The 144,179-nt window shown below is 38.3% G+C and overlaps 7 protein-coding genes across 7 annotated transcripts; all 7 read left to right on the plus strand.

The window, feature by feature from the left end:
• The first annotated feature begins 5,087 nt into the window (after window positions 1-5,087).
• LOC118801856 (G-protein coupled receptor family C group 6 member A-like) lies at window positions 5,088-18,106 on the plus strand. Its single transcript, XM_036562248.1, has 6 exons — window positions 5,088-5,303; window positions 5,402-5,693; window positions 10,180-10,980; window positions 12,625-12,831; window positions 12,921-13,038; window positions 15,005-18,106. The coding sequence occupies exons 1-6, from the start codon at window positions 5,101-5,103 to the stop codon at window positions 16,126-16,128; spliced, it is 2,745 nt and encodes a 914-aa protein (XP_036418141.1). The 5' UTR covers window positions 5,088-5,100; the 3' UTR covers window positions 16,129-18,106.
• Window positions 18,107-24,428: 6,322 nt separating this feature from the next.
• On the plus strand, window positions 24,429-29,171 carry LOC118801860 (G-protein coupled receptor family C group 6 member A-like). Its single transcript, XM_036562252.1, has 6 exons — window positions 24,429-24,635; window positions 24,773-25,064; window positions 25,529-26,317; window positions 26,938-27,144; window positions 27,236-27,353; window positions 27,919-29,171. The coding sequence occupies exons 1-6, from the start codon at window positions 24,442-24,444 to the stop codon at window positions 29,007-29,009; spliced, it is 2,691 nt and encodes an 896-aa protein (XP_036418145.1). The 5' UTR covers window positions 24,429-24,441; the 3' UTR covers window positions 29,010-29,171.
• Window positions 29,172-38,778: 9,607 nt separating this feature from the next.
• Window positions 38,779-60,779, plus strand: LOC118801862 (G-protein coupled receptor family C group 6 member A-like). The gene is given in 12 exon segments (XM_036562256.1): window positions 38,779-38,972; window positions 39,102-39,393; window positions 42,528-42,643; window positions 42,645-43,314; window positions 44,315-44,521; window positions 44,636-44,753; window positions 48,793-48,928; window positions 49,025-49,145; window positions 49,264-49,282; window positions 50,862-51,298; window positions 51,300-51,720; window positions 60,754-60,779. Coding segments are annotated over 12 exon segments (2,757 nt in total).
• A 5,621-nt stretch (window positions 60,780-66,400) lies between these two features.
• On the plus strand, window positions 66,401-82,818 carry LOC118801859 (G-protein coupled receptor family C group 6 member A-like). The gene is made up of 6 exons (XM_036562251.1): window positions 66,401-66,603; window positions 66,694-66,985; window positions 69,944-70,741; window positions 75,539-75,745; window positions 75,830-75,947; window positions 81,439-82,818. The coding sequence occupies exons 1-6, from the start codon at window positions 66,401-66,403 to the stop codon at window positions 82,509-82,511; spliced, it is 2,691 nt and encodes an 896-aa protein (XP_036418144.1). The 3' UTR covers window positions 82,512-82,818.
• Window positions 82,819-87,103: 4,285 nt separating this feature from the next.
• Window positions 87,104-106,116, plus strand: LOC118801863 (G-protein coupled receptor family C group 6 member A-like). Its single transcript, XM_036562257.1, is given in 8 exon segments — window positions 87,104-87,111; window positions 87,494-87,604; window positions 87,694-87,985; window positions 94,657-95,454; window positions 97,735-97,941; window positions 98,030-98,147; window positions 105,040-105,238; window positions 105,240-106,116. Coding segments are annotated over 8 exon segments (2,610 nt in total).
• Window positions 106,117-114,336: 8,220 nt separating this feature from the next.
• On the plus strand, window positions 114,337-125,997 carry LOC118801858 (G-protein coupled receptor family C group 6 member A-like). The gene is made up of 6 exons (XM_036562250.1): window positions 114,337-114,570; window positions 114,675-114,966; window positions 121,249-122,046; window positions 123,257-123,463; window positions 123,554-123,671; window positions 124,729-125,997. The coding sequence occupies exons 1-6, from the start codon at window positions 114,368-114,370 to the stop codon at window positions 125,805-125,807; spliced, it is 2,697 nt and encodes an 898-aa protein (XP_036418143.1). The 5' UTR covers window positions 114,337-114,367; the 3' UTR covers window positions 125,808-125,997.
• Window positions 125,998-134,976: 8,979 nt separating this feature from the next.
• LOC118801855 (G-protein coupled receptor family C group 6 member A-like) lies at window positions 134,977-143,500 on the plus strand. The gene is made up of 6 exons (XM_036562247.1): window positions 134,977-135,181; window positions 135,282-135,573; window positions 137,686-138,483; window positions 139,196-139,399; window positions 139,692-139,809; window positions 142,272-143,500. The coding sequence occupies exons 1-6, from the start codon at window positions 134,979-134,981 to the stop codon at window positions 143,408-143,410; spliced, it is 2,754 nt and encodes a 917-aa protein (XP_036418140.1). The 5' UTR covers window positions 134,977-134,978; the 3' UTR covers window positions 143,411-143,500.
• The last annotated feature ends 679 nt before the right edge of the window (window positions 143,501-144,179 follow it).

The following is a 144,179-nucleotide window of genomic DNA, read 5'->3' on the forward strand; positions in this document are numbered from 1 at the left end:
CCAATTTTTCTTTAGTCTTTTTTTTTCTTCTTCACCAAGATACATGGTCAAACACAAATTCACAACTTTTCACTACAAAATCATGTCTGTTTTTAAAGCAGTGCTGCCTGAGGGCCTGAAGATCACAGCCAACCAGTATTTTTTTTTTCTGGCATGTCACTTTCATACACAGATTTCTCTGGATTCTCTGAAACTTTTAATATTATGTAGAGTTCCCACGTTCTTTGCTTTTTTTGTATTCTTAAATTATTTCCCTATTTGCCCATGCAGTCTTTCAGAGTGGTAAACCCCTCCCTGTTTTACTTCTGAAAGACTCAGCCTCTCTGAGATGTTCTTTTTAGACCCAATCATGTTACTGAACTATTGCCAATTAACCTAATTAGTTGTGAGATGTTTCACCAGCTTAGCATTACACAACTTTACCTGTCTTTTGTTGGCCCTATCCCAATTTTTTTTTAATGTGTTGCTGGTATCAAATTAAAAATGGGCATATATTTAAAAAAAAAATCATTTTTCACTTGCAACAATTGATATGTCTTTGTATTATTTTCAATGAAATATATGGTTTAATTGATAAGCACATCATAGTCTTCTGTTTTTATTTACATTTTGCACAGTGTTCCAACTTTTTTTGAAACAAAGTTGTAAGTACTTATATACTAAATGTATTTAGACACAACTCCAATTTTTTACCAGATGCCTGGGGTTTTTCAAGGATATCAGGCAAAAGGATATTTTAACTAATTTCTCATTATTTTCATTCTACACAAAGAAAAATGCATCATAAAGGACATCTTAATTCTTAATTCATATCTGATGAAATTTGGCCTGATGGTGAGTTTTGGAGGTGTAATACTTTTAGGCAGCCCAAACATCCAAATTTGCAGAGCACAACAGACCATGTATGGTCTTGGGATTATGTCCTCTAATCCTGCAAAGCAGCTCAAACTAAGAAAGTTTGATAAGCCCTTTGTTATCATAGACCTCACTTTTATTCAGGGTCTCATATGTATCTTCTGGACGATATTTGATCCTGTTAATCTTGAAAAATTCAGCTACTTACCCTGAACCGTCTGTGCACTCAGGGCTCTATGTATGGCTTTGATGCGATGCATGTCTACATTGCTTACAAGCTGTGGTAGTGAAGAATAATGTGATGGAGCTGATAATCTTCAAATGCTCATCCATCTGTTTGCTTGGTTCTGCTTTATTCCAGTCTTTATCACCAAAAATGAATTGCACTGTATCGTTTAAATCTCTGGCATTATGATCTCCAACTTTGGAGTAATCTTCTGTCACTTCACCCTGAAAAGGTTTAAGATACTCTCAGAAAAGGCTGAAACATCCAACTTGGATAGTAATCTACACTGTTAGAAAGGGTCTGTGCAGGTAAATGTTTTGTTCATCAAGGTACAATCATTGTAAATGTACCCTCAAAGGTACAACAGTGGTTTTAAGGTCCAACTGAATGCGTTAAATAAGTTTTTCCCAAGTGAAAAGTACATATTTGTACCTTTTCAAACCAAATGTTTTAAAACTAAACAATAAAATAAAAGCCTGGAGACGAGACACGGTGTGGAGTTAATACAACTTAGAAAATATCATTTCAGTGGATTATGGTACAGTTATGTTCCCTGACTAAAGGTACTGAGATGTACTCTTGAGGGTACCACCCTAGTGACAAGAGGGGTACTGCCCCAGTGACAGTATAGTACCTTTATTTCTGAGAGTGTAGAGACAGTAGAGAAGAAAAAAATGCAGGAAAAATTTCATTAACGTGCAGCAGTGAAGACCCGCAACCAGCACAATCTAAAAGGCCAAGACAGTGCGGCAGGTCACGTCTCAAAGTACAATATTCGTACATGGTGATTTCAAAGACCACACCTACTGCCCTACAGCCTGGCACAGAACAGCACAAGCAACACGTCTGTGCTAACAACCCTCAGAAAGCCACAACTATGAACATTAAAATGTCTCTTCTACCTCAACATGGCACTCCCTTAAGGCCAAGCTGCTCTGCGTAGCGACACTTTCCGCATGTCCACAGTAGTTTGTTGCTACAGTAAATCACAAGATCACAGATCACCACTATAAGCATCTGACAAAAGCATTATAAAGTCAAAAATTACATCAAAAAATCCAAAAATTAAACATGTTTTCAAGGACATCTTACATTGTACAGGCAGCAGTGTGAATGGGCGAGGACGTTTGGCACAGTGACAGGCTTTTTCTAACCTGTCCTGTAAAACCAGAATGTTTTTGTCAGATGCTTATAGTGGTGATCTGTGATCTTGTGATTTTCAGATAAAACTTTAAACAGAATGCACTTTCAATTGTTAAACAACCCACATCTTCTACACTGTGAAGTTGATTTAAAATGTCTGAAATATTTTTTACTGATAAAAAAATTTGCTTTGTTTTGTTCAAAACTATTTGCTTCTTACCACATACAGTAATTTTCAGATTGAACTAACTAAACATTTTTACACTGTACTCTACTGACCATACCATGCATACAGACCTATACCATGTATAGCTACACCATTTGCCCACGTTGGCTTCTTGCTAGCATTTAATTACAGCAAGCAAGTAGCCAGATTTGCACAGAATGGTATAGATAGTAACAGTTTTGGAAGCCTTTTGAACCACTTTATTAAAATTTCAGGCAATGGAATTCCACAAGATGCAAAATTTAACAGAACAACATTGCCAAAGAAGGTCACCCTATCTCCTTCACACTGAGCCCCGTAGTTTACCAACTGCAAATACTAAGTAGCCCATCCACTGATGACTATTCTATGGCTCAACTTGTCTCTGACTGCTCACACAATGCACGCTTAGCGGGTACATTTAGTGTCTCCCATTAGGGGTGATTGTACGAGGCTAAAATTTGCTACTTATTCGCAGCTTCCAGTGCATTTGGCTTCTTTTTTGCTGTGTCATTATTTATCACCTGAAGTTAGCTCCTTATTTGTAGGTTCGAAGCTATATTTTGCATTCATAAATAAGGTCATAATACAATATGACAATGATTTTTCAGTACACCATTGTAAATATAATAATTATGTAATATAAATGTATATGATTAAAATATATTACAAGTATTTAGTTTTTAAGATGTATAATGTTCTCTCAGTGTGTTTCAAGTGCATCACCTCATTTCAGCTTGCAAGTGCTATAAAGCATAGGACTGAAGAAAACACACTCACATACATGAAATAGAAATGTTAGTTATTTTTTTATATTGCGTATTTGTTGACAAGCAGCTCTTGACTGCTCCATTATGGTGGACATGCAGACATACTGCCACCACTAAGAACACAGCCCATCTGTGTATATCTTCTAAATTGTGAACTAAGGAGTTTTCTCCATTAACCACTGCTGATTTGTTACACCCTCATAGGTACCAGAAAGTAAGTCAGCGAAAAGAAGTAGTACTCATTTTTTAAAGTAACTTGTTTCTGGCAAATGCCATTTTTAATGAACAGAAAAATGTTTTTCACGTTTGCAGCCACACAGGTCCAAAAAGAAATTGTTCATCAAAATAATGCAAAATAATAGTGAGAATAACTTGCAGTACTTTTAATAAAATTGTCTTTAAAAAATGCTGTGTCAGTGTTAGAACACTCTTAAAATACTAAAATAATTCTAAATAAACTATTTCAAATGTCTACTTTTGCATATCAAGTCATAAAAAAGTGACTTACATAATGAAGATCATAAACGCTCCATAAGCTTTTTTGATGCTTGCCATGGCAGTGTGTTTTAGCTTAGGATGCTGGATTGTTTTGGGTTGATTTTCCTTGACCTCGCTGTCTGATTCTGACCCAGTTATGTTGTCGTCTGCCTGTCGCGAGCAGATGCATGCTTTACAGGGAAGGGGGTTGATTAGACTTAGGTAAAGCTCACATTCACATTGATGTGTACACAGTCTATTTGTTGTTTTATAGCTTTGAATTAGGTAGATACAAAGTTATTCTTGTACCAGAGTTATAGAGGCTTTTATTCAGAATATTTTCCTGAATTTCAAGCTTTGTTGTAATTATATAATTAAATACACTACAGAGGGATGATATTTGTTCATTTACATTAAGTTTTCACTCTGAGCTCTGACTACACAGAAGGGCATTTATTGAAATGTCAGCCTCACACTGACTTTCCACATTCTTGAACAGAAACGTCATGAAGTGAAGGTTGCACAATGTTTTCATTCATCTAGTTTCTACAGCTTTAACAGAGAATAAGAGCTAAATTTAAAAGAATAACTGATGTGATAAAACATCAGTTGATGTGGTTGGTACATTTGGTGAATGAATGCTAGGTCAAATTTGTACTGTATGGAATACCTTCACATTCGGTGCACATGCAGCGTTAGAGTTTAGCATGGAGGCAGCGTTTTCTCAGACAGAAAGTCATGTCAGATCTTTGCTGTAAAGCCAAAACTTGCTTCGTGGCAGATGCTGTGTGAAACTGCCAATGTAATTAAAGTAACATTCATTTTTTAAATGAATGATTTAAATGAATTTAATTCATCTCCAGTCGATAAATAACAGCCATCTTTTGGTCTACTGATCAAAGTTATTCTATTGTATCTGCATACTATGTAACATTTTAACAACTGACATTGCTTTCAGAATAATTTTGATGAATTTCAGGCTGTTTGACCTATGTGAGACTTCTTTTTCGCAACAGACGAGCACACAAACTGAAAGAAAAGGATGGTGTAATGAAGTGCGTCATTTCTTAGATGTGCTTTTTATTGGGTGTGATGCTTTTGAGTTCCATTCATGTGTTGAATTACTGATACTTGATCTTTGAAACCAGATACTGTGTCTCGTTTTGAATTGTGTTAGAAAATAAATATAAAGGTCAAAAGCAAATATTTTACAGTTTCACAGACAACAGTATTTTAATTAAAACATACTCTGTGATTAGAGACTTAAAATAACACTCATATATAGAGCAGTTTTTTGTTCCATAGTTAGACTAAACAGGTTCTGCTTCTTTGCTCTGTGGATCCTGTTCCTACACATTCTTCCTCTCGAAGGTTTCAGTTTGCATACAGTTCTTTACCAAGTTACCCTCAAACACATTCATGACATGGCGTCATGTCTATCTTCTCTGTGTTTTTGTGGGTTGTGGGTGGCTGTAATGTTGGGGTTGGGGGTCTGCTCCGATGATACGGAGTCCCTGTCTGGGGCGTATGCACCTGGAGACATTATCATTGGGATTCTGGGATCAGTTCACTCCAAAGTAAAAGACCTTCAGGATCGGGTTCGCCCAGACAAATATACCTGCACAGAGTAAGTGAGAGAGTTAAGCTTCATTTGTTTAAGTCTTATTAACTACCAGTGCTGATTACACCTCACTGTAACTTGCTCTCTTTCTGTCTCCTTTACAGCTTCGATCTCATACCATTTGTACAGTCTCTAGCTGTAATTTACACCATTGAAGAAATCAATGACTCTGGATTTCTTCCTGGGATTCGGCTTGGATATCTGATGTGTGATCCCTGTGTGTACGCTACCAAAGCCTTACAGTGCGTGGAGCACATGCTCTCTATTAACAAGACACTTGCAGTCTACGCTGACAACTCAAACTTTTCTTCGCCAGTGAAGGCATTCTTAGGAGAGAGATATTCTGAGCTGTCCATTCCTGTGGCCAAACTGCTCAGCCTCTACATGATTCCCCAGGTAATATTGGTTGGGTCTCTAGGATTAATGGGGCCCTGAATATAGCCAAAGACTGAATGATGTGAGATGTTATGATGTAACTTTTTTAAAAATCAATGATACAGTTATATATACTTTAACATGGCATACTAGCAGCAAAGAAGCCAGTTGTTGCATTTCCTAACTATGTTTTGTACACATTCTATACATTATGCCCATTAACTACACATCAGACCCACATATAAAGACCCTGTGCTCTCAAAAACAAAAATAGTTAACTCTGCTGATGTGGCTTATTATAAATATATAGGTTGGTATTTGTGTCTTTTGTCTTACCACAGGACTTGCTTCACATTTCATCTCCTTGGAATTAAAAGGTTCTATGTGCATTCAGAGCAGCTTTGAGATATTGAGCTTCAAATTCTAAATAGCAAAACAATGTGGAACAAGTCTGTGTCATACATGAAAATGACAGACACCCTAAATATGTTGTTCTAAATGTACAATATCAAAACCCTTTCAAATTTGTAAATGAGTTTTTTTGGAACAGGTCAAATGCAGACAGAGCTTTCTAATCCTAAAAACTCACTTTCTGCTTGGAGTTATAAGGTTCTGTCTTTCTTAACATGAAAAGAAGCAACGATTCTCAAGGATCACAAACAGGTTACTCGAAATCTGTTTTAAATAATAAAATTGCTATGGTAGCAGAGTGTCTACATTATCAGAAAGTGCAATTTAATGCCTTTTATGGCATTTTTATGACAATTTTATTTATTTTCTATGACACTTATTTCTTGTTTAAGGACAAATTATCTTTTTATTATTTATGTAAGTATAAAGGTCAGTGCTAACTATTTTTGTCCAGTACCGAGGCCAGTTATAGGTAGAAACCATTAGTTTAAGTGTAACCGGTCAGTCTAAAGGCAGAAAGAGGTTTTGTTTTATATCATAAATGTGACTCTAATGAGCCAAAATGTTTTATTTTGGGAGAAAGAAAAAAAATAAAAGCTGGACAAATTAATAAAGGTAATGTTTATGTTGTAATTGAGACCTCATCAATTCAAATGTTCACTATTTAATTACCTTTAAGGCTTAATATTTATAATATTTAAAACAATAACATTTTTTAAAGAACTGCAAGGAGACAGGCAGAGTTTAATCAACATGTTTTTGTGTTTCACAGTTTTATAAACTTCGACATGCAAATACATACAAACAAGAAATAGTTATTAATTTAAATTAATTATTAATTAATCAATTGTCAAGTCATTGCAAGACATAAAAAATGCAACAACTCAGTTTCTACTAACAATCAAAAATGATTGTTTCATTTCAATTTCATAAAATACCTCTAACTCATCAAGCTGTCAGATTCTGAGCTTCATAGCCTTGGCTCAAGGGTCCGGCTGCAGTCTATTGGGGCATTTTTTTAACAAAGCAATATAATACTGTCCATCTGCAAGCCGCTGGGTCTAGAGGTGTGACCCTTGTTATGTCTAGTAAAAACCCATTGCTCCACTGCCACTCTTTCTGCTACCTTTACCTCACTAGCCTGGAGAAAAAGAAAACATGTTTACCATGTCAGAGATTAGGGTCATCACAAAAATAAAAAGAGACCAAAAAGTTAGTAGCATGGTACCACTGACTACATGGTATCATAGGTGCCACAAAGTTAGTCAGCGAACAGAAGTAGTACTCACTTTTTTGAAATGTTGCAACTTGTTTCTGGCAAATGCCATTTTTAATGAACAGAAAATGTTTTTCATGTTTGCAGCCACACAGGTCCAAATAGAAATTGTTCATCAAAATAATGCAACATAATAGTGAGAATAACTCACAGTACTTTTACTTTTAATACTTAAGCATATTTAAAAGCAAATGATTTTGTACTTTAACTCAAGTAGAGAAAAATAGAAAACTGCTACTTTTACTGGAGTATTTTACAAAACTGTAAAAACAGGGGTTATTGAACTTTGTCCTACACCTGTTCATCATGCAGCCTTTTCATACTTGTTCATGATGGTAACATTTACATGTATAAGCCTAGGGTTCATACAATTTTGATAGCTTGTATGCTGTGAATGTCATTAGTGACATAGTTTGAATTAAACTGTGGTTTAAACTGCTGTGTTACCAATAGTTTTGGGGAACAGTCATTAGCAAGAAATGAGTTTGTTTAGTGGCCCGATGTGTCAGTGTTAGAACACTCTTAAAATACTAAAATAATTCTTAATAGCCTATTTCAAATGTCTACTTTTGCATATCAAGTCATGTAAAAAGTGACTTACAAGAATAAAGGATAGAAATGATCCATACATTTTTTGATGCTTGCCATGGCAGTGTGTTTTAGCTTGGGACGCTGGATTGTTTTGGGTTGATTTTCCTTGACCTCTCTTTGAACTCAGTTATGTTGTCTTCTGCCTGTCGTAAGCAGATTCATGCTTTATAGAGAAGGGAGTTGATTGGGCTTACGTAAAGCTCACATCCACATTGATGTGTACACAGTCTATTGTTGTTTTATAGCTTTGAATTAGGTAGGTACAAAGTTATTTTTGCACCAGAGTTATAGAGGCTTTTATTCTAAAGTAGCTAAAGACTATTTTACCATCTAATATTACAATCTTTCTGCAGTCATTAATATTTTAATACAGAGGTAACTGTTAGAACAATCTTTCTTCAAAAACCCAAACTTATCCTTCAGTGCTTGCCTCCTAATATTAGCATTAGCTGGGAGACTAACATTAGCATGCTAGTGTTATCTGGCTAGCGCAGTAGCTAACAATGAAAATAAAACACCAGTTAAAACAGTTAAAAAAGGCTTAACTTGCCTGTCATTTGTACTGTTGTCCTTCATGAGATCATCAATAAAGTTCTCCATCTTGAAGTTTCTCCTAAACTTCGCCTTATGTGACATCTTCTCATATTTCACTGCTGTGCTCCTTTTGTCCTTGTGTATGTTTGAAGTGCTGATTGGGTCACAGATAGAACCTAATAGAACTTAGAGAAGTTAGAGTTTGACTTTGCAGATACAACATGTTTGTTTTCTAGATAAAAAGTCAACTCAAAAATACATACAACTCAAAAATACACCTCAATTAATGTTAAGAAGTGTCAGAGAATAAGAACATGTGAATAACTCAATTTTGACAAAAATGTCACATAGGAACGATTCCAAGGAGATGATTTGTTATTATAAACACAGACTTCCTTTAGTACATTTATTTCTAAAAACTATCCATTGGATTTTACACAACATCTTAGTTTTGTATGAAACCTCAATCTATTGAGAGGATTGCTACATAGTGACAGGCAGTTTTTGGCTACAGGACATTCAGGTGCTAACAAATTATAATGACTGTAGCAATTAGTTGAAGTAGATTAGCACAATTTTAAAATTATGATGATGCAAAAAATGTGACAGTGTAGAAATTGTATTCATCCATATAAGAAAATGTGAAATATGGTACATGGAGCAGTTAGTCTACTGGCTAAGCTGGACCTCTACTTTGCTATTTAGCTTAGCAAAGGTTTAATTCCAGCCTTGTGACCATAGTGGTTTCCATGCCAAACTGGTCTGCCCTGATCTCATCCGATCTGCACTAATAGCCTCTCACTGTAACAGGGGCTTATTTAACACCTCATTTTATACAAATACTGACTACACAGAGTGAAAGTAGCAAACTAATAAAGTAGTTAGCTATTTGGCTTTTATGGTTGGCTAATGTACACTCAGTTAATGATTGGGACAGTGGCTGCAGTTAAATGCAATATCACTGGATAAAATAATGCACAAAAGCATGCACAAACTCTGTCCATCTAATTTCTACTCTAACTGTACCATTTCCAGAAAAGGTGCTGCTTGAAATGAACTAGTCCTAGGGGCTGTCACAATTACCCTATAAAAACAGTGAGTGCATTTACATGCACTTAATAATCTTATCATAATTGGATTTCTGCAGTTATCTGGTTATTAAAGTGGTCATGTAAACGGCATACTCCAATACTCTTAGATCAGAGTAAGGTCTAGAAATCTGATAAAGAGAGCTGGATTTTGACTCAGTAATCAGATTTTCAAAGTATGTATACTGTTACTCTGATTTCTTTCAGATTTTTCATCTGCATATGTGTGAAAACAGACCGCGGTACCAGAAATAAGCAAGCAGTGTTCAACACTGCAGTCATTAGATGGCAACAAAACACTTTTGGAGGGAATCTAAAACCAAATACATACACAGTTTATTTATTGGCTAGTTGCAAAGTAGAAATCCGATTACTGCTTCACTCATGTAGAACTGGAGTTTTCCAGTTATCTGATCACCCAAGGGCATATACCCACGGATTAATCAGATGATCGGATTAATGACAAAATCTGATGAAGAATTTCGGCAGTTATCAGATTATTAAGTGCATGTAAATGTTGTCAGTGTTAGCTAGTTACCCACTTTGAGTTAAAAGTCTATTGTTGGATTGCACATAGATTAATTTCACTTTACCTTTCTCTTAATAGATCAGCTGCACATCTTCTTCACCAGCACTGAGTGACAAGTTACGTTATGCATCCTTTTTCCGTGTCATTCCAAGCGATGTATACCAGACAAAGGCACTTGCAAAGCTCATGGCATACTTTAACTGGGACTGGGTTGGAGTGGTGTCAATAGATGATGACTATGGAAAACCTGCCCTGGAGAATTTTCTGCTTGAAAGAAAAGAACACATATGTGTAGATTTTCAGGAACTGTTACCAAACTACCTAGGCTTCATAAATATTGAACAGCGCATCATGGAAGTAGCTAATCGTATTAGATCATCCACTGCCAAAGTTGTGCTGCTCATCTTGAGACCGGAACTCGTTGAAATGCTTTTTCAGGAGCTGATTAAGACAAATACTACTCGAATCTGGATCGCCAGTGATGCCTGGTCTATGGCACGCCTTGTAATGAAGATGAAGGACATAAACAAGGTGGGAGAAATCTTTGGCTTTACATTTATCACTTCGAACATTCCAGGTTTTGAAGACTACCTCCAGAATCTGACGATAAGCCCAGGGGCAAAGAATGATTTCATCGAGGAGTACAAGCAAATTAGGTTCAACTGCAGCTCTGATCAGCAATCAGAGCACACATCACCTGTAGCCTGTAATATAACAGGCCCCCAAGAGGCAAACGATGACTACCTGCTCCATTCTGTGCATTTGACGAAGGCCTACAGTCAGAGAGTGGCAGTGTATGCCATAGCTCACGCCATCAAGAAAGTTCTTCAGTGTAACAACACTGCCTGCTCTGGAAATACCAACTTCATGTCGTGGCAGGTAAAATGAGTATGTTGTGTGTTTATAACAGCAAAACAAATAAATAAATAAAAGTAACAATAAAGTAAAAGCTGGTACGTCAATTATAATATTGATAACAGAAACAGGATGCAATTTTTGTAATGAAACTTGACAAAATCAGAAATTCCAAATGGCACGACTTGCTGAATTGACTTGCTAGTGCATGTTGATATGATTTCAATAATGCTATGTTCCCCTCAGATGTAGCTAGAGGTAGAGAGGAGATAATATGAGGCATGTGATGGAAGAAGGAAGGGAAGGACAGAGACAACAGTAGTTGCAATTTTTTTTCTTTACATTACTTCCCACTTGCAAAAGTGTGTGATACAAGAATAATATGTACAAAGAAAGAGCGAAAACCATGAAACAATAAGCTATCTATTGCTAGGATGCAAGGAATTAATGATAAAAGTATGGAGTCAAGAGATAATATTCCACTAACCACTGATTAAATATGAACATTGACTTGGAGGATCCAGCTAACTGCAAAGGTGGACTGAGGACGGCGACAAAGAAATTAAACCAATAATCCAACAGCTAACCTACCTAACCAGGTCTGATCCTTGCGATAAATGCAGTGGCACTCGCCCCTTATCTGATGTGTCTAAACAATGAAACAACTACCATGTATGTATAGGCATGCCCAAACTTTCCTGTCCACACATCGCGCTGGAGGTAGAGAAGCGAGCGAGAAAGAGAGAGAGAGAGAGAAATAGAAAAAAAAACTAAACTAAACATACCTGCATCGCAGGCACATAACACATAAAAATTAATATTTTGTCATAATAAATAGGTTTTAATACTCTCTTGCAGAATGAGCCAAAACTGGGGAAATGGGACAGCTGACGCCTTTAAAGTCATTAAACCAGATGTTTGCTTGATCACGTTTGCTTGAAAGCATACCCTAAGCACAGACCTACTGATTCGTCACTGTTATATTAGTTAACAAATTACACTTAAAGAATAAATCTGTTTATTGTTTTGTGCAAGTACACCCAAGAAATAAACCAGTTTCATGCATGCAATCAGTTTAGAAAGTATTTAATGTGTTTTTGCCTGATATACCTAGTGTGAAATTTGGCTTTCAGTATTCTTCTACATTGATGTGACTATGATAAGCATGGCAATGTACAACAAAACAGAGCAAGCAAAAAAAGTATTTGTTGTGTTTATAAAAAAAAATAAAATCATAACCTTTACATTGTGTAGCACTATTTTTATTGTTCTCGGAACAACATCAGTCTGTGGCTTTGGTTTCCACTTTTTTCCCACAAATATTGGAAAAGTGAGTTTCCTTCATCCATTCTGTTCAAAGTTTCATCACTGTGACAACCTTTCTACCTAAGCCTATGCTCTGTAATATGACCAGTTTTTAATATGATGCCCAAATTTGTTACGGATTTTTTTAAGTGCTTACTGTACCAACTGTAACCTATTATATAATTGAAAGATAGGTGACATTAAGATGGTGGAAGAGACAGAAAGCTCAGGCCTGACTGATACGTGAGGCTGAAAGACTTGCTCTTGCTTATATCTTCAGAGTGATTATATGTTGACCTGTGGTGACAGTTTTTATATTATATATGTCAACATGTGCTTCTACTTTTATATTTATATTTTCAGCTTGTGGACGTTCTCCGTAAAGTGAACTTCACTTTGGATGATGAGACATATTCCTTCAATCAAGTCGGTGACTTTGAGAATGGTTACGATCTCATAATGTGGAAAGAGAGTGGTGCTGAAAGAATACCTGATGTGGTGGGAAGATTTCTCATAAAGAATGACAAGGTTGAGATTGATGAGCATAAAATTCCATGGACCAACAACACGGTAAGAATAATTTAAATACTTTTTGTCCCATTAGCATTAGCATTATTTAATGCATTGGAAACCAAAAAACTCTCTTTCCTTACCTCTAGGTGCCCAGGTCCAGGTGTTCAGAGCCATGTCCCCCAGGCACAGAGAAGAACATATCAAGTATCTCCTGTTGTTATACCTGTACTAACTGTACTGAAGGATACTATTCTAATGCCACAGGTGAGTAAATTATCTACAGTAGCATGCAAACGTTTGGGCATCGCTGGTCAGAATTTCTGTCACTGTGAATAGTTAAGTGAGTAGAAGAGGCATAAAGTTAAAAACAAAACATTTTTTTTTTTCAAAATTAGAAGCAAGATTAGAGTATTATTTCTGTTTTGTACAATTTTAGAGTGAAAAAAGTACAGCACCACCATGAAAAAGTTTGGGCACCTCAAGAGGTTTGAGCTCTCATAACTTTTACCAAGATTTTAAACTTAATTAGCTTCGGAAAGTAGGAATTGCCAGGTGATGCAAATTTCACAGCTTTATTAATACTGTGACCCCTTGAACCTGATCCCAACAAGCAGCAGCCCTGGGCTCTTCTAAGCAGCTGCCTGGTACTCTGAAAATTAAAATAATTGATGCCTACAAAGCAGGAGAATGCTATAAAAAGACAGCAAAGCATTTTTAATTAGCCATTTCCTCAGTGCATAATGTTATTAAGAAATGGCAGTTAACAGGAATGGTGGAGGTCAAGTTGAAGTCTGGAAGACCAAGAAAACTTTACAAGAGCACTGCCCACAGGATTGCTAGAAAGGCTAACCAAAACCTTCATTTGAATGCAAAAGACCTTTAGGACGATTTAGCAGACTGTGGAGTGGTGGCGTGCTGTCCTGCCTTCTTAGAAGGGTCATCAGGAAAAACACTATTTTGCATCCTCACCACAAAGTTTGCAAATAAACATCTAAACAAGCTGGGTGCATTTAGGAAACAAGTCCTGTGGACTGATGATGAAGTTAAAATAGAGCATTTTAGCCACAGTGATGTATGTTTGGAGAAAAGAACACCTCTCTGACTGCTAAGCGTGGGGGTGGATCAATCATGCTTTGGGTTTGTGTTGCAGCCAGTGGCAAAACACAATTCACGTTGTGTATGGAAAATGTAAATTTCAGTAGTAAATTCTACTATATTACTAGTAAAAAATCAGTTTTCACTAAAAACATTTTTTGCAAATTTAATTCCTTTGTAAAATTTATTGTAAATTGAAATTATGATCAAAACTGCTTGCAATAAAATCAATTCTTGTATATAATTAGAATCTCAACATGTTGGAGTGCTTATTGCTTATTATTTTTTTTGGATTACTAGCAAAAGCCACTTTCCACACCCAGGAGGAGGACTCACCAAATATCGAATTAGACACAGGAATAAGAGGCTGTGTTAAATACACGGCTAGTTGAAGAGGAAGAGAGGAATCTGTTAATAATGTCTTTCTTTGAAACACTCTTCATGTTCTGCTACAGAAGCAGTTAGAACGTTTGCCGTGATGCTCCATCCAAATAGATCAAAACATGTCTTTTAAATATATTAGTTAATATTTTTACATGGCGGGTGTTAACCTAGGAGGGCAACCCAGGTTTAATATTTTTTAATAGTCTAAACAAATATTTTGTTCTGATATTTTAGGGCTGAGTGTTTCTGTTCATTTCAAGACTTTCAGTTTGACTTGGCATAGAGCAGAGGCTGCAGTAATTTTTCCCTGTATTGTTTATTTTTAGATATTTAATTTCTCACATAATATCTTAATTTTTATCTAGATTTTTATTTCTTTTTTATTGTATGGGCATTTGACATGATGATGCCATGTTTTGTGCTCTTTCTCCATTCTCTAAAGAATGTGTAACCATCTTGATGGATTAATCTAAAAATTCTAAGCAAAAATTGCCAGATAGAAAGAAGCCTGCATTTGCATGAGACTTTACCTCCATCTTACCAAAAGAGGAACTTGATTGAAGGAATATGTCTCTCAACAATTGCTTTCTTATAGTAGTTTTGTCTTAAATGTTGGAAGAAACAGGTTTGTGGCTATCATGCTGCAAAGGAGTCCTACAGCAACGTGTGATATTGAGTAAAATAATAAAAAAAATACCTCTATCTACACCCTGTCTGACTTTTATATGTTTCTCTTTCTTTCTCTCCACAGATCAGCCTGCCTGTCAAAAATGTCCAGAAGGCTCTTGGTCTCTTCCAGGATCGAGGGAGTGTCAGAGATGGAATATTTGGTTTTTGGAGTGGTCTTCAGCTTATTCCATTGTAGTGGTGATTGGAACAGTAATAGGTGCACTACTGCTGGTGTTCTCATTTATCTTTTTCATTCTACACAGAGAAAAACACATCATAAAGGACATCTTAGTCATTTCTTGTTTGATGAAATTTGGCCTGATGGTGAGTTTTGGAGGTGTAATACTTTTCTTAGGCAGCCCAAACATCCATCTTTGTAGAGCACAACAGACCATGTATGGTCTTGGGTTCACTCTCTGTGTGTCCTGCATTCTGGTTAAGGCCCTTCACATATTCTTAGAGTTAATGTCCTCTAATCCTGCAAAGCAGCGCAAACTAAGAAAGTTTGATAAGCCCTTTGTCATCATAGGAATCCTCACTGCTATTCAAGCTCTCATCTGTATCTTCTGGATGATATTTGATCCTGTTAATGTTGAGGAGACACAATCAAAAACTCAGTTACTTACCATGAACCGTCTGTGCACTCAGGGCTCTATGTATGGCTTTGGTGTGATGCATGTCTACATTGCTTTACTAGCTGTGCTAAGTTTTGGACTGGCCTTCAAGGGGAGAGATAACGAGACTGATCCTATAGTCTTCAGTATGCTCATCCATCTGTTTGCCTGGCTTTGCTTTATTCCAATCTTTATCACTCAATATGATTCACGCCCCATCGTCCAGATCTCTGGCATTATGGTCTCAAACTATGGAGTCATCTGCTGCCACTTTGCCCCAAAATGGTTTAAGATTCTCTCAGAAAAGGCTGAAACAAAGAAGGCAGTAAAACCACCAGTTGAGTCTCTTACGAATGACTCAGACTCTGGAGTGGTTTGTGGGACCTCAAGCGAGACAGCATCAATACCCAGCACACCACAGAGTCAATTCAGCATTGCAGAGTCAGAACAATCCAACTGGGATATTAACAGCCTGCATCTGTCAGAAGCCAGTATTGCCTCATTTAGGCGTCGGAGACTAAAAAGTTGGAGATCAAGAAGTCTGAGACCAAGAAGTCTGAGACCAAGAAGCTGGACACTACAGAGTTTATAAGCCTGTTCAGGTTGAATTATTTTATCAGTGGGACATCTGTAATGAAATTTGTAATAAGATTCTTATACATCTTACCAGTGATCATTTTTCCACAGAGCAAACAAGTTTCTAGTGGGTTGTATTTTCTACAACCCAGATGTCAAAGTAGAAAACTAAAAATTGTTGATATTGTCTGTATGTAATCAGAAATTTATACCTGTTGCTGCCATAATCACCCCTTTATTTTCTTTCTCTTTGTGCTAATGTTCCTCCAGTGTGGAGAGGATAGTGAGACCTAGACTAAGACCTAAGACCAAGTAAATGGTCTAGAGAAACCTTCATATAGACACATACATCACTTTTCAATTTGAAAATGTGTTTAATTTGAATACACACGCTAGGAGACTGTGGTGAGTAGCAGTGGTCAAAAACATTTTTTCCAATGTGTGGTGACATCTCCTTGGAAGATCATAGAGATTCAGACAGATGAGCTCGAACAAAATTCAAATTCTCTGGCCACCTCTAAGTTCTTTCAAAAACAGTAGGTAATTTGGTCTGTGATTTTCTTAGGGAAAGAGGTACAAAAACACCAACATGTCTGGTTAAGAAAATGGATGTTATAAGAACATTGTATTCTGTATTGCTCAGTGGGTTCTGCATACATAGTTATGTATTTTTATTTTTTCCAAGTACTGGAAACATGTTTGGCCAAATAGTCTCATCACAAAAAAGCCAGAACTTTTCAAAGTACTGCACAGAGCGCTAACATATAGACTCGGACAGACAGATGGTCAAATTCATTGGCAGAGCCACTCAAAATCCCTATTTCATCTAGAAGACTGGACATTTCCCAAACAGTGAAACCTCCCTGAGTCTGTGCTTAGTGAGATGAGCTGTGGCTGAGACGTTTTACTGTGATACACAAACTAATGCACTTGATCACAGTTTATTACTACTACTTCACTTTGTGGATTTATGAAAACTTACTTTGAATGTTTCTTGCTGCTGCTGCCCTAAACTAAGGCCGCCTTCACATGTGTCATATGTAGTGCAGACCTATCATACTTTTTTTATTCAGTTCTTTTTGATGTTTAAACATTCCTGTATTCGGCAGTAATCATGGATCTTGGTCCGCTTCTTAGTGAAACCTGCTTCAGGTCGCTGCTGGTGGGGAAACACATTATATGACAGTCCACACCAATTGTGAACTCAACACTGAGGCTGCTTTTCTCAGTGCACGTCAGTGCTGTACTGTCTGCAAAATCTGACTGCATTAACGCTGTTTTTTACAGATGCTTATATAGTCCTTGCAGCACGAGCTGCTGTTAATAGTGGCAGATGAGCAGAAAAATAATAGCAAAGATGTGTGTTTGATTTTGGCACATGGATCGCTAAAGGTATTTTTAGTATTTGTGACCTGATTAGTGACCTAATTGTGTCAAAGTAGATATCAACTAAGGTTTATTAAGATTATTCTAAATAATATACACATGGACACTAAGAATCTCTAGTTTCCGTTGTGCTATTATCATAGCGGCAAATGTGAGAGCAACAGAGCAGATGTATCCCTGCAACATTTCTACTGAAAAACAAACACTCACAATTTGGTCCACTTAAGCTGCTGCAGTGTGAAAGAGGTACAGTATCAAAAAAGCCCAAGTTCTGGTGCGAACTTTAGATAATAAACCGTATGAAAACAGCCAGAGCTGCTCTGCTGGCAATGCTATGCTGCTTCCAGACTGGGCATAGGTAGGCAACAAAAAGTCTCCTTTGTAGGATTACTATGAATAACAACTCTCTCAGTGCAGTAAACCTGTTTGGTGCTTTCTTTTAGAGAAAGAGCAACAGTTTCTTATCGCTATCATTTATCGAGAATTGTTCTCAATTAGATAAAACTTGCTGCTCTGTGCATATGGAAAGTCACAGTCTCCATGATACAGCAGTCAAATCTTGTGTTTTTAGTGTTATTTTTTACATATTTTTGTGTATATATTGTTTCTATGTTTTTTTGTTTGTTTTTTTTTTTGTTTGTTTTTTTCTGTTGTTTAATTTGATTCTGTGGGTTGGGACAGGGATGCAGGGATGTGTGAAACTGAATGTGCATGGTGTTTTATATTACTGTACTATAAATGTATGACATCTTTTATTAAAAAAAAAATAATAATAATAATATTTACAAAAAAAAATTCTTCAGAGGTGGGGGAGTGATGGTTAACTGCATTGCGTATATTAAGTTGCCCAAACTTTTTTGTTTTTTTGGACTAGAAGGACAAAACAATATACCAAAAAAGAAGGCATCGAAAAGAATGGTTTTAAATAGAGGTGGTTGCTGAGATGTTGCTAGGTTGTTGGAATGAAGTCCCAGGTGGTTACTAAGGTGCTGTTAGATCATTGCTATGCTGTCCCCCGTGGTTGCTAAAGTGTTGAGTAGCAGTTGTTATGGTGTCCCAGGTGGTTTCTAGGGTGTTTCTAAGTCATTGCTATGCTATCTCATAACATAGCAAAGTGGCAGACTGCATATAGTTTCAGAGCAGGGTCGCTAGAGTTCCAAACCTCATTTGACATTAACATCAGCATAAAAACTGTGCGCCAGGAGCTATATGGCATGGGTTTCAATGGCCAAACAGTTGCATGCAAGCCTTACATCACCAGGCACACTGCCAAGCTTCGGATGGTCTGGTGTAAAGCACGCCGCCACTGGACTCTGTAGCAGTGGAAACATATTCTGCAGAGTGATGAATCACACTTCTCTATCTGGCAGTCTGATGGACGAGTCTGAGTTTGGCGAATGCCAGGAAAATGTTACCTGCCTAACTGCATTGTGCCAACTGTAAAGTCTGGTGGAGGAGGGATAATGCGATGGGGTTGTTTTTTAGGGGGTAGCCTAGGATCCTTAATTCCTGTGAAGGGAAATCTTAATGGTTCAGCATACCAAGACATTTTGGACAATTGTATCCTTCCAACTTTGTGGAAACAGTTTAGGGAAGACCCTTTTCCGTTACAGCATGACTGCCCAAGTGCACAAAGCAAGCTCCATAAAGGCCTGACTGGGTGAGTTTGATGTGGAAGAACTTGACTGGCCCTCACAGAGCCCTGACCTCAACCCCATCGAACACCTTTGGGATGAACTAGAATAGAAGTTATGAGCCAGGCCCCGTCATCCAACATCAGTGTCTGACCTTACAACTGCTCTTCTAGAGAAATGGGCAAAAATTCCCAGACACACTCCAAAATCTTGTAGAAAGCCTCCCAGAAGAGTAGAAGCTGTTACAGCTGCAAAGGTGGGACCAACTCCATATTAATGCCTATGGATTTAGAATGGGATGTTATAAAAGCTCCTGTAGGTGTAATGTATAGGTGTCCAAATACTTTTGTCCATATAGTGTACCTGGTTTTCCTAGCTATGGAAAGGAAAACCTACAAGTTTTCTTACATTGCATGTAGTAAGGTGCCTGCTTGGACTCCACCCTTTCTGTATCTACCATCATCCACTAATCAAATTTTCTGGAGCTTTAATGAAATAAAATAAAATCTATGGATTGTTTATTATAACAAATAAATGTACTTTCAGGTAAAGGGTTCAGGTGCAGATCAGCTTTAAAGGCTGTAGAACAGTTGTCTAAATAAACATTCAGAACAAAAATCATTTTTAACCTCATTTTGTTATATAGTTCTGGATGTACTTTTTCAGAATCTCCAATGATGTACTCTGTTACCCCTTTGTGCTGGATTTATTAGCTGACTTCCTAGACTCTGTCACACAGCCTCCGAAACCCCTTGTAGATTCGGACTCGATCTCCCAGAATCCTCTGGGAGATCACATGACTTCTGATCTTCCCATAGGCGATAAGACTAAAACGGACTTAATATCCCAGGATCCTATGGGAAGTCACATGGCGTCTGATGTGACACCGCGCTCCTATCAGCGCTCTAGCTCTCCAGAGTATGATGTGATTCACCTGTGTTATGTGTCATATGATATACTTAGTATAGTATATAAGCCGGGCTTTAGCTTAGTAAAGTTGTGAAGTATTGTATCCAGTTTGTGACCTACTGAGCGTTTATTCTATTGTTGTGTATTTCGTGTATGACCTTTGCTTATCGTTTTCTCGCCTCTGCCCTTTTTGCTCTGCCCTTTGGACTTGGTTGCTATTGTCTCTGATTTTGGATTATGACCACTTGCCTGTACCTTAGACCACGCTACTGCTTTTCCCTTTTTGGATTGTTGCCTTGGCTGAACTTTGTCTCTTTCGTGTGCCTTCCGGATCTGAACTCTGCCTGGTTATCGACTACGACTTTGAACTCTGTTTCTACCAGTAAAGCCCTTCTGTAAGTTACATCTGCGAGCGTCTGACCATGTTTGAAACCTTACAGAATGATAACATTATTTTTTTTATATTATTAATATTATTATTGTTATTCAAAATTACTAAAACACAGTGCACAGATAACCATGGCAAACAGTGGTTTATGGAAGTAGTAGTGCAATTACATATTAAATAAAAAGTAGGCACATTTCAAATACTATTGAACTTGAACAAAAAAATAATAATAATTGGGGGTTATTTTAAACTCTGTGCCCCACTGAACCTTAAGACTCCCAAAAACCCCAGAGCATTTCCTTGGTTGGGTGCTACGTGACAAGGATAAACAGCATTCCAGCAGGTGGTGAAAACTGTCCAATGCATCACAGGTACACAGTTACCCACCATTGAGAGCATTTACCATAAGCACTGCCTGGGCAGGGCGAGGAACATCATCAAGGACATTTCTCATCCTAACCACGGACCTTTTACCCTCCTCCCACCTGTCAGGCATTACAGGAGCCTCTGCTCCCACACCAGCAGGCTCAGAAAGAGCATCTTCCCTGAGGCTGTGACCCTGCTGAACTCCACACCGCCACTTTAACCACATCTGTGCATTTACTGCTCTGTTACTTGACTATGTCCTAGTATTATTGCACTATTTATGTTTGTACAGTCTATTACTGCTCTATTCATATTTGCACAGGCAGTTACTGTACATGTTTTTACTCTTCACTCATCATTTTACATATGCTGCTCTCACAGTACATACTACCTACATTTGCATTCTCTCCACTCACTCTGTATACATGTATATTGTATTTATACCTGCAAAATCTATATTTTTTTTTTACCACTCTAACAGTGTCAAGTTTAGTGCCATAGGGCTGACGATGGCAGCAACAGCACTCTGATGCTCATTCTGATGTCCTCTGCATCATCGATGCTGGTGGGTGTGCAGCTCATCTGCACTACCCATGAAAACCCTGCTGCCTTCGACCTGACAGCACACCCCACCTCCACAGATCCTCCAACCAGCCCTGATGCTGCATGTTCTACTATGCAGTGGGCGTCAAATGGCTTTGGGTTCCACTGTGCAATGGGCATCCAGTGGCTTCATCGTTGCCATATGGATGCCTTTGACACTTAGCATAACTCTCTCTAGGTCCATTTGGCACCTGTTGCTTCTCAAAAAATCTAGGCCTTGAATGCACATCTTGGACTTCAGCTATGCAGACTAAGTGGTGCTTATTCTTGCCCCCAACTGTCAGTGTCTCACCAGACAAATGTGGAAATGAACTGCTATTCCTTCCAGCTCATACTCTGCAGGTAACACTTCTGGCTGGGTGACTGTGAATGAACCAGAGCAGGGCATGGAACTACTTCAGTATTGATGGAAATGTGGCAGAAGTCTGATATGGATGTTTGCCCCACCACGGCCAGTTTATTTGCTGCCTGTGTTGTTCTTTTTGGCTAGGTTAGAATTCTTTCCCACTGGCCTCACAGCCATAGAACAAGCCCTAGCCAGATGTCCTAGTTGGCTGCAAATCCAGCACTGGTGGCCCCATGCTACTGGCTGTATGCCCCTGCTGAGAATTTGCTTTATGATATCCAATAGAAACCACTAGTTTCCTGTTATTTAGATCCCATTAAGACAGATGTACCAGCCAGCATCTTGTCCAGCCGCAGCAGCCCTGTGCCACTGTCCAGCCAGGAGAATCTCTACTGCAGCTGCTTCAGGGTCTTACTCACACCAATGTGAGCTACCCCATGCACCAGACCCATCCCTGTTTTCTGCAGGCTATGCAGCACCAGCAACTGCCAGATGTGCTTACCAGGCACCAGATCCTCCCATGTGTGGTACAACAGTCCTTCACGTAATCTGAGGCTGCTCCAGCCTGCACTGAGCACCTTGGTGGTGGGCCCCCTGGTGCTGGGTAGGTGAGTTGAACACAGGGCTTGACTGTCTATGATGATAACATTTGAAAGTCAGCCTTCAGCTGACAACAATGACAAACAAAGAATTTTTTAGATTTACACTTTTCAGTCAGGAGAATTTTGGCCTTGCTTGGCTCTGTGGAGTAGTACTTCTCTTAGCCTCTGACAGCCTTCACTGGCTGTGTTTACATGCAAAGATTTTTGCCAGTATTCAATCCGATTACAGATTCAGACTGAGGTGTTTATATGCACACTCTGTTCAACAATCTGATGGAAAATCTTCGTTTATATGCTCACTACAAGTAATCCGATGCAAAATGACGCGCATGCGTGGAGTAGCGCTTAGAGTAAACGTTACCATGACAGCGAACGTCACGTGAGGTCCAGTCCGCGTGAGATGAGTTTCCAGTTGGCGCGCTGGAGTTTTAATAGCTTTAAAATGATGTCAGACTCAGGAAAACGTGCTTCACATGTGCTTATTAAAGAAGGCGAGAGGAAGACGTCGTGTTCTGAGACTCATAAGCTGGTCGTCCGTCCCACCGCCGTCTTTTAAAGATCAGAGCATAAACTTCGTCTCCTCTGCAGACCAGTTTCTGCTCCGCCATGCTGAACGGTATAAACTTTCGCCATGACGCGACGCACCTGCGCAGAACATACTTACACGTTCCGATTGGAATGTAATCGGATTCAGGCGTTTACATGGCTATTATTCTTCTATTTAACGGATTATTTAGAGGTTTACCCACCTCGTTCAATCGGATAGAAATTGTATTCCGAATGGCCTCAATCGGACTAGACTATTCCGTTTGAGGTGTTTACATGGACGTGTTCTATTCCGATTGAGCTATTAGTCGGATTATTAACGGATTATCAGGCTGCATGTAAACGTGGCTTGAGGTGTTTATATGCACACTCTATTCAACAATCTGATGGAAAATCTTCGTTTACATGAGCACTACCATTAATCCGATGCAAAATGACGCGCATGCGTGGAGTAGCGCTTAGAGTAAACGTTACCATGACAGCAAACATCACGTGAGGTCCAGTCCGCGTGAGATGAGTTTCCAGTTGGCGCACTCGTGTTTTTAATTGCTTTAAAATGATGTCAGACTCAGGAAAACGTTCTTCACATGTGCTTATTAAAGAAGTTCTGAGACACATAAGCTGGACGTCCGTCCCACCGCTGTCTTTTAAAGATCAGAGCATAAACTTCGTCTCCTCTGCAGACCAGTTTCTGCTCCGCCATGTTGAACGTTATAAACTTTCGCCATGACGCGACGCGCAGAATATACTTACATGTTCCGATTGGAATGTAATCGGATTCAGGCATTTACATGGTCATTATTCTTCTATTTAACGGATTGTTTAGAGGTTTAACCACCTCGTTCAATCGGATAGAAATTGTATTCTGAATGGCCTCAATCGGACTAGACTATTCCGATTGAGGTGTTTACATGGACGTGTTCTGTTCCGATTGAGCTATTAGTCAGATTATTAGGCTGCATGTAAATGTGGCTACTGATGAAGATTGATGATGCATTAGGCAGGATGTCTGTGGCACAGTCTGAGGGGCAATGAAGAGGATATTCTGTGGCCTTGTTAGTGACCTCAGCAAGTCACTGTACTCAGGAGTCAACGTGTCTGCTGCTGGTCTTTCTATAGAGGTTGAGCTACACTTGATCCAGAGTTGTAAAAAACTGTTTGAAACTAATTAATCACGGCTTGCAGCTTTTGTTGTTTAGTTAAAGCTTCATAGAACTTTTCATAGATTAAGATGTGCCAGTATATAGCAACTAATCATACATAATGAGTAAAAATCAAGATTAAAATTAAATACATTGTTAGAGAATTTGGTTTTAGGTTTTTTTTTTAATATGAAACTGTATGTTTTTCTGAATGCATTAAAGAGCAGCTCCTTTTTCTATTTTTTTCTTCAGCACTACGATGTGTAGGTTTAAACCAGTTCTTCCTGTTTTGGTCTCCCACATGTTATGCCTTCATTCTCCCAGAACATGCCCTTGTTTAATATTATATTAAGCTCCACCACAAATTTCCACTCCTTCACTTCAGTTTCAGACAGTGAGTTCTCAATATGAGGTCTCTTTCTTGTCTTTTTGTGCTGGGGGTGGCTGTAATGTTGGGGTTGCATTTCCACCACAGTGTTACGGAGTCCATATGTGGGGCGTATGCACCCGGGGACATCATCATTGGGATTCTGAGTTCAGTTCACCACGACATAAAAGATCTTCAGCCTTGGATCCTTCCAGATACGTCTGCCTGTATAAAGTGAGTATGCAGTTGAGTTTATGCTACTTTTGGTGGTATGGAATTATTTTAAAAACAGGAACCTCATATAATTACCTCTACACATTAAAATCCACACTTAATCATCGTAACTAACTTTCTTTCTCTCTTTATTCCAGCTTTGATCTTGTAACATTTGTTCAATTCTTAGCTTCAATTCACACAATTGAAATGATCAATGACTCTGGATTTCTTCCTGGGATTCAGCTTGGATATCTGATGTGTGATCCGTGTGCGCATGCAGCCAAAGCTGTACAGTGTGTGCTGGATATGCTGGCTGTTAATGGGTCACTTACAGTCCTCTCTGACTTTTCAAAATTCAGTCCACCTGTGAAAGCCTTTTTAGGCGAGAGATACACTGAAACATCTATTCCTGTTACCAAACTGTTCAGCTTGTACAAGATTCCCCAGGTAATACTGAGTAACATGTCATTATTATATTTAATAGTTTTTATATTTATGCAAGACATTTTTGTTTAGTTGTGAAATTTGTTTAGTTGTGAAATCTTTACAGTAAGTTAGTGCCACCGTATTGTTGTTATTTCTTTTTTAACACTGTAGAGTTTATATCAAGGTGATACTGATTTACACACAATCAACATACTTAATTAAAATGTTTACATTAACGTTTTTAAGGAATTTATAGCTCGTTGGTATAAAAAGTTCTGAACAATTGATCTTAGGGCAAGGAAGGGGTCTGTTTCATAGTTGATTATTTTTATACAGCTTCATTCTTTTGGACTCCAATGCGATTTCTGTTGTTCATTTCCATTCCTATAAAATTGCTGAGATCAAGTTTTTCCTTTTTAATATTATTTAATATATACTATAAAAGAATCAGTTCAGATACAAACATTCCAACTTTCTCATTACAGGTAGCTTGCACATCTTCTGCAGCAGCCCTAAGTGACAAGTTACGCTATACATCCTTCTTTCGTGTCATTCCAAGTAACATATACCAGGCGCAGGCGCTGGCAAAGCTGATGAGGCACTTTAACTGGGACTGGATTGGGGTTGTGTACCTTGATGATGATTATGGTAAAGGTATCCATGAGAACTTTGTGGAACATGCAGCTACAGAGCAGATATGCTTTCACTTCGATGAAATGGTATCAAACTACATTGATGTGAAACAGCGCATCAAGCAGGTGGCTGATATTATCCGAAACTCCACTGCTAAAGTTGTGGTGCTCTTCCTAAGAATTCAGCAGGTAGAGATGCTCTTTGAAGAGATGATTAAGACAAACACTTCTCGAATCTGGATCGCCAGTAACACATGGTCTATGGCACGTCTCTTAATGAAGATGAAGGGCATAAACAAGGTGGGAGACATTCTTGGCACTAACTTCATCACAGGGAAGATCCCAGGTTTTGAAGACTACCTCCAGAATCTGAGGCCACGTCCAGGGGCAAGAAATGACCTAATCAGGGAGTACAAACAAATGAGATTTAACTGCAGTCAGCAATCAGCGCACACGTCACCTGTGGCCTGCAATGTGACAGACCCCCAGGAGGCAAACGATGACTACCTGCTCCATGCTGTGGACGTGACGGAGGCCTACAATCAGAGAGTAGCAGTGTATGCTGTAGCTCATGCCATCAAGAAACTTCTTCAGTGCAATGACACTGCCTGCTCTGGGGATACCAGCTTCATGCCATATGAGGTAAAAAATATGATAAGGATTTTTTGGTTGTTGCACATTACTCTTTATCATATAGCTGAAAGTTTTCAGTACAAATGTATCATCAGGAGATCGCAAGTTTGATCCCTGGTGATGCTACAGCCATCTGTAGCCGGGAGTCCGAGAGAGCACAATTGGCCTCGCTCTCTCTGGGTGGGTGGGATGGCCCCTCCTTCTCCCCCCATCACTCAACGCGATGTCTGTCAGCGCAGGCATCTGTTAGCTGATGTAACAGATCTGGCGGTTGGCGCTTTCCTCCGTTTCCTGACGTTGTGTGAGCGGCAGTTCGAAAAGAAGCGGTGGCTGGTTTCACAGGTCTCGGAGGAAGCCTGTGTTAGCCTTCGCCCTCCTAGCGCTGATGGTATTGTGTGATTGGTTAAGTCCTAACTAGCTGGCGATGACTAAATTGGGGAGATAATTGGGTTAAAATTTAAATATGATATTAATAAAACTATCACTCACTGTGTCAGGTTTGCTGTTCATCATGATTTTTAGCTCTGGTTTACAAACACTAGTATTCACCATTCATTCTTTTTAGTAGAAGTCATTCTATTAATTTAAATCATAAAAATAAATGGATGTTTTCAATTCTGCATTTTCAGCTTTTGAACATTCTTCGTAAGGTGAACTTCACTTTGAACAATCAGACATACTCCTTCAATGAAAATGGTGAATTTGAGAATGGTTATGATGTCATGATGTGGAAACAGAACGGTGATGAAAAAATATCAGAAGTGGTGGGAAAATTCCTCATAATAAATGGGGATGTTACAATCTATGAGCACAAAATCCCCTGGAACAACAATACGGTGAGATAAAATTACATCCTGTATGTCCTGTATTGTGCATTAGCATTATGTAAAGCATTAGTAACCCAAACCACTCCTTTTTTACATCCAGGTGCCCTTGTCCAGGTGTTCAGAGCCATGTCCCCCAGGCACAGTAAAGAACATATCAAAAATCTCCTGTTGTTATAAATGTGCTAACTGTAGTGAGGGATACTACTCTAATGAGTGTGGTGAGTAAGTTAATGAACTTTTGTCCAATTAGCGCTAACCAGTGGAAGGTTATTTAATACCATTTTTCCTGCTACACCAAAGTTTACAGTTGGCACTCTGCGTTCAGGTAGTTGTTCTCCTGACTGTTCCAAAGTCCAGTGGTGGTGCACTGTACATCACTTCAGCTAATGCTGGGCATTGTGCAAGGTCGGTTTGTGTGTGGGTGTATGGCCTCTGTGTTTACCAAGGAAGCCCAGACCAGCTCCTACTGAATTAGCCAAACCCATTAATAAGGAGGATTGCCTATGTAGTATATGTCTATTTTTTAAACATGAAGGTGCAAAAAAGGTGTTTTTGAAACAATGTCACAAAAGACTCACTTCGGTTCGGTAAACAACCATCTTTGTAAATAAAATATGTAAAATATAAGATAAATAAAGCATTTAAACAGATTTAAGAATGTGTATTTTCACCAACATTCCAAATCATTCATATCATGAATTTTGTGTAGAAACTAAAAATAAATGAATTCTCTCTACATTCCTATCTGATTTTTATATGTTTCTCTTTTCTTTCTCTCCACAGATCAGGACACTTGTAAACAATGTCCAGAAGGTTCTTGGTCTCTTCCAGGATCGAGGGAGTGTCAGAAATGGAACATCTGGTTTTTGGAGTGGTCTTCAGCTTATTCCATTGTAGTGATGATTGGAACAGTAATAGGTGCACTACTGCTGGTGTTCTCATTTATCTTTTTCATTCTACACAGAGAAAAACCCATCATAAAGGACATCTTAGTCATTTCATGTCTGATGAAATTTGGCCTGATGGTGAGTTTTGGAGGTGTAATACTTTTCTTAGGCAGCCCAAACATCCATCTTTGTAAAGCACAACAGACCATGTATGGTCTTGGGTTCACTCTCTGTGTGTCCTGCATTCTGGTTAAGGCCCTTCACATATTCTTAGAGTTAATGTCCTCTAATCCTACAAAGCAGCGCAAACTAAGAAAGTTTGATAAGCCCTTTGTCATCATAGGAATCCTCACTGCTATTCAAGCTCTCATCTGTATCTTCTGGATGAAATTTTATCCTGTTGATGTTGAGGAGAAACAATCAAAAACTCAGTTACTTACCATGAACCGTCTGTGCACTCAGGGCTCTCTGTATGGCTTTGGTGCGATGCATGTCTACATTGCTTTACTAGCTGTGCTAAGTTTTGGACTGGCCTTCAAGGGGAGAGATAATGACAAGACTGATCCTATAGTCTTCAGTATGCTCATCCATCTGTTTGCTTGGCTTTGCTTTATTCCAGTCTTTATCACTCAATATGAATCACGCCCCATCGTCCAGATCTCTGGCATTATGGTCTCAAACTATGGAGTCATCTTTTGTCACTTCACCCCAAAATGGTTTAAGATCCTCTCAGAAAAGTCTAATACATTGAAGGCAGTAAAACCCCTAATTGATCCTCAAACAGATGACTCAGACTCTGGAGTGATTTGTAGGACTTTAAAGGAGACAGTGTCAATACTCAGCGTACCACAGAGCCGATTCAGCACTGCAGAGTCAGAAATGTCAGAAATGTCCAACTTGGATAGTAACAGCCTGCATCTGTTAGAAGTTAGCATTGCCTCATTTAGGTGTCGGAGACCAAGAAGTCTACGATCAAGGAGTTTATAAGTCATCTGTCTCACACATTTGCTAAAGGGTATAAGATCCACTCAGAAATTAAGAATTTAAGTGTAACAAATAAAAATAACTAAATCTTGCCATAGAAGAATTTTTGTCAGACTCTAGAGCAAGTGCAACTTCACAGAGACCTTAAGGGAGTCCACCACAATACACAGCATAATGTCACAATGTAATGTCTTATATTTGTGAAAGTCAAGAATGTTCAGGCAACTACATCAAAACCAAGGTAGATATCAAATATTAGACAAAATCATACCAGTTGCAAGTCAAAAACACACCAACTAGCAGAATTAAGCGTTGAGCAAGATTGTCAGGTTTAATTGATCAGTCCTTGTGAAGAATGAATAATTGCGAGAAAAAATAGTTTACAAAACACTTCATTAGAGAGCAGATAAAACAGTCTTCTTCTTCTTCTTCTTATTATTATTATTATTATTATTATTATTATTTCTTACACCATGACAGGGTGTACAGGCATAAGTAAAGATACTAGCCACTACAGACACACATAGTATGATACAGGATTACTTCTTGTTTTGTAAATGAACATGAATGTCGTTTTCAAAAAATTTCACATATTTGTACATAATATACATGATTCATATTAGACTCTTCTAAATGCCCAGGAAATACATGTCTAGAAATCATATTTTAGTAGTAAATTATGTAAATATAGACAATTATCATGTGTGCAGATGGCATTAATACATTTATGAGGTTTTCTCAATATACAGAGGGGAAGAACTTTGAATACCTACATGACTAAAACTGATGAGTCTCTCAGGGGTTCCCAAGTGGAGTGGTTGTCCTAGAAGTCCGATCAACTGAGGGGTTCATGGGGGCTGAGATGAAGTGAACAGTGCTCCCCAAACGTATTGATGCCATCTGCATTCTGGAGTGGGCGTAGCACTTTACATTTTCTTGAGACAAATATCTTCAGATAATTATCCTGAGAAATTTGATACATATACCAAGAAATTATACAGAGGTAAATAACTTGAGAAAGTCTCAGGTTATTTAACAGGCAGGTTTTATATTTATTATAGAAAAACCTCATGTCCTTTATTGTGGGCTCAATAGAGAGGTGATGGCATTAAGGTGAAAATAAGGAAGCTTTCAAAATAAAAATAAAGTTTTACCTTATTGTTATTAATTTATTTCTATATGTTAATCACATAGAGTAGAAATAAGTATGAAACAGAAATGAACACAAATTAAAATATGTGTTTTGTTTTATTTATATTATTTATTATTGCACTTTATTTATTTTGTAAGTGGAAAACTTATGTAGAACTAGAAGCCAAGCATACTGTAGAACCAGAACTTTTGCTACTACTGCTACCTCTTCAGTTTTCACAGATTAAAAACACTCTGAACCATTAATGATAGCCGTCTGTTTATCTGAATTGAATAAGGGCACCCTCACTGGTAAGTCACTGCTGGTTCATGTCAATTTCAGATCAGTCTGGGCTGAGCAGGTATCCACAGCAACAGTAAACAGTAAACAATACACAGATATAAACACCAGCCGCTGGTGGCAGTCTAGTAAAACCGGGCTTACCTGCGACATACACAAAGTGTGGTCACATATGTGTCTTTTGTGTTATTATTATTCTTTAAGGTTTTTAAACCTGCCACTTAAATCCTCTTTTCAATGCACTTTAAGCTTTCTTTGCAAGTATGCCTGCTGTTACCTGTGTAGCAGCAAGTCATTTCTGAAAACAAGCCATATCTTCTGTATCTTCATTTTAACCCATTTTTCTCAGGTGAGCACTGTGTAAAAATGCACTAAATTCACCCTCAACTAACTAATACAGTGTATGGGTACAGATTTGTACATTAATGTCGACTTGTGCGTTGAGTAGTGGTTTATTATTTTGTAGAAATTTAGATGTGCAAATCGTAAGTTGTAAAATGGCAGACATACCAGGTAGTTTTAGTTAATGGTGTTTTAGCTTAGCTCTTACTTTAAATTCTGTGGTGAAGAAAACACTGATATATGTTTTAAGATTGTTCTACAACTTTATTTTGACAGTATTATTAAGTGTCAAAATGTGATTTCATGTGATGGCCATTCTGAGTGACTTCAGAGTTGTCCGTTAGCATCTATAACATTTTTTTCCTAATGATTTCAGTATAAAGCAGAAATAAATGCATTTCTGACTCTGGTCCATTATCTGTAATGGATGTGCAACCATAGACTACATATATAAGCATCAGTAATTCTATTAGCATATAAAACATTCTGTTGAGAATATATGTACGTGTGTATACATACATACATACATACATACGTATCATACATGCATACATATATCAACATTTGTAAGAAAAAAAAAGAATCCCAAATATATATCTATGTTTTGTTTACATATACACGTTTATGGATTAATATGCAACTATATCAATATATGTGTGTTTTGCACTTAATGGTGATTTGTGACCAAAGAACAAAACAGAGATTTCTTTATGAAGGAAATTGTTTTAAAACCGAGACCAGAGAGTCAATGGTGAAAGCAAGCCATGTCTTCTGTCTTGTCATTGTTCTCCTGTTTTTCAAGAATATTATTTTTTCCATGGACAGAGTGGGTGAGATGACTAATCAGAGCACAGGAGGGCAGGGCTTAAAGACACAGGAGCTCTAACAGGCTATTTCAGATAGAGGGTAAATAAAGTTATACAGTATGCATATTGCTATACATAATATAAAATCTTTTTTATCAGAAAGTGTTTGTGTTAGGTACCAAAACTACCAGAATCCTATAAGGCCACTAGCTGAAATAAGCTTTATTGTTTAGTAGTTGTTTTCCTCATGTTTTGACTGAGTTTTGACATTCCTGGCCTAGCTCTAACAGTTACGGTATGCCCCTCGTTATTCACATTTGCATTTTTGCAGCATTTAATCAACTTTGTATGTTAGAATGTTTGAAATATTTACATGAATTTTAGAATTTCTTAGTATTTGGTGCTGTACCCCCTTTTGCTTTAATGTCAGTGTTCATGCAGCTGTTAGCTTTAACTGGCTAGTTGAGCCAGCTGGTTACAGAAACTTTAGCTTTCAGAAACTTGCTTCTGTTTTCATGGCTCAGGAATCTGACAATGAAAACTACCAACTTGCTTTCACATCTATGCCTGGGGATTCCACATTCCACTCTCAGCTCAATATTGAATGTTTGGCTACTCATCTGGAGCTCATGTTGTTCATCATTAAGCCTTATATAAACTTCTATGGGGTTCAATGAGGTGACCTTAAAAATTAACTTGAGAGGTTAAACCTTGATCTAGTGCCAGGCCATGCACCAGCATCCATACATGTCCTCACAGAAAACAGCTCTAATTGAGGTTCCAATCAGAAGTTCTCTAATCAGAAGGATGAGTCTCATTACTGTCATAAAGCTGGTCATTTTGCAAGAGATTATGGTAAGAAACTAGCAGATAATCACAAAAGGAATTCAAAGATGAGGGACAGCATTTTAGGAAATTCTTCTTAGGGGTTTTCACAGGGGAATACAACAGGGAAATCATTCCAGGGCATTTCACAGGACCAAGGCAGTGCAAGGATTCACAGAGGTGCCAACAGCTCCATCTGCCCCAGCTTTAAACTAATTTCCCCTGCTGCTTCTGCCCATCTGTGTGCTATCAGTAAGTTTTTTAGGAAACGGGATTTTTCATTTCTTGTACAAACAGGAGCTCAGGTTACCACTCTTTTTGAAACAGTCTTTGTATCTTTAGAAGTACCTTTGACAGATAGACATATCACAGCTGAGCAACTGGGTAATGCTGGTATTTCCTTAACTCTACCTGTACCCATAGACGATAATCTAGGACCTAAAGCAGTTTCTGAGGAAATTGAATTGTTCTTTGTTTAATAATGCTGATTCTTGTGCTTGGAACGTTGTTTCTTTAAAGCAGTCTGATTTAGCTGATCATCCCATTTAGTCTGACGGTAAGGATGATTGTGGCCTTCTAGATATAGAACCAGTTGTTCACACAGGTTGTCAACCTGTTTGTACTAAGCAATATCCCATTAATAAAGTAGCTTTGCAGGGTATTATGCCTGTAATCAGCTTGAGAAAAGAGATGTCTTGGTCAAAGTACAGTGTGTATCCAACAGTCCTGTGTGGCCAGTTTGTAAAGCTAATGGAACTTGGCGGCTAACAGTAGACTACAGGGTAGCCAGTCAGCATATTGACAAATCCATTGGTTGCTGACCCATATACCATATTTGATGGCATTCCCACAAAATACAGTGTTTTTGCTGTTGTTGATAAGGTTTTTGGTCAGTTCTGTTAGCATTACAAAGCCAGCCATAGCTCGCTTTCACTGTGGGGGATGTGCTGTGTTAATGAACATGGCTGCCACTGGGATTTCACAATAGCCCCAGTATTTACCATCAAGCATTCAGAAATCACATCTCCCAGGCTGAGCACACTTTGCAGTCCTCTGTTATTATTTAGTATGTTGATGATGTTTAACTGAGTACTGAGAATGAGGAAACACATGACAAAGAGGTGATGGCACTTCTTGATTTTTTGGTGAGCAATGGGCCACGAAGCCAGTCAGGACAAAGCTCAGCTGTGTTGTCCTGGTGTGCAGTATTTGGGACAATGGGTTACACAGGGTTCTGGAGAAATTTTGCCTGCCAGCAGCTCTGCAGTTAATGCAATGTCATTGCCAACCACAGCGCACAAATTGCGAGCTTTCTTAGACCTATGCAACTACTGCAGACCTTGAATAGATTCTTATGCTACAATTTTACAACCACTAATCTTCTTAAAAGTAACCCTGGGCAACATGACCATATTGCACACACAGATAATACAATTACTGCTTTTGTAAGCTTGAAATCATACCTGACATCTGCACTGTTCCTGGCTTTTGTGAACCAAACAAACCTTTCACTGTCTTTGTGCGTGAAGATTGTAGTTTCATGATGCCCTGTATGACTCAGGAGCATGATGGTACGCAACATTCAATAGCTTATCATTCAGCTCAATTAGATGCTGTGGCATGTGGAATGGGTCCATGTTTAAGAGCAGTACAGGCTACCTATCTGGTACTGTTAGCATTTGCACCATGGATACAGGAACAAATAGTCACAGTCAAATGTCTTTATTCTGTGTCAGCATTTCCAAAAAAGTTGGGATGCTGTGCAGAATGTAAATAAAAATAGAATGCAATTATGTGCAAATCCTGTAAAACATTTTTTTAAAATGAAAATACCACATTGACAACATATCAAATGTTGAAAATGAGAAATTCTACTGTTTTGTTTTTTTTTAATAATATGCCCATTTTGGATTTGATGCCAACACGTTCCCAAAAGTTGGGATGGGGGCATGTTTACCACTGTGTTTCATCACCTCTTCTTTTAACAACACTCTATAAGCATTTGGGAACTGAGGAGACACTGCTGTACTTTTGAAAGTGAAATGTTTTCTCATTCTTGTTTGATACAGGATTTCAGCTGCTCTACAGTTCAGGGGCTAATTTGTCATATTTTTCCTTTAATAATGCACCAAATATTTTCATTGGGTGACAGGTCTGGACTGCAGGCAGGCCAGTTTTGCACCTGGACTCTTTTTAGTATGGAACAATGCTGTTGTAATACATGCAGAATGTGGTATGCCATCATCTTCCTGAAATAATCAAGGCCTTCCCTGAAAAAGACATTGTCTGTATGGCAGCATATGTTGCCAAAACATGTATATATCATTCAGCATTAATGGTGTTTTCACAGATGTGCACATCACCCATGCCATGCGTGCTATTGCACCCCTACACCATCATTAAAACTGGCTTTTGAACTGTGCACTGATAACAAGCTTTTTAGAGTGTTAACTTCCATTTGTGGATGCAGCGACGAACTGTTTTCAGAAGTGTTCCAGAGCCCATGCAGTGATTTCCACCACAGAATCATGTCTGTTTTAATGCAGTGCCGCCTGAGGACTCAAAGATCATGGCCAGCAAATACTGATTTTTGTGCCTTGCATACAGAGATTTTTCCAGATTCTCTGAATCTTTTAATGTTATTATGTACTGCAGGTTCTTTTTACAGACAGTTCCTCAACCAACACTGATGGTCAGCGTAGATCTGGATGGGCAGTAACTAACAGCTTTCAAACTTTGGCTAGTGGTAGTCTTCCTCCCTCTCACTCAGCCCAGCCGGTCAAGTGGGTGGCTTTAACTGAGGCATGTAAACTTGCATCAGGCAGGAGCACTACAATTACTGTCTCCCGATATGCCTTTGGAGTGGCCCATGATTTTGGACACTTATGAAGTCACAGGGGTTTTCTCACAGCTGCTGGCACTTCAAAAATTTCTGATTTTGTACAGGGTCTTTTGGAAGCTGTTAAACTACTTGCAGATCTAGCTATTATGAAAGTCAAAGCACACAATAGTGGTACTTTCTTTGAAGCACAAGACAATAGAATTGCAGATAAACAGCTAAAAGGGTGAGTTTTTACTACCAGCTAGCATTGCAGTCTCACTAACACAGACTGCAATACTAATGACATTTCTGCCATCCTCAAGCTACAGTTTAACTCCCCAAACTGGGAACTCTGAACTTGGCTGGATTCAGGTGCAAAAATTGTTCCAGATAGTGTCTAAACCTAAGAGGGAAAACTAGTCACACCTGAATCATTACTTCCTTACCTAGATACACAAATACATTCTTTGGGGTAGAAAAGATGATGAATCAGTTTTCACACTCCTGGTGTAATTCTAAGTTCAGGGAACAAGCTAAAACAGATGTTTAAAATCGTGTTACTTGTAATCAAGTCGATGTTGCACCTTAGATGTAAAACTCCTGCTATTAAAACAGTGGCACCTTCAGGCCCATTTCACCATTTATAGGTAGAGTACATCACTTTCTGCTGCTCTCCCTCCCTTAAGGCCTTTCTTGTATGCACATGGAAGGGCAGAGAGGTCCCAGAACCAAGTAATACTGCCAAATATAAATTTACTGTGAATAAAAATATTTTTTTTACAGCTTGATGATTTCTTCCACATCTCCAGTTATGCTTGTCTGTTTGAGCCAATTCATTTTCTCATCTTTCATCAGCATTTTGAAATTGGAACACTAGTTGGAGAAATGCTTGACAGTATCACAAAAGGGGCAGTGCTTTTTAGGATTCTCTAACGTTGATTGGATTTGATTGTCACTTTGCTTGGGATGTGGGTCAGATTTAAGAAGGACAGTAGTGGTTTGAGAGGCTGATTTACAGGACTGTCTGTCTGCAATGCCCTTGGCGTTCTCTGGTGGACTGATCAACTGTGAACTTAGATTCATTATCTGGAACATGTACCTCATATTCCAGCAATTCTGATAGATCCATTAGAGTTGGATTAGAGCTGGAATCCATCTTTGATCTTTTTGATGGGGTTGCTAAAGTGTTTAAAGTTGGTCATGAGGTAGCTTGGCCAGCAGATGACCAACATGAGATCCACACTGGAGTTCTGTTAGACCCGCATTCCCTAGTTAATCAAGCTGAGAACCTGACTTTGCTGTTCTATACTTTGCTGAGCAAGTTTGTTCAGCTGTCCATAATTGTCTGCTAGAGAAGCTATGGTATCACTGGATATCATAGGGACTGTTACCGTATGAGTCAGCCTGAGAGACTCCTATTCCTAAATTTTCCCACAAGCTGGCACTAGAATCCTGATCAAACAGGCCTGAAGTGCTCAAGAACTGACGTTTGGAACACATTTTTGCCAAATAATTTAAGTGACATGCACTGGAATCATATTTAATAACACAACAATAGTGTCTGAATAATTTTTTACCCTTACTGTATGTGCATTCTTATGTTTCCTATGAATTCTAATCAGGGGCTTGTATGCTAGTCTGCAAATGCCAAATGAATGCCAATGTCAAATAGAGAAATACTAAATGCTAGACATAGCTTTGGTCAGCAAACTCAATTTGTATCTGGTGTCCCTAAAAAAATATGACTGCAAGGGACTTAAAGGGTTTGCAAGGGTTAAATAAAGGTTAAATGAAATAAACAAATCTGTATTTGTATCTATTTTTAGTTCCTTCCTTCAGTCTTTGGTTAATCATTTAATTTAATCTAATCTGCTCTTATGCATCTGATGACCTGGTTGATTTGAATACTTTTTTTAATCAGTGATTTTTAAAACTGGACAAGAACATTTTTTGTTCCTCTTGAGAAAATCTTTTACAAAAATGAACTTAATTTCAGATTTCTTGAACAAAATGCTAAGCTTTTGCTCAGAAGGGGAGCATTAAAGGGTTTCCCATATAAAAATGAGGCAAACAGTCAACCAAAGGTAAGACAGGGTCAAGTCTCTCACCTGTATTTACTTAGCCTTTGTTTTTTCACTTTCACTTTGTTCAAAGGCAAGGTTTTATTGGCACACACTGCTGACCTAGTGTATGGTCAGTAAGTTCTTATTTTTGTGTTTTACAATGTTTTCATATATAGCTCGTTTAAAATGAACCGAACTGAGCTCTGTTAAAGAGAACTGGAAAAGGAACCAACTGCAGATGACCTCAGTTCTTTTTTGTGTTTGTAATGTAAGTGAATTATAAAGAGGACTCAGTTTTCTTTCTGGTCCTTTGAGATCTCAGACCACTTCTTGTTCAGACCACAACCCCATTAGAACTCAGACCCCTTTCACGCCACTCGCAGTGTGTGCAGCGCTCACACAGGGGGCAGCGTTCTGTAATAAATCTCACCTTTCAGGTGGTGAGAGGAACCACCAGACACACCGTGTCTGCCGTGGTGGGTTCCATTTTTGGACTGTGCTCCTTACTGAGCTCCACCTGTGAAAATCTGCATCAGTGGTGAATTTTCATTCATTCAGCATTCAGTGTGAAAGCAGCTTAAATTGCATTGCACGACCAGTATCAGCCTTTAACACGCCAAAATCACACGGGCTCTCGCATCGTATCACTTTAATATGTCAGCGGCTTTGTCCTGAGTAGAACCTTATAAATGATCATTGGTCTGTTTTTACCTGCTGTAGTGCTGGAAGACATTGGCTGGATGAACAGTGAGCCTCTAGATCTTCACCACAAAGCAAAGCTTAAGCAGACTGGGGCCGTTTTGTTTTAACAATACACAAATCAATCGAACCACAAAACAAACTACAAACACATGTTTGGGGCCTTTTAGGGGGATCTGAGTTTGTTTGGCGTTTTCACATATGCAAAAGAAACCGTGACTCAGCGGTCTGAGTCCACTTCAGATGCTGAAACGGCCCAAGTGTGAAAACACCCTTATTTTATGTTACAAGTAAGCTGTGTGGATTTAAAGAATTGCACTACGGAGATTATGCTAACTGATAGCTTCATCAGCTAAACAAAATAGAGGAAAAATAAATAATATTTGTAAAAATGTTATAAACTTCTTATGTGCCTGGCAAAAGAAAAATCACAGATAGAACTACTTAAAATAAGTAGCTGTAATAAATATTTGATTAAATGATCTCTTTTACAGATATCTCAAATTAAAGAAATATTACATTTTGATTAAATATAAAACAATTTCACTTGCCAAGATATTTGTATGCAGTGTGAAGCCTATGAACCCTTCTCATTCAGTCTTAATCAGAGGCCTGCTATACCTACCATAACCTACCATAGGCATATTGAGACTGGTTTCTCCTGTTCTGATCTCCCACATGTTATGCTTTCATTCTCCCAGAACATGCCCTTATGTAATATTGAATTAAACTCCACCACAAATTTCCATTCCTTCACTCCAGTTTCAGATAGTGAGTTCTCAATATGAGGTCTCCTTCATGTCTTTTTGTGCTGGGGATGGCTGTAATGTTAGGGTTCTGGGTTCACTGCACCGTTGGCGAGTCCATGTATGGGGCGTATGCCCCCGGGGACATCGTCATTGGGATTCTGAGTTCAGTTCACACCGACATAAAAGATCTTCAGCCTTGGATCCTTCCAGATACGTCTGTCTGTATAAAGTGAGTAAACGGGAGAATTTAGTGACCTTAAATTATCATGAAAACAGTAATTTTCAATTATTACCAATGCTAGTTTACAGTTCCTCATGTTTTTATTACTGTAACTTTCTTTTTTTCTCTTCTTTACAGCTTTGATTTAGTAACATTTGTTAAATTTTTAGCTGTAATTCACACAATCGAAATGATCAATGACTCTGGATTTCTTCCTGGGATTCAGCTTGGATATCTGATGTGTGATCCATGTGGACATGCAACCAAAGCCGTACAGTGTGTTGAGCAAATGCTTTCTATTAATGGGTCATTTACAGTCCTCTCTGACTACTCAAACTTCAGTCCACCTGTGAAGGCATTTCTGGGGGAGAGATATTCTGAGACGTCTATTCCTGTTGCCAGGCTGCTCAGTCTGCATAAGATTCCCCAGGTAATACTGAATAAGAGTCCGAGTTTTTACACCCTGTATTCCAGGGTGATTCAAGAAGATTCATCCGATTTCAAAATGATTCATTACAGAACAATGCCATACATTTTAATTGTTTTAAATTATAATGTAATTTTACAAGTGCTCAATATGACCTGCTCCAGCTGTGCAGACACATCAACACGATCAAATTCATCCCATACTTGATTGAGCATGTCGGGTGTCATTTTCAGACATCATCCAGTGTTGTTGGGAGTGGTGGCACATAAACAGAACGTACCCCCACAAAAAAAAGCCACACGGTGTTAGATCTGGTGCTGCTGGTGACCTTTTTCTTGGAACTGTTGGTATCAGTGATGAATACTCTGAGCTGTTGGAGGTTCACTGCCATCCTGACAGTCAGAAACTCTATGACCCCCTCTTTCAGTTGGTATGTGATTGGTTTCTAGGCACCTCACGGTTCGAAAAATATGGTGCTTGATGTGATATCGGATGAATCTTTTTGAATCACCCCGTATAGTAACAAATTAGTGTATGACATAAAACATAATGGTGTCACACCATTTTGCCATTTTTTTAAATGATAAATGATATAGTATAAATGATAAATGATGTAGTATAAATGATCTTCCTTAGTATAAAGACCAGATTTAGTCTACCTAATGATTTAACAGTTTTTGTTTCCACATTATTGTTGGAAGCAAATCTTGAAACTCTTTTGGCTCAAAGGTGGTTTAAACAACTTAAAGGTCTGTGTGCTGGCAAATGCTGACATCACAACACATGAGAAAATAAGTGGGCTTTGGCTTTATTCCCAAGATGTCGCTAATATTAGCACAAATATTTACATATGGTATTGTTTTCCTGACTCATTTTTAATATATTATGACAGACAGCATTATAATCAATTCATAGTATAAACCCATTTCCAAAAAAGTTGGGATGCTGTGCAAAATGTAAATGAAAACAAAATGCAATGATGTGTAAATCATATATTGAATTGAAAATAGTACAACATACCAAATGCTAAAACTAAGAAATTTTATTGCCCATTTTGAATTTGATGGCAGTAACACATATCGTAGCGTTTGGGAACTGAGGAGATCGACTGTTGTAGTTTAGAATGTGAAATGTTTCCCCATTCTTGTTTCATATAGGATTTCAGCTGCTCAACAATTCAGGGTCTCTTTTGTCGTATTTCTCGTTTTATAAAGTGCCATATGTTATCAGTGGATGACAGGTCTGTACTGCAAGCAGGTCAGTGTAGCACCCTGATTCTTTTACCATAGAGCCATGCTGTTGTAACGTGCAGAATGTGGTTTGACACTGTCTTGCTGAAATAAGCAAGGCCTTTCCTGAACAAGACGTCGTCTGAATGGCAACATATGTTGCCACAACATGCATATATCGTTCAGCATTAATAGTGCCTTCACAGATGTGCCATTCACCCATGCCATGTGCACTAAAGCACCCCTAAACTGTCACAGATGCTGGCTTGTGAACTGTATGCTGATGACAACCCTGATGGTCTTTTGCCCGGAGGACAGAGTGTCAATGATTCCCAAAAAGAATTTCAAATGTTGATTTTTCAGACCACAGAACACTTTTTCACTTCACCTCAGTCCATCTGAAGTGAGCTCTGACCCAGAGAAGGCGGCGATGTTTCTGGGTCCTGTTTATTGATGGTTTCTTACTTGCAGAGTAGAGTTTTATCTTGCTTTTATAGATGCAATGATGAACTGTGTTCACAGACAGTGGTTTTCAGAAGCGTTTCTAATTTCCACTGCAGAATCATGTCTGTTTTTAATGCAGTGCCACCTGAGGGCCCAAAGATCCTGGCTAGCCAATAATGGGGCTGCGTCCCAGTTGTGTACTACACACTAATACTATACAATATATATTGCATGCTAATCTTAATAGTATGAGCTCGACAGGTTAGTACACAAAATATTAACATACTGCACCATTGACGAACCGTTGCTATGACAACGCACATCATAGCAAGCTAGACTCTGAAGGCTAGCTAACAAATTAACGTGCGTTCGCTAACAAATGAAAACATTAGTAAGTATAACACATTTGTTTTTTTACAGAATATTTAAAAAAGTTTGGGATGAACATTTATACACCATTTCTGGTCCCGCTACTATCGCAGCTGCTGTCGCGTCGCCGTTCGCCATTTTTTCAGAATTTTCCAGACGTGAGAAGCTCCTCCCTTTCCGTTTCCCGTTGGATTGTGGGACAATAGTGTCCATCATTACTATACTCAAAAAAACGACTGGTTCTAAGTATGCACTGTGGATTTTTGAGTATACTCAACTTTGACACTTGTGAATATACTACATACTACATACTCAAACACTAGTTAGTATTAGTATTAAGTGCGCAGTTGGGACGCAGTGTGGGTTTCAGCTTTGTCCCTTGCATACAGAGATTTCTCCAGAATCTCTGAACCTTTTAATGCTCTTATGTACCATATATGATGAGTGGTGAACCCCTGCCCATCTGTACTTCTGAAATACTCAGCCTCTCTGGGATGCTCTTTTTATACCCAGTGATGTTACTGACCTGTTGCCAATTAACCGTCAGGTGTTTTTTTAGCATTACAAAACTTGACCAGTCTTTTGTTGCCCCGTCCCACCTTTTTGGAACATGTTGCTGCCATCAAATTCAAAATGGGCATATATTTTTCAAAAAACAATCTTATTTCTCAGGGTCATACTATTTTCAATGAAATATAGGGTTTAAATGATTTGCACATCATTGCATTTTGTTTTCATTTACATTTTTCACAGCGGTCCCAACTTTTTTGGAAATGGGGTTGTACATGCTTGCAAATAATGACTAATACTTTCTGAAATAATGCAGTCTTTTACAACCATAAATCAGAAATTTCCTTTAACTTGCTGGTTATATTCGGTTCTTTGGCAAATCTAGATGTATGTGGATGACTCTTACATTAGAAAAGCTTCTCTGTTCCCTGAATAGATTAGCGATATTAGGAATTTCAACAAGCCAACTTGTACGAAAATTCGCATTAAATCCGGCTAATAATGATACATTCAAAATCATGTTAACTATATTTCAGTTTCCTATTATTTTAATTGTAGTCAAACATTTACATTTTCTCATTACAGGTGAGTTGCACATCTTCTACAACAGCCGTTAGCAACAAGTTACGCTACACATCCTTCTTTCGTGTCATTCCAAGTAGCGAATACCAGACGCAGGCACTGGCAAAGCTCATAAGGCACTAAGTGGGACTGGATTGGGGTTGTGAGCCTTGATGATGATTATGGTAAAGATATCTATGAGCACTTTATGCCACATGCAGAGAAAGAGAGGATATGCTCTGAGTTCCATGAAGTGATACCAAACTACGATAACGTGAAACAGCGCATCAAGCAGGTGGCCAGTATTATCCGAAACTCTGATGCCAAAGTTGTGGTGCTCTTCTTAAGAATTCAGCAGGTAGAGATGCTCTTTGAAGAGATGATTAAGACAAACACTTCTCGAATCTGGATCGCCAGTAACACATGGTCTATGTCTCGCCTCTTAATGAAGATGAAGGGCATAAACAAGGTGGGAGACATTATTGGCACTACCTTCATCACAGGGAACATCCCAGGTTTTGAAGACTACCTCCAGAATCTGAGGCCACGTCCAGGGGCGAGAAATGACCTAATCAGGGAGTACAAACAAATGAGATTTAACTGCAGTCAGCAATCAGAGCATACGTCCCCTTTGGCCTGCAATGTGACAGACCCCCAGGAGGCAAACGATGACTACCTGCTCCATGCTGTGGATGTGACAGAGGCCTACAGTCAGAGAGTGGCAGTGTATGCTGTAGCTCATGCCATGAAGAAACTTCTTCAGTGCAATGACACTGCCTGCTCTGGAGATACCAACTTAATGCCATATGAGGTAAAATTTCTATGTGATAAAAGTTTGAAAAAATGTGTTACTACTTGCTTATTATTGTATTTTTACAGATAGACTTTAATCCTACAAACGCAAACATTCTGCATTTAGTGTACATCTGAAGCAGTAGTTCTGTATGTGGACACCCCTCCTACTTATTGAATTCAGGTGTTTGAGTCATGTGTTTTGCTAACAGGTGGACAAAATTAAGCATATAGGCATGTAATTTCAATAGACAAACACTGGCAGTCCAATGGGTCGTACTGATGAGCTCAGTAACTGTAAATATGGCACTGTCATAGGATGCCACCTCTGCCACAAGTCAGTTTGTAAAATTTCTGCCCCACTAGATCTGCCCTGGACAACTGGAAGTGCTTTTATTGTGAAATGTAAGTTTCTAGGAGCAACAACAGCTCAGCCATGAAGTAGACAGCAAACTGTGAGTTTGCTTTGTGCTAAAGCACACAAAGGCAAGTGTCGGTTGGAGTGGTGTAAAGCATGCTGCCAAGGGTCTCTGGAGCACTAGAAACATGTTCTTTGGAGAGATGAATCACGCTTCACTGAATCACTAGCTTCACTATCTATCTGGTAGATGAATCTGGGTTTGGCGTATGGCAGAGGAACGCTACCTACTGGAATGTGCAGTGCCTACAATAAAGTTTGGTGGAGGAGGAATAATGGTCTCGGGCTGATTTGGAATGTCCATTGTGAGCCAGGCCTTCTTGCCAACATCTGTGCTTGACCCCACAAATGCTCATTTGACTGAATGGGCACAAATTTCCACAGACACACTCCAAAATCTTGAAGAGTGGAGATTGTTATAGCTGTAAAGGGAGGCAACTTCATATTACTGCCCATGGTTTTGGAATGGGATGTCCAACAAGCTCAAATAGGTGTGATGGTCAGGTGTCCACATACGTTTGGCCATACAGTGTATGATATAATGCTATATAATAATAATGAGTTACATAATTCCATTATTCTATGTTTGTACCTTTTTCAGCTTTTGCACATTCTTCGTAAGGTGAACTTCACTTTGGACGATCAAATATACAACTTCCATGAAAATGGTGATTTTGACGATGGCTATGATATCATGATGTGGAAAAAGAACGGTGATGAAAGAATATCTGAAGTGGTGGGAAAATTCCTCATAAAGACTGGGGATGTTGAGATCTATGACTACAAAATTCCATGGACCAACACTACAGTAAGATACAATTAAAAACTCTCTTCAAATCTTTAGTACCTCAGTATGTATACAGCATAAATGTATATCTTCTTGAATGTTCCAACCAAAGAAAAGTACTCTATTTACATCTAGGTGCCCTTATCCAAATGTTCAAAGCCATGTCCCCCTGGCACTGAAAAGAACATAAACAATCTCTCCTGTTGCTATAACTGCACTAACTGCAGTGAAGGATACTACTCTAATGAGTGGGGTAAGTATGTAAAATATGAATATTTGTAAAATCATTCTCTCATACGTGTCAAGCTCCAGGTCCTGGCGAGCCAAAACACTTCAGATTTCAGCATGCTACCTCATTAAACACACCTGATTTAGCTCATCAGCTAATTAACAAGGCTTTCAAGAACTGAATTCAGAGTGTTAGATGAGGGTAAATGCTAACCTCCGCAGCACTTTGGCCCGGAAGGTCCCCAGTTTGACATGCTTGCTCTAGAAGAAAGGCAGTGTTTTTTTAATTACTTTTTTTTTCACTACTGGGAGGTGACTTCACAATACGGTGATGTCACTGCCAGAATCCCCCAGAGTCTGTGAAAGGAAAGATGGCATATTTCATATCTTCCTCTTCTAAACTGGGCAATGCATGTATAAGGTGATGTGAAAATAGTGCGCTCGTGATTCTGTCAAGCTAAATGAGTAAGTTGTAAGTTTTGTAACTCAAAAGATCAATCGGGCAGAAACCTTTTGACACCCCTCATCATTAATAATTATGAAGGAAGTCCATTCTGCAACCTCTGACTAACCACTATTTGTCGTCTAACTGCTAAAAGGCCTAGGGTTTGTTACAGTGTGTGTACACTTACACATTTTCTTGCTGCTGTACTGGATCTGGATCTTGCTGCTTCTGCTGTACTGGATCATTCTGCTCATTGCTGTAGGGCATTTCTATGTCATCATGGAAATGAAGGAACCATACTGAATACACACCAATCAGGCATAACATTATGACCACCTCCTTGTTTCTACGCTCATTGTCCATTTGATCAGCTCCACTTACTATATAGGTGCACTTTGTAGTTCTACAGTTACAGACTGTAGTCCATCTGTTTCTCTGATACTTTGTTAGCCCCGTTTTACCCTGTTCTTCAGTGGTCAGGACCCCCATGGACCCTCACAGACCAGTTACTATTTGGGTGGTGGATCATTCTCAGCACCGCAGTAACACTGACGTGGTGGTGGTGTGTTAGTGTGTGTTGTGCTGGTATGAGTGGATCAGACACAGTAGTGCTGCTGGAGTTTTTAAACACTGTATCCACTCACTGTCCACTCTATTAGACACTCCTACCTTGTCAGTCCACCTTGTAAAGTCAGAGACGATAGCTCATCTGCTGTTGCTGCACAGTTTATGTTGGTCATCCTCTAGCCCTTCATCAGTGATCATAGGACGCTGCCCACAGGACGCTGTTGGCTGGATATTTTAGGTTGGTGGACTATTCTCAGCCCAGCAGTGACACTGAGTTGTTTAAAAACTCCAGCAACACTGCTGTGTCTGATCCACTCAGACCAGCGCAACACACACTAACATACCACCACCACACCCACTGGGGCAGTAAACAGTCTGCTACACTGTTTGCACAAGAGTTTACAGTGAGACTAAAATACAGACACATGCTTTTTGATGCTTTTATCATTTTCAGAATGCATCTGTCATCCACACAAACTAGAACATTTGCTTGTGCAATCCCACTATCAAGCTAGCCAGCTTCCTTAGCAAGTAACCTATGAGCTCTGCATGGTTTAAATTTAGTCTTATCACTTGAACCAATCACAATTATCACAATTTATTTATATTCGGCTAAATTTAGTTTTTTTTACTTTATTTGGTGTCCAAGTTTATATTTGTAGATGTCAACCTAAGGGGTTACTGATCATGAAACCAGTAATACAGACCTTCTCAACAACCTCAACAAGCTGCTAGAGTCATGCTGCTGACAACATTCTATAAGGTCAGGGTTAGGATTAGGGCCAGAGTGAGGGTGAGGTCCAGGTTTTGGGTTGAGATTAAGGTTAGGATTAGGATTAGGATTAGGGCCAGTATGAGGGATAGGATTAAGTTTTGGGTTGAGGTTAAGGTTAGGGTTAGGTTTTAGGTAAGGTTGGGTAAGGTTAGGTTTTGCTTAATGGAAGTAACATTTCAAATCTGCTTCATGTAACATATCAACAATACATCTTCAAGATATTTACCTCAATGTGTTCAGATGCTGCACTGCTATTAATTCACTGATATGTTGTTAATGTGTTACTGATAATCTTAAAATTATCTTATCTTAAAAATTAAGAGTTTATTAATCATCTACAAAGGACCACTCAAAAAAAATGTTAACCTATCCTATAACATAACTGCATAAATATACATTTTGCTCTTATTAAAACACATTTTTATTTAATTTTGTGAATTTTGCAACACTTATAACAGAGTAACACACTTGATCACTGCTGAAAATGAACCATAAATGAATGGTCAACTTTATATCTTTGCAATTTTAAAAATATACAATAGTGGCGTTAGATTGAAAGAAGGAGGGGCCAGCCATGCTCCTCCCCTCAAACTTCAGTTATAACATAACTATATTTTGTGAGTTCAGACCATGCCTTCAACATGTGGTGGTAGTATGAGGGAAAATTGATTGAGAGAGGGGGGAGAACTCAGCTGCCAAGCTGTAACTAGAAGGCCAGATCCCCAAAAGGCTCCAGGATGAACGGCTGTTGAGGTCTAGGACTGAGCGATTATCGCATGAAGAGAAAAGATAGTTCTGAAATAACAACTGTAGCAGCTTGGGTAGAAAACTTCGTAAGACTATACCAGCGGTATATGGAGAAGCTGGATTCAGAATGAGATTGGTCAGACGGTCTAGCATTTGTGTATCTGAGGCATAGTATGGTCCAGTAGAGAAGTTTAGTCTGGGCAGGAAAGAGGTCTAGTAACATGGGCCCCTTGTATGGCATTGGAGTAAGTGGTTGCTATCAAGGATGTAAGAGGGTAAGAAAAATGGAGGAGATTTTATTTGCAGAGTTTGATTTTTGAATTTAATTCTGTGTGGCACAGTGGCATGCTGCTGAACAGACATCCAGGTCTGAACCCTTGATGATCAAGCCAAAGGCGACAGTGGCAAGGAAAAACTCCCAATGAGGAAGAAACCTTGAAAGGAACCAGGACTCAACAGGGGAACCCATCCTCCTCTGATCGACACCGGATTGTGAAGATTGTGTTAAATGTGGCAGACAAAGGGCTTAGAATGATAATAAAGCAGATTACATCCTGAATGAAATTAACATGGAGCAGGAATGGCTGTTGGAGGTAGCCGGTCCATACGAGTGTTGAAGGGCTTGATGACTGAGGCAACTGGATGATTATCTGGCCACTGCGGGACATAGTTTGGCATGGAAAATCCTGTTGGCAACAGCACGGTTGTTCAGTTATAACATTAGATGAGAATCACTTGATCACTTGCTTGGAGTTTAAGCCCCCAAAAACTGATGATGACAAAAGGACATAGCTCCAAGGACTGAGAGCTGAAAGGGAAGAGAGCAAAGGCGACAGCATGAGAGTAGTCAAATCAGCGGTGGCAGAAGAACGGCCCAAGAGACTAGGAGAGCAGCAGGAGAGCAGCAGGATACAGGCAGCATTTTCAAACAAACCAATAATAGTCCAGTCAGAGAGAAAAATAAAGAAATGGAACTGAGTCAATATAAAACCCATCCAAGATGGAGCTGATCTGAGGTGAAACCGAGGTAAGACAGTGATGAGTTGTGGAGCTGACTGTGGTGGAACCGAAGCTAGATGGAGCAGATCTCAGATGGAGCAGATCTGACATGGAGCCAAACTGATTCAGAAAGGAGTTGCAGAGCTGAGGTGCATGGGATCTGATTCGAATTGAAGCCAAGAGGAGACAAATGAGTTGCGGAGCTGTTGTACTGCAGCTGATCTGAGATGGAACAAAGTTGAGTCAAAGTTGAGATGGAGTGGGCCGTGACGGAGCTGGGTTACAGGAGCCAATCTGAGATAGAGTGGGCTGAGATGGAGCCATGTAGTGTCAGAGGGGAGTTTCAGAGCTGGGTTGCAGGAGCGAATCTGAGATGATGCCGATCCAATATGGAGCCAAGTGGACCGAGGAGTCGCAGAGCCGCACGAGCTGAGGGTCAAATAATGGGGCCAAAAGCAGGTTTGTTTACCTCCGTCCAGAGCCGAGACAGAGCGGAATACATCAGCATGGAAGATGCGTTCCGTCCATCAGGGCTCACCGGTAAGCAGTTGCGGTCCAGACAAGGGTGCAGTTTGGATGAAGCTTGTGGAGGCCGAAGGCAGGAGCAGAGGAGCGCGGGCCGTCAAGGCTTCAAGCACCGCATTCTCGTCAGAAGTGCCGGAGCCAGGCAAGGAGACTGCGCGTGGCCAGGGAAACGTCAGCCAGAGCAGCGGGTATGATGAAAATGGATTTCCTTGGGATGCGGACTGGTCTGTATCTGCAGGAGGACCAGGCTGACGGCCGAAGGAAACTCACATGAGAGAATAGAGGTCTGTGCCAGAGTGGCTCGCAGCTGCACCAGCGTCACACAACTGATTGCGAACACGTCGTCACGAGAACGGAAGGTGAGGATGTGAATTTATAGGGCATTAGATTGAAAGAAGGAGGGGTTTCAGCCATGCTCCTCCCCTCAAACTTCAGTTATAACATAACTACATTTCAGCTTAGCTGCTAATTCTGAAGGTTCACGTACCACTCACAGGTATTGGATAATTTTCCTCAGTAAATAAATGACATAGGCTAATATTTTTGTCATATTTGTTTAATTTGGTTCTCTTTAGCTACTTTTATGACTTGTGAAAATCTGAAGAAGTTTTAGGTCAAATGTATTCAGAAATATAGAAAATTCTAAAGGGTTCATAAACTTTTAAGCACCACTGTAGAAGTCAAAAGCATTCTTTATTATATAATAGAACTACTTTTAGTACTACGACTACGTCTGCTTGCCTATAGAACATTTCAGTCAATGGTCTTTAAAGAAGCATTTGGTTCATTCTACAGAAACATCCACTGTTCTATCTCTCCATAAGTGTAAGAAAGGTAACACCAGAGACATTTTAATGAAAAATGCATTTTACAAAATGGCTGCTACAAAGCATCAAACCACATGTTGTCAATCATGGAATATCCACTAAATTATGTGAATATTAATCCATTTGTATTCTATATTTTCACAATTACCTAAGAATAAAGTAGGTCACACCAGTGACGTCAACTAATAGCTTCATATGAAATCATGAGCTAAACGTGAAAAGACACAGTGGACTTACCATGTGCTTTTTTTAAGAGGTCCTCAGAAAATATGTAAACAGAAGTTAAGCGATGTCATCAGTGTGATTTTTATGTAAAATAAGAGATTTTTTGTTATGCGGTAACACCAGTGACATGACTCCTGGGGAAAACTACTTTCATTATATTTTTTATAATATTTATTTGCCATTTGTTTTCTTTATGTCATTTAATCTATATATTCCATAGTCATGTATGGATTATTATAGTTAAAATTGCAGTATTTTTTTTTCTTCCAAATATGGCACTCACCTTTTACACTTGACTGTGGGGACAAGCACTTCTGTGGTGCTTGGAATTCTAAATAATCAAATAAAAACCAATATTGATAAAATAATTTATTGTTTTATTTTAAAATATAAATAAACTGTTACCCTTACATGTTTTTCAAGTGTAACATTTCTGTAAACGCTAAGGACACAAAAATGGATGTTTCTGTAGAATGACCCATTCTTGTAGATCTTTTTACAGCTTAAAGAACCCTCAAGTAATGTAAAGGTTCTGGTAGACCTTTTAACTGATATCAAGTCTTTGCATCATGTGGGTGATCATTACATTTTAAAAGTTTGTTGACTCATGCACATCTTATGCATTAAAACTTTCTTTGGGAAGCCAAAAGTGGTTCATCTATGGCAGGAGTGTTCACTTCTGGTCCTGGAGGGAGCATAGTTTTGTGCTTTCCCTTCTCAAACACATCTGGTTCAACTCACCTGTTAATTGTCAGGTTTTTGGGTGTGTTTTAACAAAGAAAGCACCAAACTCTGCTGGACTGCAGCCCTCCAGAACCAGGAGTGAACACCCCTGTTCCATGTCATCACTGCAAAGAACCCTTTGGTAGCTTTATTTTTAAACTGTGCTTTTTAATCCAAAGATTATACAAATATACATTGGGTAGACACTTGAAACAAAACATTTTTTTTTGTTTTGTTTCAACATGTTTTCATTCCTCACTTGTCTTTGTATGTTTTTTCTTTATTTATTTTTCTCCACAGATCAGGACACTTGTAAACAATGTCCAGAAGGTTCTTGGTCTCTTCCAGGATCGAGGGAGTGGGAGAAATGGAATATTTGGTTTTTGGAGTGGTCTTCAGCTTATTCCATTGTAGTGATGATTGGAACAGTAATAGGTGCACTACTGCTGGTGTTCTCATTTATCTTTTTCATTCTACACAGAGAAAAACCCATCATAAAGGACATCTTAGTCATTTCATGCCTGATGAAATTTGGCCTGATGGTGAGTTTTGGAGGTGTAATACTTTTCTTAGGCAGCCCAAACATCCATCTTTGTAAAGCACAACAGACCATGTATGGTCTTGGGTTCACTCTCTGTGTGTCCTGCATTCTGGTTAAGGCCCTTCACATATTCTTAGAGTTAATGTCCTCTAATCCTGCAAAGCAGCGCAAACTAAGAAAGTTTGATAAGCCCATTTGTCATCATAGGAATCCTCACTGTTATTCAAGCTCTCATCTGTATCTTCTGGATGATATTTGATCCTGTTAATGTTGAGGAGAAACAATCAAAAACTCAGTTACTTACTCTGAACCGTCTGTGCACTCAGGGCTCTCTGTATGGCTTTGGTGTGATGCATGTCTACATTGCTTTACTAGCTGTGCTAAGTTTTGGACTGGCCTTCAAGGGGAGAGATAACGAGACTGATCCTATAGTCTTCAGTATGCTCATCCATCTGTTTGCATGGCTTTGCTTTATTCCAGTCTTTATCACTCAATATGAATCACGTCCCATCGTCCAGATCTCTGGCATTATGGTCTCCAACTATGGAGTCATCTTTTGTCACTTCACCCCAAAATGGTTAAAGATCCTCTCAGACACTGAAAACTTGAAAGCAGCAAGTAAAAATAATAATCCAGTAATTTTTCCTATAAAAGAAACTTTGTCAGACTCTGGAGTGATCTCTAACTTCACAGAGAGCTTAAGGGAGTCCATATCATTACACAGCACAACATCACAAATCCGGTTCAGCTTTGCAGAATCAGAAATATCCAACTGGGATAATAACAGCCTGTATTTGCCCAAAGTCAGTATTGTTTCTGTTAAGCATCGAAGACCAAGAAGTATGAGAACAAAGAGTCTCTAACTTGTTTCATATATTCAACATGCAAGTCAGGAATGTTCTAGCAACTACATCAAAACCATCATAGATAACAGAAGTCAGTTCTTTTCTAGTTTAAAACTCTTTTTAACATATAAGTAGGTGATATCATACCAAAAAAAGGCCAATAAAGTTTAACAGTATGATAAGTTTGATATATCTTTTCTACAAGAATAATGTATATTACACTAACATAATTTTTTCTTTCTGATTACATTATTTTGGTAGTAATTTTGCTAATAATATATTAGTAATAGATTTCAAAATGTTCTTGATATTTTAAAACATTTGAGTGTAAAAATCCAAATACTTTCAAATCTAGGTTTTCTAGATTAAAAGAAGGTTATATAGCATGTGTGCAGATGGCATTTATGTGTTCTTGTAATTTCTCAGCATGCAGTGAGAAACAAAGTCAAATGATAGTGAAGTGATATGGTGAAAGTATATTTATGATAAATAATGGGAGTAGACTCTTAGGTTATTAAATGGTTTATCCTGTATGTCAAGTCAGGGCATAACACAACTGCTTGTTGACAATAGAAGCTTCCATAACAGAAGCAGTGAAATATAAACAGTACTCATTCAGTAAAAGAACACAGCAGTTCAGCAGGTCTTTATATCTGAGAGGTGATTTATTGTATTTTAGACTGAGAGAGAGAGAGAGTGGGAATTAATACAATTTTTTTTACTTTTTGTGGAAGAAGTGAAACTATTGCACTTTGTTTCTTAGACACTAAAACACAATGACCCTTATTCATCAAAATTTGCTTAAAAAAGAGCACCAGTTTCACCACCTTTAGTACAAACAGTTCTGCATCTGATTCATGAAACTATTGTACAACATGGAAATGATGTGCGCAAATGATGCTTCAGTGCATTAAATCAAGCGCCAGCCTATCTCATTTACATATTATTTATGAAGCACGGCCTAATTCATGCAGTTTCAGTAGGGAACCAAAAAAATGACAGCATTCAGCATTTCGAGAGCCAATGGCTGTGTTCATAGGCAGAGTTTGAGGTGGAGTAGTGAGCACACTGCTTCCCCTACTGACCAAACTTTATAGTGTTAAAATTATCAGAACAAAAACCAGAAGAATTAAATTTGAAATAAACAAAACATCTTTGTGTTTTAAGGCATAGAATAATGTGATTTGCAGTGTGATTCTTTTCCTAAAATAGCATATTTAAACGCTGTATTATTGCAGTCTATGAGAGGCTCTGCACTAACTGTGTTTTGCATTGATTATTTTGTGGGCAGAGTCAGTAATATAAAACAAAAGCACAGTGTATTTTTACCAGTGTACATGTAAAGGACTACTACTAATCAACTAATGTACTGGACTGCCATATGCACAAATGATCAATACTACTATTATTTCTGTTTTTTTCTTATTATTGGTATTCTAAATGATCCTGACAATAGTTTTGATTAGTTAGCATGTATCACTTGGTATGGGCTGCATTTTAGATGCTGTACATTGTGGGAAGATAAGTTAGCAGACAGATTTCCTTGGTAGACCCTTGGTAAATTGCTGTAAGTGTGTCTCTTCTGTTGATTCTTTCCTGAATACACAGTCACTTTAATCTGTACATTGTCTGCAGTTTTATTAATCTTTGTAGTTGTTTTACTAAAGTATTACTGCTAACATCTGCACAACTGCTATTGTTGCTGTGGACCAACAGTTGATCTGTTCTCTCTACTGTACTGTGCTTAATTTGTGTAGTTGTGTAGTTATTGTATGCTGTATAGAGCTGTTTATTGTATAGTGTTTGTATATGTTCTCTGTATGCATTACAATTATTGTTACTGTTCTCTGTTAAATATAATACCATTTTCTGAAGAAACTAGATTTCATTCCTCTCTCAACACATCTGTGATGAGAAGAAATGACAGGATGAAGCTGACTTTGACTTTGACTTTGAATGCCGTAACAACCACCAATACGTCGGTAGCATGTTAAGCTGCAGCTCCACTGCGATCTCCTGCCGTAACGCACTTTAGAGGAAGCTGCTTTTTCCTTCTGTGCACAAACCTGTTTAGAAAGCGTGAACAGGTTTTATATGTAATAGAAAAACAGTTAGATTAGAAAATAAAGATCATCAAAGATCACGGCCAACAAATACTGGGTTTTGGCCTCCAGATTCTCTGAATCTTTTAATGTTATTATGTAGTGTAGACGTTGAAAAGCAAAAGTTCTTTGCTATTTCATGTTGAGAAATGTTATTCTTGAACTGTTGCACTATTTGCCTGTGCCGTCTTTCACAGAGTGGTGAACCCCTCCTCATCTTCACTTCTAAAAGACTCCGCCTCTCTGGGATGCCTTTTTATGCCCAATTATGTTACTGACCTCTTGCCAATTAACCACCAGGTGTTTTTTTTTAACATTACACAACTTTACCAGCCTTTTGTTGCCCCTGTCCTAACTTTTTTGGAACATGTTATTGGCATCAAATTCAAATTGGGCATATATTTTAAATATATAAAAAAACAATAAAAAACAATAAAATTTCTCAGTTTCAGCATTTGATATGTTGTCTTTGTATTTTAATAATTTTTACTTAATTTTCTTATTTTTCTGATATTGCTTACTCTTCTGTTAATCCCTTATGCAACAGAATACTAGAAAAGTCCAATATGTCATTCAAGTATATTTTACATTACATAGAGGGGAATGTTATATAGTAGAGCTGCCGCGCATAAATGCTTCATTACCAAGACAAATGACCATCTGAGAGACCAGTGGCATAAAAACCATCAACACTGCTCTACAGAGATGTGAAATAAGGTAATGGGGTCAGAAGAGTCGCCATATTCTCCACAAGTGGGAGAGTGCATGTGCAGAGTACCACAAGTGAACAATCCAATGTCTGAATGCATGACCCCTACAGTGAGGGGGGTCTAGAAGCTCTATTATGCTGTAGGGAACATTTGGCTGGCATTGTTTAGGTCTACTTGTCCACTTAAATGTAAGGGTTAATGCAAATCAATTCAAAGTTATTCTCACTGATTGCTTTTGTTTTATGATGAAAGGTTTGTATCCTGATGGGAGTGGTCACTCTCATCGTGAATATGAAAATGATGTAACTTATGTGCAATGGCCTTTGCAGCCACCAGATCTCAACCCAATCAAGCACCTATGAGAGATTCTGGACTGACTGAAGTTAGACAGTGCTCTTCATCACTATCACCATTACACCAGATGAGGGAATATCTTTTGGAACAATGGCCTTCCATCCCGTCTGTTCTGGCAGCTTGTGGAAGCACAACACCTCACTAAGACTCTTTAATTTGTTTTTATGTAGAGAGCACCATGGTTACTAATAGCTGGGTTAATATAGGATTTTTCTTAAGCATAGACCAGATAACAAATACTATAAATTTAAATTTTTGTTAAATCCTTCCTTTAATATAATGACAGAGTCTGCCAGTAAAAGTTTACTGTAATTAAAAAGGAATATTTACAGTTGCTATTATTCAGCCAACGTATTCATTAAAAATGGCTGACACATTAAGATAAACTATCACCTTTGATATGTTTCTTTTAAACAAGTTACCATAGTTACTTTGCCTGATTTATTACTCTTCCCTCCAGTACACTGTGCAGGTTGCAGTGTGAGTTTCAGTCAGCAGGTGGAGACATCAACTTTAAAACATCACATCAAATTTCCACACTCTGCTCAGTTCTGCTCAGGTCTTTGAAGACAACAGGTGACAATTACAGTTTGTACGTCATACAGTGCCTTCTAGAAGTGTTATCTCCCTTGTTGATCACTAGCTTGAACTTATACAGTTCCTGTTCTCCTGCATTCTTTCTCTCAGTGGCTTCAATTTTTATGCAGTTCTTCACCAAGTTACCCTCAAACACATTCATGACATTGTTTTAACTGGGAAAGTAATAAACAGATAATACATATCATTTTGTGTGCTGTGGGAGGCTGTGATGATACAGAATCTCTGTGTGAGTCTTATACACATGGGGATGTTGTCATTGGATTTTTTGTATCAGTAAAAGATGTTCAGCTTTTTCATTTAATTTTAATTTGAAGCCGTCTTATAAGTCTTTTAGTACACCCACACCTACACTCCTTCAAGTTTGTCTCCAGATACATATTCACGTTCGAGATCGTGTCTGGCCCTGCAAGACTAAACATGTTGATCATGTGGGTTTGCAGTCTGCCTTTTTGGAAACAACCAAGTGAACATACATTGAGGTTGCCATTGTTGACATCATCTGAGGTTGGATTCAGCTTCAGGCCTCCCTGTACTTGCTTATGCAGCAAAACCATTAAATAACAGGTGTACATAGTTGAGGTCACTAAGGGTACCCACTATGCCATAGCAGTGAGAAGTCTCCATCCTCTGCCTCCTAGCCAAGAGCTGAATTTACACAATGTTAACACAATGTTGGTGAAGACTCCCTGATGATCACAGATAGCTGGGGACTGTTTCATAAAGCAGGATATTGATGTAGACAAAGGGTTGTTCTAGCCCCATTGCTGTGCTTCTCTCTCTCTCTCTTTGTCTCTCTCACACACACACACACACACTATGTCACATCAAATCAAGTCAAGAGTCAAGAGCATTAAAGAGGTGTGTGTGTGTGTGTGTGTGTGTGTGTGTGTGTGTGTGTGTGTGAGTGTAAAGTATGTTTGTGAGGGGGTTTTCAGTTCAGTCCTTGTGAGTTTGATTGAGACACAGCCATTTTGTGGGCACATAGGCTACACTTAGCTATATTTAACCCACTGCATTCAAGTTACAAAAATGATTAAGGTAAAGTTTTAAAGTTTCTCAATTACAGCTTTTTCAAAAAGCACTAATAAAAACCCACAGCAAAAATGTAAAAACAAATGAAATGAACCAGAGACAATTATCAAACTGTTTTAAAAGAAGATCTACAAAAAAAGCTGAAAAGACAAAATAGGGGATGTAATAAAAAAATCTTGGATGCTTGCTTTTTTTTCAAAAACAAATTAAATAATTATTTTGAAATAATAATAATAATAATAATAATAATAATAATAATTAATGAGCAACATTTTGCAAAATAGGTATGCAAGTAAAACCTGCCTATTTACAAGACTATTTCTAAATAAAGTTTTTGCCAGTGCGGTTAGTCACTAGAATGAGTTATAATAATAATTATTATTATTATTATTATTATTATTATTATTATTATTATTGTTTTATTTATGTAGCTCGGTCCGTAATCACAAGGTCATATTACAAAATACAGAAACAAAAAAAAGAGGTGTCACTTTATGATAAGACACTAATCATCCAAAGAAACCCCTGAGGCAGTGAAAGAAGAGACGTGCTGTGTGAGCAGGAAATAGAAGTGCAGCGCAGGGATGGGGTGGGGAATTCCAAAGTGTAGACACTACAGCCCTGAAATACCTGTCATTCATCAAGAATAGTCTAGGGCAGTGTTTCTCAACCCTGGTCCTAAAGGCCCACTGCCCTGAACATTTTCTGTTTTCTGCCTTAACACACCCACTTTAACTCAATAATGGAGTGTTAATGAGCTGATTACTTGGATCAGGTGTGCTGGGAGTACAGAAAGAATTAAAAAGTGCAGGGCAGTGGGGCCTTCAGGACCAGGGACGAGAAACACTGCTCTAGTGTATGGGATTGCTAGCAGTCCACTGCCAAAGGACCTGAGGATCACCTCTAAAGGGCTTGCTCACAGAAAGGTATTTCACGAAAGGGTTATGAATACATTTCCTGATGTCTGAGACTTTGTTTTAAGAGAAAGATTTGGTTTAAAATACATTTTTAAAATCTATTCATGATGGAGGAATACATGCAGGATATTATGATGCAAACTAGTGTGGCATTGGCACAGAGGAAGACAGACAGCATAACACATACAGGCAAATGCTCTTAATTGAACAGGCACTTCAACAAACAGTCTCGAAAAAGACTAGGAAATGCTCAGCGACACCCTGACATGAAACACAGGCAGGGGATTATGCTAAATGACATGACACACAAGGAGGGTAGACACTTGTAACCAGTAGTTACACAATAAAGCATATCATCCTCTGAGACAATTACTCTAATAAACACAACTCCAACAACGACAACACATCAGCAACAACAGCAACAGTAAGTGTGCTTTTTGTGGCGCACCCTTAGAGCTTCTTGGCACCGGGGTGGATGCCAAAATAGTTTTTCACCGCTTTTTTTTTTACTATAGTTTACCGCTTGTAGGTTCACTGGTGGTTTTAGATAGCAAATAAAACAGTGATATTTGTGTTGTGTAGTCATGATGACCCCTGGTTCCTATCAGCACCACTGTAAAGAAATCTCTAAAATCACTCATTTCACACCAAACCACTCTGTTTACATCTCAAACACTGAGTTATGGAGAAATTTTGAAAAAATCTTTGGAATTCCACTAATGCATTGAGCACCAAGTGTACAGGAACAAGTGTGAGTGTGCAAATAGATCATCTTTAACGAACTTGTTAGGAATCATAAAGAACATTTTTGGTACGTAATTAATGTATGCCAAGTAAACATTTTTTAATTATTTTGTTTGGAATTGAGCCCTATTTTAAAGTGTTGTGACCTAGGCTGTTCCACTACTTTATGCCTTAACATGTCCTCACTTGTTACTCTGAAGAGAGAGAAAAATGTATTTTTTGCAATATAATGCACTTTCAAATTGAAACTCACTGACTACAGCAGAGCTTTCACTAAAATCCTCCCCTGGATACTGAAGATTGTCCAATGGTGTCTCAGCAACTCTAATGAGGCCTGGCAACAGAATAAACAATATGCCACAATGTTATGAGGGGAAGATTAAAGGGGGGTATCTGGCAATGTGGTAAGAGTTTGGAAGGGGAGGAAGCTTTGACCTATTTCCTAAGACACAGGGGGAGAGGTGTAGAATGTGTGTTAAACAGTGTGGAAGAACATGTGATCTCTTAAAGATCACATGGAACAGCACACCTCCTCGAAAGTTTGTGGCTAAGCTGTATAATGATGCCTTTTGCTGTTATGTGTGGGTTTAGTTTCAATACTTATGCTTTTAGCACAATTAGGCTGCTGAGAAATCAGAATGTTTTGTATATGACCTTCAAATGCAGACTGGAGATTTTTTTCATTCCTTTATGACAATTTGAATATATTGATCCAAAATATTTTAGGAGCTAATCGTCTATAGATATATAAACATAGATGCTGTGTTGGGTCAAATTCTTTATATGAAAGTCTGTCCACTTGATGGCCATCTTGGCAACACCACTGGGCAGTTATTTCCAGTTGTACAAGTCCAGAACCCCTCTCTCTTTGAGTAGGAAAAGAATTTTAAAACCAAAAATGAAAGCCACATTAACATCTTAAAAACATTTGAAATTACTGATAAAATCTGACAAAAACAGCACAGATTTGTGTTATTTGGCTCAATTAATGCACCAAATATATATTTTTTCAGCTTGTTAAGGATACCGCACATCTCCACAATTGGAATGAGGAGGGGCTTAAACAGCAAGCTGATTGGCACTTTTTTATGAAGGGCGGGACTTTGCTCGTAAACAGATGCCATGCTGAGTGTTACTATATTTCAACCAGTAACCGGTCTCCTTTATAGTGTCTCTGATTGGGTCCAACCAGGCACATCCACGGTGCTACCATCTTGGGGTGGTCAATACTGCTGCTGGATGGTATTAAATACAATTACAGAGCGGCAGTTAAAGAAAAGTACTGTTCAAAATCATGATATTTGAAGAATGTAGCACTCAGGAACTTGGATAACATTGTACAACAAGGAGAATACAATGACTGACATTCACAGGCCACTGACCTGCTTTGGGTCGGTGATGGGCTGGAGGTCAGGGAAGCAGCCTTGCGACTGGAAGGTCACCGGTTCGATCTCCTGAGCCGACAGTACGTGACTGAGGTGCCCTTGAGCAAGGCACCTAACCCCCAACGGCTCCCCAGGCGGATAGGGCTGCCCACCGCTCTGGGCAAGTGTGCTCACTGCTCACTAGTGTGTATGTGGTGTTTCACTGCACAGATGGGTTAGATTGTGGAGGTAAGATTTCCCCATTGTGGGACTAATAAGTGTCTCTTAATCTTAATTTATGTTAGCGTGATGTTTATGTACAGATTTGGCCATGTGGTTGAGGAAGCACAGAGAACCCGGCGTGTTGATTGTACAAAGCTAAAGCCGACTTCTTACTAAATTTATTGGTTCCACCTTGAATGGTGCAGCAGTTACATTCCATTTAAGGTGGAACAGAAAATTGGAATAAGAAGAAAGCTTCATGAAGTTAACACTACTTAAGTACTAGCTTCTGATTCACTCCTTATTCGTAGTGTCTGGTTAAGTGAATGACTGTAAACTAAAAGGAGTGTTCACATTGGAATATTTACTGCACAATTAATGTTTCTGCAAGTCATCAAAGGTAAGAGAATATGCATGGTTCATAACCGTTTTTAATGTGTGCTGTGGTGGTGAGCTTTAGCTTCAGATGTTTGTCAGTTCGGGTTCAGCAGGTGGTATGTTTTTTCCTTAACTTTGCTTCTAACTTATAAGTTATATGGTTTTCTTTGGGGTAGACGTTCTGCCGGACACAAGCAAATGCATGCTTTATATGAAAGGTGTTGGGTGGGTTTAAATAAAGTCTGCATTCTTGTAGATGCGTATATAGTCTTGTTATTGTCTTCATAGCTTTTGGTTGGGTAGGATGATGACCTTATTAAACAATTTATGTACATATTGAAATGTGTTGTATTGCATGTTTAATTCTGTTTCTTGTTCTCTAGGTATTAACATAGGCTTTTGCTTCTAGCAGTATCTGAGCTCAGGACTAGCTTTTTCTTTAACCTATTTGCTACTAGCAAAGACACTTTCTCTGAGTAGACAACAAAGCACTTTCGATAAGAGCGTCTGTTAAATGCTGTAAATGTAACTGTAAATGTAAGCCAGAAGAGCAATTTGATGCTTGCTTCCTGCTTCATTGCCTTTCAGACACTTCTCTTCTTAGCTTTGCTGTCTTTAATTTTCTTTATTTTCAGAAGTTTCTTATTTTTTTTAGCTATAGTGTCTGAGCTTCAATAGTTCTGTAGTATCATCCTCCACTCCTGCTAACACAGCCTGTCCTGCTAATGCTAATGCTAAAACTGCTGGTCAGAGATGACAGCTTAAAGCCAGAGCAGAATATCGGCCCCAGTCACTTTATTTCCAAACCAGATCTGAATCACTGCTAAGCCTCAATGAGTTTCGCACTAACTGAGGCCTAGCAGTGAACATAATGCAGGAAGAACCAGAAGTGTCAGCTGGTCAGAGCACCCCAGTAGAGCCACAGAGCCCTGGTCTGCAGCCACAGCAGACACCTTTGTTTTTGGGAATGACTCTGTTAGTGGTGTGAAAAGCCAAAAACTCATAGTTCGATGTGAGCCAAACATCACTATCTTTGAGCTGAATGAAAAGCTTCCTACATTACTGGCCGAAATCAAAACGGTGAAGTGGATCATTGTTCATATGGGCAAGAATGACCGAAGGAAGCAGGAGTATGGAGTATTAAAAAGAGACTTAGATGATCTAATTAATACACTGCTCGACCTCAAAGTCCAGTCATTTATCAGAGATCCTCTGCCTGCATGGAGAACCAATATGTTCTCATGCTTCTTGGATTAAACACGACTTCACCAAAGCTGCAGGTCAAAATGACTGAATTTTATTGACGATTTCTGAATTTTATTGAGTGGACACCAAGAAGAGGGAAGTGAAATCTCTGAGAGAGAACCTCATTTTCTCCATGTGGAACTCATCCATCCTCACTGGTGGAGACACATCAACACTAACAGCCAAGGACTCTCAGATTTTTTAAGGATGAGCCATGCACAAGTTAAAGTTAAACTATGTCATGCCATCAGAAAGCTTCATGGAGACATGCTGCTGCAGTTCAACTCCAAAAGAGAGAATGTAGGAAGGCTGAACGAAGGTGACATAAAACCAAGCTTCAGATCTACCAAGAAATCTTTAACGGTACACTGTGTGATCACAACAAAGCAGGGATGGCTAGTAACAGAATACATGTAATGACATTACATAATTAGGATCCAAAAAAGTAACTGTATTCTGTTATAGTTACAGAAAAAAAGACAGTAGTCAGATTACAGGTACATTATAATTTTAGAGTTTTTGCTGCGTAAAATATTCAGTTTGACCAGCTATAAATCAAAATTTTGTGAACATCATCCTGACAGTTTTTTATACTCTGGGGTCCACAAACTCGCCTGTATGTCAAATTCCATGTTTTTATATATTTTCTCTCTCTTTGTGATAAGACATTTCCTGAATCTGTAGAGTCGCCCTTTCCATTACGTATAATCGTAGATCGTACATGACTCACATCCAGAGTTATGAGGCTATGAAGAGGGGCTGAGATACACATCATCTGCCTCTCACCATGAGGAACTGGTGGATTTGTGTGTCTGTCTACATTTAGTGTGAAATGAAAATCACTAAGGACTGACCCATCACGCTGGAGAGATGAATTTGAGAAGATATGTAAAAAATGCCTTTAGACCCCAGAAGGTTAATGATGAAGTAAGTAAGTAAGTAAATTTTATTTGTATAGCGCTTTTTACAACAGGTGTTGTCACAAAGCAGCTTTACAGAAAAAAAAAATCAGCATTACAGAAAGAAATCCAGGTCCAAACCCCATGAGCAAACCAGTGGCAACAATGGCAAGGAAAAACTCCCTAAGAGCAGGAGGGAGAAACCTTGAGGGGAACCAAGACTCAGAAGGGGAACCCATCCTCCTCTGGTTGACACCAGATAGCAAGCATTGTTAGTATAAGGTATTGTAGTACACAATGTGGAAAACAGGTGGAGCAATGGTTAAATTGATTAGTTTAGTTTATGCAGCAGCAGCATCTTCAAAAGGGTCAGTTCGTGAGGGTGAGGTTTGCACAGCGTTGTTCAGCATGAAACTCACTGGTGGTCAAGCAGGTCCACAGGGCTGGCGAGCAGTGGGCACCCAATCAAGGCAGACGAGGCAACATCATCAGACGCACAGGACAGAAAGAAAGGAAAACACACAGAGAGTTAGTTCTGTAATGAGTGACTGATCACAGATTACAGTGTTAACAGAGCAGCAGAAACTCTGTCAGGTCTGGATCTGACAGGGAAAACTAATTACCAATGGCTTGACTATACAAGTAAGTTTTTAGCCCAGACTTACAGACTGAGGCTGTGTCTGAGTCCCAAACACTGACTGGAAGATTATTCCAAAGCTGGGGGGCTTTGTATGAGAAGGCTCTCCCCCCTGATGTAACTTTATTCATTCTAGGTACTAATAGTGAGCAGCACCTTGTGATCTAAGTAGGCGTGATGGTTCATAGTGGGAAAGAAGTTCACTCAGGCTTCATAGGTCAGTAAATGAATTTTATAGTGGATGCGAAATTTAACTGGTAACCAGTGTAAAGTTGATAGAACTGGGCTGATGTGGTCAAACTTTCTGGTTCTTGTGAGGACTCTGGCTGCAGTGTTCTGGACTAGCTGAAGCTTGTTAAGGCTTTTGCTGGGACATCCAGGGCATTACAGTAATCCAGCATTACAGTAAAACAGCAGGAAGGCTGTTCTAGTAATATTAGTTATGTGTGCGTCGAAGGACAGATCAGGGTCTATAATGACACCAAGGCTTTTTACAGGTGAGCTTGATGCTACTGAGAAATTGTTAAGTTTGAGTGTAAAATTGGACAATTTGTTTCTAGCTGCTTTCGGACCAAGAAGCAGAACCTCTGTTTTATCCGAGTTAAGGAGGAGAAATTATGAAGTGAGTTTACATTAACTAACAGTCTGAAACATAAACACAAAGCAACGTCTCATGAGTGGTAAGGAGTTTAGGGAGTGTCTACAAATTATGATCATCAAAGTCCAAACACAATGCACCAACATGAGACCTAATGAGCCAGTAAAGCCTTTTAGTCGATAGAACAAAAAATAACAGCCATTTAGAGTTTTTAGAATTACTTCTAATTATAATTACTGCTGGTGAGGGTTCTCAAAAGAAGATTTATGCCAGTTTGATCTTTTGACGTCTTTAAGGTAGAGAGATTTAGGTGAAAGTCCCAGGAGAGCAATATTTGTTTTTTTTTCAGTCATTACTTGTTTCCCTGTGTTTTAGTCTCAGATTTTTTAGTCTCAGTGTACCAGTTTTTTCATTTTCGTGTTAAAATCACACAATTCTTTTCCTGGGTAGCTGTGCCTTGATTTCAAACTTATCACCTTTTTCACTGTAAGTGTACATCTTTAAACCCAAACAAATTATACCATTGAAATATGTTACCTTTATGTTTTAAATATTTCTATTTATTGCTCCTCTTAGATTTGGATGTTTTGCTAAATGTGAGATCAGTGACCATTTCTGTGAGGCACAATATTTAGGTCATCATACTATATCATTTTGCTTTATAAAAGACTGCAGTTTATGAGTTTGCCATGTGTTAAGTTACATTACATTAAGAATTATGTTTTTAACAGGTAATCAGTAATCTGTAATGAAATGCATTTGTAAAGTAACCCTCCCAACCCTGGTGCAAAGCTCAACAAAAAATCAACAGTAACATTAACAATAGCTAAATACTCTTTGCCATGGTTGATAAACTTTGATTTTTCTAAAATTCATAATATCAGGTAACCAGTACCACACCTATATGCACCAATGTGCCTGTGTTCTCTTCATCACCGCATAAAGATATCGTGGTTAAAATGATTGATACCACTGATCACAAAATTCTCAAATTGATACCACTGATCATAACATTCTCAAAGATAGACTTGAGAACTGGGTTGGCCTCTCAGAAAAAATCTAAAGAACTAGCACAAAACCCTGGTGTACTAATGGACTCTGATCTCGGTCGTGCCAAAGCAGCATTTTATCACCTTAAAAACATCAACGAGAAATTTTCTTACTAAACCAGACCTGGTGAAACTCATCCAAGCCTTTATTTCTGTAACGTTTAGGCAGCCCTCTGGGACTCCTCCGGCCACTAGGAGGAGCTGGAGGGCAGGAAGGGCTACTTAAGGCTGAGCAGTGACAGCTGTGGATGCCTTATTTAAGGGATACTGAGTTCTTGCAGCCACATGCACGTTACTCTGACTCAGCTTTTGGAACTGGTCAGTTAGTCCTGCTGAAGATAAAACCACTTGACAGAGAGCATTAGAAGAGCCCTGACACTGGACACTTTTAAATACGGCCTGAAACGTTCCTATTTGAGCAGCCTCAGCTCAGTTTAAACACTGTTTGCTCTACTGCACTTCTCTTCTGTAACGCCACTTTATCGCCTCTTAATTTTTAATTTGATTTTTAATTTAATGATTAATTTCTTCTCTTTTAAATCTATCATTTTAATCATGTTTTTAATTCAAATTATCTTTGTATTTTCTGATTTGAAAAGCACTTTGACTGCAGGGTATGAAAGGAGCTATGTAAACTTGCCTTGCCTTGCTATCTGAGAATTGTTGTTATTCTGGATACTATCCTTAATTTCAGTGTTAATTTTAACTTCATAATTAAAAACACCAAGGAGTAAATTTGTTTCATTTACATTTCATTTTAACTTTAGTACACTTCAGTACACAGAGGCATTTATTGAAACTAAAACAGTACCCTGACTTTCCACATTCTTGAACAGGAATGCCATTGTTTTTTTTTTCTCTAACATAAAATATACATACATACATCATCTAAACCGCATATCCTTCTGGGTTGCTGGAGCCTATCCCAGCTGTCATTGGGCAGAAGGCAGGATACACCCTGGACAGGTCGCCAGTCCATCGCAGGGCAGACAGACAGACACACACTCACACCTAGGGGCAATTTTAGCATCTCCAATCAGCCTGACTGCATGTCTTTGGACTGTGGGAGGAAACCGGAGTACCCGGGGGAAACCCACGCAGACACGGGGAGAACATGCAAACTCTACACAGAAATGACCCTGGTCACCCGGCCGGGAATTGAACCCAGGCCCTTCTTGCTGTGAGGCAACAGCGTTACCCACTGCGTCACCGTCCCGCCCCTAACATAAAATAAAGTTTGCAAAATGTTTTCATCCATGATTCAACAGAGCATGAAACATCTACCTTCTGCAATCTTAAAATAAATCCAAATAAACTTAGTAAATTAAAAATGAACTGAACTGCATCATCATCCTCTATTATTAATCAGTCATTTCCACTTAAATTGGTGATTTATTTTCTTGCTCTTTGGCCTTCATTTACAATTAAGAATGCAAAAAAGAAAAAAACCAGCATATTTGCATACAGCAGTTTGTCATGCCATCTTTAGACTAAACAGGTTCTGCCCTTTGATGTGTTGTTCCTGTTCTCCTACATTTTTCCTGTTGATGGTTTCGTTTGCATGCAGTTCTTCATCAAGTTTTCCTCAAACGCATTCACGACATGGCGTCGTGTGTATCTTCTCTGTGTTTTTGTGGGTTGTGGGTGGCTGTGATGTTGGGGTTGGGGGTCTGCTGTGATGATACGGACTCCTTGTGTGGGGCGTATGCACCTGGAGACATTATCCTTGGGATTCTGGGATCAGTTCACTCCACAGTAAAAAACCTTCAGGAACGGGTTCGCCCAGATAAATATACCTGCACAGAGTAAGTAAAAGATTTTAAGTGTTGTTTTTTCAAAATATCAAAGCTGATTACATGTCACTGTAACTTGCTCTCTTTCTGTCTCTTTTCCAGCTTTGATCTCATACCATTTGTACAGTCTCTAGCCACAATTCACACAATTGAAAACATTAATGACTCTGGATTTCTTCCTGGGATTCGGCTTGGATATCTGATGTGTGATCCCTGTGTATATGCTACCAAAGCCTTACAGTGTGTGGATCGCATGCTTTCTATTAACAACACACTTGCCATTTTCCCTGACAACTCGAACTTTTCTTCGCCAGTGAAGACATTCTTAGGAGAGAGATACTCCGAGCTGTCCATTCCTGTGGCAAAACTGCTGAGCCTCTACATGATTCCCCAGGTAATATTGGTGAGGTCTCTGGCATTAAAGAGCTTCTGCAGTATAGCCAAAAACTATATGACATGAGATGCCATAATTTCACTTTTTTAAATATCAGTGATACAGTGTAATGGACTTTAAGCAAATCTTCAGGAATTCATTTGTTAAAGCCACTTTATTTCTTAATCGTGTTTTGTACTCATTTTATATATCATGTCCATTAAATACTCATTAGGCTCACATTTAAAGATCCCCTGCTCTCAAAAACATGTCATTTATCTTACCACAACACTTATTTCAGCTTAGTGTTGTATGTTATTAAACAAGTCTGAACATTCAAGAGGAACTTTTAGCTACAGGATATACTGAATACTGTCCTAAATGTGTTTAGTAATGTATTCTGTTAAAATCCATAAAAAAATAACACATTTAGAATACGTTCAGAATACATACTGATAAGCATAGAGTCAAAACACTCGTAATTCTGTTGTAATATCACTTTGATTCACACTGTTCCTTGCTGTCACTAACTGGCATTTTTTGTCATGTAATTTTTATACTAATATGTTTCATGAAAAATTCACTTATTTTTATGACTACAAAATTTGCATTTTTTGGCTCTCATTGCCTACTTCAGTCCACTGCTGCCCACTTAATTCCACTGCTGCTTGCATAATCCCACTGCTATTCCGACAATCCCACTGCTGTTCCCATAATTCCAGCGTCAAACAATTTGCCATATCGCAATAAGATGTGATTTTTAGTTAATTGAATGTATGTAAAGAAACACATGTGACAGTACAGCATTTATAATTATAGCTTGTTACAACACCACTGTTTGATGTGTGGGTCTGTGAGTGTGTGTCTATGTGTGTTTGTGTGGCGGGACATTCATGCAAAGGCCAGCAGTTATATGGTGGGGTTTTGTATGTATAAATAAACTAGGGGACTTGAGTCTAACTGTCAAATTATTACATAGGACTGGTAGCTGTTAGGGGTGTTTATTGTTCTTGAATGGGTTGAGTTGAATTCATTAAGTTTGGGTGGGGTTACTTATTGTAGGATGTTAATGAATGTTGACCAGGTTGAGCTGAATTCAGTGGATTTGTTTGTGATCAAAGCTGAAAGGTATTCTATTGGTACATAATCAATGAACAAGTTTTTTCAGTGAGTGATGCTAGTAGTCCTCCTTGATTTCAAGTTCAAGGATAGTTTTTTCAGATGATAGTTAGCACTATAAGAAGTATTCTACTGTTTTTCTTTGTTAATCTAATTGTTGATATATCTCCTAGTAGTAATGGGGATAGTGGGGTGAGCTGGTTCAATAGTGTGGTTAACCGATCAATAATTTTTATTCAAGTGTTTAATGTACTATATGTACCATATAGCATGAGTGTAGTTATTGGGGGTGTTTAATGAGCAGTGTGAGCAGATTTTGAAGTCTATAAATCCCATTTTAAATAATTGTTGTCCGGTTTAGTTTACTCTGTGAAAATGTTTGTATTGTATCAGGTGTAGACTAGTACTATTAGTCATGTTAAATACGGTTTTAAGAATCTGTGATCAGAAATCAGCAGTGGGAGTAACTGAGAGATCTTCCCATTTATTAGATGGTATATGTATTGTTGAGTCTGATTTGGATGCCAGCTTATATATTTTGGACATGTGTTTATTTGTAGTGCAGATAATAACAAAGTTTGAAATTGAGAAGGTTTCTTCACATGTTTGATCTTTGTTCTTGATTTTGAGCATATATTTGATTTAAACTGAAGATATTCAAGGTACTGGTTGCTTCCAATGCCATATGTCAGGATTAGATGTGAGAATGATATCATTTTTTTTATCCTAAAAGATATGTTTGAAACATGTTATGTTTGGAATTATTTTGGTAAACTGGAAGTCAAACTGGAAGGTAAATGGTCCTTTCTAAGGCAGACACAAACCCGCTCTAGGTAACCCCACTGCCCAACACAAAATAATACAATAAACACACACACCTTTTCATCAAATGAACAGCGACATTAACAAACAAAACAACATTTTATGTCTCTTTGGTGAAGAGGGGCAGGGCATGCAGTGCAGCTCTGTATATCATGCCTCTAGAGTCTCTTATGAGAATGAGAACAAGTGGCATCTAATTTAGACTTGATGTGCTAAACTGTCAATTACTTTAAAATATAACAGTAAAATAAATGAACTTTTAGTATATAATTTTTATGGGACACTCTGAACTGCTACATTTTGTTTTTTTCATATGTTTTTAATACACCATTTTATAATGAACAAATTCCCAATTTGATTGACATACCTGATGTATGTGGCTACTTGACACTTTAAAAAGTATGTGCTGAAATAATGTTTTGGAATGAGTCTAATGTCAAATACTCTGTACTTTTTGAATTTTAGTCTGCCTTGTAAACAATTTATCATGTACTGAATCTGGTATTTTGATATTTCAAGCTGCTCCATGTAACCTTAGTCCAATGAACCAGACGCTTGCAGATGTAGAAGGTCAAAGAGGATTTATTAACATTTATTATCATTTGGTGTTTTTGGTTTATTTATTCATAAAACTTTAATATTGTAACTATATTTGAGCAGTTGGTCATCATGGATAGGCTAGCGACAAAAGTTGGATAGCAAATATAATTTTTGGTGATTACTTTCATTCTTTCATCTTTTTGTCTTTATCTTTATTCAGGCTGCTTGTGAAAATAAAACATTTTTGACGTTCATTGTTTAACTGTCAGTAATCTGGGCATGCTAACACAAAGATTGTGCTATCATTTTGCTGTAGAACACGGCTTTCACCAAATGTAATGCAGAGTTCAGATCTACTTTACATCCTGCTGCATGTTCAGTGTGAAGACCCAGCATTGCTACTTTCATCTGTGTTAAGCTTTTCAGCACTGAGTGCTACATAAGAAAATTGTAGTGAATTACATGCAGATTAATTACACTTTACTTTTCTCTTAATAGATAAGCGGCACATCTTCTTCACCAGCACTGAGTGACAAATCACGTTATGCATCCTTTTTCCGTGTCATTCCAAGTGATGTATACCAGGCTACGGCACTGGCAAAGCTCATGAAGTACTTTAACTGGGACTGGGTTGGAGTGGTGACGATAGATGATGAGTATGGAGAACCTGCCCTGGAGACTTATCTGTCCGATTCAGAAAAAGAAAACATATGTGTGGAGTTCCAGGAAGAGTTACCAAACTACCTAGGCTCCACATATTTGGAAGAGCGCATCAAAGTGGTGGCTGATCTTATCCGAAACTCCACTGCCAAAGTTGTGCTGCTCCTTTTGAGACCAGAACATGTGGCGATGCTCTTGAAAGAGATGATTAAGACAAATACTACTCGAATCTGGATCGCCAGTGATGCCTGGTCTATGGCACGGTTCATAATGAAGATCAAGGACATAAACAAGGTGGGAGACATCTTGGGCTTTACATTTATGACTTCGAAAATTCCAAGTTTTGAAGACTACCTCAAGAATCTGACGATAAGCCCAGGAGTGAGGAATGATTTCATCAGGGAGTACAAACAGTTGAGGTTCAACTGCAGTCAGCAGTCGGAACATACGTCCCCTTTGGCCTGTAGTGTGACAGACCCCCAGGAGGCAAACGATGACTACCTGCTCCATGCTGTGCATCTGATGGAGGCCTATGGTCAGAGAGTAGCAGTGTATGCTGTAGCTCATGCCATCAGGAAACTTCTTAAATGTAATGACACTGCCTGCTCTGGAGATACCAACTTCTTGCCGTGGCAGGTAAAATTTATTTTACATATTAATACAGCAAGACTAGTAACAATAAGAAAATAACACGTCTTGCTTGTTATTGTTTATTGTAATGTTGATAACGGAAAGCAATAGCAAATCGTTTAAATTTGGCTAATGCAGAGGAATTTATTCCACTCTTTGACACAGAGGTGAGGACTATAGTCAGCTTGAGATACAATTTTTGTAACAGAACAGAAATCTGAAATAACAAAATAATTTTTGGCCTGCTGAGGTGTGCTGCTGTGACTGCTATGCATCAATATGAAGAACTGTTTGTCATAATACGTTTTAATAATAGCTAATATAGCTCTTTGATCAGACTGAAGCAGCTGGTAGTGGTGAATGGAAAGGATTGAGCAAATATGCACTCGAAAATAATAATGTACTCTTGTAGCCATTGAGGTACCATGCATAACCACTTTCAGGTGCAAAACTGAAAAACAACAAGGATGCAAAAACAAACAAGGGCAAAACATATAACAGTCACTCAAAATGGAATGGCCACAACATCAATCTTTATGTAGTACTACAAAAAGACAAACAGAAATATAAGTAGGGAGCATGGTCCTATGGTGGCCCTAATTTTGGAGTTAATTATGCACCAGAAAATGTAGATTAAAAAACAAAATCACCAAAATTGATCTCGAACAATGGCAGAGGCAATGTAAAACAAAATTATTATACATGTTGACCAAGGGGGCACTTGTACTGCCTGGGTTTATTTATAGATTAGGTAGTGGGAGGGAACCAAGAGCTTTTGAGAACACAGGATTATTTCAAAAGAAGTCTTCATTTATATCTTTTCAGATGGCATACACAACAGCACCCCTCCAGCTGCAGCGGCTGCAGGGTAGTCTTTTACAATGCCTTACTCTCTGGCACCCCTAGCTCCTGTGCAGGTAGTGTAGGCTGTCACAAGGTTGTAGGTAACAAAGAAATATGGCAGACTAAACCACATTCAGTGCAAGAGTGTTTATTGGTGCTTAATGAAATTGCACAATTAAAAAAAAAGAAAACTAAAGAGAAATGAAAACTGAAGCTACTTACAAAGTATTTACAGTGTAGACAGAATTTCTTTTAAAATCCTAGTCATGTTATAAACAGCAAAAAGCCTTTTTCAGTAGGTGGTCTAGAGGGTATCACCCTCTCTCCTCTATTAAGACATGAGAAGAGAGAATTAGTCATTTGTAATGGAATAATTTTTGGGCAGTTTTTTATTTTGGACCATGACCATAGTTTTGTGTTATTGAAGTAGATCATGTGTGTAGCTACAAACTTTTAAAGGCTAATTTTGTTTGTGAGCTGTTAACTTCCCTGTGGAGTTTGTTTGTACATTGTTGCCCCAAGCATCCAAAGTGGCTTAAGTAAAAATGCATATACTGCTGCAGATTTTGTAATAGTAATACTTATTTGCACAAGAAGGTACAGCAAATACAAAGAATCAAATCACAAGAAAACAAACACATAGTTAGATGTTTTACATTTAAGGTTGTTAGATTGAGAGCAGATGAGTTTTAATCTGTTTTTAAGCCCATTAGACTGGTACAGTTTTTTGGCTGAGGTGGTAGACATTTCCAGATTCAAGGCTCTCAGTGAGAGAGTGTATACTGTCTATGTGAAGTCCTAAAAAAAGCTGTGTGAAGGTCATTACAAGATCTTGTGGAGTGGTGAAAGTTAGACTAAAACTGTTTTCAAAGCAGTCAGGAAGAAGATTGTGTGTAAAAGAGAAAATGATCTGGCATATTTGAAAATGGTTAAATTCATGCACGTTGAGTATTTGAAGGTTTTAGAAAGGGGGTCAAATAAGCTGAAATGACTACTCTAACAAAGCACTTCTGAAGAATATGCACTGGCCTAAACATTGCAGTAAGAGAGTTAAGCATAAGTCAATGTGTAATACAAGTTAATAAGTATTTTTGTGGCAGTATGCATTTGATTCTTCTGATGACACCAATATTTTTGCTGTTTTATCTGATACTAAGAAAATGTTTCTAGCACAGTTTGTCATTGAGTACACCAAGAAATTTAGTACAGTGGACCTGAGTTAATAAGTGACTAGACATACAGACTGGTGGAAGTGTATCAATGCCTTTTTTTATTTTTAGGGCTGAAAAATATTGATGTTGAATATTGAATATTGAATTCCACAATCTATATTCTTTTGACTGGAGCAAGAGCTCTGCTGTAATCTAAGAACTTTGTTGGGTCATTTTATTTATGTAATGGGATAACTTTGCCCATTTCATTTCATCAGGAAATATGCCAGAGCTTAAGAATTGGTTGATGAAGTGAAATAAATGTTTTGATAATGATGGGAGACAATTCTTCAATAACACTGCCGGGAACTCATCCAGACCAGCAGCAGTGTTCTTGAGTTTGTTTATAACATTTTTCAGTTCCAATAAAGTTACAAGCCATAATTTGAAACCTTTAAGTGCTGGTGAAGGGTCTGATAGAGACAGCAGAGAATCAGTTATTTTGCTTGCTACAGAGGGTCCAACCTAAACAAAACAACAAAAGAAATTGGCAATGTTGCATTGATTAGTGATGATGGCATTGTGTGATTGAGATTGAAATTCATTAGCATATGTACTCTGGGTACAACTAGTTGTTAGTTCATTGATAACTTGCTATGTGCTCTTGTTATTTTGGGCTCTTTAGAATGTATTTAGAATGTATTACTATAATAGTGTTGTTGCTGAGTGTGTGCTGTAGCTTATTTCAAAATGCAGTGTATTTTCTGTACTTTAATGGGGTAGCATTACTGATTGTGGACATTGGTGACTTAAAAGGACTTCTTTACAAATGGAAATGACTGATTAATTCCTTGAATAATGATATCTCTAAATGCAGAATAGGCATACTGTGCATTACTTTGAGTCTGAACAGCATTCTATGTATAGTTTGAAATGTACTTAATGAATTTTTTAGTGTTTCTTACAGTGATAATTATCATAGCTATGTGTGATAAATATCCTAGCTGTAGTTACTATGGAAAAAAACTGGAAGATGATGTCAGCATATAGTACACCATCAGTACTAGAGACCACATTATCAATCAGTATATTAGTATTTGATGTTATTATAGTGGGGAAAAGAATGATGCACACAACCAAATAACTGAAATTATGTGACTGCTGCTGAAGAAGGTCAATATTAAAATCACATACCCAATTTTATTTTCCTCTGTGATTTTATTCAGAATATTAGTAAAGTTTGTATGTATGGCTATTTAATTGTGAAAGTCTGTAGATACAACCAACTATAACATTTTTACTTAAATTCTTATATCACAGTCCTCAAGAAAATTGAAGTGATTTTTAAGAAAGAAAAGGCCTCCACCAGGTCTGTCAGTCCTGTTGTATGAGATGCAATGTTATTCAGGAGCATTAAACACTGAAGCTTTGTGATTATTCAACCAAGTTTCAGGGAGTCCCATAATAGTAAACTGTATAGGAAATAATGGCATATAATGCAGCAGAGTCATAATGATTCACAATGTATGTTTAAGAGGAGCAGGGAAAAAGAGTTGTGCATGCTTATTTTGTTTTCTTTGCACAGGTTCAAAAAAAAGATTTATCTCTGTGATTTGTGCAGTTCCTAATTGCATATTAATAGAGTATAATACGTATATTAATAGACTTGTCTGAGAAATTAGTATCAGGGTCTATGTTAAAAAATAAGTTAACTCACATAAGGTTGAAGATGAAGCTGTACTGTGGTCGTAAAAAGAAGGAGTACTGGAAAGAGCTGTAGACATGAAAGAGTAAAGGATTTAGTTGGTGTAGTACGGCATGTGCTACCCCCGGGCTCAAGGAGGACGCTGGAGACAGGGTTCAGGGCTGCAGCAGCCATGTTTCTTTAATCACACACCAAATAAATACAAACTCAAACAAACCAAAACCTGAGGTGTAATGAAGCGCATTTTTGGGTGATCAGCAAGTAGCTTTTTTACCTTGGTTGTCAACTTCTGTCAACTCTCTGACTTAGAAACATGTCCCCGTCTACTATAATGTTGTTTCTGTGCAACTGATTTTCTAGCTAGCAGGAAGTTTATCAGTGATCCAAACCATCTTGAAGTCACTTTTAAAGTATTTAAACTAGACATAGAGGCAGTTTTTAGATCTTCTATCTCTGACTGTGAGTAGATTAGACTACACCTTTCAGTCCTGGCAACATAGTTAGCGTAGCAGCCTGGCAACCAATCTCAGTACTGAACCAACAAGTGTGGGGTGTGGGGGTTTTAGGGATGTCATATACTGACAACTGGGTCCCCTTCACTTTTAAAATGGCTGCTAAGCCCCTGGCGTTGTTTACCAAGAGTTGCAGAGGAGAGAGCATGATGCCTGGTGGTCTGGCAAAACTGGGCTAGTCTACTAACTGTGCTTTGCTAATATATGAAACCAGTGTTTGCTGCTTGTTAAAAACACTGACCAAGATCAGCATTCAGGTTCTGACCAGTGTTCTCGCTGGTTTGCTCAGCAGAGTAGTTTATCACAGTAAGCTATAGTGATTATAGTGAAGCTGTAGTCAGATTGCTGGAAAAACTGGCTACACATACTTGTTCACTCTGTGTAGATAGTGGAAGACACCTGAAGTCTCAGACTAAACACTTGGACCTTGTTTAACTTTGCCCATCTATTACAGACTTTCCTGATACGTAAGGCTAAAAGACTTGTTCTTGTTTATACCTGCAGATTTATATGTTGACATATGGTGACAATTTTCTTTGTTCACAAACTGTTTATATAAGAGATACTTTTAAGTCTAAACTTTTGTTTTCAGCTTGTGGGCATTCTTCGCAGTCTGACTTTCACTCTGGACAATAAGACATACGCCTTCAATCGCAATGGTGATTTTGAGAGTGGTTATGATCTTATTATGTGGAAAAAGAGTGGCGATGAAAGAGTACCTGATGTGGTGGGAAGATTTCTCATAAAGAATGGCAAAGTTGAGGTTGACGAGAACAAAATCCCATGGACCAACAGCACGGTGAGAATCAATTGAAAACTCTCTGTTCCATTGAGCATTAGCATCGTTTAAAGCATAAGTAACCCAAAACTCTCTTACCTCTAGGTGCCCTTGTCCAGGTGTTCAGAGCCATGTCCCCCAGGCACAGAGAAGAAGATATCAAGTATCTCCTGTTGCTATACCTGTACTAACTGTAGTGAGGGATACTATTCTAATGAGACAGGTATGTATATATAAAGTAATACCAAGCAGCATAAACTAATTGAGAGCTTCTGTTCTGTGTCTGGACACATAACATGAGCAGAACACCTACCTCTTGTCTTACTGACATCCATGGCAAGACTTGGTTAAACTACTCTTTATTATGAATTTATATTTTACATTGTGCTAGTTGACAGCAGTTCAAATGCTAAACAGCTGTACATTAGATAATGTGCAGTTATGAGAATTCATAAGGAATTATCTGGATTTTTGCATAAATGGCTACTAAAATGTGAACTTTATCTAATTCATGGTAGTACAAAAAAAAGGTGGTATTATTTAGCAAACACAGTTTACATTGCCTTACGTTTAAACAATCATGGCAGTTGATGGAAAAAAGTCTCTATACTTAGTAACGACTAAAATATTCTTTATTGGAAATGTCGCCTAAATATTTTTGGTAGCTGCTAATCATCAGTCTTCTGTGGGTAGTCATACCTATTCCTTGACCATGCCAAGGAAAAGACATTTTCCATTTTCAGACATAAGAGTGACCTGTATCAGAGATGTATCTGGTTTTCTCCAAACTAGAAAGTTGATGAGGTCATCAAAACTGGGGAGGTTATCAGAGTGGAGGTCTGAACTCCCACAGATACATGTGGGACCCACAGGACCCACCACAATATCTTGCAGTGCGGGACTAATTTTCAGTGTTGCACGCAGGAGCGAGCAGGAAACCAGCCCAGTGCAGGTGGGAGTGGGCCAAAGCACGCGTGAAGAGAAATCCAGTAAATTAATGAATGACCTAAATGAAGTAGAATGATCACTAAGTCATATATTTAAACAATATTAAATGATAACAGTAAAACAGTTAAAATGACTGAAGTCATTCTCGAGCAACTGTTCATGTGAACAACACACAAATTCTCACCGGCCTGATTCAAATGTACTGCTTCTGCGTAGCGTGAGCAATGTGGAAAGTCTTGCTTTTTATTTCAGCATTCATGCTAAGTGGTCAGCGCATTCACACAGGCTGTGCATGCGAGGCGGCAGAGTCTCCGACGCTACACTACAGTGGTGCGGTGTTTCGAGAATAGACATGACACCAAAATACACTGAAATAAGCCGTTAAAATCAATGAAAATTAAAGAGAAGATTGTATAAAAACTTAAAAATGCTATTTATTTTGTGATTCATGAAAAAATTACATTCTGTGCTGCGAACAGATTTCCCGGTTGGTCTACCAGGCTTGAAACTTTTGCCTAATCACAAGTCAGAATCAGGAACCAGGAATGTCTGTATAACTTTCTCACTGCACCGCAGCACAAACGCTGTATGCGCTCGCGCTGTCACATCACTCATGTCACGGCAAGGTAGCATGTATGAATCAGGCATTATAGAGATGGCAGAGACTTCAATCCAACGGCCACAGCTGCTGAGCCCAGCAAAACACCAAAAATAACCGCTCTGTGCTTTAATTCCTGCTTTGTGTTTACTGGGAATAAAAGGCATTTGATGAAGTTACTTCACAGTGAGCCAGGTGATCATGACTGCCATGTTATTTCAGCACAGAATAACACATTTGTGAATAGACTGTGCCAGATATTCGATATCAGTTCACCTTGTGGGAACTACGTGGGCGGGAGCAGGACAAATCATTTTGATTAGGAGCAGGTGTGGGACAAATCATTTCATTTGCAGGCAGGAACGAGACAAATGAGTCTGATTTTCTGTGGGAGCAGGTGGGAACAGGCTGAAATCTTGTGGGAGTGGGCGGGCGCGGGACTGAAAAAACAGTCCTACGCAGACATCTAGATGAGAGTTAAACGTGGATACTTCATTTATGCAGTGGAAGACATTGTAAAACTGCCAGTCCCCATTTGGTTTGGTCACAAGGTCCAGGCACTTACCTGATCAGTGATCCCCATTCTCAGCATTTTCTTTACATTTTCCTTGATAGCACAGTGGCAGGCCTTGGGGTCATGTTGGATGCGGTAAGTTTGCTCAGTGTCACTGAGAGATTGCTGAAGCGATCAGGGACTGGTCTGCTAATCCTATCAAATCCTCCATCAGAGATGGACCTCCCCAACCTGTAGCAGGGTTCAGTGGATACTTGGCAAGCCCACTCAGCTAAATAGCAGGACTTGTTCCTGAACTGTAGCCTTGGTGATGGATTTCCTGAGGGACACTACCTCTGGGTACTGCATAGTGTAATCAGTCATTACCAGGGTATACTCATGACACCAGGCTGAACTCTGTGGCATCCTTTCCAAGGCTAAGCCCAGGAGTCTTTGTCTGTCTGGTTTTCCTGTCCTTTTGGTGGGTGCATCCAAACCCCAGGAAGTCTTGAACTATAACAGGGGAACAGAAAATCAGTTATCACTTTGACTGTGAGAAACTACTCACCCTGATCCACCCTCATCCATATCTGAGCCAGATGCATGCACCTGCCACCTCCCGAACATCTCCATGGATGCCCGTGATAGGTATGTGATAGATAGTGTCATTAGATGCAGGCTATCCTGTCTTTTAACTCAACAAGAGTGTGTCTACACTTGCATTCTACACCAGATGTAGTAAATGAGTCTGAACACAACTGGAAAGTCAAAGGAAAGTCAATTTAACAGTATTTGTAATTAAAAGGAGAGTTTAGTTTGGTTGTGGTGCAGTGACTGTTCAGCAGCAGCACCTATGGGTACCCAGTGCTGGTGTGGGAGTACCTTTAAACTTGTTGGTCTGGTGAAGCATTGACCTCTCTGGAGCTTTTTGTCCACACAAGATAAGAGAGTAAGGAGCATCAGTACAGTGTGCTGAGCTCAGCTGTAACTCACCCTCATCTGTGAGCATGAGTTATTTTTATACTCTGCTGGAATGTTGGGACTCATCAGTGAGAACCAGCTGTGCCTGATTCTTTGGCACCACCTTGCTGACGCACATGCTGCTACAGGCCCACAGACATACTGTGAAATGCTGCCATGGCTCTGATAAAACTGGTGGGAGGGCCTGTCAAGACAATATGCACTTATTCATTTAAGTATATGTATCTGTGGATCTCCTTTAAAAGATTATTCTATGATGAAACTAATGGTTGACTCAATTGATTTTACATTGTACAGCCCAGCTGAAATGCTTTCTGGTTGTATTAAATGTACATCACTGGTGTAATTGGAGGAAATGAGCAGCTTTTGGTATCCTCAGCACTGAGATGATGGACTACTGAGTGTGTGGCAATCGTTCAAGATTTCCAGACATGTATTCAAAAAAGCTTTTGACTTTGATCTTATTCTGATAGATTACAAGACCTTATTTACTCAAGTATTTCTCTTAAGCAGTCTAAAAAGAAATTTTTTTAGTTTGGCATTGTGCAGAAAAGCTCCGTAAAATTGCCCCAAACTAGTATCTTCATTTGCCTATTTTTTCACAAAACTGCTCTCCTTACTGGGAGGACAAACTAGGTTTCATTTCCTCAAAGATCTAATACATTTTTTTTTCAGGGATTTTGGCACTAAGTGTTTCTGTTCATTTAAGACATTCAGAAACACGTTCAGTTAAAGTGTATATAGAGCAGTGGTTGCAGTTGTCCATTGTTACATTCCCCTCAGATGTAGCTAAGGGTAGAGAGGAGGTAACATGAGGCATTTGATGGAAGAAGGAAGAGAAGGACACAGTCAACACTGATTTCAGTCAAAGCTTTTTTTTTTACTTTACTCCCCACTAGCAAAAGTGTGTGATACACGAATAACATTTACAAAGAAAGAGCGAGAACCATGATACAATGAGCTATCAATTGCTAGGATGCTAGGAATTAATGATACATAGGATGAGTATGGAGTTAAGAAATAAGATTTCACTAACCACTGATTAAGTATGAACTTGACTTGGAGGATTTAACTAATCAACAAAGGTGGACTGAGGATGGCGCCAAAGAAATTAAACCAATAATCCAAAAGGTAACCTACCTAACCAAGGGGTATTCCACAAAGCAGGATTTCTCAGGTTAGCTAGATAACTTAACTTAAAGTCAGGCCTGTCCACTAGGAAAAGAGCTTGGGGACATTCCCATTGGACAGTCCTCATCTTTGGGCTTAAGTTTTCTTGCTAACTAAGATATCCTGCTTTGTGGAACAACCCCCAGGTCTGAACCTCACCAGAAATACACTCTCCCCTTACCTGATGTGTCTAAACAATGAAACAACTACCATGTATGTATAGGCGCACCCAAACTTTCCTGTCTACACATCGTGATAGAGGGAGAGAGGCAAGAAAGAGAGAGAACAAGAGAGGGAGCAACAAAGTGAGACTGCCATTTACTGACTACATTTTCAAGTCCATCAAGTAGCACAGCCTAACAACGCTGTTAGCACCGTAAAAGTTTTAGGCACACTAAATTTTCCCACAAACATCTCCTCTCAGGTAGGCCTTTTTATTTGCCAAGACCCGCCTCTTAGCAGACAACAGCAATTCGGATTGGTGGACAGAAGAGTGCAGCCAAGCATTAATGATGTCCTCATTGGTCCATCACACACTTGTATAGTAGTTCGGCAGAGTGAAAAGGGAGAGAGGGAAAAAGGAAGAGAGAAAAAAAAACAAAACGCATCTCAGGCACATAACGGCCATCTTTACATATTTTTTTTTTTTTTCCATTACATAATATCGTAGTCTGCTTTTTCATTTTTCATTTTATATTAGCGTTTGAGTGTTAACATTTTCTCTTCTTCTTCCATTTCCTAAAGAATGTGTAACCGTTTTGCTGGTGTAACAGGACAGAACTTGTCAGACGTCTATGGTAAAATTAAACAAAGAGTCTTTCCTGGTTTAAACGTGATTCACAGATGTAGTCAAAAAACAAGACAAGTCCAACATAAAAATAGACAAACATAACAAAAGACAGATCCTGGCAAACACAGTCCAAAAAGAGAGAAGGCAGTAGCTCTAGTCAAAGAAGCAATACCTCACATTAAACTAACCTCACCACCCAAGGCTTATATTCTAAAAAATTACATGATGCAAGAAACAGGAGAGAAAAATCAATATTCAGGTGAGACAGATCTCTGATACGTTGAGCACTGTGACGTCAAAGTCAGTGTCAAAGTTGAGTTCTGGGAAATGGAGTCCACTAGAGAGTCAAGGCTGGAGGGATGTGTAACAGCTGGTTAATTATGTAAAGCAGAATCACTACTTAGCTTAAGGGGAATATTTTGGATTTTTAGGTTTTATCATACACCATAAGTTCCCAACTTTTCATAAGTCACAACTCACAGAATCAACAACAAAACCCACAGGCAGCCTAAAATGGCCTGCTACACAATCCAAAATGCTAGGTGTTCTTTGGGCCAAAACAACTGCTGTCTTGTAGTAGTTCTGTTTTAAATGTTGGAAGAAGCAGGTTTGTAGCTACCATGCAATAAGGGAGTCCTACAGCATATTTGATATTAAGAGAAAAAAGCAAAAAAATATTTTGGTTTACATTCCCCATCTGACTTTTGTATGTTCTTCTTTCTTTTTCTCCATAGATCAGCTTGCCTGTCGAAAATGTCCAGAAGGCTCTTGGTCTCTTCCAGGGTCGAAGGAGTGCCAGAAATGGAAAATTTTGTTTTTGGAGTGGTCTTCAGCTTATTCCATTGTAGTGATGATTGGAACAGTAATAGGTGCACTACTGCTGGTGTTCTCATTTATCTTTTTCATTCTACACAGAGAAAAACACATCATAAAGGACATCTTAGTTATTTCATGCCTGATGAAATTTGGCCTGATGGTGAGTTTTGGAGGTGTAATACTTTTCTTAGGCAGCCCAAACATCCATGTTTGTAGAGCACAACAGACCATGTATGGTCTTGGGTTCACTCTCTGTGTGTCCTGCATTCTGGTTAAGGCCCTTCACATATTCTTAGAGTTAATGTCCTCTAATCCTGCAAAGCAGCACAAACTAAGAAAGTTTGATAAGCCCTTTGTCATCATAGGAATCCTCACTGCTATTCAAGCTCTCATCTGTATCTTCTGGATGATATTTGATCCTGTTAATGTTGAGGAGACACAATCAAAAACTCAGTTACTTACCATGGACCGTCTGTGCACTCAGGGCTCTATGTATGGCTTTGGTGCGATGCATGTCTACATTGCTTTACTAGCTGTGGTGTGTTTCCTTTTGGCCTTCAAGGGGAGAGATAACGAGATGGAGCCGGTAGTCTTCAGCATGCTTCTCCATCTATTTGCCTGGCTTTGCTTTATTCCAGTCTTTATCACTCAATATGAATCGCGCCCCATCGTCCAGATCTCTGCCATAATGGTCTCCAGCTATGGAGTCATCTTCTGCCACTTTGCACCAAAATGGTATAAGATCTTCACAGCAAAAGCACAGCCATGGAAGGCAGTAAAATCTAGAGTTGATCCCACAAGTGACTCAGACTCTGGGATGATTTGTAGGAGCTCAAGGGAGACAGTATCAATAAGTAGTGTACCACAAACCCAACTCTTTGCAGAGTCAGGAATTTCCAACTGGGACAGTAACAGCCTGAATCTGTCAGAAGTCAGTATCGCCTCGTTAAGACGTCGGAGGCCAAGAAGTCAACGACCAAGGAGTCTCTAACTCCTCTGTCTCTATCAGACATTTGCCAAATGAAGTAATATGAAAGAGTAACTTTTTAATACAAATATTATGTCAAAACAAAAACAAAAAAATGGAGTGGCTTTGCAAGAATACCATACAGTCATAATCATGCTACCAACATGAGTTTTTCTACTTGAACAACTTTCTGGCTTCTGTTTTATGTGAACTCTAAGGAGTTTGTCATACCAAGGCAGTGTTTCTTGTACATGTGTTTGAAACAGTAAATACTATTTTGTAATTTGGATTTTAAACATTATATTAAGTTTTTAAACATTATATTAATGTGTCAATATTACTCAACATTTTCTAAAATTTTCTGTGACTTTTATACATAGTTTTGTATTTTTATTTTTCAAAATACTGAAATTACTTTTACAATTACATGTGATTCTCAGTTATGATCATGCACAGTTATAACTGCAATGCCATCTTCCTGAAGCTTGCAGTGGTGTCAGCTTCAAATAATGAGCCTTTTATTACAGAAAAAAAGTTCAGTCAAACGCTTCATTTAGTACCAGAGTTGCCACCTAATGTAGCCGAAGTTTTAGTATGTCACATTTCTTTAAAATTCACAGAAGTTTCATCTGAATTAGTTATTGCATTAGCATAGTAGCTTCCATTCTATAGAAACTACAGATAGCTGTAGTTGTTGGCTTCTTATTCACCAGTTTCTCTCATTTCCTATTCCACCTAGTATAACAGTTACATTCTGGTGCTTGTACACATGCCAGAATGTAACTGCTTCACCGTTTATAGTGTAATAAAAAAATTGAATGAGAACCAGGTAAGTAATGAGAACGAATGAGAGCTTCAGCTTTGTTCATTTTAGTGTTTTGCCTCTTCCTTTTTTGTGATTGCAATGGCGATTGTTGGCATTTTCTTGTAAAAGTTATGCTAAATCATGAAGCTAATCAGGCAAACGCTGCCAGCAACTAAACAAAGTGGCCAATCAAATATCTTGTATCACCTTTTTTGCTCACAGTCAGTAAATCATCATCAAAACCACAATGGTAAACAGCTTGAGAGCTGCGCTAGCCCAGAGGTTTAATCTTGTTTGATGCACTAGGTATGTGTATACCTGTAATAAATAATATTTAATGTAAACATGTGTAATAAAAATTGTAATAACAATTAATTTGTGTTTTATAAGTACTTCATAACACAGTTAGGATGAATCCACTGAATAGAGGCCAAATGAACGACAGATCAGTGGTCAGTGGGTTACAGTAATCTTACAGTTTTCTTATTGCGGCATCAAAGGAAGTTATATTTAATAGGTAGCATGTGAGCAGAAATAGTCATGCTAAACAAAAACCCATTTCTGCAAATGTTTTCACAATTTCAAATTTTGTTTACATTTACAAAATATCAAGTTGGTCAGCCAAAACATTAGTTTCATGTCAGTTAGGTAAAGAATTAACAAATTACAGATTCTTGTTTTTATTGCATTTTACAAAATGTCCCAACTTTTCCAGAAATGGAGTTTGTGTGTATATGTTGCTACATGGATAATGTATATTAAATGAACAAAAAATTGTCTTTCAGTTTGCATTGTTTTGGTGGTAATTTTGCTAATGTCATTGTCAATGTTTTTCAAATAGCGTCATACATATTATGTATGAAAATTTAAACTGACATAAAATGAAAAATAAATGTGTATGCATATATATGTGTGTGTGTATATATACGTATATGTGTGTGTATATATATATATATATATATATATATATATCAGGGGAAAAAAAAGTGTCTGCTGCTTCAGAAAACCGATGCAACTGTCTAAAAAATATTTTCAAATTATTTTTCAGTGCTAGTGTTTTCGTGTTTTCAAAATATTCTAGAATCTAAAAACAGAAAAACAGAAGGCTAATTATCTGTTTGGAGACAGAACTGGCCAGATGCTTGCTTCCAAAATCAAGCAACGATTGGTTGTTGGTAACGGTGTCACAGTCACATGATCTCCCAGGGAGTTCTGTGAAGTGGAGTTCACTAACGAGTCAGAGCCAGAGGGACGCGTGACATTTATCATGTGTGCAGATGGCATTTATGTGTTCTTGGCATTTTCTAGCATACAGTGAGTAACAAGATCAAATGATGATGAAGTGATATGGTGAACGCCTATTTATTTGACAAATAATGTGAGTAGGACTGCAGGTCATTAACTGGTTCATCCTGTCAAATCAGGGCATAACACAACTGCATGTCAACACTAGAGGCTTCCATAAAATGTAAACAGTACTCATCCAGTAAAGTAACACAGCAGTTCTTTATATCTGAGAGAAGATGATTTATTGTATTAAATCAGTTAATCTATTTAGACTGAGAGAGAGTGAGAATTACAATGTTCAAGATTCAAGGTCATCAAGGGATCACTTAAGTCTACTTGTCCTCTTAGATGGAAGGGTTAATGCAAATCAATTGAAAGTTATTCTGACTGATCTCCTTTGTTTAATGATGAAGATTTGTATCCTGATGGGAGTGGTCTCGCCCATCATGAGCAGGAAAATGATTCATATGCTGAAGTCACCAGATCTCAACCCAGTTGAGCATCTGTTACACGGTGCTCTTCACCACCATGACCAAAACTCCATATGAGGGAATATCTTTTGGAAGAGCTCCATCTGTTCTGCTCTGGCAGCTTGTGGAATCCCAACACTTTACTAAGACTCTTTAATTTCTCTTTATGTAGAGAGCACCATGGTTACAAATAATTGGATTAAAATTGGATTTTCCATGAACGCAGAAAAGTTAACAAATACTGTACATTTTCACTTTTGTTAAACCATTCTTTTAATATAATAACAGACTCTGTTAGTAAATGTTTACTGTATATAAACAGGAATACTTAGATTGGCCATTACTTAGTCAGTGTCTGTTAAAAAATACTGACCAATTAAGATAATCTATCACAGGTGTTTTAAAAAATCTACCATAGTTACTCTCTCTGCTTTGTTACACTTGCCTCCAGTACACTGTGCAGGTTGTGGTCAGTTTCAGTCACCAGGTGGAGACATCGACTTTAAAACATCACATCAAATTTCCACACTCTGCCCAGTTCTGCTCAGGTCTTTGATAACAGCAGGTGACAATTACAGTTCATCACTTTGTTGCACAGAATCTTCTAGAACTATTATCTCCCTTGCTGACCACTAGCTTATACAGAAGGTTTTGGGAAATAATGATCCCAAAAGTTAAAATGAAATTCCTAATACTACACAACACATTGGACCTTAGATACAAACTTAGATATTGGAGAATAAGGCCCAATCTGTACATGGAACAAACTTCAGTATAACTTTTTTGCTAATTTTAGTGCACAATTTCTACTTATTTGCTAGTTTAACATTGAAAAAAAAACAAACAAAAAAAAAAACATAAAAACTAAAACGAATGTGTCATAACTTTGTCAAAGGCCTTGCCCTTTAGCATTAATTTAACATTTAGCATAAATTTGACCAAAAATAAGATCAGATCTTCATTTAAGTCATAACAGTAGATGAAGAGAACCCAGTAAAACAGTTATCACAAAGAATTATGTAGACTTTTTCTTAAAGACTCTTAAATAATTATGAATCTCAAGTAACTGAAAAAAATCAATATTTTCCTAACAGACCAACATATAGACCAAAGGTCAGTATGGTGTTATTAAGTACGTCATTTCTGTGATGCTTTTGTGCTCCATTCATCTGTTTAATGGCACTACTGCTTACGTGACATTTGAAACCAGGTATCTCGTTTTAAAATGTGTAAAGTCAGTATAAAGACCAAAAGCAAAAGTCACAGTTTAACAGGGTTCAGCATTTTGATAAAAACATACTTTGTGTTTAGAAACCTAAAACAATGCTTCATTCACAGCAGTTGATTGTGCTCTCTTTAGAATAAAGAGGTTCTATGCCTTGCTGTGTGATTTCTGTACTCCTACATTTGTGACATTGTGACATTGTTTGTGTCTTTACACAAACCTATATAGAAATAAATCCTGTTTCCCCGTGTATGCAAGAAAAAGAACTGTTGAGGCAACCTTGCTATCTGTCAGAGACTACAGTGATGTAATTTACAAACACGCATCTGCCAGTTACCTCAAACCGCTCTGCTCTGAGGTTCATTACTGGAGACCCATATAACACTCATCACTGCCCTCACAAGCCACACGGCGGGAAACACACTGGTTTATTTTTATTAATAAAGCACTCTCCGGCCATATGCCAGAATATATTACTTCAATGATGTCTGTAAATAATGGTATTTATCAGACTCACTGCAGTGGTTGGATCACATGCCAGGTACCGAGGGTTTTTACTGCACTGGGAAAATCTGCTTTTAGTTACAGTGCACCAGCGAGCTGGAACTCACTACTGGAAACACTACAAGAAAGTAATATTAAATTCTTAAATAATAATATGAAATGAATTCACCCCTAGTCATTAAATAAAAGACTGATCAAAGATACAATGTATCTATACACTACTCACTGACCCTGCTTTTCTGTGTCAATTAGGTAAATGAAATGTGTGAATCTCAGACTGTTTGACAATTTGAGGCTTTTTTTTTCTAAGAAGACAAGACAAAAGATGGTATGGTATAATTAGGAGCATCATTTCTAGAATGTGTGGAATAGCCATCACTGTTCTCTCGAATTTTGAAACCATGCTTTGTGACTTGAGAACAAAATAAATATAATGTCCCAAAACAAACAAGTTACAGTTCATCGGACTACGGTACAGTGCTTAGAGATCTAGAACAACGTTTTTGTACACAGTAGCTTATCATGCTATCTTTAGACTAAGCAGGTTCTGCCCTTTGCTATGTTGATCCTGTTATCCTAAATATTTCCTGTTGATGGTTTCATTTTTCCTGTAATTCCTCACCTAGTTTCCCTCAGTGACATTCACAAAATGGCGTCATGTGTATCTTCTCTGTGTTTTTGTGCATTGTGGGTGGCTGTAATGTCGGGGTTGGAGGTCCATTGTGTATGCACCTGGAGACATCATCCTTGGGATTTTGGCCTCAGTTCACACTAAAGTAAAAGACCTTCAGGATCGGGTTCGACCGTATAAATATACCTGCACAGAGTAAGTGAGAGTTTAATGGCTTTTTTGTTGTTTTTTTATTATTAAATACACCAACACTGTAACCTGCTCTCTTTCTGTCTCTTTTCCAGCTTTGATCTCATTCCCTTTGTACACTCTCTAGCTGCAGTTCACACCATCGAAACAATCAATGACTCTGGATTTCTTCCTGGGATTCGGCTTGGATATCTGATGTGTGATCCCTGTGTATACGCTGCCAAAGCCTTACAGTGCGTGGAGCACATGCTCTCTATTAACAAGTCCCTTCCAGTCCTCACTGATAATTCAAACTTTTCTTCGCCAGTGAAGGCATTCTTAGGAGAGAGATACTCTGAGCTGTCCATTCCTGTGGCCAAACTACTCAGCATCTACATGATTCCCCAGGTAATATTAGTTGCATCTCTGGGATTAAAGGGGTTCTGGAATATAGCCAAAAAGTATATGACATGAGATGCCAAAATATCACTTTTTTAAACATCACTGATACAGTGTTATGGACTTTAACATGGCATACTAGCAGCAAATCATCAGGAAGCCAGTTCTTATAGCCACAATTCTTTCCCATGTTTGTACTCATTTTGCATATTATGCCCATTAAATGTCTATCAGACACACACTTAAAGACCCCTTGCTGTCAAAAATATGCTTTTTAAATAGTTAACTCCTCTAGGATGGCTTATAATTATAAAGATTGGTATTGGTGTCATTTGTCTTACCACAGCATTTTTTCATTAAACAAGTAGGACCTGTCAAGGGGATTTTAACATAGTACCAGGCAACTTTTAGCTATAATTCATGCTGTTCCTTGCTGTTATGAACTGAGATTTTCTTCATGTAATTCTTCTGATAATATGTTTCATGTAAAATTCACTTATTTGAATATTAGCAAAATTCCCAGTATTACTTGGCTCTCATCACCTGATTCAGTCCACAGCTACTTCCACAATCCCACTGCTGTTCCCTTAAACTCACTGCTGAAATCGTCTTCCCATCTCCTAGACGATATGTATATCCATTGAGTCCAATTTGGATGCTAACATAAATTCTGAACATTTATTTGCTTATTTGTAGAGGAGATATTAACAAAGTTTGAAATTGGGGAGGTAAGTTCATATGTTATAGGTAATAGGTAAGATTGCTCTCAATGCCTGGATCTGGGTTAGATGTGAGAATGATATAAAATTCATTTTCTGAAAGATGTGCTTAAACTTTGTTATACTTTTTTCTATCTATTAGTGGAAATGTGGATTTTTTGGGTAAATTGGAAGTCATGGTTATGCCATATGGATATGTAGTTGATATATTTGATGTAGTTTATGTATACTCTCCGCCAAGTTGTCAGGGTGGCAGCTGTCACTGGATTTGTAAATCAGGGTGGTGGTTGAGTGTTTGGCTGATAAAAAGTAAGCCTGAGGTTTGGATTTCATTGGTTAGGGTTTGTTCTGTTTCTCCCCAAGTTTCATCTGACTGATGCTTAATCCCTTTGATAATGTACTGCAATTGATTAGCAAAAAAATATTGTTGACAATTAGGAGCTTCGAGGCCTCCACGTGATTTAGATTTTTGTAACATGGTTAGTTTAATTCTTCAAGGTTTGTTTTTGCAATAAGATTTGGAGTTAATAGAATCTATAGATTTAAACCAGGGTAATGTGGGTTGAATGGGAATCATTGAAAATAGGTAGTTTATTTTTAGTAATATTGGCATTTTGATATTCTGATATTCTGCCAAAAAGCGAAAGTGGAAAGTTCATCAACATTGAAGGTCATTGGTTATGTTTTTGAGTAGTGGCTTTTTGATGCCCAAATATGTTACATGTTGAGTACTTTGGTGGAAAGGTAGGGTCTGGTCTTCTGTGTTTAATACCTTCATATTGAGTGACAGGATGGTTGATTTGTCCTATTCACTGAGTCATTGTATATTTTGGAGTATTTCTCAATTGTTTGGATAGTCTCATGAACTAAAGAGGTGGGATTTTGCAGAAAGCAAAATGTCATTTACATATAGGCAGATTTGGTGTTCTAGGGTTGGTGCCCAAATACCTTTGATATTTGCATTTTGGCAGAGAGTGGCAGCTAACAGTTTAATAAAAAGTGAGAACAGGAATGGAAAGAGTGGGCCTAGTGCCTCTGCGCAGTGTCAAATTTTGAGACGTTATTCCATCAGTATTGCCTGTGGCCGTGGGTGTGGTGTAAAGGATTTATAATAAATGATTCTCCAAAACCTAACTTATGCAATGTGGTGAATAGAAAGTTTCCAATATACTTTCTTGAAGAACAACATTAAATAGCAGCAGCATGTCTCTGATGCAGCAGCTGCTTTGGGTCTTAAAAGTATGGTGCTTTTGTTTATTGTAGTCAGTTTTCCAAAACAAAAGATGTGCAACAGAAACACGGGCAAACATATCTATCACCAACACTTCTTGCAACTTCAGAGGGAACGATCAGAGAGTTCTCAAATGAGATGACAAGATCATGATGAGGACCTGTAGCTGCAGGGATGAATAGCAGCTCAGTCTTGCTAGGATTGAGCTTCAGGTGGTGAGCTGCCATCCATGAAGAGATGTGAGTCAGACATGCCAAGATGCAACTGGAAACCGGCATCAGAAGGTGGGAAGGGAAAGCATTAAGTGTCATCAGCATAGCAGTGGTAAGAGAAGCCATGAGAGGAAATTACATCACCAAGATAATGAGTGTAAAGTGAAAAGAGAAGAGGACCTAGCACTGAGCCTCATGGGACACCAGTGGAGAGTATGGAGAGGATGTGGACCATTTCCATGTTATCTGATCAAAGTGACCCTCCAGATAGGACTTGAACCATTTCCATGTAGAGACAGTGATTTCAAGGTTGGTGAGGACATCCAGAAGGATTGTATGGCTGACCGTGTCAAAAGCTGCTGAGAGGTCGAGAAGAATCAGAAAAGATGACAGTTTGGTTGATCTTGCTGCCTGGAGCTTCTCAGTTACTGCTATAAGGGCCGTTTCTGTTAAGTGCGCTGGTTTGAAGCCAGACTGGTTGGGGTCTTGGAGCTGGTTCTAAGTGAGAAAGAGCGACAGTTGATTATAGACTGCATGTTCAAGAATTTTTGACAAAATCCTCAGGGGAGAGAGAAGAGGGTGGAGGGGAAGGAGGAAGTTTAGAAGAGAGGAGAAAATGCTAAAGAGCTTGCGTGGATCAGATGCTGATGCTTCCAGTTTCCCTCTGTAGAAAGATGATTTTGCAGCAGTAACTTCAAGTGAGAACTGGGATTTCCTCCACCTTCTCTCAGCCTTCCTTAGCTCTTGTCAGTTGCTGCGCAGGACACCTGTCAGCCAGGGGGCAGGTGGGGAGGATCTTGCTGATCACCTCAGACTACAGCTAACTTTCCAGTGTGAACTCCAGGACTGCCGCATTTTTGTTGTCATGGAGATGTGGCTGAGCGACAGCTTTTCAGACGTAGCTGTTCAGCTAATGGGACTAACAATTCCCTGCACCAACAATGTAGCAGTACTGTCCAGTAAAACTACACCTACGACAAATGTTGCAGAAATTCAGTAGTAGTATCGAGTCACGGCTCATGCGGGTAGAGTGCATGACTGTAAAGACTTGGCCATTGTACCTTCCCAGAGAATTTACCTACATGCTCATTGTCGGCGTGTACATTTCATTTACAGCTAACATAAAAGAAAGTGCTGAATGATCTCTATGGGGCAATCAGTTACCTACAGACCGCACATCCTGATGCATCCTGAAATCTGAAGTTGGTGCTGCCCAAATTCTACCAGCGCGTTCGTTTTGTGATTCAAAGAGTAAACATATTGAACCTTGTTTACACCAATGTTGATGGGCTGAGCCCCACCGCCCTGCTGTTACATTAATTCCAGCATATAAACCTCTTCTCAAGCCAGTTCTGAAACAGGTGAGAACCAGATCTAAGGGGGGATATAAGTACTTTAGGACTGTTTTGAGCACACAGCCTAGAACATTTTCAAGGCAGCTGCTACATTAGCAAGTGCATGGATGGTGTGACTTCCTTCAAGACCATCACCACATACACTAACCAGAAGCCATGGATGATTGCTGATCATTTTAGTACTTTCATGGGCTTAAAAATAATATATAATAATCATTATTCAACATATACTACATTTTATTGTTTTAATTATGAATTTTGGGTAATTTAAGCTGATCATTCATGATAAAACAACAATGTGTCAGTGATTATGAGTATGTTTGCTCACAAGCTGTCTATATAGCTACCTACAACTATGGTTTCCCCAATTGTTAGCTAACATTTGATAGCAAGCTCACACAAGCTACCTAGCATTTAATAAAAAGCAGCAGTTTTGTGAGCAAAAACTTTCTTAGTAATTATCAAATTTAATAATGTTTTTCAATCTTTTTCACCTGTGACCTTGGTGTAAATGATGTAGGTAACTACTTGGGTGGTTTCAGCTGATGAAACAGCACCTATAATGCAACTTCATCATCATTATTAACATCATTATTTCTTGTGCATCACCATAAGACATGATTCATACAAGCTGGAGCTTCAAAAATCTCTGACTTTCTTGGACTTTAGAAACAAAGGTCTTACTTCTGTCTGGAATCGAGATGGACACATAAAATGAAGACCCAAAATAAGAATTCTCTGTATCCAAAATGCATCCTCAGATGATGTGGATTTTGTACCCCTTTACCATCTTTATTCCTTTCCAATCTGCAGCCTCTATGCAACAAAACAGAAGAACTGCTTCTGATTATCAAAGCAATAAACCAAGGTTTTTAGCTCAACTCAGGCAGCTTCAGAGGGAAAGGCCATCTTACCACTAATAAACAGGACATCAATAGACTTTTCAGCAGACAAAATGTAAGAAAAGATCCAGAGCCAGATTTAGTCTCTCCATCCTCCCTAAAGCACGGATGTGACCAACTAGCACAAAGTTTCACAAATATCTTCAACAAATCATTGTTCCCACATGCTTCAAAACATATACCATCATTTCAGTCCCCAAAAAAATAAACATTACTGGCCAGTATCCCTGACCTCTGTAGTCATTAAGGTCTTTGAACGCTTGGTCCTAGCCCTCTGCTGGAGCTCTTACAGCTAATGTATAGTGTACGACATAAAACACAAAATTAAGAGCGATTTTGATTCTGATAATGTTTGGAATCAGCTGCAAACAAGGGGTTTTAGTACCTTAACTGCCAATGAATTTACATTAAGTTAGTTTTAATAGCTAGTATTATTGGATTTGTTTGCATTTACTGCAAGATATTCCTTTCTAACCTGTGAAAATGTATCTATTTCTGACAGGATAATGTTACAGTTTTTTCTTTAGTTGACATGAAATGTCTAATCAGTGATACTCGTATATGTATCACTGATTCATACATAAACCATTACCTTTATTATATTATATAAATATTATTATTTATTTTATTTTTACTCCAGTTTTGAGCAGAACTCACAGATCAACCTGCTGCTTTGTTAACTTTTTAAAGTTATTACTAGTTACTTTCGAGTGTTTCTTCACAAATACATTTAACCTGCAAGGTTAGCAAGGAAAGGAATAAGTACAAAGTTTAAAACCAAATTTTTTGTGTATTGGTGGTGTGGGCCAAGACTTGCAAATCTACTTAGCAGCCTCATGATAAGAGAATGTTTCAGAAAGAAAAAAGAACCATAGAATATGTTAGATCCTGGTGAGAAATATTGTGGTTGTTTTGCTCCAAATTTTCTACCTTATTCAGGCATTTTAAAAAGGGCTCATGAAAAAAAAAACCCTGGGCTGCAGCCAATAGCTATAGACATGCACCTGCTGAGCCCTGCTAGAACTGTGGTGGAACTTCTATCAACAGGCCTATATGTATATATATACATATATATATATATATATATATATATACATATAGGCCTGTTGATAGAAGTTCCACCACAGTTCTAGCAGGGCTCAGCAGGTGCATGTCTATAGCTATTATATAGCTATTATATATATATATATATATATATATATATATATATGTATATATATACATATATATATATATATATATTGCTCCAGCTGCACGATGTAGTGTTGTTCTCAGTTTAAACAAAGGATCAGAATTGCGTAACATTATAAATCCAATACCTGATAGTTAACATTTGCATGGATTGAAGGATACAGATCAGAGTCGATTCATGCACATTTTAACTTATATATATTGGATTTATTACGGTCTGATCCAATTCTGATCCTTTTTTAAAAAATACAATTTTTATTTTTTGTCTAACCTCTCCTAGATCACTGTACTGGTACTGGCACAATTCCACCATTCACTTCAGGGTTTTAAAATTATTTTTAGGCATCAAATCATCCAGCAAAATGGTGAAACAATACACCATTAGTAAGTTTGAAGTCTCAGGATTCAATTCCCACAAACCATTTTATGATCCATTATTCACACCAGTAACAATTGTCTCATTTGCTACATAATCACTGAACGAGCAAACGCTGACAAAACTACAAGATACAGGTTGTGCTGTGGCTCAGCTGTGTATGTGAAGGTAAGGTGGGTTTGCTAACCTACAGTTATAAGCATTGCTTGGTTTAGAGATCTGTGAGTCAGGCAGAAAGAAACTCCTCCATTCTAGCCTCTGTTACTGTGTGTAATTTAGTCATTTTAATTTATTGATTTTTTAACTCTGTGTTATGTAATAGTTTATACAATTATTTTGACTTTGGGGAAAAAAACCTGAGCATATCTTTCAAAGGAGAACAAGATCAGGACAGTAGCCCAAAGTATGTGAGAATAGCACCCCCTTTTAGTTTGAGTATGGAAAACAAAAACAAAAATATTACTAATCTGGGAACACTAACACAAACAGGGTGCTATAATTTTGCTGTAGAACTCAGCTTTCACCAAAAGCAATGCAGAGTTTAGATCTACTTTACTTCCTGCTACATGCATAGCGTGAAGACCCAGCATTGCTACTTTCATCTGTATTAAGCTTTTCAGCACTTTGAGTGTTACAACAGAAGACTACACTGAATTACACACAGATTAATTCCACTTCATCTTTCTCTTAACAGATCAGCTGCACATCTTCTTCACCAGCACTGAGTGACAAATCACGTTATGCAGCTTTTTTCCGTGTCATTCCAAGTGATGTATACCAGGCAACGGCTCTGGCAAAGCTCATGAAGCACTTTAACTGGGACTGGGTCGGAGTGGTTTCGATAGATGATGAGTATGGAGAACCGGCTCTGCAGCATTTTCTGGTTGATTCAGCAAAAGAAAACATATGTGTGCATTTCCAGGAAGTGTTACCAAATTACTTAGGTTCCTTATATATTGAACAGCGCATAACAGAGGTGGCTGATGTTATCCGAAACTCCACTGCCAAAGTTGTGCTGCTCATGTTGAGACCAGAACATGTGAAAATGCTCTTTCAAGAGCTGATTAAGACAAATACTTCTCGAATCTGGATCGCCAGTAACACATGGTCTATGGCACGGTTCATAATGAAGATGAAGGACATAAACAAGTTGGGAGAAATCTTTGGCTTTTCATTTGTTACAGGAATCATCCCAGGTTTTGATGGCTACCTAAAGAATCTGACGATAAGCCCAGGAGTGAGGAATGATTTTATCAGGGAATACAAACAGTTGAGATTCAACTGCAGTCAGCGGTCGGAGTACACGTCCCCTTTGGCCTGTAATGTGACAGACCCCCTGGGGATGAACGATGACTACCTGATCCATGCTGTGAATGTGACAGCCGCCTACAATCAGAGAATAGCAGTATACGCCGTAGCTCATGCCATCAAGAAACTTCTTCAGTGTAACGACACTGCCTGCTCTGGAGATACAAACTTGTTCCCGTGGCAGGTAAAATGTATGTCATGTGTAAATACAGCAAAACCACTAACAATAAGAAAACAAAAGCTGGTACTTGCTTGTTATCATTTACATCAAACTTGTACTTCCTTGTTATTGTTCACATCAACCTTTATGTTATACCACAAAAAGAAATATAAGGTGGGAGTTCACTTCAAATGAAAACACTGGGCCTTATTTATCAATCTCTTCCTAAGTTGTTCTTAAATGTGTTCTTGAAAAAGGTCCTACGAAAAAGTCTACATCAGATTCATGACGTGTTCTTATACCACAGAACTGTTCTCACCTTTGTGCTCTTGAGTGTGTGTTGATTCTGTTCTGACCTAAGAACAAATCCCAAATAAGAAAACATTGGTGACTGTCGGAATCTTCATAAACCTGAGTAAGTGAGTACATTTCTTCTTAAGAACAGTTGGTGAAGGAGGCCCATTGTTTTTGCCTGAAACAACATGGTTGTTTAAGTTTTTTGAGACCTCCCTCTGACTGTGATTGGTCCTATGACGGCTGTTCTTACAGCCTGAGGACAGGGGCTCCTCGTTTGTCTACTAATGTGATTATGCATTAGGTAGTGGAAACCAAGCACTTCTAAGAACACAAGATTATTACAAAATAAATCTTCGTTTATATCTTTTCAGGTGGCATACACAGAGTGCCTCTCCAGCTGCAGCTGGGGTAGTCTTTTACAATGCCTTACTCTCTGTCACACCTAGCTCCAGTGAAGGTAGTGGTTGTAGGTAGGAACACAGCAGATTAAAATAGCACATTCAGTGCAAGAGTGTTTATTGGTGCTTAGTGAAAAGGTGCAAAAATGCAACATTAAAACAAAATAGAAAAATAAAGGGAAAAGAAAAATAAAGCTATTTACAAAGTATAAACAGTTTAGAGGGGATTTCTTTAAAAATCCTAATCTTTGTGCTATAAACAGCAATAAGCCAATCTTCTCAGTGGTTAGTCTGCAGTATCACCCTCTCCCCTCTCTTAAGCGATTCTTCTTCTTCATTTTTTTGACCGTTGGCAAGTCTATTATGTGGTGCATTACTGCCACTTACTAGACTGGAACATGGAGCAGAATTTAACACTGATCTTCTAAGTGAGAACATGTGGTTACTAATACAGGACTGTGATGTAATTGGGAGTTATCTATTGTTATTATTATTATTATTATTATTATTATTGTTGTTGTTGTTGTTGTTAATAATAATAATAATAATAATAATAATAAGAAGAAGAAGAAGAAAAGAACAACATTAACAATACTACTAATAAAAATCCTCTAAATTCTATCAGCCCTAGTGGCTAAGCTAAACAGGCATAAATGACTCAAAAGAAAAGGAGGGAAACAAAAATCACAACCACAGCATTAAAACAAAACAACAAATATCAAAAGAAAGAAAATAGTAAAATATTTTATTTCTCCCTCTATTACGGACCAATCCAAATGGTCCACACTGGGCACGCCCAACTTTCCCTGGGACTATAAAAGCCCAGTAAACCATTCTGACTTCTAGAAACATAAATCTAGAAAAATTAACCTGTAAATTCGAATAAGATTTCTGTTACCATACAACATAAACACAGACATAAACTCTAACCTTGCAGAAACCTCACAATTTACATACAACCCCTTGCCTGAGACCCGGGCCCTGAGGAACAGCTACAGGCCAAGGCCAAGCCCCAAGGTGCAGCAAGGGGCTGAGGCTGCTTATGCTAGACAGTGTTAGGTAAGGCTGTTGCATTTCATGTGGATGTGTGTTCTTGCTTAAAATTTTATGCTGTGAGTTGCCACGGCCTCACAGGATGTTTAGTCCGAGCTGAGAGAGCTCTAGTGGCTCCTTGTCAGCTCAGCTGATTGAGTATGTTAAATAGGCATTAGCTGAGAGCAAGCTGCAGCAAATGAAAGGAAAAAAAAAACATAGTGTAGCCAACTTAAACGCAGGGTAAAGTTAGTAGAGTTTTAGAATTAGGTACACTAATCAAGACCAGCATTAAGGTTCTGACCAGTGTTCTCGCTGGTTTGCTCAGCAGAGTAGTTTCACAGTGAGCTATACTGGTTACTGAGTGTGCCGAGATCAAAAAACTGGCTTCACATACTTTTCCACTTTGTGTTGATAATGGAAGAGACTTGAAGTCTGAAAGCTTTCCTGATATGTGAGGCTAAAAGACTTGATCTTGTTTATACCTGCAGAATGTTATGTTGACATTTGATGTCAAACTGTTGTGTATATAAGCCGAGATCTGATTATGCTTTTATGTTGGAATTTTTGTGTTCAGCTTGTGGACATTCTTCATAAAGTAAACTTCACTTTGGACAGTAAGACATATGCCTTTAATCAATATGGGGATTTTGAGAGTGGTTATGATCTCATAATGTGGAAAAAGAGTGGTGATGAAAGAATACCTGATGTGGTGGGAAGATTTCTCATAGAGAATGGCGAAGTTGAGGTTGACGAGAACAAAACCCCATGGACCAACAGCACGGTGAGAATTAAGTAAATTCTGTCTGTCCAATGTGCATTAGCATTATTTAAAACACTGGTAACCAAAAACTTTCTTTCCTTACCTCAAGGTGCCCTTGTCCAGGTGTTCAGAGCCATGTCCCCCAGGCACAGAGAGGAACATATCAAGTATCTCCTGTTGCTATATCTGTACTAACTGTAGTGAGGGACACTATTCTAATGAGTCAGGTAAGCATATATACTCATAAAGTAATACTGAGCAGTATAATCTAATTGAAAGCTTCTGATCTGTGTCTGGACACAAAAATTGAGTAGAGCACCTACCTCCTTCAAATGAAATCATCTTCCCCTTGATATTGAGTAGCCTACACTTTTATAGACCCAGAAAAAGGCTTCACATACTTTCCAGCCTTTGGTCTTAAATGCCCCCTTCAGTGCAGCTGTTAGAGATGCCAGGCTTGCAGGTTTCAACTGTGAAGATTTTCAGAATCAGATTTATTGGCCATGTATGTTGACACACAAAGAATTTAATGCCAGCTGTTGGTGTCTCTCTAGTATTACATGCAATATACAATATACACACTACACTCCTGTATACAAGCAATATGCAGACCTTAAATAGACAAGTCATATTCAAACTATGTACATATTATTTACAGACAATTTATAATATACAAGCAACATACAGATTATGTGGGGGCAAGTAGTATACATAAGTGTGTGTGGTAGTGCAAACAACAGTAACCTACATGATGTATGGGAATGAAATGGTATTAAGCAGCGTGTTATAACTATCTGGAGAAAAAACAGGAGTAGCTGTGGCCCAGCAGATGATATTATTGGTCAGCTATTTATGAGGGGGATGGCATTAGGAAAGAAGCTGCTCCTGTGACTGGCAGTCTTATCATATAGGGTTCTGTAGCACCTGCCAGAGGGGAGGAGTTGAAAAAGGAATCTATAATGATTTTCCCTGCCTGTTTCCTGGTTCTTGAAGAGTCCTGGAGAGTGGGCATGGAAGCACCAAAGATTTTTTCAGCTGACTTTTTGCTGTTCACTGCAGTCTGTTCCCATTCTGTTTTGTGGCTGCTCCGAACCAGACCATGATGGATGTGCACAGGACTGATTTGATGACTGCAGTGTAGAACTGGCTTCATCCTCTGCTAGGCTTTTTTGGGGATGGAGTTGATGTTGGTTTCTCACTTCAGGCCTTGGGAAATGGTAGATCCCTGAAACTTGAAGGTTCACAAGGTTGTTGGATATTGTGAGGGGAGCAGTGCTGAGGGGTGTTTCCTGATATCCACAGTCATCTCCACAGATCCAAGTTGTTCTGACTGAACCAGAAGACCAGCTGTTCAACCTCCTGCTGATATGCAGACTCGTCACCATCCTGGATGAGTCTGACGACCGTAGCGTTGTCTGTAAACTTCAGGAGTTTAACAGATGAGTCCTCAGAGGTGCAGTCTTTGGTGTAGAGAGAGAAGAGCAGTGGGGAGAGGACACATCCTCGAGGAACATTAGTGCTGACTGTCCGTACACCAGAAGTGACTTCCTCCAGCCATACCTGCTGTTTCCTGTCTGTCAGGAAGTTAGTAATCCACTGACTGAGTGCCGGGAATATGGTGAGATAAGAGGGTTTGGAAGAGAGGATTTCAGGGATGATAGTGTTGAACGAGGAGCTGAGGTCCTCAAACAGGACTCTTGCATATGTCTCTGGGCAGTCAAAATGTTGCAGGTAGTAGTGTCCCATGTTGACTGCATCATCCGCTCACCTGTTTGCCTGGTAGGCAAACTGCAGGGGTCCAGCAGTTGTCCTTTGACATCCTTCAGGTGGGCCAACAGCAGTTGTTCAAAGGATTTCATGATCACAGACATCAGAGCAATGGGCCTGTAGTTAATCAGTCCTGGGATGGAGAGTTTCTTGGGGACCGGGATGATGGTGGGGCGTTTGAAGCAGGAGGGGATTTCACACAGCTCCAGGGATCTGTTGAAGATCTGTGCAAAGACTGGAGCCAGTTGGACAGCACAGGCTCTAAGACAGGAGGGGGCAGATCTGTGTGGACCTGGTGCTTATCTGGTCTGGATAGAGAGCGCTGTGCCGAGGCTGCCACTTGTGGCGCCATTTTGCCTTTATGTTTTGTGGAGACAGAACCATAATTTTAAATATCATTAAATGATTGCAAAGATTGATCACACTGCAGTCCATTCTTTAATTATTTAAATATCAACATAGTATGGCTGTTTGGTATGTTTACATAGTGATGTGGCAGCTTATATGTGGTGGTAAAGACTTTTAGAACCCTTTGCTGTCCTAGAGCTACCTTCCCCTTTTTATTATCCCAGGTGAAGCAAACTGTGGTCCCACCACAAAGAACTGTGTCTTACTGAAATCTTACCCTGACATCCATGGCAAAACTTTGATGAACTACTTTTTAATATGAATTCGTATTTCACATTGTGCTAGGTGTCAGCAGTTCAATTGCTAAACAGCTGGAACACTTAAATAATGTACAGTTGTCAGATAATCCATAAGGCATTATCTGGATTTCTGCATAAATAGCTCATATAATGTGAACTTTATCTAATCCAAACAATCAAGGCAGTTGATGGGGAAAAGTATATTTAGTAACCAGTAGAATATTCTTTACTGGCAATGTCAGCTATATATTTTTGGCAGCTGCTAATCAGTCTTGTGTAGTTAGTCTGGCCTCTTGTTTTATACAGAACTGTTTCCAGATTTTATGTATTTTTTAAGTGTATGTTACATACCTGGGGTAAATAGGGGTGTAACATGAAGTATGTGATGAGGGATGGAACAGAGGGACACAAACAACAGAAGAACCACTTAGACAATGCTTTACTTTTCAGAAAAGGGTGTATAATACAGTACTGTGCAACATTCACCATAAATGGGTTTCAGTGAAGCAGGGGGAAGCCAACTGACAATACAAAAACAGACAGTTAAGCAGCATCAATTAGCCTAAATATGTAACTGGCTAACAAGACTGATCTATAAGACACAATGTGAATGGAAAGACAAAACTGAAGTTAACATTGAGTAACACAAGGAGTAAGGCTAAACTGTACCAAGCAAGCAGCAAAAGTGGACTATGGACGGCGCCAAAGAAATGAAAAGAACAAAACACCTAACCTGCCTAGCCAGAGCTAACCTGCATAAAATACAGCAGGTGGCATTCACCCCTCACTGTCTACACAGTGAAGTAAATGTAAAGACACGCCCAAGCTGCCTGTCCACACGTCATGCTGGAATTAGAGGGATCGGAGAGAGAGAGAGAGAAAGCGAAAGTGGGGCCAAGGCAGAAACCAAATTTGCTATATATTTGACAACACCGTCACAAACAGCAGTCACCAAACTGCCAGCAACCTAATGGCCTCACAGATGCATACAATGGTCTTCCCACACATCCCCAAGTAGGCACTTTTATCTTCAAAAACCTGCCCCTATTCAGTCAGCAGCAATTCCAATTGGAGGATGAGAGTACAGTAGCTGGATTCCAATGGGAGGACAAGTGCACCAGCTGAACGCCAATGATGCAGCCTCTGCTTGGATATCCACCTGTTAGGTAGAGGGGAAAAGAAAAAAAAATCTGAGAGAGAAAAAGAAACAAACAAAACCATGCGAGCCACGTAAAAATGTACATCTTCTGTTTGGGCCATTCTGTTGTTGATTTGCTTGTGTGTTTTGGATCATGGTCATATTGCATGATTTATTTTCAGATATGGCTGATGCCATACTATCCTGTTTTAGAGCAGAGAGGCTCAAAGACGACATTTGGAGAGGTTGGCTGAGAGTCCAATGCCTTTTAGTGCTTGAATGATCTTTTTCAGGTGTACAAGGTGCTCCAGTGGACTCCTAGTGAATAAATACTCTGCTGCATACTGCTGGTGGGGCTGGAGGATGATGTCCATGAGGTGCTGGAAGGTGGCCAGTCTGAAGGGAAGAAATTAGTAATGCCAGTGGCCCCCCAGTATGGAGAAGGTGTTTGGTATTTGGCCTCAGGCGTGAGAGCAACCTGTGTGAGAGATGTGTCAGGTTTTCTCCAAACAGTTGATGAGGTTATCAGACCTAGAGAGAGTATCAGATTTGAACACATAACTTCATTGAGGCAGTAGACCTAATTGCAGAACTGTCAACTCCCATGTGGTTTGGCCACAAGGACTAGGGTGCTGAACCGGGCACTTCTCTGATGGTTCTATGATCCCATCCTCAGCATTTTCTTTACCTTATCTTGATGGCACAGTGGCAGGCCTCGGGGTCCAATTAAGCTGCTGCCTCGTTTTGATTTCATGTTGAATGAGGTAAATTTGCTTGGTGTTTTCTAAGAGGTTTTCAAAGATGTCAAGGAACTAGTCTGCTAATTCTATCAAATCCTGCTTCTGACATAGAGTTATGTTCACACCAACCTGTAGCAGGGTTGGGATTTAGGGGATACTTTGTTTGGCAAACCCAATCGGTTGAATATCACAACTAGTTCTTAAGCCATTGCCTTGGTGGTGATTTTCCTGAGGGGCACAACCTTTAGGTACCACATGATCAAACATTACCAGGATGTACTTATGACGCCTATCCTTTTGGCAAGTGCATGCAAACCCCAGAAAGTCACATCCTACAGCATCAGTCATCACTTTGTCTGTGAGTAACCACTTGTCCATGCTTGTAGCCCCAGCTGTAGTTTTTTAATTCTGTTAAAGGCACCAGTTCCATCCATGCCAATATATTATCAGTCAGTTTATTGTAATTAACACAGCCTCCGGTAGAAAGAAAGATAGGTTAGCTGCTCATCAACGGTAAGATAAGTGCACCATTTGGCACAATTCTCTCTTGTCCCACACCTCAAACATGGGTAGAAAGGCCTTGATGGGATCGTCAGCCATGAGCTTGGTTAGTAGGAACTGCAGGGTCCGTCTGTGGTTGGGTAGGGTTCAGCAGCAGGAGCAGCATCCCACCAGACGACCAGAATTTCTTCTGCACTGGCTTTGAGGTTTCATGCCAATGACTGATTCAACTTCGTAGCTGCAGTGAATTTAAGAGTGTCATCATTTTTGGAAAAAGGGATAGAAGACAGGGTTTAGTATAAGAATGGTATGAACTCTCTGAACGCAACTAGAGAGTCAAAAGAAAAGTTGATTCGGCTCAGCAGCGGCATGGGAGCACCTTTGGGTTGCCAGACATCTTTAACCTATTTGATCTCTGGCAGGCTTGACCTCTCTGAAGCTTTTTGTCGACGGGAGATTAGAGAGTGAGGAGCGTCAGCACAGTGTGGTGCTCAGCTGTAGGTCACCCCCATCTGTGAGAATGAGGTGTTTTTTTACTCTGCCTGAGGGCTGGGATTCGTCAGTGAGGGCCAGCTGTGACTGATTATTCAGCACCGCCTTGCTGACACACATGCTGCTACAGGCCCGAATATGGCTGATGCACTATGGAATGCTGCTATATGTATCTATGCAACTCCTTTAAAAGATTATTCTACAATAAAGTTAATGCGTGACTTGTCTGAATTTAGATTAATAATACAGGTGAATTAAAATGCTTTCTGGTTGCATACAGTGGACATAACTGCTGTAATTAGGGGGAATAAACAGCTTTTGGTACCCTCAGCATTAACTACTGACTGTGTGGCATTCCTTCTAGATTTTTCCACTATGTCCAAAAAATTATTCAAAAAAAGTTTTTGATTTTGATGTTATTCAGAATTTTCTTACCATTAGGTCATTATTAGCTGACTTGTGATCCGGTTAAAAGAATGCTTCTTGATGGCACTTCAGTTAAACCTTACTTTAAAATAGAATGTTTTTCAAAAAGATGAAAGAACAATGTGATTAGTTTTAGCAAATAGTAAATCACCAGTAGCTTCGAACTTTGTGTAATAAATAGTGGCATAGTGGAAAGTATTATGTCTCTAGGTGTTAGATCTGAATGTTAAGGTACTGACTAAAGTCTTTACTCATACATGGAACACAATGTTATTTATGACATGGTTAGAACTACTGCCAAATTATTGTGCAACCAAGCTGCTTTTGTGCTCCAATGTCTGATCCAGTGGAGGTTAATAACCTGCAACTCTGTGAAACATTAGGTAATATAGATAACAATATGCTGCCAGAGTTTTATTTAGCTTTTGGCCCTTTTATTTCAAATTAATTGTCATGCAATTTCAAATAATACATTCCAATTACCAACATGTATTGATTTTCCAATACTAAAATTAAATGATTTGCTCAAGTGCTAGAAACTCGATTGAAATGAAATATTCTTTTTTAGTTCAAGATAAAACAAGCTTTATTAAAAATGGACTTGCATCAGATGTTTTTCATCTTTTTCAGTTCTCATTGGGCACATGCTCTCTTGACACAGAGAAAGAAATTTAATGGCCATACGTGGCATTCCTTAAGGGCTGTTTTAAACCAATTGTGCATTGGTAACAACTATTTAACAATGATTAAATTTTATACATACAATTTTAAACCTCCTCCAGACTCCAGAAGTTTTAATATTGGTATTTGTATAATACAAAAAAGTACTTTTCAGTGTTTCTGTTTATTTAAGACATTAAGACTTTCAGTTAAAGTTGATATAGATCAGGGGTTGTAGTTGTAGTTGTAGTATCTTTATTATGTATTGTCCATTTTCTTAATCACATACTATTTTAGTCAGCTTTTTCAGTCTTGAGTTTATATGGGCATTTGAATGTGGATGTTTTCTGTTTTTCTTGCATTTCCTAAAAATGTAGAACTGTTTTGCTGGTTTAATATGAAAAACAGAAAATAAGCTTGCTTTCAGCCTTTTTTCCTTAGGAAGAATATATTGGATTTTTAAGTTTTGTCATAAAGCAGAAGTTCCTAATTTTTTGTAAGTCACAGCTAACAGTACCAAAAACAAAATCCACAGTTTAGCAGCCTGAAATGTCCTGCTATACAATCTAAAATGCTTTTGGCCAAAACAACTGCTCTCTTGCAGTAGTTCGGTCTTAGAGATTGGAAGAAGCAGGTTTGTAGCTATCATGCAAACTGGCATGTTTGATGTTGAGGAAAAAAGGAAGAAAATATTTCTGTCTACATTCTACGTCTGACTATTGTATGTTCTCTTTCTTTCTCTCCACAGATCAACTTGCATGTCAGAAATGTCCAGAAGGCTCTTGGTCTCTTCCAGGGTCAAAGGAGTGTCAGAAATGGAATATTTGGTTTTTGGAGTGGTCTTCAGCTTATTCCATTGTAGTGATGATTGGAACAGTAATAGGTGCACTACTGCTGGTGTTCTCATTTATCTTTTACATTCTACACAGAGAAAAACACATCATAAAGGACATCTTAGTTACTTTCATGTCTGATGAAATTTGGCCTGATGGTGAGTTTTGGAGGTGTAATACTTTTCTTAGGCAGCCCAAACATCCATATTTGCAGAGCTCAACAGATCGTGTATGGTCTTGGGTTCACTCTCTGTGTGTCCTGCATTCTGGTTAAGGCCTTTCACACATTCTTAGAGTTAATGTCCTCTAATCCTGCAAAGCAGCGCAAACTAAGAAAGTTTGATAAGCCCTTTGTCATCATAGGAATCCTCACTGCTATTCAAGCTCTCATCTGTATCTTCTGGATGATATTTGATCCTGTTAATGTTGAGGAGACACAATCAAAAACTCACTTACTTACCATGAACCGTCTGTGCACTCAGGGCTCTATGTATGGCTTTGGTGCGATGCATGTCTACATTGCTTTACTAGCTGTGCTAAGTTTTGGACTGGCCTTCAAGGGGAGAGATAACGAGACTGATCCTATAGTCTTCAGTATGCTCATCCATCTGTTTGCTTGGCTTTGCTTTATTCCAATCTTTATCACTCAATATGAATCACGTCCCATCGTCCAGATCTCTGGCATTATGGTCTCCAACTATGGAGTCATCTTCTGCCACTTCACCCCAAAATGGTTTAAGATCCTCTCAGAAAAATCTGAGACACTGAAAGCAGTAAAACTCCAAGATGATCCTCTTACAAGTAACTCAGACTCTGGAGTGATTTGTAGGAGCTCAAGGGAGACAGTATCAATAAGTAGTGTACCACAAACCCAACTCTTTGCAGAGTCAGGAATGTCCAACTGGGATATTAACAGCCTGCATCGGTCAGAAGTCAGGATTGCCTCATTTAGGCATCGGAGACCAAGAAGTCAACGACCGAGGAGTCTCTAACTCCTGTGTCTCTATCAGACAGATGCCAAATGAAGTAATATTAAATAGTGATCAATATTTGTTACTTCATTTTAGTTGTATCCAGTTCCACCCACTAGTTAGGACTCCCCTAGTCACATTATACCACCAGCACTAGCACAGGCCAGCACAGACTTCCTCTGAGACCTATGAAGTGCCACTGCATCTTTTTGAACTGCTGCTAACAGCAGAACACGCTTGGAGAAGAACGCTAACCGCCAGTTCTGTTACATCAGCTAAAAGACGCCTATGCTAGCTAGCATGGCACTGGGAGATGGGGGGAGACGGGGGGGGGCATCCTACCCACTCAGAGAGAGTGGGTAGGATGAACTTCTCTTGAACTTCCAGCCACATATGGTATGTAGCATCACCAGGGATCAGAGTCTCCTGATGATAGGGCCAACACTTGACAGTCTTCTTACACATGTTTGAAATACAAAATACAATTTTTAATTTGGATTTTATACTTTGAAAACAACTTGCTGGATTCTAAATTGTTCTGTGACTTTTATACATAGTTATGTATTTTTATTCTTTACTGTCAGTTTTGCTATGATCGCATTCTCTTGAAGCTTGTAGTGGCGTCAGCTTCAAATAACAAACCTTTCCTTGCAGAAAAACCTTCTGTCTGATGGACAGAATGAAGCACTAAAAGCAAGTTATATATAATAGTTAGTGTGTGAGCAGAAATATTGTCAAAGCTATTTCTCCAAATGTCTTCTCTTTCCTCCTCTGTGTTGAGCTGAGCTGAAGTCTTACAGGTGTTGATGATCTATAAAAGGGGTCACTTCTGTTATTTTTTTCACACTGAATGGTCCATTATAGGCTCATAACATAATAAGCAAGTGATAATTTGTATGTGTATAAGCAAGAGAAGATATTAGGTGTGATATGGATCAGAACATGTGGCCAAATAAGGCACATCAGGTAAACTAAGCATTTACAGTATCTGTTTTTTTTTTTCATTTTGCTAGATAATATTAAAGTACTTGATTTTTAGGTTTCCGTCACCTCTTTTGTTCCTATACAATAAATATTTACCATTCTATTTTTAATGCTTCTCTGGCTCGTTAGTTTAGCCTAAAAAAATCATGTGGTAACAAGTGATTTAATTCAACTCAAAAAATGCTTTCAGTGAAACATTTCAAAGCAAGGTTTTAGTTTAGATGAACAAAATCAATATTTTCAATTCAAACCTCAAAACACTTCAAATCAACTTCTGCTGTTTTCAACTTTTTTTTACAATATTGTTTACATAATTAGCCAAACATAAACATATATAAACAGAATGAAGGAGTTTATTAGGAAGTTCCATTATCTGTGACTGCCACTGCAGTAGACAAGATGAGTAGTGTGAAAAAAGTATCTCATAGATTTGTTTAGAAGACATTACCTCTTCACCACTACAGTCCAGTGACCGCATTATTGCTGCTGTCTGTCCCAGCCTGCGGCTGATCTCACCATCCCTCTTCCTATCACTCATCAACAAGACCCCAAGATACTTAAACTCCTCCACCTGGGGCAGGTCCTTTCCCCTTACCTGGAGTGGGCCTGCCGTCCTTTTCTGGGCTAGGACCATGGATTCAGACTTGGAGGTGCTGATCTGCATACCAACCACTTTACACTCTGCTCCAGTGAGAGCTGGAGGTATTCATGCAATCCAGCCAAAAGGACAACATTATCCACAAATAGCAGAGACCTTTCCTCCGGCCTCCACACATAATGCCCTCCTGACCTTGGCTACGCCTTCACACCCTGGCCATGAATATCACAAACAGGAGTGGAGACAAGGCACAACCTTGGTGGAGTCCAACGCTAACACTGAACAATCTTGACTTAATGCTGAGTGTATGGACACAACTCTCACTCCAGGAGTACAGAGATTGAATGGTCCGGAATAGTGGCACCCCATACTCCTGGAGGACCTCCCACAGGATATCTTGGAGAACAGCTTCTCTAACGAAACAGATGTAGACGGGGTTGGCAAACTTCCATGCCCCCTGTTCCATGGCTGGGACGGAATCTGCATTGTTCCTCCTCAATCTGAGGTTCAACTATTGGTCCATTCATATTATGTGTGAAAATCGAATATGACACAAAATGAAAAAAATATCAGGAAAAAAGAGTCTGCTTTTGAAAACAGATTGAATTGTCTAACAAAAAATTTAAAAACATTTTTCAGTGCAAGAATCCAAATAATTTCAAATCTACGTTTTCTAAATCTTCTAGAATTTTCTAAATGCCAAGGAAATACAAGCCTGAGCGTACAATACAAGAATGTTTAGCAGATTTAAAACAATACGGAACTGGCCACACACTTGCGGGTAAAATCAGGAAATGAGGCTATACTAGTTTTAATGGGCTTAATAGCCATAGTCAATAAACAGGCATAGATCAAATCCAAAACAAGCCAAATGCAAAAAGGGACAAACATAATAAAGACAGAAAAAGGCAAACATGATCCAAAAAGCGTTAAGGCAAAAAGGAAAAGTAAAAAAACACAGAAACAGAGTCCGATACACAAACAAGCAATAAACACAGGATGGAACGCTCTGTAGCTCTACCAGATGATATCATGTGATAAATGAGGCAAGTGAAGCAAATTGGTATTTCTGAATTGGTATAGGCTGAACAATGATTGGTTGTTGGTGATGGTGCCACAGTCATATGATCTCTCAGGGAGTTCTGGGAAGTAGAGTTCACTAATAAGTCAGAGCTGGAGGGAAGCATGAAATTACCATGATGTGTCTTGTAATTTCTTAGCATAGAGTGAGTAACAAGATCAAATGATGATGAAGTGATATGGTGAAAGCCTATTCATATGATAAATAAGAGTAGACTTGCAGGTCATTAACTGATTTATCCTGTCAACTCAAGGCATAACACAACTGCATGTCAACAATAGAGGTTTCCATAACAGAATTAGTGAAATATAAACAGTAGTTCCACAGAGATGTGGAAAAAAGTTGATCAGGTCAGAAGCATCACCATATCTCCACAAGTGGGAGAGTGCATGTGCAGAGTATGACAAGTGAACAGGCCTGAATACATGACCCCTACAGTAGGGGGGTCCAGTGGGTCTGTTTTACTATAGGAAATATTTTGCTGGCATTGTTTAGGTCTACTTGTCCGCTTAGATAGAAGGGTTAAAGCAAATCAGTTCAAAGTTATTCTGACTGATCTCCTTTGTTTTATGATGAAAGATTTGTATCCTGATGGGAGTGGTCACCCTCACTGTAAATATGAAAATTATGTAACTTATGTGCAATGGCCTTTGTAGTCACCAGATCTCAGCGCAAATGAACATCTATGGGATATTTTGGACTGATATGTTAGACAGCAGTCCTCACCACCATCATCGAAACACCAGATGTGGGAATATCTTTTGGAAGACCGGTGTTCAATACCTTCTGTTCTGTCAGCTTGTGGAAGCCCAACACTTCACTAAGACTCTTTAATTTCTTTTTATGTATAGAGCACCATGGTTACTATTAATTGGATTAAAATTTATTTTCAGATTTTTCATAAGCATAGACCAGTTAACAAATACTGTAAATTTTCACTTTTGTTAAACTATTCCTTTAATTTAATGAATGTCTGCAAGTAAAAACTTTACTGTAAATAAACAGGAATACTTACAATGGCCATTACTCAGTTGGTCAGGTCAAAAAATGACTTATACGTCAATTGATTGTCTATCACATTTGAGATGGATGTTTCAAAAAGCTACCATAATTACTTTACCTGCTTTGTTATACTTGCCTCCAGTACACTGTGCAGGTTGCAGTGTGAGTTTCAGTCAGCAGGTGGAGACATCGACTTTAAAACATCACATCAAATTTCCACACTCTGCTCAGTTCTGCTCAGGTCTTTCATGACAACAGATGACAATTACAGTTCGTTACTTTGTAAGTCGTACAGTGACTTCTAGAACTATTATCTCCCTTGTTGATCACTAGCTTTAACTTATACAGAAGAAGAAATATTGATACCCCTTTTTCACTAGGTGTCAATGACCTTCTGATTCTACCAGTATCTGAGCTTAGGACTGACTTTCTCTCTAACCTATCGGTAGCTAGCGAAGATTCTTTCTCTGGATAGACAAAGCACTTTTTGTAAGTCGCTCTGGATAAGAGCGTCTGCTAAATGATGTAAATGTAAATGTAAATGATACCAAAAGTAAAAATTTAATTCCTAATATTTCACAACACATTTGGCCTCATTCACCAAACGTTCTTAGGTCGAAATTTCTTCTAAAGACCCACTTTTCACTAGTTTAACATATTGAAAAAAAAAACAAAACATAAAATATAAAATGTGCCATAACTGTATCAAAGGCCCTCCCCTTCAGCATTAATTTAGCATTTAGCATCAATCTGACCTAAAATGAGATCAGATTTTCATGTAAGTCATAACAATAGAAAAAGAGAACCCAGTAAAACAAATATCACAATGAATTATGTAGTTTTCCATTCATTTTTTCATATATATTTGAGGGTGGCTACAAAAAGCATTTTCTCGTTAGGCTGGAAGAGGTTCAGTTCCTGAAGAGTGTGGAATTCACAGATCCACTGTCAGGTAGAGAGCGTACAAATGCAGGAAATTCAGCACCATTATTAACCTGCCCAGGGTTGGTCATCCAACAAAAATCACTCCAGGAGTAAGGCTTATAATATTCTGGGAGATCACACAGAGCTGCATAGTAACATCTAAGGATCTGCAAACTTCTCTTACTCAGATTTTTACAGCTTAAGTGAGAGATGTTATGTTTGACAAAGAATGAACATTGCATTCTAGCATAAGAACCTCATCCTAACTTTCAAACACAGTGGTGGCAGTATCACGATTTGGGACTGTTTTTCTGCTGCTGAACCAGGACAGCTTGCCATCATTTTATGCAGTTATTTGAGCAAAAATCACTCTTTTTTTAACAGACCAATAAACAAAACAAAAGTCAGGATGGTGTAATTAAGTCAGTCATTTCATTTCATGTGTTGAATATCACTTGCTGCTTTCTTGACATTTGAAACCAGGTATTTAGTTTTGAAATGTGTGAATACCAAAGACCAAAAGCAAAAGTCACAGTTTAACAGGCTACAGCACTTTGTGAAAAAACATGCTGTGTGTTTAGAGACCTAAAACAATGCTTTCATTCACAGCAGTTGTGCCAACTTTAGACTAAACGGGTTCTCCGCTTTGCTGTGTGGTTCCTGTTCTCCTACATTTTTCATCATGAAGTTACCCGCAAAAACCTTTGTGACATTGTTTTTGTCTTTGTATTCTGTGAGTAGCTGTGATGATACAGGATCCCTGAGTGTATCGTACACACATGCAGATATTGTCACTGTATTTTTGTGTCAGTAAAAAGATCTTCAGGTTATCAAAATTTTAAACTCACTTTGTCTTTTACTCGCACCACACCTAAATTTCTTCATGATTCTGAGCTGAATTTACACAGTGTTGGTGAAGACTCCCTGATGATCACAGATGAGCTGATCGCCATGTGTTCAGTTTTGAGCTCTTTGTTTTGGTGTCCAGTTGGTACTGTCTTGCTCTAAATGCATGGCATTTGTTGAAGTAGATAAAGTGCTGTTCTAGCATCATCATTGTGCTTCTCTCTCTCTCTCTCTCTCTCTCTCTCTCTCTCTCTCCCTCTCCCTCTCTGTCTCTTTCTCTAATTTTGTAGTACAGTAGTATGAAAAAAGTAAAAGTGATTTCTCAGTTACAGAAACTCTCAAAAAGCATTAACAAAACATGTTATAAATGTAAAAACAAACTAAATAAACCAGTTTATTACTGTTCAGCTGGACCAAAAGTACTGACTGAAAGCACACTTTAAACACATAGCAATATATAAAAAAGATAGAAATGTTGTGTGAAGACAAAAGCCCTCAAAAGAGTTTTGAATGAGGAAACAGAAGTGTAGTGCAGGAATTTTGATGGGAAATTACAAAGTGTAAGCAGAACAGGAAAAAATACCTGCCATCTGTTGAAGAGAGTGTTGTGTTCAGTACTGCAAGCAGTCCACTACTTAAGATATATAGAGCCAAGACTAGGAAGATTCCACTGATTCCGCTGATTTCTGTGTAATGAAATGGATAAGATGTAAACAGTCATTCAGAGTGGTTTGGTGTGAAATGCTCCGTTCTAGAGAAACTTACAGAGTCAGAATTGTTCACAGTGGTGGTGATAGGAACCAGACCACAGAAAGTTATTACATTAAATGGTTTCCAATATGCTGCCTTATGTCTGAAAAATTATTTGTGATAGTTTAGAGATGTTTTGGCTTAAAAAGTGTTAAAAATCCTTTCATGGTTGAGTGGTACATGCAGTAAAGCATGTAATCAAGGCCCAAAAAGCTTTTTTTAACCACCATTTAGCATCATTAACATTCCATGTAAAACTTTGAAGACTCGTGTAGGTTCACTGGTGGTTTTGGATAGTAAATAAAATGTCTATTTTAGTGTTGCAGTCATGGCGACCCCTGGTTCCTATCACTGCCACTGTAAAGAAATCTGAGTCTCTAGACTCAACCAATTCACACTAAACCTCTGATTTTGATTACATCTCAGAGATTAATCTATGCTGATCTTTTGAAAAAAAGTGGAATTCCACTTCCAACAGAGGCAACAGTGAACATATGCGATTGTATGAATAGATAATCACCTTTTCAGGAATTGTTGAGAATCTCATTGAATTTCACTTGGAATTAATCCCAGTTTTACAATGTTGTTACCTAGGCTACTCCACTGCTTCTACATTAATATGGCCTTCTTCATTACCCTAAGGTATGAGTTTTTTTTTAAAATATAAGGCACTTTCAAACTGAAGCAAAACTCTCTCTCTCACACACACACTCACTCTCTCTCTCCTTCTGACACACACACACTTACTAAACCGCTTATCCGCAGAACGCAGGATACACTCTGGACACGTTGCCAGTCCAATGCAGGGCAGACAGACAATTGGCCTGACTGCATATCTTTGGACTGTGGGAGGAAGACTGAGCACCCAGAGGAAACTCACACAGACATGGGGAGAACATGCGAACTCCACACAGAAAGGACCCTAGTTGCCCATCTGGGAAATCGAACCCAGGCTCTTCTTGATGTGAGGCGACAGCGCTACCCACTGCGCCAGGTAGCATAGTGTAATGCTAACAATTGTCCAACCATACCATAGCAACTGCAATTAGGCCCAGCAACGGGATTAACATTATGTCCCAATGTTTTGAGGAGAGAAGGGGGGGTGTTTTTCTCAGTTGTTTGTAATATTTGTTGTTTATTTTCAAAAATAAAAGGCTGTGTTTATAATCTGTGTTTATAATCTGTTGGTGTAGATTAAAACTAGTTAGACCTTTTTTCTCTGATATAAAATGAAAGTTGCAGTATCTTTTCATTTATGATTCAACACGTCATGAAAGATCTCAAAATAAAGTAAAATAAAAGGAAATAATAAAAATAAACTGAACTGATATGTCCGTTGATATTGGTGAAGTCATTCTAGTTCAAATGTAGTCTGTATGGAATACTTTCACATTCACTGTGAGTGTGGCACAGTGACAGAATCTCACATTTCAGCTACTTGTCAGATCTTTCCTGTAAAGGCAAGCTTGCTTCTTGGCAGAGGCTGTGATAATCTGCCAATGTAACAAAAGTAATATTCAGTTTTTAAATGATAATATGAAATTAATTCACCCCTAGTCATTAAATAAAAGACTGATCAAAGATACAATGTATCTGCACCCTACTCACTGACCCTGCTTTTCTGTGTCAGTTAGGTAAATGAATTGTATGAATTTTAGGCCTATTTGAGGCCTCTCGAGCAAACAAACCAAAAGGCAGGATGGTGTAATTAGGAGCGTCATTTCTAGGACCTGCATTCACAAGTGGGTGTGATGCTTTTGAGTTCTATTCATGTGTTGAATTCCCCATTGTTAACTTAAAATTTGAGACCATGCTTTGTGACCTGATTTGAGAACAAAATAAATAAAGGCCAAAAATGAAAAAGACACAGTTTACCAGACTACAGTACTTTCATAATAACATACTCTCTGCTTTGAGACCTAAAACAACATTTTTGTCCACAACAGTTTCTCATTCCAACTTTAGACTAAACAGGTTCTGCTCCTTTGTTGTGTGGTTCCTGCTCTCCCACATTCTTCCTCTCAAAGGTTTCAGTTTTCACACAGTTCTTCGCCAAGTTACCCTCAAACACTTTCACGAAATGCGAAATGGCGTCGTGTGTATCTTCTCTGTGTTTTTGTGCATTATGGGTGGCTGTAATGTTGGGGTTGGGGGTCCACTGTGATGATACGGAGTCCCTGCCTGGGGCGTATGCACCTGGAGACATTGTTCTTGGGATTTTGGCCTCAGTTCACAGTAAAGTAAAGGACCTTCAGGATCGGGTTCGCCCAGACAAATATACCTGCACAGAGTAAGTGAGAGAGTATAGTGTCTTTTTATTATTACTATTATTGTTAAATATACCATTTACATTACACATCATTGTAATCTGCTCTTCTTCTGTCTCTTCTCCAGCTTCGATCTCATACCATTTGTACACTCTCTAGCCACAATTTACACCATCGAAAAGATCAATGACTCTGGATTTCTTCCTGGGATTCGGCTTGGATATCTGATATGTGATCCCTGTGTGTACTCTACCAAAGCCTTGCAGTGTGTGGAGCACATGCTTTCTATTAACAAGACACTTGCAGTTCTCACGGACAACTCAAACTTTTCTTCGCCAGTGAAGGCATTCTTAGGAGAGAGATACTCTGAGCTGTCCATTCCTGTGGCCAAGCTGCTCAGCATCTACATGATTCCCCAGGTAATATGAGGTGAAGTTCTGGGATTAAAGGGGCTCTGACTGTGTGACATGAGATGCCATAATGTCACTTGTTTAAAACATCACTGATACAGTGTTATGAAATTTAACATGGCATACTAGCAGCAAATCATCCAAAGCCAGTTCTTATAGCCACATTACTTAACCATGTTTGTATTTATATATTAGGCCCATTAAATACCCATTACACACACACCTAAAGACCCATTGCTCTCAGAAACATGCTTTTAAATAGTTAATTATAATAGGCTTATCATAATTATAAAGACTGATATCTGTGTCGATTGTCTTACCAAAACACTTATTTTAGCTTAGTGTTGTATGTTATTAAACAAGTCTGATCATTCAAGAGCATTACAACATAGTGCCAGGCAACTTTTAGCTACAGGACATGCAGAAACTATCATATTTCATGTTCATAATGTTTTGAATGTAGCAGTTAGAAGGGTTGGGCAGAATGCTCTCGCAGTGGTGGCTAAACACTGAATACTGTCCTGAATGTATTCAGTAACATGTTCTGTTACAATGCATATTTGGAATACACATTGGGGAAAAAAGTTGCAGTTGTAATTTTTTTTTGTTTGTTTATGCCGTTTCTTATTGTTACTATTTACTATATGGCAGTTTTTTTTCTTGTAATTCATCTGCTAAAATGTTTCACAAAAAATATAAATGAAGTTCTCAGCATTATTTTGGCTCTCTTCACATGCTTCAGTCTACTGCTACTCCAATAATCCCACTGCTCCTCCCACAATCCCACTGCTGCTCCCATTCTCAGATAGCCCTCTACTGTGCTAGTTAGCACTAGATGCTAACATTAGCTTGTTCTTAAGCTAAGAGGTAGAGACGTTTTAAATTAAACTAACAACCAGTGGTGGACGAAGTACACAAATCATGTACTTGAGTTAAAGTAGAGATACCCAAAGTAAATAAAGTAGAAGTTCCTCCCTTTAGACCTCCACTTGAGTAAAAGTACAAAAGTATTTGCCTTCAAATGTACTTAAGTATCAAAAGTAAAAGTACTGAAAGATTAATTATGACTCTGATGTCCTATTACCATTTGTGTAACAAGACTCGCTTCATTAACTCATTTTAGGTGAAAATACTCCAGTGTCTCTCTTGGTAAACCAGTCTCTTAATAGAGTCATTAATTAGTGACACTGATGTCTATTTAAATGATCATAAGCACAAAACACTGAAGGCAAACAGTTTCCATCAGGTAGAACTGAGTGGCTCTGAAATCACTTTTTTTTGCAAACAAGCAAAGTTTCAGTTTAAGATTTATTTGCAACTTAGTTACAAGTTTAAGTTTAATAAAAACTTGCTTTAAACACAGGTTCACAAATGAGTTTTCCTTTACTATGTTCTGTACATGTCTCTGTTCATAAACATAAACTAGCCAAAACAAATTTACAATAAAATGAAATAGTGTTTGTATAAATTCAGAAAAAAAACACATCAGTCACAACTGCATATGAGTACATACTGTGGTCTAAGTTAGGTTAGTTCCATCACTTATGTTGGAATAGACACTCCCAAAATTTTACGCTGCTACACTGACGTTGAACCATACGGCAGCATTTTAGGGCCACTATTAATAAAAATAAAAATAGTAGACTAGAATAAAGATGTAATATTTTGAGAAAAAAGCTGTAGAATTATGACATTAAAGTGGCATTAATACCAGGAAGGTCGCAATATTGTGGCCAAAGGCTTTGCAAAGGGCAGGCAGCACCTCCTCGTGTTAAATGAGGGGTGTTGAGGAGTTGGTGGAGTTACTTTCATATCGATTTCACCCATAAAGAAATACTCCCTGTCTCTCCTGACACATCAGCGTCAGCTTGTTATTAGTATAAGAAATGGCTGAAATGGCTGAACAGGAAACTGTGTTTCCAGACGGACTCGGAGGAAACTGTCTGTCTGTTTTGTTGAAGCAGAATAACAGGCAGGGTCGTCTACACAGCTATTGGTGGCTACATCTGTGTGCCATTCAAAGAGGGGATGAAGTTTCGCAGACAGTGAGGATGATGATCAAAATGATCGATCCACAAAGAGACAAGAGTGAGTGGCACCAGTACAGCAACCAAGACCCCAACACGTTATGGCAGCCCCCATACAGTTAGCCCACTTTATCCTCCAAATATTGTGACTTTTTTTCGAAATATTATGACTTTATTCTCAAAATATAAAACTTAAATTTAAAATAAAACTTTTTTCTTGAAATATTATGACTTCATTCTCAACATAATACGACTTCTTTCTCTACATATTACGACTTTATTCTCGAAGTCTACTATTTTTATTTTTATGAACAGTGGCCTTAAAATGCCATTGTAGAACCATATGCTTGCACCGGGTTGGTATGTCCAACAGGCCAAAACAAGCTCAAAACAAAGTGCATGCTGTGCCCTGATTGGTGTTCTTGTTTCATGCTTTTTTTTGTTTTGACTTTGAAAAATGTTACATTTTTATGTACACATAAACCAAAAGGAATGACCGATTTCTCATAATGTAGTGGAGTAAAAAGTAAGATATTTGACTTTAGTAGTAAAGTGGAGTAAAGGTAAAAAGGCGCCAAAAATGGAAATACTTCAGTAAAGTACAGATACATGAAAAAACTACTTAAGTACAGTAACAACTTATATTTACTTCGTTACTGTCCACCACTGCTAACAACACTGTAGAAAAACACTGAATATTAAAAGCACTTCCATTTATGCATTAACTGGCTACTTAACATGCAGGAATCCAAAAAGGACCCTCACGCATTGGCCATGATACTCACTCAGTTCTGTCCAATCTTATGCTTTCATATTGTATTATACTGACATTTACAAAAAATCCAACAGATGAATCTGAACACTCATAAAGTTTCCTATCACTGCTTAGCTTTCACTGATTGAAAACACTCTGGACTGGCAATGGCAGTTTACTTGAATGCCAGTGAAGGAGAGCACGCAAGGTAGTTGTTACTGTTGGTCTGTATGTGTTATGGTACCCATAGCAATAGTAAAGGAGAGTTCAGTGAAACTACAACTCACTAGCGCGGTACACAAACTGAGTACAGCACACTCTGTTTCAGAGAGCAGAGAAAACCTTCACTAAACATACTACAAATGGATGAAAAGTGAATGAAAATGCAAAAGAATTCGTGCCTAAAACAGGTTGTGTTTATTCACTTTCAGTCCATAAATCCACATAGCAGTCCTCCCTACATTCATCTCCAAAATGCTCACAGTATCACTGCTAATGCAGGACTCCAAGAGCTCATACTTCATGAAGTTAATTTTGTGCCAAAATGTTAGAGAGAATATTATGATGTTTGAGAGAGGAATGTTCTGGTTTGAGAGGACAGCGGTTTTCTAAGCGTGCAGCTAATGAACTTGAATGCACTTCTCAACACGAGGTGCGCAAATAAACGCCTTCGTATTTGCTCAACAAAACACTCTGGTTTCATTCAAAACTTAAAAATCTGCACAACAATGCATCCCTTTCAGAACAAAAACACTGGTTTCACTCAAAACTTGAGTGCTCTTCACCTTCAGAACTCGTACGTGCACGTAAAGCATTTTTTCTCCCAACTCCACAGCTTCTCTCAGGTTTCAAATCTGCTCAATATAAAATGTTTGAACATCTGTGTCAAAACCCCAGCCAATCAGACATTTTGAGGGGCCGTTCCTGTCAGTGCACCAATCACAACATCTTTTCTTAAGCAGCTTTATGCCAAATGGCCAAGGTACACTTGTTGCCATGGTATTGAGTCAGCTGGTGTGCTTTGTAGCCTTCTGACAACAGTTAGATGGTTTCTAGTTTTCTAGTATCTAGTATTGATATAAATGGTTTAACAGTACAACTGTCATAAATAATAACTTATTTAACTTACGTTGGTAGCTAGGCTGTTTAATTTGTTTCCTATCAGGGGCTTAACCACCAATATAACATTAGATAACTTAGAATAAATAGCTTAACATTAACCAACTAAGCTGACATTACAGAAATTTCTTTGAATGTAGCTAACAGTGTCTAACAGTGTTCTACTGAACAGTCTTAACCGTCTTACTAATTTAATTATTAATCTATTATTATAGTTTTATGTTAATACTGAACGCAGTCTGAGTGAATCAGACTGACAATTATTTATTATCACTCACCGCTAATTCTGTGGTGATATGAAGCCAAAGTCAACTTTTCACCAGCTTCTTGTTTGAATTTTCCCTTTCCACCTTAAATGGTGCAGCAGTTCTATTCTGGTGCTTCAGGCATCAGTACAGCTGGACTATTTAAGGTGGAATGGGAAAGTTAGCTAGCTAGCTTCTGAGACATTAGCATACTATTCGCGATTTTTTATGCTTGTTATGAAAAAAATGACCATAATACATTGAAATTACATTAAACTAAGACAATACAATGATTATCGTTATTTTTAACTGAGAAAATATTTGTGGGTTTTTTTGGTCGCTTGTGCAGCCATCTTGCCAGTTTTTTTTTCTCATAACACTCTGTTTGGTACTCGGCAGTACGGCAAATTGGTCCAGGGACAGAGGGCAGGGAATGCTGGGCACAATCACTCCTTTTTCCACATTTGTTGGGCCTTCTGGCAGCATCTCATCTTGCTGAAACTGAAAAGATAAATGAAGACAAGGATGTCTTGTGGTTTCCCAACAACAGTGCAGAATTAAATGTACAAGTAATCAGATTTTTTAACAGAATAAATATAATGATTGGCTTCAGGGTGAGTTTAAAGATCACTTTCCACCAACACACTAAATATATAGCTAAGAACTAGGGATAGACTAGACTAGTCAATTAGTTGTCACACTAATAATGAATAATTTTTGCAAAACACAACTCTTGAACTTCATTATTATGGAAACACTTCAGGGCCTGTATTCACAAAGCTATTCACATTTAGAGTGTTGATCTAGGATCTGTTCCAGTCAGTGGAGTCAAATGCCATGTCTGAAGCAGTCCCCTAATCACTGTACCCTACATTTGGAAAAAATCTGGATCACTATATAGGACACTATAACAGGGAGCAGAATTTGTGGTTGTATATAACGATTTCAGACATTATGTCGTACAGGTTTGCTCATTACTGTGCGACAGCAGATTCTGTCGCATAAACACTATAACCGTCATTCCATCAGTCCACTATAACGCGGAGTCTGACTGCACACATCAGAACAGCTTAAGTCCGTCTACAGGTGTAAAAAGAGAGGTCTGAGGAGATGCTGCCATTGTACCTGGGCTTTAAGAATAATCTTAAAACCAACCAACGCAGTGCATTATGGATGTCCTCTATCCGCTAGGGTACATTGGTTGTACATTACTTATTGCAGTGCATTGTGGGATTGTTTGAGTGCTCTGGATCTTCTACACTACAAAATGGTGGAACCCCAAAATAGTGCACTATATAGTGAATAGGGCACAGTTGTGGACACAGCTAAAGTAAAAAAGAGAGGATTCTGATCCTAAATCAGCACTCCTACTCTAAAAAAGCCATGTCATTACAGGTTAGTCGATTTCTGATCGGTAAATGATTGGAACATAAACAACAAATAATTTATATGTAAAAAATGAATTTGATTCAGCTGTTGCACTTCTTTACATAAAAACACTCACCTCATAGAGGATTGGATCATTCCTATACACCAGAGCTGATTTAACTGTTAAACTTCCCTCTGTGCGGATTGAGTGGTTGTTCCAGCTGTCTGTGAAAAATGCCAAATCAGCTCTGAGGCAGGAAAGGAACAATAGTGGGCACAAACTTGTGCACTTCATGTTGACAAGTGCACTCAAGTTCATTAGCTGCACACTCAGAACACAGCTGTCCTCTCAAACTGTAACATTCCTCTCTCAAACATCATAATCTTCACTCAAACATTTTGGCACAAATTAACTCCATAATACTTCTCCTAACAGAGTGATTAGGAGCTCTTAGATTCAATACTAAAAACTGTAGCTAGGTTTTTGAGGTTGTGGTAGTTTAGGATACAATTAATTGATAAACTGATATTTTGATTGGCCAGTTTTAAAATTGAATTTCAAATCCATTTCAAATATGTTATATATTTTGCAAGGTCGTTTGTTAGTATCATTTGGAGTTTTTGGTTTACTTATTCATAAAACTTTAATATTGTAACTATTTGAGCAGTTGATCATTGTTACTTTCATCTGTATTAAGCTTTTCAGCACTGAGTGCTACATAAGAAAATTATACTGAATTACACGCAAACTAATTACACTTCACTTTTCTCTTAATAGATCAGCTGCACATCTTCTTCACCAGCACTGAGTGACAAATCACGTTATGCAGCCTTTTTCCGTGTCATTCCAAGTGATGTATACCAAACAAAGGCACTTGCAAAGCTCATGAAGCACTTTAACTGGGACTGGGTTGGAGTGGTGACAATAGACGATGAATATGGAGAACCTGCTCTGCAGCATTTTCTGGTTGATTCAGGATATGAAAACATATGTGTGGAGTTCCAGGAAGTGTTACCAAACTACCTAGGCTCCTTAAATATTGAACGGCGTATCAAAGAGGTGGCTGATGTTATCCGAAGGTCCACTGCCAAAGTTGTGCTGCTCATTTTGAGACCAGAACATGTGGAGATGCTCTTTCAAGAGCTGATTAAGACAAATACTTCTCGAATCTGGATCGCCAGTGATGCCTGGTCTACAGCACGCTTTGTAATGAAGATGAAGGACATAAATAAGGTGGGAGACATCTTTGGCTTTGACTTTGTCACAGGGATCATCCCAGGTTTTGAAGACTACCTCCAAAATCTGACGATAAGCCCAGGAGTGAGGAATGATTTCATCAGGGAGTACAAGCAGTTAAGGTTCAACTGCAGTCAGCAGTCGGAACACACGTCCCCTTTGGCCTGTAATGTGACAGACCCCCTGGAGGCGAACGATGACTACCTGCTCCATGCTGTGCATCTGATGGAGGCCTACGGTCAGAGAGTAGCAGTGTATGCTGCAGCTCATGCCATCAGGAAACTTCTTAAATGCAACGACACTGCCTGCTCTGGAGCTGCCAACTTATTGCCGTGGCAGGTAAAATTGATATGTTGTGTGTTAATACAGCAAAACCTGTGATGATAAGAACACAAAGCTGGTCTTGTGAGTTATTGTTGGTTGTAATATTGATAACAGAAAACAGTAAAAACTGGCTACTTCAGAGGAATTTATTACTCTCTCTCTGACACAGAGGTGAGGACTGCGACTTGGACTGAAATCGAGATGCAATTTTTGTAACAAGACTGAAATCTCAAATAACAACACAAAAATAATTGGCTTACTGAGTTGTGCTGCTGTGTCTGCCATGCATCAGTATGAACGACTGTCATAAACTGGTAGTGGAGAATGAGGATTCAGCAAATTTGCCCTTGAACATAATAATATAATCTTGCAGTCTTACTTTTGCAAAAAAATATAACAGTCACACAAGAAGGAATGGCCACAACATCAGACTTTGCATAGCACTGCAAAAAGGCAGTGTGCAGAAAGCTGAGAGTATACATCAAATGCAAATATGTTTTTGGCCAAAACGACATGGTTGTTGTAGTTTCTGTGAGAAACCATGCATGTATTCAGCTGAAACATTAATGAGACAATATGATAACTTATTAAGTTACTAATGGAAAAAAGTTAACACATCATCAGGTAGACTACTTTATATAATTTGGCTCTGCTGCAGGGAGACAGCACAATGAACGAAAGGCAAAGAAATCACCAAAGAGACAAGTATAATGTTTCAGTTGTAAATCATGTAAACTTTTAATTATTTAAATTTAATGATTTAATTAAATATTGAAATTTTTCTTTATCTTAAAACCTTTCGCAAAAACATACTTAAGAAGAAACCTAAGAAGATATCGGTGAATGAGGCCCGTTGTCCTGATGAGTGGCCTTCAGCTAAGCAATTTACATAAAGGCATATGACTGAATAAGCCACAACAGTGGTTTGCCACAGAAGCAGTGCTCATTCAAGTTCAAGCCACGACCCCTGCACCGTACCAACTATAATATATATAAATGTAGAGAGAGATGAGAGATAGTGGTAGACACTTGAAGCCTCGGTCAAAAAGCTGAGTTGACCTGACTTGACTTTGGCACATCAATTACAGACTTTCCTGAGGCTATAAGACTTAGTTTTGCTTGTACCTTTAGAGCGTTTATATGTTAACATGTGGTGACAGTGTATGGCAAAATTTGTTTTGTCATTTATTAAGATGTGTTTATACTTTTATATGTACATTTTCAGCTTGTGGACATTCTTCATAAAGTAAACTTCACTTTGGACAATAAGACATACGCCTTTAATCAATATGGGGATTTTGAGAATGGTTACGATCTCATAATGTGGAAAAAGAGTGGTGATGAAAGAGAGCCTGACGTGGTGGGAAGATTTCTCATAGAGAATGGCGAAGTTGAGATTGACGAGCGCAAAATCCCATGGGCCAACAACACGGTAAGAATAAATTAAATGCTGTCTGTACTGTTGTGCATTAGCATTATCTAAAGCATTAATGCCCATCAAAACCTCTCTCTTTACATCCAGGTGCCCTTGTCCAGGTGTTCAGAGCCATGTCCCCCAGGCACAGAGAAGAACATATCAAAAATCTCCTGTTGTTATGACTGTGCTAACTGTAGTGAGGGATACTATTCTAATGAGACAGGTGAGTAAAGTATATACAGATCTCTCCACAAATTTTGGCACCTAGTAAACATGAGCAAAACTTTTACTCTTTATTACTTTACTCTGACAGGCCTCTAACAGTAGTCATTGGTTATAATTGGTCTAAATAGTCCTGTCTAATGACAGGCTGGTTTGTTTTTCCTTTTTTATGCTCAATGTTTTACTTAATATAAATTAATTCATATATTAATTGTAAAATTTTGTCCTCTGTTCATATTGCTTTTGTGTTTTAGTTTTGCTATTTGGTGTTGACAAGAGTGTCTGGACACATAGATTGAGTAAAGCACTTATCTCCTGCAAGTGTGATGGCCTGTCCCCTGATGTTGTGTGGACAGCACTTTTACAGAGTCAGAAACTGGCTTTGCATACTTTTCCGAACATAAATGCTTATATAGCGCTATGCCATATAAAATGTGCAGAGAAAGAGACAGCAAAAAGTAAACAACAACAATTGTGTAACATATACACATGATAGCAAATCACTAATACATATTAAATTTCAACCCCTAAAAATGAAATTTTGACAAGTAAGAAATTAACTTTAAATAGTAAAATGTCATTTTCACATGTGAGAAGAATTCCTTTGTAAAATCTATTGCAAATTCAAAAACAAGATTAATAGTTAAAACTACTTGCAATAAAATAAATTCAAACATGAAGTTAGAATCTCAATATGTCAAATGACCTTTTACCTATCTGAATTAAAAGCACTCAGTCAGGCGAGTACAGGTGGTACTAATTTGGAGGTTAGGTGGAAATTTGGTGGTTATCGAGGGAACATATAGGTCAGTAAACGGTTAATGTCAGCTAAGCTACTAGTTTATTTTTTGAAACTGTGAGTGATAAGCAACGACATAATGACTAAGGAATGTGTCTATGTTTAGTATTTTTCAGAAAGAGGATGCCACAGCCCACCCTCTCATTTTTTGTTGGATAACATTTCTGAAGCTTGCAAATTTTGGGGGATAAAGTTCACATCGGCACAAAGTGAAATTTAACAATAACATTTAAATGTTTCTCTTTCTTTCTCTCCACAGATCAACTTGCCTGTAAAAAATGTCCAGAAGGCTCTGGGTCTCTTCCAGGGTCAAGAAAATGTCAGAAATGGAACATTTGGTTTTTGGAGTGGTCTTCAGCTTATTCCATTGTAGTGATGATTGGAACAGTAATAGGTGCACTACTGCTGGTGTTCTCGTTTATCTTTTACATTCTACACAGAGAAAAACCCATCATAAAGGACATCTTAGTCATTTCATGTCTGATGAAATTTGGCCTGATGGTGAGTTTTGGAGGTGTAATACTTTTCTTAGGCAGCCCAAACATCCATGTTTGTAGAGCACAACAGACCATGTATGGTCTTGGGTTCACTCTCTGTGTGTCCTGCATTCTGGTTAAGGCCTTTCACACATTCTTAGCCTATATGGCCTTCAACCCAGATAGACTGCGCACGCTGAGAAGACTAGATAAGCCTTTTGTCATCATAGGGATCCTCACTGTTATTCAAGCTCTCATTTGTATCTTCTGGATGATATTTGATCCTGTTGATTTTGAAGAGAAACCATCAAAAACTCAGTCACTTACCATGAACCGTCTGTGCACTCAGGGCTCTATGTATGGCTTTGGTGCGATGCATGTCTACATTGCTTTACTAGCTGTGCTAAGTTTTGGACTGGCCTTCAAGGGGAGAGACAATGAGACTGATCCTATAGTCTTCAGCATGCTCATCCATCTGTTTGCTTGGTTCTGCTTTATTCCAGTCTTCATCACTCAATATGATTCACGCCCCATCGTCCAGATCTCTGCCATTATGGTCTCCAGCTACGGAGTCATTTTCTGCCACTTAGCCCCAAAATGGTTTAAGATCCTCTCAGAAAAATCTGAGATATTGAAGGCAGTTAAACTCCCAGTTGATTCTCATACAGATGACCATGACTCTGGGGTTGTTTGTAGGAGCTTAAGGGAAACAGTATCAATACCCAGCATATCACAGAGCCAATTCAGCATTGCAGAGTCAGGAACATCCAACTGGGATATTAACAGCCTGCATCTCTCAGAAGTCAGTGTTGCCTCATTTAGGCGTCGGAAACCAAGAAGTCAACGACCAAGGAGTCTCTAACTCCTCTGCCGCTGTTAGATACTTTTTAAAAAGATGGTTCTTCAGGTGTTCTTTAGTAAAGACAATAGTAGAATATAGAACAATGCATACTTAAATGCTTCTTTGCATGGTGAAATGGTTCTGCAGATTGATGGAGAATGTTATGTATATGGTTCTATATAGCACCAAAAAGGGTTCTTCTATTTTTACAAGTCTGACATTGAACAGAACCATATACAACACATTCTCCATCAATCTTATTTCACCATGCAATCCCATGCCCAATCCCATTTTTTGGTTTTAACCCTATTCCTCCGCCCTTCTCGAGTGTCACCTTGCCTCTTGGAACTGAAATACAAGTGGTTGAAAGCTTTCCCAGCAAAATGGGACCCTCAAATAAAAAAGAACTTTACTTCATTAACAGGCTACTAGCAGTGCTCTGTAGGTGATCCTTTAGGCATGCAAATGGTTCTTTTTTTGTTCATGGTTCTATAAAGAACCAATGTCTTTAGTAGAAAAAAACCTTACTAAATTTGCCACATGAACTTCATTTAGTGTAACATTATGAGGCAAAAATGATATCCAAACAAAAGTTTTTAAAAATGTAATACTCTTATAGAGTATATCTACAATGATTTTACAGACATAAACTTAATACCCTTTTAATAATAGTAATAAGGTTTTTTATGTACAGTTTGATATACCAAGACAGTATTTCTTAAACATGTGTATGGAATACAAAATAGTATTTGTAACTTGGATTTTATGGTCTGAGAAACAAATTTGTACATTATTTGCCTCAGCAAACTGTATTCTGAATTGTTCTGTGACTTTTGTACATGGTTCTACTTTTTTATTTTTTTTTAAATATTGAAATAACCTAAAACAATCAAACAAGCAAAATGATGTTTATTATTATTCTAGTGAATTACAGCAGGCACGGGTACCATAACCCTCTTAGTGCCATTGACCTGGACTGGAGTTGGGAAATGCTACTGTATTGAATTGGACTACAGTGATATAAACAGTGATATAAACAGCACATTTAATGTTTTCAAAAATCTGACCGCCTATTATTAAAATATGTTGTATGACTCCAATTTCTCAATCTCAAGGGCTACATTCTCTTACGGATGTGATTGTTTTGATCCAGGATCAATCAGACAAAACCAGCTACCCTGTAGAGACTAATTAACTGCACTTAACAGTCTTCCAGATTAAGCAATGAAATGCTGTTTTTTCCTTTTTTAAGTTATTTATTATTTTGTTTATATTCTTATGTATAAAAATTTGTTTATATGTCATTTGTAATTTGTTCCCATGTGTGTACATGACTGTCTATTTTTTACTGTTGTACTATAAAATTGTTACAGTTTTTATATGAAAATAAAACTCTGAATTACAAAAAAGTTGCCAATGCTTTTAGTCAAAGTTACATAGAAACACAAAGTTTTCACAGAAACACAAGGTTTGCACTGTAGTTCAACAGACAAGTTGGAAGTGTGTTTAGTGGTGTATGTGTGTATTATGGTTAACTGTTTTCTTGTAGTATGTTACAAACATATTAAGCATTTAAACAGATGAACCCCCTTCAATGCCGATTGCCACCCACCTTTCACCTCAACAAGGTTTAACCAGATTATGTGGGTGGTACATTCAGATTATTGTACAGTGCACTTGCAGTTCACACACCTGAGATTGCCAGACATTTCTCATGTAGAGCTTTTTACCAGCACCTCCCGTCAAAACCAGCACTTGCTTTTAAACCAATATAAATCGAGTAGTAGAAATTTGAAGTGATAAAGCAGTTCACACTTTCTGGGTGAAATATGCTGTGAGACTAGTGCCTATAAGCCAATCACTACCAGTACTTTCAAATAAAGATCTTATAAAGGAGTTTGACCCCTTAAAATCCCAGGATTATTACATACTAAGGCTTATTTTTCGGTAATTACAGGGATTTAACGCAAACTGGCTGAGCTGTTCTTAGATTATAGAAGTGTGTAATAAAACTTTTGGGCCACCGGTGGCCTTTTAAAGGGTTAATTTCCAAATGCCATTTCCAAAACACCATCAATTTTAAGGCAATTAAGGATTTTTCATTACTTAAAACAAGTCATTATATTTTTATTGTATTTAAGCTCAGGTATGATTAAGGACACTTACATTTACAAAAATATTTTGCTCACACACAAATACAATTCCAAAAAACTTGAGAAATGCTAATAAAAACAAAGATCAGCGATTTGTTAATCTATTTTGCCCAGTATTTGAGAAAAAACAGTACAAAGACAAGATAGTTTATTTTTTATCTTATCAACTATGTAGTGAAGACAGCCACTGAGAAACCTACGTCTCAGAGAAGTGGGGTCTGTCTGAACAACCCCCACTTCCTACAGAATTAACTGCCATATTGTCAGGATAAGATTTATCTTGCCATTATACATTTGGCCCACATTAGGGTGCACTACTGTTTAAGGCATTGTCTTACAGTCTGACAATATGGTAGGTCAATGCTGATATTTAGCTGTAACTGAACTGGATAGTGGCAGATCTTTATTCAGTCTAGATAGCTTAAAGTCATTTTTGAGCAAACCCACATTCTGTTCTATCCTCCAGTAAGCTGTGCAGGCTGTTTCACCTTCAGTCAGCAGATGGAGACATTTACTGTAAAACAGGACACTGAATTTCCGAATTCTCAGGAACGTCGCTGCATTTTACTCTGATCACACATAAAAATGTACACATTCTTAGAATGAAGGTAGTCTGAGTTAATAGTGCTAAGAATACACTTAATAAACTAAAAACAAACTGATACTTTTAAGAACACCTTACATTATACAGGCAGCAGTGTGAGTGTGTGACAAAGTTTGGCATGGTGACAGGCTTTTCTTAACTTACATGTACATTCCTGTAAAAGCAAAACCTGTTTTTGTCAGATGTTTGTAGTGATAATCTGTCATCATTTGATTTTCAGACAAACTTCTGACCAGAACGCAATGCAACTTTCAGTCCTCAAAGACTTCAATACTATAAAATTTGCTTAAAAGTGTTTGTGAGGTTGGTACTGATGAGTTTTGTTCACCGTATTTGACTTTTTGTTCCAGTAAAAATGATTATTTAACTTGAACAAAAGTATCGGCTTGTTTCCACATGAGTTCATTTTTATATTGAACTCACTAAACATTTCTACAGTCCATTTTTGATCATTCCAACATTTAAGTAAAGAACTGATAGTAATGTTCTTCCTATCATATTAACTAAGCAAAAAAGTCCTGACAAACAAAAACAAGCAACAAACTAAGCTAAGTAATTAAGCCATCAGTACTAGGAAATGCTGGTTGTTTGTGATAGTAATCTAAAAGCAACTTTCAGTTTCACTTCACTCAAAAACAAGTGTTTTCTGGTTAACATTGCTAACATACTTGAAATATAATGTAGTGATAGAAATTGTGGAAAGAAATTAATATAAATCTTACATGTAACTTTAGACTCTGAGCTGTTTTACCCTACATGTAAACACAGTCAGTAAAGTAGTTCAGCCGTTTCTATCTCAAACTTGTTCATGCATTTTTCATGTTGTTAGGTCACAGATCCTAACAATGACAAATCAGAGAGCTCGTATCACTTCTGTTTTGAAAGAACTGCACTGGCTGCTTGTATCTTTCAAGACGGAAGTTCTGCTACTAGTTTTAAGGCTCTAAATGACCTTAAAGCACCGCATACATCACAGAGTGTCTATCTGCTCTTAGATCTGCAGATACTGACCTTCTACAAATACCTTCTGTAAAATACAGAAAACATGGAGAGACTCTTTCTGTTATTCTGCTTCTAAACTGTGGAGCTCAGTTCACCTTTTATTAGACAATAAGCTCAGAGTTCACTTTTAATAAACATTTAAAAAATGTATCTCTTTAACTTAGCATCTATTTAAATTAAACAAATCTTTGGTATTTATATTTTTTTAATGTTATCTTTGTCATTGTCTTTTATGATTTTAAATTAATATCCATAGGTTTGTCTATTAGTGTTAAGCTTCATCACCTGCCATTCTAAGCTGCCACTAGTATGAAAAGTGCTCTATAAATAAAGATATTGTTATTACACTAAACTCCAAATGCAAATATGGCTATAAACAAACTACATTTAATGCATTCAGTGCATAATTATTGGCACTTTTGATGAAGATGTGTAAGAAAGAGACAAAAAGACAAAATAGGAGAAATCAAACCTTTAATTTAAGTATGTTTTTTATTTACATTTCTTTAAGAACATTAACAAACACTTTTCACAAACTGTCACAATAATTAACATTTAATACTTTGTGTTTCGGTTTGCCAACAGCAGTGAGCCCTATCATCTGAAGACTGTGAATTTGAATCCTGGTGATGCCACAGCCATCCATGGTGGGGAGTCCTGAACAACACATTTATCCTCTCTCTCTTTCTGCCCCTTATCACTCAGTGCAATGCTAGCCAACATGGACATCTGTTAGGTAGCGTGACAGAACTGGCAGTTGGCATTCTTCTTCAAACCTGTTGAGCTGGTTGTGTTGCTGGCAGTTTGAAAGATGTGGTTTGGCTTCACATGTCTCAGCAAATGCCAGCCTCCACCCTCCCAGCCTGAGAGGTGCAATAGAGGGAGATTTAGCTAACATGTAGAATTGGCAATTACCATGTTAAATTAAAATGGGGGAGAAAACTGGAGAAAACTCCTCCTGGGTCCAAGGTCTTCTCTTTTTGACTCTGCTCTTTAGCTCATCCTAGAGGATCTCAATGGGCTTTAGGTCAGGGAACTGCGATAACCATGTCAACAGCTTGATTCTGTGGTCACTGAACCATTTTTGTGTGAAGTTGGATCACTGTCCTCCTGGAAGATCTAAAGACAGCCCAGTATTATCTTTTTGGCAGAGGCAGAGAGATTTTTCGTTTTAAATCTCCTGGTACTTCATGAAGTTCATAATGGTATGCTTCCTAACAAGGTTCCTGGAGTCCAAAACATCACAGATCCACCAACATACTTAACAGTAGGGCTTAAGTTCTTTTTCTGTATTATAGTACTTCTTTCTACACCAAATTCAAATTAATTGTTTGTTGCCAGAGAGCTCTGTTTTTGTCTTATTTGACCAAAGAACCTTGTCAAAGTTACAGTGGCATCTAGTGAAATCCAGAAGCTTACATTTGTCATTAAATAAAAAAAGGCTTTCTTCTGAGATGTTCTCCAAATAGATTCCTGGCTAACATCTTCTGCCGATCTCTAACTATGATCCTTGGAGATTTGCACGTGGGGATAAACTAGACGTGTCCTCTTCCAGGCATGTTTACTGTGGCTCTAGCTATTTTAAACTCAATGATTATTGCTCTAACAGTAGATATGCTTCTGCTCCCCTCCTAAGCCTGAAGAACATATAGGAATCAAGGAGAGGAAAGGAGCAGGAGAAATGGAGAGCATGAGCAGAAAATGGGGAAATGAGACAGCTGATTCCTCTTAGCATCATTAAATTGTATGTTGACTATTGATGAACTGAGCCAAAAAGAACATTCACTTGAAAGTAGTCCCTCATACTTCTGTGTTCAATCACAGCTACTTCACAAAGACAGCTGATTTACGTAAGTGGTTTTGTACTCCGTTTTTTTTAATTTATTGGTAATTTATATTTTTTATTTTATTTTACATCAAGCCCAAAATACACAACACATAGAATTAATAAACACAAAACACACAATTTAATGAATAATTAGGCTGCTCTGTGTTTGTTTATCCTCTCTGAGTGTGCATGCAGTGATGTCGCTTGAAAATCTGTATACGACCTCCTGGGTAGCATATACTGGTGTATTCTCTGCTTGAAGCCGATTCAACTGGTTTTTGGGGCAGCTTCTCTGGTATTCAGAGAGATGGTAAGTTGCTGTCATGAAATCGGTTTCCGATTCACAGAGAGGAGGAGGAACGAAAGGAAAAAACTGTAACTTTTAAAGGTTTCTGGACACAGCCAGGATATTAAGCCTCTTTGTGACATCATATTCATACCCCAGTGAAACAGCAATAGAAGAATTTCAGCTGCTCAACAGTTCAGAGTCTTCTTTGTTACATTTTTTTTTACAGTTTGTCTTCTTTCATACATTTTGTTTCATAATGTGCCAAATGTTTTCAATGAGTGACAGGTCTGGACTGCAGGCAGGCCAGTTTTGCACCTGGACTCCTTTACTACGGAGCCATGGTGTTGTAATATGTGTAGAATGTGGTTTGGCATTGCTGAAATAAGCAAGGTCATCCCTAAAAACGATGTCATCTTAATGGCAACATATGTTGGTCCAAAACCTGTATATATCACCTCTCCTGTTAACACACACTGTGCAATATATCATGTATCGTTCAGTATAAATGGTGCCTTCACAGAGGTGCAAGACACCCACTAATGCACCCCTAATATCATTTCAGGTACGCTGGATTTTGAACTGTGCAATGATAGCAAGCCGGATAGTAACTCTTATCTTCAATCCAGAGGACGCAGAGTCCATGATTTCCAAAAAGAATTTAAAATTTTGATTTGTCTGACCACAAGACACTTTTCCACTTTGTCTCAGTCCATCTTAAATTATCTTGGGCCCAGAGAAGGCAGCAGTGTTTCTGGATCCTGTTTATAAGTGTTTTCTTCTTCGTATGGTACAGTTCTTGCATTTATGGATGCAGTGACGAAATGTGTTCACAGACAATGGTTTTCGGAAGTGTTCCTGAGCCCATGCAGTGATCTCCTCTACAGAATCATATCTGTTTTTCATGCAGTGCCACCTGAGAACCCAAAGATCATGGCCAGCCAATCCTGTTTTTCATTTCAGAGACTTCTCCAGATTCTCTGAATCTTTTAATGATATTAAGTACAACCCCATTTATAAAAAAGTTGGGACACTGTGCAAAATGTAAATAAAAACAAAATGTAATGATATGCAGATCATTTAAACCCTATATTTCATTGAAAATAGTATAAAGATAACATATCAAATGTCGAAACTAAGAAATTTTATCGTACGTTTTCGAATTTGATGCCAACAACACGTTCCAAAAAGGTGGGACGAGGGCAACAAAAAATGCTGGTAAAGTTGTGTAATGCTAAAAAAAACAAACACCTGCTGGTTAATTGGCAACAGCTCAGTAACATCACTGGGTATAAAAAGAGCATCCCAGAGAGGCTGAGTATTTCAGAAGTACAGATGAGGATGGGTTCACCACTCTGTGAAAGACTGTACGATCAAATAGTGCAACAATTCAAGAATAACGTTTCTCAACATAAAATAGCAAAGAGCTTTTGCTTTTCATCTTGTATGGTATATAATATCATTAAAAATTTCAGAGAATGTGGAGAAATCTCTGTATGCAAGGGCAAGGCCGAACACCAGTATATGCTGGCCGTGATCTTTGGGCCCTCAGGTGGCACTGCATTAAAAACAGACATGATTTTGTAGTGGAAATCACTGCATGGGTTCAGGAACACTTCTGAAAACCACTGTCTGTGAAAACAGTTCGGCACTGCATACATAAATGCAAGTTAAAACTCTAAAACGCAAAGAATAAACCAAATATAAACAGGATCCAAAAATGTTGCCACCTTATCTGGGCCCAAGCTCATTCAAAATGGTCTGAGGAGAAGTGAAGAAGTGTCCTGTGGTCTGACGAATCAAGATTTGAAATTCTTTTTGGAAATCATGGATGCTGTGTACTCCGAGCTAAAGACCACTCCGTTTGATGACGTCTTTTTCAGGGAAGGCCTGAATTATTTCAGCAAGACAATGTCAAACCACATTTTGCATGTTTTACAACGACATTGCTCCATTTTAAAAGAGTCCGGGTGCTAAACTGGCCTGTCTACAGTCCAGAACTGTCACCCATTGAATACAATTGGAGGGTTATGAAATGAAAAATGCAACAAATGAGACCCTGAACTGTTGAGCAGCTGAAATCCTATATCAAACAAGAATGGGAAAACATTTCACTTTCAAAACTACAGCAGTGTCTCCTCAGTTCCCAGACGCTTACAGAGTGCTGTTAAAAGAAGAGGTGATGCAGCACAGTGGTAAACATAACCCTGTCCCAACTTTTTTGGAACGTGTTGTTGGCATCAAATTCAAAATGTGCATATATTTTTCAAAAAAACAATAACATTTGTCTGTGTTAACATTTTATTTGTTGTCTTTGTAGAATTTTCCTTTAAAAATCTGGTTTACATGATTTTCAATATCATTGCATTCTATTTTTATTTACATTTTGCACAGCGTCCCAACTTTTTTGGAAATGGGGTTGTACCATGGTTGATGAAATCCTTAAGTTCTTTGCTATTTTATGTTGATAAACATTATTCTTGAATTATTGCACTATTTGCCTGTGCAGTCTTCCACAAAGTGGTGAATCCATCCTCATCTTTACTTCTGAAAGACTCAGCTTCTCTAGGATGCTCTTTTATACCCAGTCATGTTACTGACCTGTTGCCAATTAACCTAGTTAGTTGTGAGATGTTCCACCAGGTGTTTTTTTAGTATTACACAACTTCACCAGTCTTTTTTTGCCCCTGTCTCAAGTTTTTTGAAACATGTTGCTGGTATCAAATTCAAAATGGGCATATATTTTCAAAAAACAATAAAATTTCTCAGTTTCTTTGTACTGTTCTTTGTACAGTCTTTGTACTTTTTCAATTAAATATAGGGTTTAAATGATTTGCACATCATTGCATTCTGTTTTTATTTTCATGTTGCCCAGCGTCCCAACTTTTTTGGAAATAGGACTGTAAATAGGAATATGTTTGTTACATTTCGTCCAAAGAAATTTCTAGAGGTGCCAATAACTGTGGCACATGTGGTTTGTTAAAAAGATATTGTTTGGAAAGGTTTTTTTGTTGTCTTAGACGAAATTCACTTGAAAATCACATTTTCAGTGAGAGAGTGGTTTTATGACATTCGTTTACCTATCTTTACCAAGAGTGCTAATCATTTTGGAGCTGACTTTATGTCCATAGCATGCAGAGATCTTAACCAACACTAATAATAGTATATTCCGCAGCTTTTCATGCCATGCTTATCAGGCCATCTTCAGATGGCTGGTTTCTGGTATTTGCTGTGTGTTTCCTGTTCTCCCACATTCTTTCAATTTTTTGTGTGCCTTTTAGTTCTTCACTAGATACATGTTCAACCACATATTCACAACATGGCTCCCTGTTTGTTTCATCGGTCTCTTTGTGCGTTGTGTGTGGCTGTGATGTTGGGGCTGGGTGCCCGCTGTGATCATACTGAGCCCCCATGTGGGGCGTATGCACCTGGAGACATCATCCTTGGGATTTTGGCATCGGTTCACTCCAAAGTAAAAGATCTTCCAGCACGGATTCGTCCAGATCAGTATACCTGCACTGAGTGAGTATATGGGATTAGTGTCCTTTTAAAAATAGTAATGTCACTTACCGCTTCACACTTTTTTATTACTGTAACCTACTCTCTTTGTCCCTTTTTTCAGTTTTGATTTAATACCATTTGTACAGTCGTTAGCTGCAATCCACACCATCGAAACTATCAATGACTCTGGATTTCTTCCTGGGATTCGGCTTGGATATCTGATGTGTGATTCTTGTGTATACGCTACCAAAGCCTTGCATTGTGTGGAGCAAATGCTTGCTGTGAATGGATCATTTCCAGTCCTCTCTAACTACTCAGACTTTACATCATCTGTGAAGGCATTCTTGGGAGAAAGATACTCTGAATTGTCTATTCCTGTGGCCAAATTCTTGAGTCTCTATATGATTCCTCAGGTAATATAATACTGGCTTGCATTCTAAATGGGTACCCTTTGAAAAAGTTGTGCTGTTAAAGGGATACTGCAATATAGTAAAGTTGTCATGGTTAAAAACTCTTTCTTAATGAATTAGTGATTAGTTGGTAATGATAATCAGGGTACCCTATTAAAGAATACGGTTTTGTTTAACTACAAGGGGGTCAGTGCATAGGTTCCTCCAAAGAATATTTACAGCTAGATGAATATTTAAGGACTCACTGTAAAACTACAAATGTTTGCATACTTATATAGTGAATGTTACTGCGTTAAACACTACTATATAATGATATGAGGGGCCAAGCAGAGGACATGGATCAGGATTTTTAACCGAACTATAGCAGCAAATGAGCAGAACATAATAAACTACACCATGTTACATAGTTAGATTGGCGTCTATCAAAATATAATAAATGTTTCCAGATTCAATCAGTCAACCATGTCATGTCAATGTTAATATACAAACAATTCTTAAAAACAAACAATGATCGTTGCACTGAAACAGACACAATGAGCTAACTTGTTACCACAAAGCATACTCTCAATATCACGCGAGGTTTTAAGTTGAAACGGACTGCAAATCCTTCAGTTTGAGTGGTTAGAAGGTTAAACTACTTCAACAAGAGAAAGACAGAAAAACAAAGAGAGAGATTTTTTTTTTTCATTAAAACTTTGTCTGCTTAAAAATGTTACTGCCTAGCCAGTGTGGTAAAAGCAGTTAATACATGAAATTAATATCCATTTCAAGTAAATAAATATTTGGATGTTCAGCAAAGACTAAAAATGCCAGCTAAAAGCTTCTAAGCCTGCAATAGTTTTTCTTCATACAGTTGGCTAAGTCAAAATAGATCATATTACCAGCTAAACTGCAAATGAAATGGCTTGCCTTTGAGCAGACATAGACATCATTTATTATGGTGTCTGTGTTCAGCTGATGCTGCTGTTTACACACAAATCTAAAGCAGAAGTTTATTAGATTTGTTTTTGTGTTTGGAATTGTGTAGGAAACAGCTTCCAATCTGTCAGGCTATCAGGAGTCTCCCAAGCATATCTTATCACCATATCTAGAGTTTTACATTCAAAATACAGTTAGAGGAGTATTCTAGAACTTTTGTTATGATTATTTAATATACTTCCAGTTCATATATCCACTTTTTATTTACACACATAATATCTTTTAACATTGTATTTCTAAAGTATTTCTAGGCATAAATAAAAACGTTTAATACGTAAAATGAAATTGACAGGTAAAAGAGTGTTCAGACACTATGTTAAAACTATAAATGTAAAGGTTACATAAAAATAAATCAACCAGATAAATAACTAAACCAAATTTCCAACTAGTCTTGTGTCAAAAAAATCAAGAGAGCTCCTTAAGTAAGTCTGACCCCCGGGTGTTCAGAATTGCCCTGATTGAGATTTTGAGGCTGCTATCTGCCTCCCTCTGGTGGCAGCATGAGCTCTTGCCTGTATCACAGACATTAAGCAATGAGGAGGTGCTCAAGCCCCCATCCATTCCTTTTGCACATAGTGTGTGATATGTGTCACACAGGATTATGTGACTGTATTCCTAGTTGGAAAAAAACTCTATGTAGTTTGTTATTGTATAGTTAAGTAATTTTTTATTGTTTGAGCTTTAATTAAAAACTCAATAGTTCTTATTAATTTGATTGATAGAAACAGCCCTACAATAGTCACAAAATAATGTATAACATTATTTCATGGAGCTTACATCAATGCATCAATGTTAGACGGATTGTGAATATAGCTTAATATAAATCTTAATGGATTGGCCTTTATACCACCCCGGACACTCAACAAAAGAATAACAACTAAAACAAGGAAAGACAACAAATCTCAACAGAGCACAAACTGCTTCAAATGTAGTGCATAACTCAGAGCTGATTTGAGAAAAAAACTTTTTTGTACTGCTTTTGTACTGGTAGTGCTGCATACATTTGTATTTCAGCGTTTTTATCTGTATTATACTTTTATGTAGCAATTTTACAAATGAATGATAACTGTAAATTACATAAACATGACTATCAGTTAGATATACTGTAATGTACACATTTTATTTTTCTTTTAACAGATCAGCTGCACATCTTCTTCACCAGCATTAAGTGACAAATCACGTTATGCATCCTTTTTCCGTGTCATTCCAAGTGATGTATACCAGACAAAGGCTTTGGCAAAGCTCATGAAGTACTTTAACTGGGACTGGGTTGGAGTGGTGACCCTTGATGATGACTATGGAAAACCTGCCCTGGAGAAATTTCTGATCGATTCAGGAAAAGAACAAATATGTGTGGAGTTCCAGGAAGTGGTGCCAAACTACCTAGGTTCCACAAATATTGAACAGCGTATCAAAGAGGTGGCTGAGAAAATCCAAAACTCCACTGCCAAAGTTGTGCTGCTCATTTTGAGACCAGAACATGTGGCGATGCTCTTTAAAGAGCTGATTAAGACAAATACTACTCGAATCTGGATCGCCAGTGATGCCTGGTCTACAACACGCTTTGTAATGAAGATGAAGGACATTAACAAGGTGGGAGACATCTTTGGCTTTACCTTCCTCACCGGGAAGATCCCAGGTTTTGAAGACTATCTCAAGAATCTGAGGCTAGCCCCAGGAGAGAGGAATGATTTCATTAAGGAGTACAAGCAAATGAGGTTCAACTGCAGTCAGCAATCAGTACACACATCCCCTTTGGCCTGTAGTGTGACAGACCCCCAGGAGGCGAACGATGACTACCTGCTCCATGCTGTGGACCTGACGGAGGCCTACAATCAGAGAATAGCAGTGTATGCTGTAGCTCATGCCATCAGGAAACTTCTTAAATGTAATGACACTGCTTGTTCTGGAGATGTAAACCTACTGCCATGGCAGGTAAAATTTCTATGTTAATAGTTAGGATGTTTATTCAGAGGAATTTTGATAATCTGATTTATGGAAAGATGAATAACTGAATGGCTATTCAGTTAACTAACTCATAATGCACATGGTAACTGATTATTATATTATTATATCAGGCTGTGTGCTTGGCAGGGTGGTGAATTCAGTGATCCAAAAGGAAATTTAGCAGCATCTTGAAGCATATTATTATTTAACAGTAGTTTAGGGAAATATTGTACCCACCTCAGGTACACACTCAGAAAAGGGGTAATTTACAGGTATACGTTTGTCCTCCAAGATACAATGTCATCTAAAATAGTTGGCCTTGCTGGAGGTACAACCACAGTACCTTAGACATCTTTAACAATGAATGCTGGCTATGGGATTGGAAAGACATTCAGTTTTAGTAGCAAAATGAAAAATATAATCACAAATATGAGCAAATAATTGCCACACATAAAAGTCCAAACATTTACTAAGTCTTTCTTGTTTTTTTTTTTTCATATGTAATTATTAATTATATTTTAAGATTAAAAACAATAGTCAGTCTAGGGTTCAAAATGTTAACAGCTTTTGTTAAAACAACTTTTCACTGTAAAATTGCTACATAAAAGAGAGCAAAGAGAAGCAAACCGAAAATACACCTTTACAACAAAGGTGTGTTTATATGACACGAGCAGAAATCATTTTCATTTTTGTTTTTCAGCTTGTGAGCATTCTTCGTGAAATTAATTTTACCTTGGACAACAAGACATATTCCTTTGATGAATATGGTGATTTTAAGAATGCTTACGACCTCATTAGCTGGAAAATGAACGGTGATGAAAGAGTACCTGAGGTGGTGGGACAATTCCTCATAAAGAATGAAGAAGTTGAAGTCAATGACAGCAAAATCCCATGGAACAATACGGTAAGATAAATACTTTCTGTTCCACAGTGTAGAATACTGGCTGTACGGGAACATTTTGCTATACTATTTATAGGTAGTTACATAATAAATTTTCATTATGTTGGTCAGTTACATAGAAAAAATCGAACAGAAATTTTATGTAAATTATAAGTTTATAATCTTTGTCATTTGTTGTAACTGCGACAGGTTAGGCATTTGTCCCTTTTTGTCATTTTGTGTATAATTATGTATGTGTATAATTATAAATGCATGTTATACATTTAACCAAATAAACTTCTCTCTTTACATCTAGGTGCCCTTGTCTAGGTGTTCAGTGACTTGTCTCCCAGGCACAGAGAAGAACATATCAACCATCTCCTGTTGTTATACCTGTGCTAACTGTAGTGAGGGATACTATTCTAATAAAACGGGTGAGTTAAATAGTTCTTTTTGTAAAATAAGTTCCTTGGGGGAAAGCTAGTTATTCCTTAACCACAGTTGGGCTCTATCACTTAAACCTGAGAACACATTCAGTGGTCACTGATATCTGTGCCTAGAGTCCATAGAATTGGCCTTTCATTTATGGGCTTGGAAAGATGTCATACTTCCTACTGATATTGAGCAGTGGTAGCCTAAGGGTAATGGGTCTCCATTAGATCTTATAGACTGGGTAAAGCACTGAGCTCTACTGTGATCAGCTGCTCTGTGTTGCATGGGCTGCAGTTTCATATGATCTCAGAACTTGGTCCTAAATGCTTCCATATTGTACAGTGAGCAGTGCTGACTGTATCTAATAAGCAACACAGCAGCTGTTTAGGGTACTGCAGTCTAAGATGCTCAAGTGAGGAGAAAAAAACTCAACTGGTTAATCATGTCTCAAAGAGAACATATGCCTTTGAAGCTGAAAAACAGAAAAGAAAAAGAGACAATGTAAATGGCCATTTGTTCAGTGTAATACAGCATCATCTTGTGTCTGCAGGATGTGAGCAGATGTGATGCCGCTAAGCAATTCAAAATTAGGTACTCCTGATTGTCAGAACACATTATGTTGAAACTACCTAGCAGTTAGCGATTTATGCTATGCTAGCTACCAAATTTTAATTCAGTACAGACTCATCTTAATATAAATACTTCATCCAGATAAGCTATCAAAATATCCTAATTATTATATTAAAGCTGAAAATATTTTCTGATAAGGACATTTCTTACTTGAATTTTCCTGTTTCACCTTAAATGGTGCAGCATTATTATTATAATGCCTGCTGCACCATTTAAGGTGGAACAGGAAAATTAGAATAAGAAGCTGGCAAATTTAACTTTGCCGTTTTAATGCTGGTAGCATTTTTGATAGGGTGATTTAGGCTATTAAAATATCCTACCTACAGTTGTATGTAGAAAACTATATATATGCACCATGGTAGGACATTTCAACAAGGTAGCACAATTTGTCACAACACCGGGAGGGTTCACTAAGGACGCAGACACAGCAACCTCTTTACTAAAGCAAACATGCTGCAGTAATTTAGATTTATAGAATCTTGTATTTGTGTTTCATGAGGTTGCATTTGTTTCCCCCTTTACAAGCAACTACCACTTTACAAATATTGCATTTAGATTCATTTTCATTAAAATTCTGAAGTGAGCCCACACTTTTGAAAGTCTTACCCTTTCAGACATGACTGGAGAGCACAGAATGATGCTCAAAATGGTTAAGGTAGTCAGCGGCATGCAAATGCTTTCGTTTTGGTTAGTGTTACTCATCACTGCGATGCTCAGTGCACACATTTTGTGGAATTAGATTATGTCTCAACATATGTGAACCAGAGACGTAATATCTGTTTATCTAACAGTGTAATGTATTATTATGTGATATTAAGTGAGGTGTCCATTTTGGTAACCATTCAAACTATATACAGACCTAGATAATCTGAGACTGCCTTCCTGAGGAGTTTGCTGTGTTCAGTCATTGAGCTTTTGTTTTTTTAAGATAATTGAAATAATATGAATATGTTTTTTATATAGCACCTTTCCAAATCTCAATGTCATTTTACAGAGCATCAATAACAATATATAGTTTATGCATTATATTAAACATTTTCTGTTTACATTTTTATAAGTAATAATATTGTAGATTTCACAGTGTTCATCAAGGTGTTATTGGCAGTACTTGTCTTGTTGTTTTGGTTTGTTTGCTACCCTGGTCTTGACTTTGCTTTTGTGATTACAACCTTTGTTATTAAACTGTAATTAATCTAGATTTAGACACTGAGTGTGTTAATAATGCAGGTTTAGATACACAAACTGTGATTAATCCAGTCTTAGATACTCAAGCTGTGATTATTCCATGTTTAAAACTCAGGCTGTGATTAATCCAGTTATAGCCATTCAGGCTGTGATTAATCCAGGTTTAAACACTCAGCCTGTGATTAATTCAGAATTAGACACTCGGGTTGTGATTAATCCATGTTTAGACACCCAAGCTGTGATTAATCCAGGTTTAGACACTCAGGCTGTGATTAATCCAGGTTTAGACACTCAAACTGTGATTAATCCAGGTTTAGACACTCAAGATGTGATTAATCCAGTATGGATTATTAAAGAGCATGAGCATGAATTTGAAGTCCTTTCAGAAATCAATCACACAGATTTGTGTGATTGATTTGAAGGAAAGATTCATCTTCTGCTTCTTGAAGATAACATTCCTTATGAAAAGGACCTGTATTTTCCAAGATTTTATGAGACCATTGGGCCAAAAAAGCTTGTCCACCCCTGTGGTAGTTTGTCTCACATATTATGTAACGACTGACCTAATATTAAATATTGGATAAAACTCAGATTACATTTCTGTCTACTTTCCCCTCGTGAACACATATTGCTTTCTTTTTCTCCACAGATCAACTTGCCTGTAAAAAATGTCCAGAAGGCTCTTGGTCTCTTCCAGGGTCGAGAGAATGTCAGAAATGGAATATTTTGTTTTTGGAGTGGTCTTCAGCTTATTCCATTGTAGTGATGATTGGAACAGTAATAGGTGCACTACTGCTGGTGTTCTCATTTATCTTTTTCATTCTACACAGAGAAAAACCCATCATAAAGGACATCTTAGTCACTTCATGTCTGATGAAATTTGGCCTGATGGTGAGTTTTGGAGGTGTAATTCTTTTCTTAGGCAGCCCAAACATCCATATTTGCAGAGCTCAACAGACCATGTATGGTCTTGGGTTCACTCTCTGTGTGTCCTGCATTCTGGTTAAGGCCCTTCACATATTCTTAGAGTTAATGTCCTCTAATCCTGCAAAGCAGCGCAAACTAAGAAAGTTTGATAAGCCCTTTGTCATCATAGGAATCCTCACTGTTATTCAAGCTCTCATCTGTATCTTCTGGATGGTATTTGATCCTGTTAATGTTGAGGAGACACAATCAAAAACTCAGTTACTTACTCTGAACCGTCTGTGCACTCAGGGGTCTCTGTATGGCTTTGGTGCGATGCATGTCTACATTGCTTTACTAGCTGTGCTAAGTTTTGGACTGGCCTTCAAGGGGAGAGACAATGAGACTGATCCTATAGTCTTCAGCATGCTCATCCATCTGTTTGCCTGGCTTTGCTTTATTCCAGTCTTTATCACTCAATATGAATCACGCCCCATCGTCCAGATCTCTGGCATTATGGTCTCAAACTATGGAGTCATCTTCTGCCACTTTGCCCCAAAATGGTTTAAGATCCTCTCAGAAAAGTCTGAAACAAAGAAGGCAGTAAAACCACCAGTTGAGTCTCTTACAATGGACTCAGACTCCGGAGTGGTTTGTGGGACCTCAAGCGAGACAGCATCAATACCCAGCACACCACAGAGCCGATTCAGCATTGCAGAATCGGAAATGTCCAACTGGGATGGTAACAGCCTGCATCTCTCAGAAGCCAGTATTGCCTCATTTAGGCATCGGAGACTAAAAAGTTGGAGATCAAGAAGTCTGAGACCAATAAGTCTGAGACCAAGAAGTCTGAGACCAAGAAGCCAGACACTAATGAATCTATAAGCCTGTTCGTGTTGAATTAATTTGTTCATCTGTAATAAAATCTGTAGTAAAATTCTTACCTGTCTTACCAGTGATAAATTTACCACAGACCAAGTTTCAACACGTTTCTTAGGTGCTGAACTTTCTACAAACCCAGATGTTTTCATTACACATGGCCATATCAAAACTACAAAAGTTGATATTGTGCATACGAGAATATAAAGTTATACCTGTAGCTGCCATTATAATCACCCCTTTACTTTCTTTCTCCTTCTGCTGATGTTCTCCCAGTATATAGAGGATAGAGAGACCCAGACCAAGACTAAAGGCTGAAAGACTTTTTTAAATCATCTGTTGCTTTGCTATTTGAAAAGTGTCTAATATGGATACACACGCTAGAAGACTGCAGCAAGTAGCAGTGGGCAAAAAACTTTTTTTTGGAGAATCAGGCAGATGTGCCTGGACACAATTCAAATTGCCAAGCTACCACTTGTTTATTTTATAAATTTAATGTTTCATTTTTGTTTATTTAAGCAACTTGTTATGTTTGTTGTGTCTTTGCTGTCATTTTAATCTTACCATAATCCTGCTTAATTTTAAGAAGTTGTTGGCTTCTGTTTAATGTGAGCTCGTCGTACGGAATTTGTCAGACCCAGGCTGCCTTGTCTCTACACATATTTGAAAGAAAAAATACTAATCTGTCATTTTTATTTGGTCTACAGAAAACAAATCTGTATGCTATATAAAAAACTGTATTCTGTATTGCTTTGTATACTTCTGATAAATGTTT

This window comes from Colossoma macropomum, unplaced genomic scaffold (assembly GCF_904425465.1).
Source record: "Colossoma macropomum unplaced genomic scaffold, Colossoma_macropomum, whole genome shotgun sequence".
Lineage (NCBI taxonomy): Eukaryota > Metazoa > Chordata > Actinopteri > Characiformes > Serrasalmidae > Colossoma > Colossoma macropomum.

Coding starts and splice junctions, on each gene's coding strand:
- LOC118801856 (XM_036562248.1), top strand. CDS start 5,101: ATGGCGTCATGTCTATCTTCTCTGTGTTTTTGTGGGTTGTGGGTGGCT. Junction 5,694..10,179: donor GCCTCTACATGATTCCCCAG/GTAATATTGGTT, acceptor TTCTCTTAATAG/ATCAGCTGCACATCTTCTTC. Junction 12,832..12,920: donor TTCCATGGACCAACAACACG/GTAAGAATAATT, acceptor CCTTACCTCTAG/GTGCCCAGGTCCAGGTGTTC.
- LOC118801860 (XM_036562252.1), top strand. CDS start 24,442: ATGAGGTCTCTTTCTTGTCTTTTTGTGCTGGGGGTGGCTGTAATGTTG. Junction 27,145..27,235: donor TCCCCTGGAACAACAATACG/GTGAGATAAAAT, acceptor TTTTACATCCAG/GTGCCCTTGTCCAGGTGTTC. Junction 27,354..27,918: donor ATACTACTCTAATGAGTGTG/GTGAGTAAGTTA, acceptor TTCTCTCCACAG/ATCAGGACACTTGTAAACAA.
- LOC118801859 (XM_036562251.1), top strand. CDS start 66,401: ATGGCGTCGTGTGTATCTTCTCTGTGTTTTTGTGGGTTGTGGGTGGCT. Junction 66,604..66,693: donor GATAAATATACCTGCACAGA/GTAAGTAAAAGA, acceptor TCTCTTTTCCAG/CTTTGATCTCATACCATTTG. Junction 75,746..75,829: donor TCCCATGGACCAACAGCACG/GTGAGAATCAAT, acceptor TCTTACCTCTAG/GTGCCCTTGTCCAGGTGTTC.
- LOC118801858 (XM_036562250.1), top strand. CDS start 114,368: ATGGCGTCGTGTGTATCTTCTCTGTGTTTTTGTGCATTATGGGTGGCT. Junction 114,571..114,674: donor GACAAATATACCTGCACAGA/GTAAGTGAGAGA, acceptor TCTCTTCTCCAG/CTTCGATCTCATACCATTTG. Junction 123,672..124,728: donor ATACTATTCTAATGAGACAG/GTGAGTAAAGTA, acceptor TTCTCTCCACAG/ATCAACTTGCCTGTAAAAAA.
- LOC118801855 (XM_036562247.1), top strand. CDS start 134,979: ATGGCTCCCTGTTTGTTTCATCGGTCTCTTTGTGCGTTGTGTGTGGCT. Junction 135,574..137,685: donor GTCTCTATATGATTCCTCAG/GTAATATAATAC, acceptor TTCTTTTAACAG/ATCAGCTGCACATCTTCTTC. Junction 139,400..139,691: donor AAATCCCATGGAACAATACG/GTAAGATAAATA, acceptor CTTTACATCTAG/GTGCCCTTGTCTAGGTGTTC.